At 48.7% G+C, this 141,526-nt stretch overlaps 2 protein-coding genes, 3 long non-coding RNA genes and 1 pseudogene across 13 annotated transcripts; 3 read left to right on the top strand and 3 right to left on the bottom strand.

Annotated features, from left to right (window-relative positions):
• Positions 1 to 1,009: 1,009 nt before the first annotated feature.
• On the top strand, positions 1,010 to 1,855 carry LOC106969716 (HIG1 domain family member 1A, mitochondrial-like; annotated as a pseudogene).
• Positions 1,856 to 12,606: 10,751 nt separating this feature from the next.
• Positions 12,607 to 23,059, bottom strand: LOC113600199 (uncharacterized). The gene is made up of 3 exons (XR_003421152.2): positions 21,894 to 23,059; positions 17,929 to 18,134; positions 12,607 to 14,059 (listed from the first exon to the last, which is right to left on the bottom strand). It is a non-coding gene; the product is annotated as an uncharacterized LOC113600199 (long non-coding RNA).
• Positions 23,060 to 30,325: 7,266 nt separating this feature from the next.
• On the bottom strand, positions 30,326 to 49,531 carry LOC106969699 (uncharacterized). 8 transcript variants are annotated; one of them, XR_008292305.1, is made up of 7 exons: positions 46,718 to 47,014; positions 45,221 to 45,539; positions 44,566 to 44,644; positions 42,014 to 42,083; positions 39,446 to 39,627; positions 33,834 to 34,014; positions 30,326 to 31,419 (listed from the first exon to the last, which is right to left on the bottom strand). It is a non-coding gene; the product is annotated as an uncharacterized LOC106969699 (long non-coding RNA). The 8 variants fall into 8 exon arrangements; XR_008292304.1 differs by adding an exon at positions 39,735 to 39,819 and having other exon boundaries at positions 44,566 to 45,539; XR_008292303.1 differs by adding an exon at positions 39,735 to 39,819 and having other exon boundaries at positions 41,992 to 42,083; positions 44,566 to 45,539.
• Positions 47,117 to 90,843, top strand: ANXA11 (annexin A11). 2 transcript variants are annotated; one of them, XM_027062415.2, is made up of 16 exons: positions 47,123 to 47,268; positions 70,712 to 70,745; positions 72,849 to 72,911; positions 74,815 to 74,927; positions 75,863 to 76,255; positions 77,571 to 77,658; positions 77,869 to 77,963; positions 78,674 to 78,787; positions 80,543 to 80,633; positions 81,005 to 81,084; positions 81,222 to 81,278; positions 83,577 to 83,670; positions 86,902 to 86,997; positions 87,960 to 88,018; positions 88,184 to 88,306; positions 90,180 to 90,843. In XM_027062415.2, the coding sequence occupies exons 3-16, from the start codon at positions 72,857 to 72,859 to the stop codon at positions 90,237 to 90,239; spliced, it is 1,518 nt and encodes a 505-aa protein (XP_026918216.1). In that variant the 5' UTR covers positions 47,123 to 47,268; positions 70,712 to 70,745; positions 72,849 to 72,856; the 3' UTR covers positions 90,240 to 90,843. The 2 variants fall into 2 exon arrangements, with proteins under 2 accessions (XP_026918217.1, XP_026918216.1); XM_027062416.2 differs by lacking the exon at positions 70,712 to 70,745 and having other exon boundaries at positions 47,117 to 47,268.
• A 9,506-nt stretch (positions 90,844 to 100,349) lies between these two features.
• On the bottom strand, positions 100,350 to 114,410 carry PLAC9 (placenta associated 9). Its single transcript, XM_027062417.2, has 4 exons — positions 114,252 to 114,410; positions 102,499 to 102,596; positions 100,977 to 101,103; positions 100,350 to 100,487 (listed from the first exon to the last, which is right to left on the bottom strand). The coding sequence occupies exons 1-4, from the start codon at positions 114,301 to 114,303 to the stop codon at positions 100,441 to 100,443; spliced, it is 324 nt and encodes a 107-aa protein (XP_026918218.1). The 5' UTR covers positions 114,304 to 114,410; the 3' UTR covers positions 100,350 to 100,440.
• Positions 109,832 to 111,212, top strand: LOC113600200 (uncharacterized). The gene is made up of 2 exons (XR_003421157.2): positions 109,832 to 110,076; positions 110,975 to 111,212. It is a non-coding gene; the product is annotated as an uncharacterized LOC113600200 (long non-coding RNA).
• Positions 114,411 to 141,526: the final 27,116 nt, after the last annotated feature.

Genomic DNA, 141,526 nt, shown 5'->3' on the forward strand with positions numbered 1-141,526 from the left:
GCTCCCTATCGCTGGAAGTGTATAGGCTGCGATGGAATATCACCTTGGAGGACAGACAAGGAGCAGCACCGGTGGAATATTCTGTGTGACATTCAAAGTCCTCTCTCCGCCCTGAGCTTGCTTGCAAGTTTCTTTACTCCTCCCCTTCCAAGCTTGATTTCCGTTCCATTCCTTTTGTTCTAGAGAATACTCATGTGATGAACTTTGTCGTTTGCTCCCCAGCATCCTCCCTCCCTCCCAGCTTTCCAGAACAGCTGCCATTCTGTTCTGGTGGAACTGGCCCCTCCCCAGCCCTGAGGGGGGAGACCCTGGTTCCCCCCAGCCAATCAGCGTGACTCTATCTCTTGCCACATGATAGGTTGCCGGGTGGGCAGTAAGTGAAGACAAAGGCCATCAGGATGGAGTATTCTCCCTGGTGCAGGTTCAGGCTCAGGTGTGGGCATGGGGGCCCAGCAGGACAAACCCGAGTGCACCCCAGGACCACGGCGTGCCAGCTGTGGAAAGGACCGCTCCCTCCCAGGGACATGACTGAGGAAGCACACTCTTGGGGTGACAGATACACTCAGCGCCCTCCCCGTGTCCCCTCCCCGTCCCGTTCCCAATTGCCAGCTCTCGCTTGTTTCGGTCTGGTTTGGTTTTGGCCTGAGGCTTCTTTTTTTGGCCGCTGGAGCCTACTCTGCCTGCTCCCGGGGCAGGCCGGGAGTACCAGGGCCACTTGGGGATAACTCTGTACATGGTTCTTCACCGTTCCCCCAAATTCCTCAGTGGGCCTGCACTCCAGCCCTCTAAAGTTACTTTTCTAGAAAACCCTTTATGGGTTCTTTCCCTTCCCTATCTTAGTTTTGCCATCTTCCTGCTCCAGTTTCCTGGAATCACTTCCCAAATAAACTACCTCCTCTTACACCCTCTTCTCAGGATCCGGGGGAAATCTACCCCATAAGTACCTGGACTGCTGCTGACGGCCCTCCTGAGACCTCATGAGAGCCAGTGTTAGTTTGAGAGCAGGACCATGAAGAAGGAGGGGCGGGAGAACGAAGAAAAGTGGGTCCCTGCGGGCATCAATGAGCTGTGGGATCCATCCTTGAGGGAAGTCTGCCTTTCCTCTAGACATTTCATTTCTGTGACCTGCACATTTTCTTTCTAGTTTAAACCGGCTGGAGTTGGGGTTTCTGTCATTTGCACCCAAGAGCGTCGTGACCTACATAATTCACAACACGGAGAGCCCCAGGCACGGCCTCGCAGGTGGGGATGGTGGACAGGGAATGCCGGATGAGACGGAGAGAGCGTGCCGTGGAGGACAGAGCCACATGGGCCTCTCAGCTCGGCCACATAGCACAGCCACTCCCTTGTCCTCTGCAAGGCTTGCTTCTTCGTCTATAAAACAGGAGGGTGCTGGAGGAGAAGCAGGCTTGGGGGCCGTGCGCGGGCAAGAGTCAGAAACCGGTTGGAGCTCTGAGAGGTCCTGTCATTCTAGGAAGATTCTTCAGTCACCTCGTCAACGGCACAGATGTTTCTCTTTCTTCATATGATGAAGATCAGGGACCTAAAATCTAAACTTCTCCGAGAAAGCTAGAAAGGCACTGTTTGTCCCACTGGAATGGCGGGGTTGCTAAAGTTGTTGCTATGGGCTATATAAATTTAAGAGCAGGGGACATACTAAAACGTCTGTTCATCTGATGCACATGCATGTGGCAGTCCAAGGCTTGGTTGTGGCGTAGTGACTCTTGGGACGGGCTATTCCATGTATAAGGAATTCTGGGCAAAGCCTAAGCCTTAGAAGAACAGACTCTGTCTTGATTTCGTTGGTGGTGCTTGCTTGAGACATCTCATGTGGCATTTATATGTTTATGTTGAAAATAACTCATTTGAGGGGCGCCTGGGTGGCCCAGTCGGCTGGGCGTCTGACTTCGGCTCGGATCATGGTCTCCTGGTTGGTGGGTTCGAGCCCCGCGTCAGGCTCTGTGCTGACAGCTCAGAGCCTGGAGCCTGCTTCAGATTCTGTGTCTCCCTCTCTCTCTGCCCCTCCCCCGATCTCTCTCTCTCTCCTCTCTCTCAAAAATAAATAAACATTAAAACATTGGGGCGCCTGGGTGGCTCAGTTGGTTGAGCGACCGACTTCGGCTCAGGTCACGATCTCACGGTTTGCGAGTTCGAGCCCCACATCAGGGTCCGTGCCGACAGCTCAGAGCCTGGAACCTGCTTCTGATTCTGTGTCTCCCTCTCTCTGCCCCTCCCCCACTCATGCTCTGTGTCTCTCTGTCTCAGAAATAAATAAACATTAAAACATTTAAAAAAATAAAAATTAAAAACGTAAATCATTTGAACGGGTCAGACAATAACATGATAATTTAAATATTGGCTTCCTTTCTTGCAGGCTTGATTTGCTTGGTGACCAACTTACTAGTGACTAGTTAACTAGGTAGGTCATTCAGGCGAGTCAAATTAGCACAAAAGAAACATGTCGCTTTTAAATATACTTGACAGTAGTAACACATGCACTTTCTTAAACTCTCCTGCTGAATTTAAGTGCAAAGAGGACAATCGCCAATCTTAAAGTCCTCCCAGTTGCTGCAAATCATCACATGCTTTTGAGGTTATGTCGGAATCCTGTTTAATTTAACATTTTTCTGCCTGTTTTGCAGACTGACCGAGTACTTCAGTTTTTAGGGCTGGTTGGCTCTTTAAGAATCCTTTCAGAGCAGTGCTTGGAATATAACATTATAAGCTTCTCCGCAACCGAAAATGTGTGTGTGTGTGTGTGTGTGTTTAAAACAAACCTCAAAAGCTGATAACAGCTGCTTAGAAGTAGTATTTATTTCAGAATCATGCGTAAATGTGAGAATAACTTAAGTATGGGTCCTAGTTCAGTTTTTTATGTAATTGCAGAATTGTATTTGTGCTGCTGTTGTATTAGAAAAAATTTTCAATATCACCTTGAAGTAGAAATGTGTATTTTAAGTACTAAGGCAAAGGTAAATGAAAAACACTTTTTAAATTCGTTTTTAATGTTTATTCATTTTTGATAGAGAGAGAGAGAGGGAGGGAGGGAGGGAGGGAGCGTGAACGGGGGAGGGGCAGAGAGCGAGGGAGACACAGAACCCGAAGCAGGCTCCAGGCTCCGAGCTGTCCGCATACAGCCCAACTTGGGGCTCGAACCCATAAACTGTGAGATCATGACCTAAGCTGAAGTCAGACGCTTCACCCACTGAGCCACAGGCACCCTGAAAAACACTTTTTAAATATATGAACTTTGTTTATTTTTCTTCGTGAGAATCATAAATGTTAGCAAATTACCTATAACTGAAGTGATTAGCGATTTATCAGCAAGGTGGTTTGGTCAGTTATTATACACAAATTTTGGTGTGCTCTAAAATGCTTTATTGCACTTGGGACATTTTCTTATCTAACCTGAATTTACATTCCATGTTGCTAACATGGTAAATGTAGTATTATTAAAGTAAGTGAGCATGTCAAAAAATAAACCAGTAAATCAATAAATTAATTACTTAAAATAGGCGGGTGTTACCAGCCTTTCAGGATTATGGTGAGTTTTGAAAAAAAAATAACACCTGAAAAGTAGCCAATATGTAGCAAATATTCAATGAACAGTAGGTATCACTGATAATAGGAGAAGGAGAAAGAGAGAAAGGAGAAGGAAGAGTAGGATTTAATCTTAAAGCCCTTGAAGACTCTACGGCACGCACAGAAGGTCAGGGTTGGGACGGAAACCGGGAGTGGTCCGGTCTGACTGCAGAGAAGGCTCTATCTTGGGACACACAGGAGGTAAGGAGAGTAGGGGACAGCTGCAGACCACTTTCTGAGCACTATTCTAAGCCCTTGTCACTTACTAATTAGGTTAATCGTCATGAAAACCCAAGAGGCACATGCCATGATGACCATCACTTACCATTCTCCAGAGAAGGAAACAGAGGCACAGAGAGGTTGGGTAACTTGCCCGAAGTCTCACAGCAAGTGCACTGGCAGAGTCGGACGGGAACACAGGCACTCTGGCTTCAGAGCCTCCGCTCCTCACCTCGGTGCTCCACCAACTGCAGCCCCCAAATAAGGGTCACACTGAGTGGCTTTCATGACAGGACTGGGAGTTTCTACCCCACAGACACTGCAGATTTACTGGCACAGGCCTGGGGACAGTGAGAACATTGCATAAGCCCCTGGTCATTGGTGAAATAGCTGTGGAATCATCCTAGGAACCAGATTTTCATCCCATATCTTCCCATGGGAACAGAACCTCCTGTGTATTTTCCAAAGGGGAAACCAGAGAGCCGGGAAACTGTATTTAACCCCACTGAGAGATGTGCTAATGGTGCAGGAGAAAAAGTGGAAGTTAAACCAAGCTCCAGGAAAAACTCGTACGTGTTTGTGAGACCCTGAACTGCGCTGTCATAAGAGGCCGGGAAACCTCCTTTTCCAAAGAAGGCGGACTTTTACTCGTCTTATGACGGCTGAGGGGCTGGAGGAACACACGAGCCCCTTCCAAAATGAAGGTGTCTCCGGGAAAGAAGGAAGTGTGTTCTTTCAATTTCAAGTCACACAGCTGTCTTGCCCCACCAAAGACCTAAAAAATCATAGCAAAGACATTTCAAAGCTAACAAATACCAACCAGTTCTCAGAAACAAAAGGACAATATACAAGTGAACCAGAAACTTGGAGGGATCCTTCAGAAACGCAAACAGATGATGGGCTCAGATCTGAAAAGGGACAGTATGGCGCAGAGCACACGCACCTACGATACCTGTGGCACACCCAGGGCAAGCCATCGCCGCTCGGCTAGACTGTAGGAAGGGGACTGTGGCTGGAGATACCACTCGGGGGTGTCCTCAGAAAACAGTAGGGGCTGTGAATGAGGACACGGAGTAGAAGGACTCTCCAGGGAGAAGGTACTCCAGGTAGAGCGAAAAGAGATAAGGACAAGGTTACTAGAGGATGGGCAGAGGGAGGTGATTCCATTCAATGACCATTCAATTTGTTGACCATAACCCTGAACCTCACCACTTCGGTCACATCCCCAGAAGGCTTACTGCAAGACACTGCTTGTTGTGGAGAGGAGGGACGATGTGCCAAACAGAGAGCACAAGATGTTCAGTGTCCAGGGGGCTCTTGCTTTCTTTGTCCCTTCCCTGCTGTCCCACACTGGTGTCATTTCTCCAGACGTGACCTTGCTCTGAGGCCTCTGGCTCAGAATGCTAAGCCAGCCACCGCCCTTCTCCACACATGTGGGCCTTCAAAGCCCCAAGGCAGAGATCAGCCAGGGTGGCGGCTGGGACTGAGGCCCTCAGGGGGACAGGCCCTGGGAGACAGATTTGGAGCAGAGGGGTCTTCTCCGGTAACTGAGTTGGTAGCAGCCATGACTTGACAAATATGGGTTCCACCCACTCCACGCCCAGGGAGATCCAATCGGAGGCTTGGAGAGAAGAGGGGAACGCTGCCGGTTGTAGGTGGTGCGCTGGACGCTGACACTAGCTTTCACTCCCTCGCACTAAAATGACAGCGATCAGATCGCGAGAAGGTAGAAACCCACGAAAATGATGGGGGAAGTAGAGGGGATGAAGCAACATCATAGTGTGGGCTGGAAAGCTGATGGAAGAGTGTCACAGGCTTAGGACACCAGCGAAAAGCTGAGTGATAACATGGGCAGGTAGAGAGCCCCAAAGCAAGTGGGTTTATACCGCGGAACCCCCAGAAGCTTGAGAACAGGCAGCTTCCCTTTCCTCTGGAAGTGGGTGTGAAGGTGGAGCCAAAAGGAAGAATGATTGGTCACGGGTCTGTTGAATGACCCAGCCGATTTGAAAATCGGATGCCCACACAAAACTCTGCGTGCAAACGTCTACGGCAGCTTTGCTCGTAATCGTCCTGGACCGGAAGCCACCGAGATGCCCTCCCATAGGTGAATGGATAACCAAGCAAACAAAATGGTGTATCCACATGATTGAATATTATTCAGTTATGAAAAGAAAGGAGCTATGAAGCTCGGAAAGGACATGTGGAAACTTAAACGCACACTGCCAAGGGCAAGAAGCCAGTCTGAAAAGGCCTCATACTGTGTGATTCCAAATAGATGGCATCTTGGAAAAAAAACACAACTCCAGAAGAAGTAAAAAGGCCAGTGATTGCAGAGAGTTGGGGAGGGCTCAATAGGTAAAGTGGGTGGGGGGAGGTTAGGGGAGGGGGGCTCCTAGGGCTGCGAAACTAGTCGGTATGATCCTGTAGTGGTGGATTTGTCAAAACCCATGAAACTCATTCACACGAGGAATGAACGTTAACATATGCAGATTTTTTAAAAAATCATCTAGGAGGTCATCAGATCCCGGGACGGAATGCAGAATGTGACGAAACGATCTCACTGCATTACACATGCATGAACGAACCTGACTGAAGGGGTTGAGCCAAAGGTGCTGACCTAAGTAATTCTGGAAATGACAGAACATAAAGACAAAAGGAGCCGTACATAATCACTGTGCTCTAGTGGTGCCCGAAGCCCTCCGCAGTGGAGCACAGGCAAACATTCTCACAGTTCCTTACACGGACTTGAGTGCTGAGGTAGATGGATGGAGACTGGCTTCTCGCTGCCGGAGGAGGAGGTTACAAATACGCAGGGAGAAGAGTCTAGAATGATCCATTTCTTCGGGCGCCTGGGTGGATCAGTCGGTTAAGGGTCCAACTTCAGCTCAGGTCATGATCTCACAGTTCATGGGTTCAAGCCCCGCGTTGGGCTCTATGCTGACAGCTCAGAGCCCGGAGCCTGCTTCGGATTCTGTGTCTCCCTCTCTCTCTCTCTGCCCCTCCCCCGCTCATGCTCTCTCTGTCTCTCAAAAATAAATACATGTTTAAAAGTATTTAGAATGATCCATTTCTTAATGGATCTGAGTGGGAAACAGCAGTGTGAATGGATATTTAGCTTCTGTAGATATCATACAGATGGCTACCTAGAGAAATATTTTATAGGTATGTATCTACACATGGCATCGTATACACACGGATGGGTTTTGTTACTCTATCAGCGGAGCAGACCTGGGAGCAACAACATCCCAACATCCATGCACACACCCAGTGCCCAGATCCTGGCCTCTAACACTGTCCAGTAAAAGGAACAAGGACTTTTCAGAGAAATGGCTGATTCTACAACTGGGGCAGGAAATAACACAGATGAGCCAGGAGCATCTTGTAGTGCTAAAAAGTAAGTGTTCCCTCTCTCTCTCTCTCTCTCTCTCTCTCTCTCACACACACACACACACACACACACACACACACATGCAGTGATGGGGACACAGGAACCAGGTGAAAGAGCTCCTAATAGCCAAAGCTGGAACGATTTGTCCAACTAAATAAAGCAGTACCGGATTACAACTCAAGGTATAAAATAAAAGCCCATGGGTCCATACTGCTATAAATGGCTAAATAAACACAGAATAGTCAAAACTCCTGTACCGAAGAGTTCCAAACAATTGATGTCGAAATCTGCCCTTGCGGAGGTGGACAATAACTCCCCAGTTCTTAAACACGGGTTGTGCACGGTGACTTCCTTCCGAAGATCACAGCATGGGGAATGGGAGAAGGTGGAAAGAGCCACTTTAGGGTGGAGAAACCTGACCAAGAGCACCTCAGCCAGGTGAGCAAAGTTAACACCATCAGTGATAAGCCGTGTTGATACTACGTGATCTGGATAAAACATGATGAAAATGGCACTGTGTTTCTGTGGTCTTTCTCTCAAGAACACATAATTCCTTTCTAGTCACTAGAGAGACAGCAGAAGAATCCCAGTTGAAGGACAGTCTACAAAATACCTGACCAGTACGCCTCAAAATTGTCAAGATAATCAAAACCAAGGAAAGTCTGAGAACGGTTATAGCCAAAAGGAGACCAAGGCGAAATGACTGCTAAACAGAAAGTTTCTTTTTTTTTTAAATCCACGGAAACAATAAATGCTAGATAATGTTAGCTAGAACCCGGAATACTCCAAGAATCGACTCAACTAAAAACTATAGAAATGTTTTCTGATAGGAGCGTTTTGTTCAAGTTCATTCATTGTAAGTACAGATCAAGGGTAACACAAACTGGATTTTTGGATGAACATATGACAGAAAAGGATACATTTTTAGTAAAGTCTTATCTTGGAATGACAGAAATAATTCCATCATATTGTTATTAAAAGGGAGTTATTAGGGGCACCTGGGTGGCTCAGTCAGTTAACATCAGACTTCAAATCAGCTCATGATCTCGCGGTTCAAGAGTTCGAGCCCCACATGGGGCTCTGTGCTGGCTTTGGATTCTATGTCTCCCTCTCTCTCTCTCTGCCCCTCCTCTACTTGTGCTCTGTCCCACTCTGTCTCTCAAAAATAAATAAATGTTTAAAAAAAATTTAAAGGAGTTATTAAAAATTAATGTCAAGTACATATACTCCTTTATCATCACTTCTGATTTTAAAATTTAAGTCCACATGGGGCGCCTGGGTGGCTCAGTTGGTTGAGCGTCCGACTTCGGCTCAGGACATGGTCTCATGGTCTATGAGTTCAAGCCCCACATCAGGCTCTACGCTGACAGCTCAGAGCCTGGAGCCTGCTTCCAAGTCTGTGTCTTCCTCTCTCTCTGCCCCTTCCCCACTTATGTTCTATCTCTCTTTCTGTCAAAATTAAATAAACATTTTTTAAACATTTTATAAAATTTAAGTCCACAAACACTATAAAAAGATGTTATATGCTATTCTTGTAGAATAGAAAACACTGGGGGAAGGGGCACTTGGGTGGCTCAGTCAGTTGAACATCCAGCTCTTGATTTTGGCTCAGGTCATGATCCCAGGGTCCTGGGATCGATCCCTGTGACGGTCTCCACGCTGAGCATGGATCCTGCTTAAGATTCTCTCTCTCTCTCTCTCTCTCTCTCTCTCTCTCTCTTCCTCTGCCCCTCTCCCCCACTCACGTGCTGTCTCTCTAAAATGAATAAAAAAGAAAAAAAATTTTAAAGGAAACATTGAAATGAAATTTTCCCTTTGGAACGAACTCTACTACACACACACACACACACACACACACACACACACACACATACACAATCTCTAAGAAGTTTAACCCCAAGATACATTCCCTCCCTCACTACACAGGTTGGGGATGGTCTGTTCCCCACCTCAGCAGAAGCCTGAGGCTTCATTTTCTGGAGACAATAAAACGAGAACATCCAGACAAGAAGACAGCAGCATGGATGGGTATGGAGTATCAAAATGGGATTAAAGGTAAGTTTACCTAATAGATGTTGAAACCTCCAGTCTTCTTCCCCAACTCAGATCTCAAAGCATCAGCAGCGAGACTTATCAGACCCAGACCCAGATGGTGTAGGCACTCCCTGACAAAATGTCTGGCCCGATTGCCTAGAGAGTTCATAGCCACCAAGCAGCACTCCCCAAAGATACCCGCACACACATGCCCGCACACACGTGCACATACGTATACAAGCGCACAGCATCCAGTGAAGATTTGGGGGTCCTCCTCAGACAAGAAGACAGCCAAGAATCTCTTATCTTTTGAGGAAAGCCTCTCCAAAGAAGCAAACGCAACCTGGAAGATACAGAGGCTGTGTAGGGAGAGGAGAGCATCAGGAAAAATGGCCCTGAATATCTTCAGAGAGATGGGAAGGAGTATGGCATACATGAAACAAAAAGAGGAACCATAAGAAAAAATATCCAGAGAACAAAAATGAGCCCTTAGAAATTAAACCTGGAGTCAGAACAAAAGTTCGGTACACAAGGAGAATGAAAAGACATGCCCAAGATGAGAGAAAATATTTCCAAAACACACATGTGCTAAAGCCTTGTATCTAAAATACACAAAGGAGTCTTGGGGCGCCTGGGTGGCTCAGTCGGTTGAGTGACCAACTTCGACTTAGGTCATGATCTTGCAGTTCGTGAGTTCGAGCCCCCCGTGGGGCTCTGTGCTGACAGCTCGGACCCTGGAGCCTGCTTCCGATTCTGTGTCTCCCTCTCTCTCTGCCCCTCCCCCACTCACACTCTGTCTGTCTCTCTCTCTCTCTCAAAAATAAATAAACATTAAAAAATTAAAAAAATATATATATATATGCCAAGAAGTCTACAAAGAAGTCTTAAAACTGAACAGTAAGAAAACAAACAACCCAATTAAAAAATAGGCAAAATATCTGAACAGATTCCTTCTCAAAGAAGATATACAGAGGTCGAGTAAGCATAAGAGAGGATACTCCACATCACGTGCCATTAGGAATTATAAATGAAAATAACGAGACGCCACTACTCAGTTATTAGAATGGCTAAAATCCAAAACACTGACAACACCAAGTGCTGGCGAGCCTGGGGAGCAACAGGAACTCTCGTTCATTGCTGGTGCGAATGAGAAGCAACGCAGCCACTTTGGAATGCAGTCTGAAAGTTTCTTACAAAGCCAACCACAGCCGACCACACAATCCAGAAATCATGCTCCTTGTATTCAGCCAAATAGGTTGAACACCTGTGTCCACACAAAAACCTACACGTGAATGTTTACAGCAACTTTACTCATAATTGCCCCAAACTAGAAGCAACCAAGATGTCCTTCAGCAGGTGCATTTAGAAACTATCAATGCGAGCAAGTTATTTTGAAATATGGAAGCGAATACCATATTGTTAAGAAGAACGGGAAAGAACTGATAAAAAGAGTTGGAAGTCATTGCTTTGGGAGAAAAATAAATAGTGAGGGCAGGGTGGGAAAGCTGTTTTTCTTGTAGCAAAAGAACAATTGGCTTCCTTGACTATGTCCATGGATAACGGTGATAAAAATAAAAACAGGAAAAAAGAGAAAAATAGAAAAAGAACTGGAGAGGGAGGAAAAAGCTCATACATAGACTGAGCACCGCTGACCCAGCACGGTTCCAGACACCTCTTCGTGCTTTTCCTCAATGAATCTCCCCACACCACACCACATGCCCCAACCACAAAGCATGCATCACCTCTTGTAGGATATAGGTGATACATGAGCAGCCCAGAGGCACCGAGATCCTGCCTGGAGATACACGTCTAGTGAGAGAAGCTCAGTCCGTGCATCTCCCTGTTCCCACCCCTTTGGGCAGCTCTTACCAGCATGTTATTTTTCTTCTGAGGTAGTTCCTCTAAGGAGTCAAGGTCTGGTCCCTTCCCCAAAGCCTTCCTCCAACCCCTGCTGACTTGGGAACATAACTCTGTCAGTGATTTAATTCAATCCAGATGGAGGGCTCCACTTGGCTCTTCAAGCATGCCTTTGGGGAGTGCTGAGATTTGCAGATAAACCTTGCCATGTCAGAGAAGCACAAGAAAACAGGAGGGTGACAGCATATGATGGTTGGGGGTGGGGGAATCATTTAGGGATGAGTTTGAACCTGAAGGAGGAGACTCCTGCACAGCTGTCAGGCCTGTGGCCAGGCTTTGGGCCTTGGGCCACCAGCCCAGAATCTTCGAGGCAGAGACTCGTGTGCTCCACCCATTCACAAATTCCCCAAACACTTTTGAATGCCCTGTGGCAGGCACTGGGGTGGGAGCTCGGGGTGCAGCGTTGAATCAGACACAAACCTCTGCCTTGAGGGATCCACGGTCTAGCAAATGAGACGGTAAGATGGGCAGACATATGGGTAACCAAATATTTATGACCCAGTGGGATCAGAAATAAGCATTATGGTAGAGTCAGGGACAGTACAGGAAAAGAGAGAGTCATAGTCTCGAAGGAATTGACATGGCGCTGGGTTATGGAATATGAAGAGGCACATGCCAAGGCAAGAAGCTGGGAGGCACACCCCAGGCAGAGAAAAGAGCAGGTGCAAAGGCATAGTGGCCTGCATGGATGGTGAATCATAGAGGCAGGGTGAGGAAGGACTCTTGCTTGGAACAGCCCCATATAGCTCAGAGGACCAGGTGTCATGAAATATGGCCTCCATTCCTGGTCCTTCCTAGTGTTATCGCCTAAGGAAAGTCACCTCCTCTTCAGAACCTCAGTTTCTTCACCTTTTTAATGATGAGGGTAGTTTTGAATTTTAAAAAACAATATGAAAAGTATATATTACATTGTGTTCTTAAAAAAAAAAAAAGATATGTTACATACATGTGTGTGATAAAAAACAGGTTTCTTGGTCCAGTCCTCCCTCCCTCTGACTTACCTCCCCAAGGCAAACTCTTTTAATCATTTATGTTTTTGTTTATTTAGGTGGTTAGCCTCTAAAAATCTAAATCAAATGTTTATGGATCTGTTTCTTGATTTGCCAACTTTAGGTAGTCTAATGACTTCATGGTGTGATAAAAAAGAATTTGGTTCACAGAAACTCCCTCCTTTGTCTCTTCTTCTCTGTTCATTCTATCTATCTATCTATCTATCTATCTATCCATCTCTCATCTATTTATCTATCATCATCATCTAATTCTGTCTTCTAGTGGTTACATTTGAACATTGAAACATTGTACCTATACTTCTATTTCTTGTTTTCTCAACTTTATTCAGTAGCTCAACAACTCGGAGAATTTGACTATTAACTCCTCTGGTTTTTATTTCGTTGTCCCCCACAACTCCAGTCTTCCATGGACTCTACATGTATTTTTTTATATTGTCAAGATGATTAACACTGGTATCTGTCTTTAATCATCACTAAGTTTCTATGCATCGTCTACAAGTTGTTTTAAAAAATCAAAAATAGCATTTATATTGTTATGACTGTATTAATATCATTTATTATGGAATCAAAAGTATGCTATAATTACATTGCTTCTATTGTTTTGCTTGCCTTTTTTCCGTGGAGTTGATAATTGCCTTTCTTCCTTGCATTGCTTTTTTTTTTTTTTTAGTGTTTATGTATTTATTTTGAGAGAGAGAGGGAGAGAGCGTGAGTGGGAGAGAAGCAGAGATGGAGAGAGGGAGAGAAAGAATCCCAGGCAGGTGCCACACTGTCTGCGCAGAGCCAGACGTGAGGCGCGATCCCACAAACCACAAGATCATGACCCGAGTTGAAATCAAGAGTCAAATACTTAACCCACTGAGCCACCCAGGTGCCCCCTTCCTTGCATTGTCTTATTTTTTCCTATCCCTAAGTTCTAGTATCACAAGGATAATATAAAATCTATGGAATTTCTAGATTGTAAGCTCCACCAGGCAGGCATTTTTATCTGTTTTGGTCAGTGCTGTGTGTCCTCAATGTGCTATCTTGAACCTGAAATCAGAATGATTTTTATCTACCTCCCAAAACTATTTAAAAATTCAGTTGTACCGGGGCACCTGGGTGGCTCAGTTGGTTGAGCGTCTGACTTTGGCTCATATCACGATCTCGTTGTTTCCAAGTTCGAGCCCCGCATCGGGCTCTGTGCTGACAGCTCAGAGTCTGGAGCCTGTTTCAGATTCTGTGTGTCTCCCTCTTTCTCTGCCCCTCCCCCACTCATGCTCGCTCTCTCTCTCTCTCTCTCAAAAATAAATACAACATTAAAAAAATTTTTTTTAATTCAGTTGTACCAAAACAACTTTTTTTTTTTTAAACTTGATTTTTTTGTTTAAGTGTAAGCAATCTCTACACCCAACACGCGGCTCAAACTCATGACCCGGAAATCAAGATTCTCACGCTCTTCTGACTGAGCCAGCCAGGCGCCCCAATAAACTTATTATGTTTTAATTTATTTTTTAAATTTTATTATTTTTTTTGTAGGCTCCACACCCAACATGGGGCTCAAACTCACACCCCCAAGATCAAGCATTGCACGCTTTTTTGACTGAGCCACCCAGGGGCCCCTTCAAAACAACTTAATAAATGTCAAGTACTATAAACGTAAAATGACTTTCGTTATTTCTACTTAATTTCCTTATTTTTACTCAAATGTAGTAATCCTCTCCATCACCTCCCAGGCTAATGATGATTCAACATCTGTGTGCAGTAATGAGAAGCTCACTTTCTATATTTGGGCATCTCTGATTCCGAGAACATCTTTCCTCTGTCCAGTTTAAAAGGATCTCTCCGTAATTTCTTGCCACTCTTCTTTCCACGCGCTCTTCTTTCCAAGGTCTCTGATTGTCAGGCAGCCTGTTGCTTCCTGGGTCAGCTGTTCAGAAATAGGATCGCTGTATCATGACCTTCTTTGGGCTTATCTCTAAGAAAGCATTTTACTACAACTCCTCCCTTCCTTCCACCCACCATGCAGGTTCCCAACCTTCAGCATCTAACCATGCGGCCCAAAGGGCGGTGTCTCCAACTGCCCACAGGCTCAAGGCCCATTTCAACATTTACAGTAAACATGTGACTGAGCCGAAGTCAAACACTTAATGGACTGAGCCACCCAGTTGCCCCCTTAAAATTTGTATTTGATCATTTTATTAAATGATGAGTGATTCCCGGGGCACCTGGATGGCTCAGTTAAGCATCCGACTTAAGCATCAGGTCATGACCTCACAGCTCGTGGGTTCGAGGCCTGCATCGGGCTGTGCTGACACCTGTTTCAGATTCTGTGTCCCAACCGCCCCCGCCCCCCGCCACTTCCCCGCTTGTGCTCTGTCTCTCTCTCTCAAAAATAAATAAGCATTAAAAAATGTGTTTTTTTAAATGATGAGTGATTCCCATGTCAAGGCTCCAGGAACATTTTTGAGAAAACCGAAGTGCAGATCAGATAATATTTTAATGGGTTTCTTGGAAATATTAACAGTTAGGAACCTCATATAGTCTTCTAGATTGGGAATGTGGGGGTGGGTTTGCTTACAGGCCCTTGAAATCCAAAAGCCAGGAGCGACCGGGCTAAATAAATGGGTGGAGAATGGGAATCCTGGCGGTCTCCGACTTCCGGGGCAATGCCCTTAGGTCCTCTCCGAGCGGTTACCTTCGCTGCTCTGGAGGCCAGCCCAGGGTAGGGGCGAGTGAGACAGGGCAACCTTGATTGTTGAGATGGTGAACTGGGAAGGGACCGGGGGCCAGCATGCTGGGGCTTTGGCTACAGAATGGGCTCATCTTGTGCAGGACTGGAATGAGCCTGGTCTTTTCCTCTCTTGGAGATGTCCTCCAGGAGGTCCTGTGCCTGTACTTCTCCCCAAGAATGAAGGGAGGGGATAAGTTTTGTTATACTAAGATAGGCACAGCAGAGCATCCAGGAAATGACAAAAGAGAAGATATAAAGTGGAGTTATTTGCCAGAGCTCTGAGACGCCCCAGCCCTGGGGGTGGGGGTGGGGGTGGGCAGTGTTAGAGATCTGGGAGGCCTTCCTGGGGAAGGAGGAGTCAGTTGAAGCCTGTGTGTCCAGGTGAGAGTTAAGGGGAGGTATAGAAGTGGCAAAGTGCATGATGTCCACAGGGACTACGGAGGCAAGAGTCGGGTCTGGCCTGAGGGTAGGTTAATTTGGGGAATGCTACGTTTAACAAAGTCACGCAGTCTTCTTTACCACAGAGCTTTTAACATGGTGGTATGACCCGTGAATCTCCAGGTTTCAAATATTCCATCTTCCCCCAGTCACGGACCCTTTATTTAGAAACTGCTGCGGAAACTAGGGAGAAAACACAAAGAGGTTTGACGGGCTAAGATCACGACAAGCCTGACTGAGGTGCTCAGTCTTTCCTGTGTACGAGGAAGGTGGGCTGAATACTAAACATGTAGATTCCCGGGCCCCATTTCCTGATGAGAGCTGGGAAGCAGGGCCCAGGAATCTACGTCTAACAAGCTGATGCCCACGTGAGGGTTCTAGTGACCACACTTGGAGAACTAGGAGTACAGATGAGACAGTATCAATGCTCAGAGGGCCTGGAAACTACAGCTCAGACGGCAGTCACGGATTCAAGCCTCTGTCGGGGTAAAGGGCTGAGAGCTGAGAGCCTGTGGTCACTCCACCTCCCCCTGCTTTAAGGGATGGGGGTGGGGAGAGCTGAGCTGCCTACCTTCCGTAGAGCAGAGGAGGTCCCAGCAAAGCCACTCGTCTCCCCCCTGGTGTCTGTGATCAGGTACTGCAGGTCAGGGCTCACAGACCCAGAGAGCACCCGCAGCAGCCCCTGGAAAAGTAAGCGGACAAGGCTCCCCTCAAACCTTGCTTCTTCCAGGAAGCCTCTCCTGACTTCCTCCTCCTTTCTACGCTCCTGCAGTGCTCATTTCTGGAACACACGATCTCCCTTGGCTACACCTCTTCCTGATGTCTCTACAACGGTCGTTTTCAAGCTTATGCAAACACTGATAGCTTTGTCTCATGAAGCGGGGAGCCTTAGGGATACTGTCGACAGCTGAAGGTCTATGGACTGTGGTTAGAGGTACAAAGACAGCAACCGAGGGACAAATACCAGCGATATAGCTGGCCAAGGAGAAGGGGGAGGGGGGTCAGAAATCTCCCATCCATTAGGACTCAACTTCAATAAAGTAGATTAATTAAGAGATAGCAGAGGGGCGCCTGGGTGACTCACTCAGTTAAGCCTCAAACTCTTGGTTTCGGCTCAGGTCATGACCTCCCAATTTGTGGGTTTCAGCCCCACAGGGGGCTTGCTCTGACAGCACAGAACCTACTTGGGATTCTCTCTCCCTCGGTCTCTGCCCCTCCTCCGCTCATGTGCACACATTCTCTCTCTCTCTCTCTCAAAATAAATAAACATGAAAAAAAATTTTTTTAAAGAGACAGCAGAAAGGCTACCTACTGTCAGGCTCATTTATATGACATTGTGGAAAAGGCAAACTCATGGAGACATACATTAGCTCAGTGGTTATCAGGGCAGATTGGGGGATGAACTGAAGAGAGTAAATGCTTTGCAGTCAGGCTTGGAGGCAGGAGGAGGGGTGGGTTAGAGAAGGCTCCAGAAAGCACCCTACCTCCATAGACCACATGACAGTAGTGGAGAAAGATCAGCCTGCTCAGCCAGCACACAGAACCCTCCCAACCCTGCCCTGGCCACTGACTAATGTCTTAGGGACGTGACAGGCCCAGAAAGTACACTGCCAAAGATTCCTTGAGCAGTGGGTCATAGGATCTCAGGGGGAAAATGAACTTAACAGTAAAAGCAGCTGACTTGATTAGAGCTTCCCATGTGCCAGGTGTGGTGTGCTACAGGCTTTACATATATTATCTCATTTAATCTTCACAACAATCTATGGAGTTATTATGCCCCCATGTAACAGAGGAGTGGACTGGAGTCTAGAGATGTTAGGTGATCTGCACAAAGTGACACAGTTAGTAAGACAGAACGGAATTTGAAGTCAGGAACCTCTGGCTTCAGAGCCCTAGGCCTCAACCACTACTGCTCTTTACTGCCACACAGGCTACCTCCCATCACCCCAGTGACAGGGGAGTCTCTTCCCCCGCCTTCCTGCAGGGCACCTATCCTGCCTTGGTTTGCACACATCTATTGGCGGGTACTCACTATTTTCCCAGGAAGATCATGCTTAAATGAACTTAAAGTTGACTTCTGAGTACATCCACCCACACTCAGTCACCCCTTTGGGGCCTGAGATAGTTGTTGGTGCTGCCCGTCAAACATTTCCACCTTCTCTTGGGCACTGGGTAGGATTGTACTTCCTGGCCTCCTGAAATTAGGTATTCCCACATGACTTCCTCTAACCAAGGAAATGTGAACAGACACTTTAAAAGCCAGTGTAAAGTTCACCACATTCCTATGCTGCAGGGTTTGGGGGGCTCATGTCTGTCTGGAGGAAAACCCACTTGGCTTGGACCCCCCTCCAAGTGACCAGGACGAGCAGAGCCCCCCACCCCCCTCAAAAGTGCCCTGATCTGTGCTGGGTGCAAGAAATAAGTCTTAGCTGGGTAAGCCTGAGATTTGGGGATTGTTCGTTACAGCAGCAATGTCTCGCCTATCCTGGCTGACTGGGTCCCACAGAGCAAGTCAATCTGCTCGGGGCCAGCAACAACCCAGCCTCCCCCAAGTCTTCGCTAAGTTATGTAGCCCCAGTTTTTTCAGCTGAGCCTCCCATGACTTGGTGAGCTGACTTCTTACCTACCTGCTCTTTTCCTCTGGACACATCGCGATGTGAGAACTGGGCACAATAGTCCAGGAGCAATTGGCAAAGCCTGTTGCCTCCTCCCTCGTCCTCAGTGCCCTCCCCTAGTGATGCAGCCAATGGTTCCACTGGGCCTTCATCAGGTAGATAAGGTAGTCCCAGCCGCCGATTCTGTTCCCACCTGCCTGGTCCTAATTCTTTGGGCCCTGGATAAAGAGAAGGCTCAGGATTTAGAATTAGACTGACCTGGCTTTTAATCTGGACTTTGCTACTAACTTACTGGGTTACTGTGGGCAAGTTACTTAACCTCTCTGAGCCTTTTTCTCAAACGAAGGACAGAAATAACAAGACCGACCTTGACATAGTTTTAAGTATCAGGTAAAGTACCCAGAATCCCCCTGGTGTCCAGTGGGTCTGTGCAGATACTATTTCCCTTCCTTTCCCCCTCACCTCCTTCTCCTTCAGGCTCCCAAGATGGGGAAAGGGGAAAGCATTTCTGCAATGAGGCCCCGGGTGATTCCTATACCACTGCTGTGCCCTAAACCAAGTCTTAGGCCAGCCAGGGCCCCCCCCCCACCCTCCCTTTTCCAGGTCGCAGCTGTCTGCCCCCACCCCAGTCCCCATTCCAGGGGGCTGCCCCATGGGGCTGGGAAAGAAGGAAGTGGACTCTAGGCTGCAGATGTTCAGAGCTCAGAGAAGGCTGCTGAGCTAATCCCGAGGCTGCTGGCAAGGCTGGGCCAGAGCCTCAGAAGTAGGCTTCCAAGAGGCCCTCTCCTGCCTGCCGGCTGCCTGTGGCTCGGCTCAAATTTCCGAGGCCCCCAGCTCAGGAACAGCTGCGTGGCTTCCCCTCCCTGCCTCCGTTTTCTCTTCTCTCTTCCCCCGACATGAGTCAAATGGACAGCGGAGCAGCGCTAGCCAGGGGTCTGGATGGAATCCAGACGTCTCCCAGCCACTCGACCCAGTTCTCTGAAGCCTTAAGGAGCTCAGACCCACGAGGTTTTGGGGGCCTTTCAACTGGGGGACACATTTCCTGCTGCTCTTCGTTTGGCGGAAAACCTCGGGCCCAGCTTTGATGCTCGGATTTTTGTCTGCCCCTCTGCTCCCTGGCTGGGTGGGCTTTTCAAGATAAACTCTAGCCAGTGTGGTGGAGCGGAACTAGGCTTGGAACTGGGACCTCTTAGTTTAACAGCAACCCTACCTCTAAGCCTCCCCAGCTTCCTCCTCCCCCCAAGTCTCTGATTGCCTCTTCCAACTGCCTCCTGGGGTGCTGGCCTTTTGACCTCTCTTCCCCATCATCACCCAATCATCACCACCCCCAGCAGAGGGGTGTGCATGTGGGTGCACGTGCTCGTGTGTGTGCTCACTACCATTTTCTGGATGCTTGTTACATGAAAAGCTTGCTTTATTTTATCCTCCCTCATCTCACTTTTTCTCTCTGACAAATACGGAAATGGAGAAGAGAGGGTGAGAATCTTGACTTATTCATGGAAATAGGAAATGACAAAGGCAAGGTTTGATCCCAGTTTTGATGTTCTGATGACCTCTGAGCCCACTATGCCCTTTCTCCAGCCAACCATGGGGCCTGGTAAGGACCAGATCAGTCACCTGCCCGGGAGCATGCAGGGCAGCTGCGTGATTTATCCCCATCCGGATACTGAGCCCACATCAGCCACAGATGTGTGTATGCCCTTTCAGGGTTGAGTCCGAGGAGATCCTGATTGAGCTAGTGGGGGGGGACCCCACCATCCCAGTGTGCCAGGATGGAGCGTGTGATGGGGTGGCAGAATCTGTCGTTCTCGGCCAGGTCCCCAGTCCCTGGCACAGGACTGTCCCTTTTTGTGCTGGGAGTGATTCCAAATGAACATAAGGGGACTTTTCATGAGTGACCTCATCCACCGAAGCTGGTGTCCACCAAAGAAACTGGGTTCTGAGCCAAGGCGGGGGAACGCCTGCCGTCACGGATTTGTTGAAGGACTGCATGCAGGGGTCCACCAGGTGTCTCCTAAGCTGTTTTCAAGGGTAATTTTGACTCTATGTAATCTCTGCCTGTAATTACAAACTAAGTCCAAATATGAAGAGCTGTCCTTTCCTCCCAGGGAACTTGTCTCTAATGGTGGGATCCCAGGACAGGGGAGAAGTCCTAAGAGGGACTGGAGACCTGGGGTCTTTAGAGAACCGGGTCCCCAGAGCTCCCTGTTGCTTCTCCCCATCTAGGTTTTTGGTGTGGCGCAATGCGGGAGCGTTGGACAGAGAATGGGATCTGGGCTCCAACGTGGCTCTGCAGAGGGACCCTGAGCAGGTCACTTATCGTCCATCTGGGCCCCAGCTTCCCCATTGGACAGACAAGGCTGTTGGACGAGTAATCCTGCTGAGATGCTGGGGCCCCTGGGGGCTCCTTCTGGGATGGGCAGGGCCCTGAACCCCAGCCTAGGGGGGCAGCACTGACTCTAAGACCGCTGTGTCTTGCCTGAGGCTCCCAGAAGCCTGTGCCCACTAACTGGTGCTTGCTTCTGGTTCGGGGCCGGCTGCTAGACCTGCTTCCAGCGACGGTGTCATCACTTCATTTTCCAGGTGAGAAAAACACCTGTGTTGCCTGTGGGCCTTCCCCTTCCCAACACCTCCATCCTCCCTCTGTCCCTCTGTTGTGATGTCCCCATGTCCTGTGTCTCATGTCCTAGCCAGGACTGCCCTTCTGCAGAGCCTCAGGTCCAGGTGCCCGCAGGACCTCCCATAACCAACTAGGCACCCCCATTTCCTCAAAGAACTGCCCTCTGCCCTCTTCCTCTGTTTCAAAGTCTACATTTTGGCTTGAAATAGTCATGACCCCAATTATCCTTCAATACCAGCTGGGTCACCTTGGAAAGGTCACCTCAACTCTGAGCCTCAGCTTTGACATCTCGAAATAGGGGCTCTAATAATAATAGTAATTCCAGCAGTGACCTCGTGTTGGATGCTTATCATGAACCAGGCTGAAAATCAAGTCTTTACATACAACTCAACACCAAAAACACAAACAGTTTGAGGGCACCTTCGGTTAAGCACCCAACTCTTGATTTTGGCTTAGGTCATGATGTGAGATCGAACCCCAATTTGGGCTCTGTGCTGACAGCCTGGAGCCTGCTTGGGATTCTCTCTCTCCCCCTCTTTCTGCCCCTTCCCCCCTCACAGTAAATACACATTAAGAAAAAATCTGATCAAAAAACGAGCAGAGGACCTGCATAGACATTTTTCCAAAGAAGACACAGAGATGACCAGCAGACACATGAAGGGATACTCAACATCACTCATCATCAGGGAAATGTAAATCAATTGACCACAATGAGATGTCACCTCACACCTGTCAGAAGGGCCAGAATCAAAGCAACAAGAAATAACCAAGTGTCGGTGAGCATGTGGAGAAAAAGGAACCCTTGTCCACTGCTGGTGGGGTACAGCCACTATGGAAAACAGTAGGGAGGTTCCTCCAAAAATTAAAAATTAAAAAGAATTAAAAATAGAATTACTATATTATCCACCACTGGGTATTTACCCATTGAATATAAAAATACTAATTTAAAAAGATACATGCACCCCTATGTTTATCACAACATTATTTACAAGAGCCAAGATATGGAAGTAACCCAACTATCCATCCGTAAAAGAATGGATAAAGAAGTTGTGTGTGTATATACACACACACACACACACACGCACACACGCGCACACACACACACACACACACACACACACACACACACTGTAATATTACTCAGCCGTAAAAAATAATGAGCCCTTGCCACTTGCATCAATGTGGATGGAGCTAGAGGGTATTACGCTAAGTGAAGTAAGTCAGAGTGCACAGCAGCAAAAGCCAAAAGCCCCTCCATCATCAATCAACCCTTGGGGTGAGCAGAGTCCCAACCAGAGTCCTCCCCATAAAGTGTTAGTCCTCTCATGGGGACTATGATTGCGAAGGAGCACATCACCTGCTTGCCAGGGCAGCGGCTGGGCAGTGCGTCCTGGAGAGTCTGACTTGCTTTGGCCTTTATCCAGATCCCGTGGCCCCAGGGCTGAGGGACAAGGAGATGGGAAGAGAAGGAAAGTGGGAAGGAGGAAAAGGGTGAGAACAAGCTCCCGTGGGAGCCTCTGAAGCTCCATCACATACTGTGATGTATGAAGCCTAATGTGCCTGAGCCCCCACCAAAGCCCTCCTGAATACCATCAACTGGACAGGGCTTGGCCTGTTTAGGTGGGGAAACTGAGTCCCAGGGATCAGCAGTGGCTTGCCCAATCTGCAGCCACACCAGGGATCAAACCCAGATCTTGTGATTCCCAGTTTGGGCTCGCTCTGCCTTCTTGACATCAGCGTGGCGCCTGAGTGCAGGCTTGGAGGGGATGTTCTGCCTCCCCTGTGGGCCCATTCTACAGTTGGGGAAGGAGATGAGTGGGTCGGTCTCCTTCCATCAAATGGGCAGGGGACGGAAGAGCGAGGGCTGGAGCTGGGGCCCTTGTTCCAGCTGCCCCCTACGGTCCCTGCAAGCCTATTCTGCCCTAGCAGCTTCCCTCTCCATCCTTAAAATGGAAACTTTATCTCCCTGGCAGGTGGTTGCGGAACCCAATGAGACCAACCATACCTACGGAAGGGAGTTGCAGGCTGTGACGCCGAGGGGAGACAGGCATACTGCCTCCTCTGGCTCAACGTGGCCCTGGGGAAGGCGAGGTCAGGCTGTCCTGTGCTGCTGGAGGTAGGACTGACCCAAGTGGGTGTTTCCCTCACCTGTCTCTGCGGTTGGCTTCGGGCCCCTTTGGCCAGTAACACACTTAAACCAAACCCTGGCTCCTGGCCGCGGCCCCCAGCTTCGGGAAAGAACTACAGGCAACGTGCCTTAATCTGCCCACCTCCCCGGACTTGGGCTAAATTAAGTGCATCCCAGGCAGTAGTTCCTTCCCTAGAAACTGAACACGCTCTTCTTCCCTCCCCCCTCCCCCCACGCACAGCTGTCCCTTCCATCAGGCCAGGTGGCTGCCGAGTTGACAGGCCTCCCAGCCGTGGCCCCGGAGGCTGTCCTCTGGCCCCTGGCTGTCCCTGGGTGGTGAGTGGGGGGACAGCAAGAGGAAGGGAGCTACCCCCATACCCTCACCACAGCGCAAGCCCAGGTGGAATGTTGAGGCTAAGCCCCGCCCACCCGCCTTCCCCTCTTCCTTCCACACATACTTTTCCAACCCCTTCTGAACACCGGGCAGGCTCCTCCAGGCACGTGAAAGACAAAACGGATCCCTGCCCTCATGGAGCTTATGTTCCCCTGAGGGGGACCAAGAGGGAGCACACTGGCTATAAAGTAAGCAGCATTAGAAGGTGCGAGTGTTACGCCTACAAAAGAGAAAAAGGAGACATCCGTAAAGGGGCCAGGATTGCGGTGAGGCGGAGGCGGCAAGCACTGCAGGCTGAATGAGGGAGGTCTGGACAGGCTTCCCAGGGAGGAAAACAGCTGAGGAGGCCTCGGGACCGCCCCCCCCCCCCCACCCCGAGCCCCCTCAAGCAGGGTTAAGGTTGGAGATGGCCTGCATCTGGCGGTAGTTCTGACTTTTTGCAGGGGTGGGAGGGACGTAGAGTTGTTGACATGGCTATTCTGGGTCAAGCTAGGGGAACAGCTTCTCCCTGTCCTGGGCAGGGAGGAGGCTCTCCTGCGGGTGTAAGAGCCCATGGAGCTCAGGTGGGCCCAGAGGGAGACCCGCAGTCGGGATGAGGCCAGCGTGAAGCCCCCGCCCGTGCCAAGCATTTGGGCCTTATTTAAAACAAAAGAAGCCCCAGTGGACACACGCTGACACAGGCCTTCGCTGGGCACGCCGAGCCACGTGGCAAGGGGGGGGGCGGGGCAGCCACAACACGGGTGCTGCGAGAGGCATGGTGTTTGTCCCAGACCTGCCCTCCCCTCCTACATGCGCTCCCACACACTGTACCGCACAGGCTCACACACGTGGCACAGCACACACCCATCCACACGATGAGAACACGCCCACGACACACATACCCACTCGTACCGCACCACCAGACTCCGAAGGACCCCCTGTGCACACTCACACAGACAAATGCCACACAGCGGAGACCCACAGCACATATACACACGCCGTATACCCACGCACAATACGCCACAGACCCATCACACACACACACACGCACACACGCACAGGTCTACACAAACACACGCATAACCTCACATCACAGACCCACCTCGTATATCCACCCACTGCCACAAACACACAGGCCCCCCCGCCGGCCCCTCAAAACACTTTGTCGTACATAAGGCACAGGCCGAGAGCATCTAGACTAGCTGTCCAAAACTTTCTCTGTCACTTACGGAGCCAGGCGGGTTCTGACCTCCTGACTGGCCCCGATGAGGAATCCATCGGGCACCCACTGTCTCTCTGTTCCAAGGCAGCACAGAGGGAGAAGGTCAGAATTTTCTATGTGTTTTCACTTCATAAAATGCCCACTCGCGAGGGACCTTTTCTTTCATCACGTGGGGCTCTCTGGGACAAGGGGAAGGTCCTCTGGCATAAATACCAGAAATCAGGTTTCACTCCTAGCCTGTTGGCTACTGGGTACATGTGTGTGTCACTGGGTAAGATACCGTCCTCCTCTAAACCTTAGTTTCTCCACCTGCAAAATGGGAATGGAATCTGCTTCTGCCAAACTTCTCCGCCGGGGTGAAATTCCGTGTGAAGTTGCTTTGCAACTTGAAGAAATACCAGTACAAAATAGGATTGCCAGTAATTTGGGCAAATTGTACAGGCTTTGTTGCCTAACCAAGGCAGGAAGCTTGGGGGGGTGGGTGGGGGGAACCTATCTTCTTTTCTTCTGTCTCCCCTGCTGCTTCTAGGGGGAGGCTCACTGGAGTCACAGAGAAATTGAGATGGTGCTTGCAACGCGGGCCATCTCTTCTCATCTCAGCACCCGGCAGGAAGTGATTCTTGCCAGCAGTCATTCTCCCGTGGGCTGTGCAGGGCAGAGAGGTTGGGGATGGCGAGGACGCCAAGGCAGGGCAGAGAGCCCAGCTGAGGAGGAGAGACAGAGAGCTACAGCATCACCAAGGCGCGGCCTGCCCACCCTGCTCGGGGCTGACACCAGCACTCTACAGAAAGCACTGGAAGGACGCCAGCGCTGGAAGAGAGCTTCTTAGTGCAAGGTTGCAGTTGCTCTGAGCGGTCTCGGGGCCGGGGGTCCTAGGCAAGAAGGTGACTAGATCCCTGTGGCACGCTGTAAAAACATGCAGGAAGCTCTTAAAGCTTCCTGGAAAATGGGGACTCTGTCCTTCTCAAAAGCCACCAAAGGTTCTAATAGTCTGGGTGGGGGGCCCAGGTTGGCACCTCTGAGCCAGCACTGCTTTGTTTGGGTCTCTCTCCTGTAACAATCCTAATGGTACCCTCTGGAGAGAGGGCAGCGGTCCTGGGGCTTTGGGGACCAGGCTCACTCATTCTAGTTTCTCTGTCTTGTTGAGGTCCTGCCCTCGTCTTCTGATGTGTCTGCATTCTGGTCCAGGAGATCGTGGGGCAGCCCGTAGCCTCTGCCCCAAAGGGTGGGGAAAGGAGCCCTCTCGCTGGCCATTCTATTTGTCACCCCTCCCCCCACGTCTCTCTTCCCCTTTCTGCTATGAACTTGGGGAGGCTCATCCTTGTAGACTGAGTCTTCCTGGCTCCTCTGCCTCTGGTTTCTGATCAGCTTGACCAAAAGGAGGCCCGGGGGGGGGGGTTTCTGGAGGACAAGAGGAGCAAGCCCCAGGGGTATTCCTCCCTGGCTCCTCTCCTTCCTCACAAACATGTCTCCATTGGCAGATGTGACCTCCATGATGGCAGTTCCCTCAGGAGACCCCTCCTCCATGGCTCCGGCTCTCAAGGGGTCCAGAACACAGTTTCCTCTTCTGATCCCAGCAGCCTGGGGGTAGTAAAGGCTTCCTACTGTGGCTAGTCTCTGGAGCCTCTCCATTTCCTGCCTGTTTCCCTCCCCGACCCACATCTCTGTCAGTAATCTATTATAGCATCTTCACGGGTGTCACCCGAGGTGACTCTGTGTCCTATAGAGACCCTACTGGATACAGCCCTTAAGGGAGAGTGATGTATAAACAGCTGGTCCAGATGGAGTGTTACTGACTCTTGGTGTCTAAGCTCTGGATCATCAGCAGCAATCCCTCTCCCTCTTCTCTCCCTATAGATTCTGCTTCTCCTACTGTCTCTCTTTCTAGATGTGCCGTGTGACACCCAAGTGTTGGTCTGAACACCTTCTATTAAATCAAAAACGGCTATCTCAGCACCTGAATGAATTGGCTGAGAACCTGAGGCGATGAGACTGCCTTTCTCAGCCTCAGTCAAAAGTGTAGGGACCCCAGAGTCAGCTGTCAACATCCTTCTTAATGCAAGAGTCATGTCATGATGGCCAGCCGAGTTCTGCTTGTGTACTTCCAGAGACGGGGAGCTCGGTCCTTCTCGACGCAGTCCACTCTATTGACAAATGGCGTGCCGTAATAACAAGCTCGAAGCAAAATCTGCCTCCCTCAAATTTCTGCCCACAGGACACAGCCGTGACCTTCCCACAAGTCTGCGCCATCTTCCACACAGCACAGCAGCCTTTCAAAGACTTCAGTAAAAACCGTGTCCTCCTGAACCTTCTTTTCTCCAGGCACTTCGTGTCTAACCCACCCTCCATGCGGATCTTGATTTTGCGCACCAGCACAATTCACAAGGGTTTTGGTCACTAAGCCCCACATCTGACCAGTGAAGGCTACACCTTCCCCTGTGACTGCTAGGTGGAGAAAAACATACTCCATGGCCAGCAAAACACAGCAAATTCCCCTCCTTTGAAGGCCCGCTCTGAACATTTCTGTCACCTGTCTCTATCCTCAACCTCAACCAAATTCCAAGACACTCTCCCATAATCTTGGACACACAGTAGGTGCTCAAGAAACGTTAGTTCCCTTTCACCTTACGTGATCTCAATACCTACGTGTCATCGTTAATTCAAAGAAATAACATGCTTCCAGTACATTCTAGTTCCAGAAGACACAAAGATTTTTTTTAAATATATTAAGGCTTCACCAAAAGAAAAAAAATTAAAAAGATATGTCCCCTACCAACAGAGAGCTTAAAATAAGACATAAATAAGCAAATGAACAATAAGATACTATAATAAGTGTTACATAGTCCCGCCTTCCAAATTTTTGAAAATTATTCTACATAATTAATTTCCCACAACATTGTGGAGAGAGGTAGTGTTTCAGTCCTCCGAGAGGTAACCAAAAACGGAACAAGCATCTGTATAAAAAAAAAGATCACTAGGTTGTGGATATAATATATATTATAATATATCTTGAAGTATACCATGATTATTTTTCCTAATTTATACATATAAAAAATTTCCTTGGAGTCAATAATTTCTTCTTTATTGATTTACCATATTTTATACATACTTAGAAATTTTCATCCCCAGAAGCCCATGGAATGACACTTTTAAATTGTTGAAAGTAAAAAGAAAAAAAAATCTGCCAACACAGAATTACACCCATTGAAATACACTTCAAAAATCAAAGTGTGAGGTTGTAGGAAAATGATGACAATGACATCATTTTTAAATCTCCCCTAATCATCACAGGTAAACAGAGCAACCAGATAGCAAAACCAAAAACTCACGGACAACACAGCAAAAATAGATGATAAAACTCTAGCAAAGACAAAACCAAAAAATTCTGGCAAGACTGATCAAGAAGAGATCAAAATTACCAATATTGGGAATAAAAAGAAGATAGCAGTTAAACCCTACAGATATTAAAAAGATAATAAAGGGGGCACCTGGGTGGCTCAGTCGGGTGAGCTTCCAACTCTCAATTACGGCTCAGGTCATGATCTCAGGGTCGTGGGATTAAGTCCTGTGTCAGGCTCTGCACTGAGTGTAGGACATGATTAAGATCCTCTGTCTCTCCCTCTGCCCCTCTCCCCTGCTGACATGCTCACTCTCGCTCGCTCTCTCTCTCAAAAAAAAAAGGGGGGATGCCTGGGTGGCTCAGTCGGTTGAGCATCCCACTTTGGCTTGGGTCATGATCTCACGGTTCGTGAGTTCGAGCCCCGCATCAGGCTGTGTGCTATCAGCTGGGAGTCTGGAGCCTGCTTCGGAGGCTGTGTCTCCCTCTCTCTGCCCCTCCCCCGCTTGCACTCTATCTCTCTCTCTCTCTCCAAATTAAATTAAATTAAACATGTTTAAAAAGATAATAAAGGAATATTATAAACAACTTGATGTCAACAAACTTGACAACGTAGATGAAATGAATTTCCTTGAAAGACACAAATTACCAAATCCGAATTGTCTTATATCCATTCAAGAAATCAAACCAAAGAGAATCTACAACTGAGTTATTTGAATGAATAAGAATATTTATCAAGGTCGTGGGCTACAAAATGAGAATATAAAAATGGCTTGCATTTCCATTCACCAGTCACAAACAGAAAAGATGTATTTTTAGGAGATGCCATTCATAGTTGAAATAAGAGATAGAAGGTACCTAGAAACAAATTTTGGGAAAGATGTGTAAGTGGAAAAATTGTAAGTCTTTAGGAAAGATAGGAAGACAAGTAAAGGAGGCATAGACCATAGGCGTAGATTGTAATATTCAGTATCTTAAAGATGCCAATCTCTCCTCCAACTGATTTAGAGGTATAATATTATGATTCCGATATAAATCCTAACGGGTTTTCCTATGAAATTTGATAAACCATCTCAAATCTATTTGCAAGAGCCAAAAGCCAAGACACTCTTGAAGAACAAGATGGGCACGTTATTTCACCAGACATCTAGAATTACTAGAAAGCTATAGCAATTAACACAGTGTGGCTCTGTTGCAAAGATAGACAAATTAACAATGACACAAAATAAAGAGGCCAGACACAGACCTTCGTTTGTTCGGAAATCGCCTTCATGACCAGACTGCACTTGCAGATCTATGAGGAAATAATGGACTAGTCAATAAGTAGTCTCAGGACAAATTTTTATCCAAAGTGGGGAATAATGGAGTCCGAGCTCTACTTCACAGCAAGGGGAGAAATCAATTTTAGGAAGTTGTAATACTTAAATGTGAAAAAGCAAAACTGTAACAATTTTAGAAGAGTATCTTCACGACCTCGGTGTAGAGAATGATTTTTTTAACTCAGAAAGTGAGATAAATATAGGAAAATGCTGATAAATACAACCACTGTGTTTGTTTTCTATTGCTGCACAATAAATTCAGCAGAGCTTAAAAGCACGCCCATTTGTTGGCTCACAGATGAGTTGCCCAGAAACCCACACACGGCATGGCTGGGTTCCCTGCTCAGGGTTTCACAGGCCAAAAGCAAGGAATGGACTGGGCTGTGGTCTCTGGGTCCTCTTCCGAGCTCACGGAGTTGTGGCAGATTTAGCTCCTTGAGGTTGTAAGACTGAGGTCCTTGGGTCCTCGGTGGTGGTCCATCAAGATCTATTAGTTTCCTGGAGACCACCTTCATTGCCATGGAGCCCCTCCATCTTCAAAGCCAGCAACGGTACATCAAATCTCTCATGCTTCGAATCTCTGACCTTTTCCGTTTCTGATCTCTAGACTCAGGCTTGAAGGGACCATGTGACTTGGTCAGGCCCAACTGGATAACATCCCACTTGGTTAACTCATACTCAGCTGAGTAGTAATCACAGCCATATCTGCAAAATTCCTTTTCCCACAGACTAGAACATGATCCCCAATGATACCTATCATATTCCATAACTCCAGTGGGGGGACATTATACCAGGGTGATGGGCATGGCAGTCATCTTAGAAGTCTGCCTGCTACGACTGCATTACCATTAATAACTTCTCTCCTGCAAAAGACATTTATAAGAAGGTGGAAAGGCAAGCTACAGAGTGGGATAAACATTTTCCAATATACATAGTTGATAAAAGAGTTGTATCTCCAAATATATTTTTAAACTCCTACAGATTAATAAGAAAAGACAAAACAAAAACAGAAATAAGCATTTCAGAGAAGGAATGCAAAAGAACAAATGTAAGAAAACATGCTCATTATTGATTGGGGAGAAATGAATGAAAAAACCCAGTAATACACCATTGTGCCCCCACCAAATCAGCAAAACTGTAGAAAAGCTGATAGCATCAAGTACTTGCAATGAATTTGGAGTAATGGGAACTTACACACACTTCCAATGTGAGTTCCCATCGCTGCGATCTCTTGGGATAATGAATTGCAATTAACCGTAAAGTTGAAAATGCACATGGTCTACAACCCAACAATTCCACCCCCTGGGTCATACTTGACAGAAATATATGTGCATGGATGTCCAAAGCAGTAAAAGCCTGGGAACAATAGGAAACAATTCAAATGCCATCCACAGCAGAACGTATAAAGAAATGATAATATATTCATATAATGGATGACTTCAGAGGCAACTATATGGTTCCATTTCTTAAAACTGGTGGGGACAACGCAGGCGTTGGTTCCAGTCTTCCTTCAAGAAGTCTTTCCGACTCCACTGTCCCTTCCCCTGAACAGAAGTCAGAGGAGGGCAGGTGCTTAGCGATCTGGAGCCTAGCCCACAGTGTCACAAACACGGGCACAAGGGAAGAGGACATCTGTCAGACTTTCCAAGGGCTTCTCTTGATGCCCTCCTCCTTTCCTTCCCAGTGCCCATCTGTAATATTCTCTGCATCTTTCAAGATCCTTGGAGACCATCCTAGTCCACGCACCTGATGAGAACCTGAAGCTCAGAGAGGTCAAAGGGTGTGCTTGAGGCACACAGGCACAGGGAGGCGGCCCTGGCTCCCTGCGGTCCGTGTCCTCCTTATTGGCAGCATCCAGGGCTAGGTCATATCTCTGTTCATAGCATCCTTGAAGATAGTCCCTTATAACCAGTAGGTGCTCAGCAAATGCCTCCTCCTCCCTCCAGGTCCTTAGCTAACTTTGAACGAGAGCTTTGCAAAACTATTAATTTGATGCTGCTACACAGGAAATGACCAGCAGATGACAGCATTTACCTTTCCCGGCTCCTCACTCTTCCCCAATTGGAAGCACAAGGGGAGAAAAGTTGGCTTTTCCGTTCTCCAGACTCTGCCGTCAGGGCGTCCAGAGTGCCTATTGCTCCCATTTGAGGCTCTCATCTGCCTACTCCTTTGCTGAAATCAACATATATCTGCAGAAGCTCCAGTTTTAGCCGCAGAAGGAGAGCACAAGGGGTATGCAACCACAACACGAACGCTTTTACTCTCTACAGAGCCTTATGAAATGCTGCGATACAGTGGGCGGGGAAGGAGGCTTACTCAAGGTTCCCATTTTCATTCGGGGAAACTGAGGCTCAGAGAGGCAAGCCAATGGGCTCAAACTCACACAGCATGGTCAAATTTTCTGATTCCTACTCCAGCGCATCATGTTCATTTTACCACATCCGTTCTCAAAGGCAAAACCTTCCCTGAAGGCATTTTTCAGCTCATACATACAGACAGGAGATCTGAAAGTTAAAAAAATCATCCAAAATGCTATATGGTGACTAACAAAGGAACAGCACAGAAAAGGTGTGGGGGCTCAGAGGAGCAAACCTTACCCTTTTCAGGGTGGGGGCGTGTGAAGAACTGTGAGGTCAGGGAAGAGCTCCTGGAAAGAGAGGAGCTCTTACTCTTGAAAGCAGTCAAGACATACAAAAGGAAAGGAGCCGTGGCGCAAGTTGTAGATCAGGATGCCAAATGTGTGGCCTGGGTCTGCTACTCTCCTTGTTCTTCCACACCCTCCAGCACCCATGCCCATGGCAGACATCATTAATCAATTGCGGGACTCCCCACCCTGAGCTCAGTGCCTGCCCAGAATCCATTTTAGCACAGGGCTCCAGGCATCCGCTACCAACCCACAGCAGATGGAAGGCAGATGAAGCCTCTTTGTGCCTCCCCACCCTGCTCTGTGGCCTCCCTGCTTGCCCACTATCCTTTACTGCGCACTTAACTGGGTGCCTGGAGCTGTGCGGAGTCCTTTACACAAGCCTTCCATTTAATCCACTTGACCACAAAGCCCCAGTTTTACAAATAGGCAAAACTGAGGTATAGAGGTGCTAAAAACCTCCAGGTGGCAGCACCAGGATGCAACCCCGAGCCTGTGTGTCTCCAAAGCCCATGCTCTGAAAGTGCCAGAGAGTTGTGATAAGCCACTGGGGGGGTTCAGGGGGGCTGTAATTGAGGTCAAATTTTCTGATGGGAAGGTAATGACAAGACTAACTGGTCTGCAGTGGACACTGAGTCCCACAAAACACAGGGCATCGGAGATGCTTTGTTTGTTCATGCATTCCTGGGACATGTATTTACTAAGCACCTACTATATGCCAGATACCTTCTATGCTGGGAGCAGAGCGGTTAACAAATGTAACAAGACACCTCACCCTCAGTTGGGGAAGTCTAACAAATGAGTGAGTCGGCCTTACTATTTGTCAGGTGCTGTGGGGAAAAATAAAGGGTGGAGAGGGCCATAAAGAGCTATAAGGGCTTTCCAGTCTGGAAGATAAGGGATGGCCTGAGGGCCTGAACTGTTTGGAGCGACTGAGGCAAATCAAAATAAAGCCTTAAAGATAAGATGGATCCTGATGCTCTCTAGGCAAATAATGGTGGTGAAGAGTAAGCTGGGGAGGAGAGATGAGGGCCTTCCAGCAACATGTGGAGCTCCTAAGGCCTTCTTCACTCTACCAAAGGTGATGTGGCTGGGGGAAGGGCAGCCTTATTCAGAACACACAGGCTCCTGGGCCCCCTTCTGGTTCTGCTAGATGTGGGATGGAGGCAGGGTTCCATTCATGCATCATACATTTGAGCACCTAATGGAATCGATTTCATTCTTTGGACATCTCTGACCACTGCCAACAGCCGGCCCTTTCGATGAGGTTGGAGCAGGGCGAGAGATGAATTTTCAGCCTCTGGGCCCTTACTCTCAACAGGGCCATGAGTGGGAACTTAGCGTGCCACGAACAGTAGAAAGTATGGAAACTGGCGTCTGTCACTCCCAACAAGTAGCTTGGTGTTTAGTTGGTGGAGGAAAATGACTGGCCTTGAGTCTGTGTAGTAACCCAGGAAGCCTGATGTTCAGAGCACAATGCCCCCTGTGTGCCCAAGCTGACAGATTAGCTAGGGGTTGGGGGAAATGAATATGCAAATAAAAAAAAAAAAAAAGGCCTTGCCCTGCTGGAGTCTTCAGGTCTCCCTTGGGTGCATGACCAATACAGAAGGGAATGGAGAAGGAGGAAGAAATGTCACCCTCCATAACTAGGACAGGGTTTTGAAAGTCTCTTGGTTGATTCTTTCATGCCACCTTGCCCCACCTCCCCCGGAGTTAGTTCAGTGCTTTATGGAGGCTTTCTTGTGGCTGTGGGGAACCATGAGTGGTGTTCTTCACTTAGGGTCTGTGAACATTCTAGAAGTATCTGCCCCCCAGCCCCACCCCACCAAGCAGGGTGGATTAGTACACATATATGCACATGCATGAACATATGTATCCACACGTATGTGTTTCCAACTTTCTTCAAATGCCGCTGGTTATCAACTTACTACTTTTCAGCTCCAAATTCACCCAAGAATATGTGCTGTGTGGTAACGGGCAGAATCCCCATAAGCATCTTTCCTTTACAGTGAGCATAAAACATTATGCTGGGAGAACTCTGCAGGAGAAGGGGCTTTGGCTGCTGGTTTTGGCAAGTGTAGGACATCCTATGGTGCCCTTCCCCAGCTACGTGCCCAGGAGGTCCCCCAGAGACCTTAGAGTCCTGTCCAGCCTGGTGATCACCTTCCCATGACCCTCCCGACACTGACACTGTGTGTTCCGTGCTGCCCATCTAACACTGCTGCCTGACTCCTTCTACATGTCCGCAGCCCCACCTTCCAGGTTGTGACTCACCTAGGCTCCCGCAGATTGCTTCATCCTTATCTGCAACCAAAGAGCAGTTGTGGCCAATGCACCGGGAAATTTCTCCGCCGTCCAAGGGGCTGCCACGAATCTTTCTCCAATAAGGCCTGATCCACAGTTTGGAGAGGTGGACCCCTTCCGAGGTTGTCCTTCCTTGGGAAGCCTTCCTCAACTGTAGGGAGAGTAGCCCTGTAAGGCTCTCTTTACATCCTATAGTTACTCTTTCATCATCGCGTAATATTCTTTATATTACACGTCCATTGCTTAAACCCCTATGTGGTTTCTGTCTCCTGACTGGACCCAGACTGATACAGCACTGGTGGCTCCCAAAAGATCCACCACACCTAGTCCCAGGTAAAACAAAAATATAGAACTCTTAGCTCATTGTTGAGCACAGAGAAAATAATAAATCTAAGTGGCTATGTTACCAATGTATGTTAGAGATGGACATCAGTTCCCCTGTTACCAAAGTGCTGGCAGCTCTGGGGACTCTCTCTTAGGCATTTCCTCCTGCCTGCTTGACTTGAGCAACATTCTCTCCTGGGGCGGCAGTAAAGTAAGAAATTAGAGCAATCATTTATAGACCACACACTTCATATTAAATGGTGTGTTAAGAGTTTGATATGTACAGGGGCGCACCTGGGTGGCTCAGTTGGTTAAGCATCCAACTTCGCCTCAGGTCATGATCTCACGGTTGGTGAGTTCGAGCCTCTGTGCTGATAGCTCAGAGCATAGAGCCTGCTTTGGATTCTGTGTCTCCCTCTCTCTCTGCCCCTCCCCTGCTTGCTCTCTCTCTCTCTCTCTCTCTCTCTCTCTCTCAAAAATAAATAAATATTAAAAAATTAAAAAAAAGAGTTTTATATGTATTATTTGTCCCATTTGGAGACAGAAAAAGATTAAGGACTAAAGAAGTTAGAAAGTTGCCCAAGGTTTCATAGCTGGCTCAGGAAGAGCTGGAATTTGAACCCCAGTATATCCTATTCCAAAGCCCAAACTCTTAACCACCATGATGCATTTCTTCATAGCAAACATCTACTGTGGCATCAAGCTCTGTGGCAGATGATTCACAGTAGTTACATAATGTGTCTCCGTAACAACTGTGTTTGGCAAGCAGTGTTTTCGTTCCTACCTTACAGATGACGAGACTAGATTTCTTACCCACGGCCACTCAGCTATTGAGCATGGAGGCAGAATTTGAAATTGGCCCTCTGACTCCAGAGCTATACTTGCAACATCTACGGTTCCCTGGCTCCCATAACAGAAGCAAACACTGGAATCTAGATCTGGAGACCGAGGTGGGTGAAGCATTGGAAAGCAATTGGCCCCTAACTTCCCATATGGTGGCCATTTGTTTCCAACCATGCCATGTGTGATAAAAGATAGAAAGCTGGTGAGGGAAGAGGGTAGAGAGCTAGATGGGCCTCTCTCCCCATGTCATCGCCCCACTATACCTGATCCTAACCCCAACCCTACATGAGAGGGATAATCTGCAGGCACTTCTATAAGATGGTTTGGAGAGACCTATGTTGGTCTCCAACCCTTGTCCCGGGGGGGGATTCCCTGACACTCAACATGGCAGGCACATCCTCCAGAGAACCTTGCCAACACCCGTGCTCTGATTCCATTTCACCAACTATGCCAATGTGTGATTAGTCCCCTTTGTACAGTCTCACGCATGTTTATCAACCTAGCTGTAAGACCTAGCAGCAGAGGGAGATGTGACCTATTATAAGGGGAGGGAAATATGACCTATTATAAGATCCAGAGTATTTGTAAGTTGCTAAAAAAAATGCAACTATTCCATAATTGCAGATACATGAGACCAATTAGTGCATTCACTTCTACAAATGGTCCTCATGGAGAGGCCACTGTGGGCATGAGAAGCAATGTGCTCAACAGCATCCCTACAACAGACAACGGATCAATGTTCAAAGCCATATTTTGCATAATGTCCCTCAGTAGAGATTGAGGGACATTGACCCAAACACAATCCACTAAAAGTCGGTTGTCAAGAAGCCATGAGAGGCAGTCAAGCACACAAGTCTGATGCTCTGGCTGAATTGGTGATATATTTAAGAACATGTGTCTAGAGACTGAATAAAATACATATTTTGTAGGCACTCGTCCACAAACAGCATTTCTTTTAACCAAGCTTTTTAAAAAAGTCCATTGTGGCCATGAGGTTGAGATTCTACTTGGAATGTTGGTACTCTCCATTGCCATTTAAGACATGAGCCACATGCTTTCATAATAAATGGAGCTGGAACTTCGATTCAAGCCTCTTATGAAAACTCAGGTGCCAGCAAGAATGTGTTCCTCGAGCAAAGGCCAACACACATCCCCTCCAAAGTGTGTCCTCAAGGCAGTCCTTGCTGGCAGAGCCACGAGCTGCTTTAGGAGAAACTGAGAGTTCCCTAACAATGCAACAAGTGAGTAATTGAGGCCCCGCAGTTCCACATCATAACGTGTGTTGGCAATAAAACTCAGCCTGGAGAAACTGTACAGGAGATGGGTAACCATACACCCTATTTGGCGACACATATAAAAACCTGCAGCACATTTCATTTTGAACAACAGACCCTGCTAGTTAAACTGGTTGTGAAATGCACTCCCAAGGTAACTAAACGAGGTAACTTACTATTAATAATTCTTTTCTATAAACCCCCTAAGGTTGGAGGGTATCTATTAAAATGATTGTTTCAGATCCAAAATCAGTAGCCCTTGTATTTGGAGGTAATAAGATAGCGGTATCGATTGCCTATTAAGACCATTCTGAGTTCATGATGTCAAAAGCAGATAATTTGCATCCCAGAGAACTCTTAGCTTTCTGTTGTCAAGTACAGAGCAGATGGCACAGTACTACCACATTTAACAACCTGTGTGGCACGGATGCCGACCCTTCGGAACCCACACTGGCAGGCGGGCTGCACCGAGCTCGGTAGGAAAACATACCTCTAACCCATCCAAAAGTGGTGTCAGGTGGTTAACGGTAAAGTTAAAAGTTAAAGAAGCCATCTTTGATCCAGCTTTGTTTTACCCACCTGGCAATTACAAATAGCATAGTCCGTATTTTCCCCTATATATCATGTCAAAGGCTGGAAAAGGATCAGCAAAAGTCACGAACCATTTAATATAACTTTTGGCAGATTTTGCCACCACACCCTACAAATTATAGCAGATGACTGTGCTCACAGGCTGTGAGCTGGGCAAGTGGGCCAGGTTTGCAGATTATTAAGCAAAAGCCAAGCATATGGATCTCGCTTATACATGTGGAGTAGGGTGACCAGCTCATCCTGGCTTGCCAGACACCTTCCAGTTTTAGTAAGGAATGTCCCGTGTCCTGGGAAACCCCTTGCTCCCTGGCAAACCAGGACGGTTGGTCACCCTCTTCAGAGGCCTTCCTCCCAGGATGGTGATCCTAGGCTGGACATTCGCATTTAGGGATGAGGCACACGATGGTAAATGGAATCTGCATGGCTGTAGGGCTTGTTGGCCAATGGTGTTCACTGGAGGGTGTTTAAGCATCAATCAGCTTTTGCATTGAGGGAATCAGTAAATATCAGCCACTGGAGGACATTTGTCTGGGCGGCTCATTTTCTCCCCAGGGGAATCCTTCAGTTCCCTGTTTGCGGATTGCCTACTTCTTGGAGACTAGGGTCCCAGCGTTCAATATGCAGATTTTTGTTGGATCCTTGTTTAGCCCCATACTCTACTTCCTCCTCACAAATTCATTGTGCCTTACATGTCCCATTCTGTAGTCCCCACAGTTCAATTTATATGACAAATGAGTCCCCTGTCTCCATAGGTGGGGGGAACCTCTGCTGAAGGGGGCAGGGAAAATGAGTAGGGTTTCTGCCTATGTCCCTGTTCCCATACTCATTGCAGCCTCATACTCTAGCTTACATCTGTAAGGCTAAGCCTGGCTGAGATTCTGGGGGTGGGTGGGGAGAATCAGCTGACTTCTTGATTTCTCCCTCTATTCTGGGGGTGGGTGGGGAGAATCAGCTGACTTCTTGATTTCTCCCTCTAGTGCACCCAAGTTAAAGCATCCTCCATTCTATCGAATCAGTTACCACTCCTCCATATAATTTCTGTCTTCAAAAAGTGTGTTGAAATTTTGTCTACCATTTTCTTCTCTCTTGTTCCTTTTGTTTTTGCAGGTTTCCTCTATTGCCATGGTGTTGGGATTTGGGGAGGGAGAGGAAATAAACTTGTGTTGCCAATCAACCACATTTCACTGGACATCCATTGCTCTAGTCTCTTTCTGCAACACTTAATGGATGGATCATGGCCCTTCTGGAACTATCTTCCATGTCTGTTATCTTTTCTCCATTCTATTTATTAATCCCTTTCTGTTTTCAGGGAAAATTGCTTCGTCCAATCTGCTAGTTCATTCGTTCTTCAGCTGCATATGTTCTACTACTTAGCTCATCCACTTGGCGTGATTTTCTCTCTTTAATTATAAATATATTTTTGGAGATGCCTGGGTGGTTCAGTCAGTTAAACGTCCAACTTCGGCTCAGGTCATGATCTCACGGTTCATGGGTTCGAGCCCCATGTTGGACTCTGTGCCGAAAGCTCAGAGCCTGGAGCCTGCTTCAGACCTGGGTCTCCCTCTCTCTCTGCCCCTCCCCCACTCACGTTGTCTCTCTCTCCTTCTCAAAAATAAATAAACATTAAAAAAAATTTTTTTAAATAAATATATTTTTCATTTCCAACATCTCTAATTGGTTCTTTTTCATCTTCTCTTATTTGAGAAAATTAGTTATACTTACTTCAAAGCTCAGTACCAGTTGTTCTATTTGCTTTTTTTAATCTTTGACTCTGGAGGCAGGCAGAATTGTATGGCTGTATGGCTGTAAAGCCGTATGGCTTTGCAGGAAGTTACTTAATCACTTACACCTTAGCTTACCCCTTTGTAAAATGGGATAAAAATAGTCTTACCCTAAAAGATTTCTGGTAGGGTTAAAGTTTTTACATTTTTTTCAATGTTTATTTATTTTTGAGAGAGAGAGAGAGACAGAGCGCGAGAGGGGAAGGGCCAGGAAGAGAGGGAGACCCAGAATCCGAAGCAGGCTCCAGGCTCTGAGCTGTCACCAAAGAGCCCTATGCGGGCTCGAACTCACCAACTGTGAGATCATGACCTGAGCCGAAGTCAGATGCTTCACTGACTGAACCATCCAGGTGTCCCTAAAGTTTAAATACATGTAATACGGGGCACTGTGGCTGGCTTAGTCGGTTAAGCATCTGACTCTTGATTTCGGCTCAGGTCATGATCTCACTGTTCATGAATTTGAGCCCCACGTCAGGCTCTGTTCTGATGGTGCAGAGCCTGCAGGGATTCTCTCTTTCCCTCTCTCTCTCTGTTCCCTCCTCCCAAAGCAAATAAGCTTAAATTTTTTTTTTAATAAATATATTCAATATGTTTAGAATAGTGCCTAGCATATAAATGCTCAGTAAACATTAGCAATGATTATGTTTCTTCAGTTATAAATCTTCCTTTCATGGCGTTGGTGCTTCTCAAAGGGTATTTAATTTTTTGGTAGTGAACTCATGTTTGGCCAGGAGATTTCCTGCAAAAAAGATCTGTTTGAGTAACTTACTGTGATGAAGGGGTGAAAGCCACTTTGCAAATGTGTGCACCACACATTCAGAATGTGCAGGATGGGCAGGATGGATCCTTGGGTGGATGCTCTCATACTTGGTCTTTGGAGCTTAGCTGCTACCCTTTCTTCCTTGGCTTTGCCATCCATCTGGGCCTCATCCTATCTCCACTCCTTCATGCCTAGAGACAGATACTCCTGTCACGGCCATCTTGTCTCCAAGGTTGGATTTAAGGAGATGTTGAGGAGTCCACTCATCTAGCTGCTCCCAAGGGGGTGCTTATCTCACCTGCCAATCAATAGCCCATTAGCTCCTTCTTGTCCCAGGCCTCCCCCACCTCAGGCATGGAGCGTCCTTGTTGCTGCTCCTGCTTCTGTAATATATAGTACAGTATACACATTCCAGAATATGAGGTGTAATGTACAGTACAGGATACACACTCCAGAATATAAGCACCGTTTGCTCATGTGCTCGGCTGAAATGTTATATCTCATCCTGTCTACTTTCAGTCTCTCAGAAATTGCTCAGTGCTTCTGCTCCTCTGAACATTCCTTGTCCTCTTTTTTAAAAATACCAATTTTTGTCCTTTCCTCTCATTTTTGGAGTTTGGGGCTGCGGAGAGAGACGAGAGCAGGTGTTCAGTCCACTAGGGTGAAAGAGGAGGTCAGAGAGCTTCTAGAAAAGATGACAGTTAAGCAGAGTCTTGGAGGATGAGCAGGAGCAACCAAAGTGAAAAGTGGAGAGAAGGGTTCTGCAGGCTGAGGGGACAGCATGAGCAAAGGTATGGGGACATGACAGGGCAGGACGGGGAGGATGGATTGTAAGCAAGTCGACATTTTGAGAGAGGCAAGACTTGCATGCATTGCAAAAGGAGAGGCGGGGCATTGGCTGATGGGGCAGGGTAAGAGCTTAACCTCATCCTGGAGAGCTCACGATGGGCCTAAAAGAGTGACACAGTCACATGTGCATCTTATACCGCCCTGGAGGACAGATCTGAGGAGAATGAGACTGGGGCCAGTAAGAGCAGTTAGAAAGGCCCTGCAGGAGTCCAGGTGAGAAACCACAAGGGCCTGGAAACTACAACAGCAGTGCTTAAGGGGCGGAGAGTATGGGTCAGACGCAAAAAAATGCAGAGAAATCTATCTATAGGGAGGCTTTTCTGATAGTATGTTTTCTTCCGTAGAATAGAAAGGGATGCCAATCTTCTTCTAGTATGGTCATATGGTTTTGTAGAATTTGCACAAGTAAGCTACTTGAGTTGCAAACAATTAATACTGCTGGTAGAGTCATGTTGTAGGGGTGAGGGGCAGGCTGCCCAAAAGGTACCCCAATGGAATATAGATTATTTTGAGCTGAAGCTACTTGGGAAGCAGCAGGTGCAAGACACTTAGACCCTCCTCTGTCCCCCAGAGAGCAGGAAACAAATCTCCCATACAAAAGGTACCCTCCCTGTGCTAAGAAGTAAAAAGACATCCTCATCACCAGATAGGAACTTTAAAGCCAAGAAGGCTATAGAAACAAACCTTGTTACTTCTTTATTTTTATTTTTTTTTTAGTAGGCTCCACGCCCAATGTGGTGCTCGAACTCACAACACTGTGATCAAGAGTCATATGCTCTACTGACTGAGCCAGCCAGGTGTCCTGGGCCAGGAGATTTCTAGGCATTTTAAGTTTTCTTGTGCAATGTCTAATCTTAAATATTTCTTGAATCGATACCGTATTTTCCAGCTTGTCATAGATGTTCTTATTGTAGTGGTAAATTGAGTTTTGTATCATCTGATGTAGTTCATATAAAAGTCACCCTAGGGGCACTTGGGTGGCTCAGTTGGTTGAGCGTCTGACTTCGGCTCAGGTCATGATCTCTTGGTTTGTGGATTGAAGCCCCACATCGGGCTCTGTGCTGTCAGTGAAGAGCCTGCTTTGGATCCTCTGTCTCCCTCGCTCTCTGCCCCTCCCCCACTTGTGCTCTTTCTTTCAAAAATGAATAAACATTAAGAAAAAAAAGTCATGCTAAAATTTTGTCTTTCTTGGTGTGCGCATCTAGAATTTACAGACTCCATCAGTATAAAACACATGGCATAAGTTGAGATGTGACACAGTGAGGTGCAGAAAGCATTTAATTCACACACTGCACTCCTATAGTTTGTGCCTTATTACACAGAATTCTAGTAAAATATATATTTTTTTATTTTTTTTCAACGTTTTTTATTTATTTTGGGACAGAGAGAGACAGAGCATGAACGGGGGAGGGGCAGAGAGAGAGGGAGACACAGAATCGGAAACGGGCTCCAGGCTCCGAGCCATCAGCCCAGAGCCCGACGCGGGGCTCGAACTCACGGACCGCGAGATCGTGACCTGGCTGAAGTCGGACGCTCAACCGACTGCGCCACCCAGGTGCCCCTAAAATATATTTCTTGAAACCGTTTTTAAAAAAGATGTATTTATATCTGTTTGTATATTACAATTTTCTATGTTGCCTTATTGAGTATATTCCCTATAAGAGAGAGCTTCCATTTTAAACAGGCGTGGAGTAGAATAGACTTACATGCTTAAAACTCCATACGTACAATGGTTGGAAGAGTTTTCCATAGACTAGTTTCTGGTTCCGAAGATGTCAAATCTTGTTTCTGCATATTTCTGAAAACAGGTGTTACAGGACATGTTTGTTATTGAGCCACCTCTGGTTCTGCTGGCTGAATCAGAGCCACGTCCATAGAAACCATTTTCTACGTGGGAAGATTAGCAATAATGTTAAGTACACACAGAAGTGATTGCACACGGCATAAACATTTCCTACTAAGTCCTAACTAAGTGTATCTCCAGCTCACTTTATTTTTTTATTTTTATTTTTTTTAGCTAAATCCCAAAAATGCCTATGGCCCCTCCAACACGAGAGGGTTTTGGAGAACTCAGGGTAGAATGAGCCAGATGTCTTAACTGTTTGTACTTAAAATAGCTTACCTTTGCAAACTCTACAAGAACATTGGACCACAGAAAAGTTTGCTAAGCTTCTCCCATGAGGAGCCCACAGACGTGAGGGACACTACTGTGGTATCTCACCAGAGATACAGAACCCAAGAAAAAAAGCAGGTTGAGGGGAAAAGATGGTTCATTTTTTGACATTATAGATTTGAATTTTTTGAGGGATATCCTGGGAAGGGTGTCTTGTAAGTAGTTATTTATTCATACATTTTTAATTCTAGTATCACCTCTCTGTTTAACCAAAGAAAATTCAAACAATTCAAAGGGAAGTAGGAAAGGAAAAAAAAAAAGGAAACAAGGAGAAAGTATAATTCACAGATATTCAAAATATTAAGCCACCTGCATGGCCCGTTTGCTGACCAATTAGAGAGTTGGAAAAGGTGCTGTAGGCCCCCTCTGATAAGCATTGCCCCTTTTGTTGCTAGGTCAGGGGAATGTCAGGGGTGGGGGCCCTGTGAGGTCTCAAGGCAACAGCTATTTACCAAGCAGGATGGAAGAATTTCAATTTTTTACAATTTACAGCATTTTATTAATGTGTTTTAGGTGAATATCAGCCCTGAGTGTGTGTGTGTGTGTGTGTGTGTGTGTAACCAAAACAAGGGGCAGAAATAAGTCCAAATATTTCTGTAATCATTATTCATATAAACTAAACTCGCCAATTAAAAGCAGATACTCAGAGGGCACCTGGGTAGCTCAGTCAGTTAAGCATCTGACTCTTGATTTCAGCTTAGGTCATGATCTCGCTGTTAGTGAGTTGAACCCTGGGTTAGGCTCTGCGCTGACAATGTGGGGCCTGCTTGGGATTCTCTGTCTCCCTCTCTCTCTCCTCCCCTCCCTCTCTCTCTCCCCAAAACAAATAAACTTAAAAAAGAGCAGATACTCAGATGGATTTTTTTTTTAAGATTGGTACAAAAAATTGTATGTCATTTCCAGGAGACGAACCTAAAGAAGAGTAAAGCCTGAAAAAAGAGAGGGAAAACATATGAGACAAATACTATCTTAGATAGCAATACTGATATCAGGCATCACAATTTTTCAAGGAGAAAAGCAATAAAAGAAGATAAGTCATCAAAAGATAAAGCAATTATGAACTTACGTGAACCTAATAATTTGTTCTCAAAATTATAGTGCAAAATGAGACCAAATTACAGAGAACATTGGTAAAGTACAATAAAAGTAGAAAACATTAAATCGACTCTCTCAGAAATCAGCAGATTGAATGGAAAAAAGCCTGGGGTATAAACAAGCTAAATAACTAGATTAGCAAACTGGATGGAGAAATACTAGAATCTTGTGCCTTTACAAAAACTGGGACATTAAAAAAAAAAAAGTCTGTCTCTCAGGTCACAAAGAAGTCTCAACAAATTCTAAAAAGAGCACATTTTCTCATCTCCAAGCATTAAAATTAGAAACCTACGACAAAATGTTTTCTTAAAAAGCCATGACTGTGAAACAAAAATGGAAACACACTTCTAAATAATCCATGAATTAGGGATAAAATCCTAATGGAAAAAAAAAAAAACCACCGAAATATTTATAACTGAGAGATAACAAAAGCATGGCATATTAAAAACTTGTGATATGTAGTTAAAGCAGGATGTAGAAGGAGATTTATAGTCTTATATATATTTATTATAAAGCAACAACAGAAAGATTTGGAAAATAAATGGCCCTAAAGTTCAACTCTAGAAACCAGAGAAAGAGCACTAGGGCAAATCCAAAGAAAGAAGGAACAAACCCACAAAGATAAAAGCAGAAATGAAAGCAATAGATACTTGGGGGGGGGGGGGAGAGAATAAACATGATTTTGAAAATTAAAAGTCGATTGAAAAGTCTGGCCAGACAGATCAGCATCCCATCCTCTACACTGGCTGCTCATCCACCCAGAACGATGCTTTTTACAAGCCTGTATTTTGTGAGGTATTTACGATTTGTTTCCCCACATGAGAAGAGATGGGAGTCTAGAGGAAGAGAATTTCCTTTTGTCCCTCTCTGTGGCACCCAGCAGAGGGCTGTCACATTGGCCATACTCAATCATTGTCGAATGACTCAATGTAAGAACGATCAGAAGAGTCTCCTACTATTATTCCGGGCTGTGCCGCCCCGGACTTATCATAAGGCACTTACTCTCCCTTACCTCATTTGATGCTTGTTAGCAGCTCCTTTCAGCGATGAAGCAGTGATTACAAGTTTTCATAGATCATTTTGAAGATTTTCTAGGCGAGAAAACCAAGGCTCAAAGAACCTGTAACTTCAAGTGACAGAACCCAGGTGCTTGCACACCAAACCTAGAGTCGTTTCCCCCACCCGAGTGTTCCCACCGAGTCGGAGCTCCACACACGTTTGTTGAAAGTAAACGGTTGAGTCACAGTAAGGGGAGCACAGTGGTAGCTATTCACCATCCTGGCCTTGAAGAGCTCAGTTCCGATGCCAGAAAGTGTGTGCTACGTGCAGAAGGAATTCCAACCCTGATTTGTTTATTCTTTTTTTTTAAGGTAGTATTTAAAGAGGCAGTCGCTCATCTACGAAAAAAGTGAGCCATTCGAAGAAGCTTGCCTTTGAGGCCGCCGGGACGCGCGGCGCCGGGGCAGGGTGCCCAGGCAGAGGCCTGGTGGGCGCCAGGTGACCTTCCCGGACAAAACCCCCGGCCCAGAGCGCGCCGGGCGACGGAAGCTTCCTCGGAACCCCGCGGGCTCGGTGGGAGCTTCACCCCGACGCCCGTTCCTGTGTCGCCGCGGGCGCCCCCAGCGCAGTAATTCCCAACCTTGGCAGAGTCTCCAGGTGCCACTGACCTCGGCCTCTCTTCTGCTGGGGGTGGGGGCGGGGCATTTCCTCCGTGTCGCACTGGAGCCTTTGGCCATGGTTTCAGGCTCACCCGGCCACTCATCTCTAAAAAATGCAGTCCAGCTCCGAAAAAGGGCCGCGCCTTGCTGGGAGGGGTGTTGCAGAGGCCGTGGAAAATGACTGGGTCCCCGGGGTTCGGAGTCTGGAGGCAGCAGGCTGCGGGAGGGCGCGGCTGCCGCAAGGCACCCACACCCCTGCCCCCTGCAGAGCCGAGGCCAGAGTCTCCCCTTTGGCCTACTGCGCCCAGTCTTTCCCACTCCGTGCGCTCTGAAAAATGGAAACAGGACCAGCAGCGCTGTTTGCAATAGCCCCAAACCTGCAGCAACCTAAATGTCCTTCCCTAAGGAGCTAGGTGACACGCACGATGGCGCGCACCATGCAATCCTTAGGAAGAATCAAGTAGATCAAGGTACGCTTGCGGGGAAAGACCCTGCAAGATGCAATGAGTAAAACACATTGGAAAAAAAATTACTGCAATTATCATTTTAAACAGTACATCTAGGTGAATATATTCACCTAGAGTAGAAGTAGAGTGTTGCAGAGAGAAGGATCTGGAAGGGCACGCCTAAAAGTCTTGGGAGAGTAAAGAATTTCAGTTTCTAAAAACTGCTTTTAAATTACCATTTGTTCATTTATTACCTGTGTAACATTTTTTTCAAAAATAAACTTAAAAAAATTTTTTTAAGAATTTTAACTATTCTTTTTAAGAATAGTTTTTATATTGGGGCACCTGGGTGGCCCAATCGGTTAAACGTCTGACGTGGGCTCAGGTCATGTTCTCACAGTTGGTGAGCTCGAGCTCTCCCCCAACCCCCAAGCATGCTTCGGATTCTGAGTCTCCCTCTTTCTCTCTGTCTGTCCCCTGCTCGTGCTCTGTCTCAAAAATAAACATTAAAAAAAATAGTTTTCTATTTACAGAAAAAAAGAAGTTAATACTTGGTTTCTTCTATTATTAGCATCTTCTATTAGTATGGTGCTTTTGCTACAATGAATGAGCCAATACTGATGCCTTATTAACTGACGTCCATACTTTATTCAGATTTCCTTAGTTCTTACCTAATGTCCTTTTACCAGGATCCCATCCAGGATACCACACTACATTATTTTCCTATCTCCGTAGGCTTTCTTGGCTGTAACAACGTGTTTGCAGACTTTCCTTGGTTTTGATGACCTTGACAATTTAGAGGAGTATTGGCCAAGTAGTTTGTAGAACATCCCTCAACCAGGGTTTGGCTGGTGTTTTTCCCATAGACTGGGAATATGTATTCTTGGGAGGAAGACCACAATCGGCACCTACTCTCACCGCTGATTTCTCTCTCTTGATGTTGACCTTGATCACCTGGCTAAGGTAGTTTGCTGGGTTTCTCCACTGTACAGCCACTCGTCCTACCCCCACCATTTCCATACGGTTGCGTGGCCATTTTAGCGTGCAAAGTGTTCTTTACCTTAAGGAGAGTCGCTAACAACGGTACACAGGCCAGAGGGGGCTTGGGGAACGCCCGCCCCGAGATCGCGGCGCAGGGCGTGCCCGGCGGAGAGCGAGACCGTCGGAGAAGGCGGGCGGAGCTGCTACTTCTCGCCGACCTCCGAGAGCCCGCGGGATCCCCTGCCGGTTAAAGAGAGCCGGCAAGCCGGAGTGTTTCTTCCCCGGCCTCAGGAGTAAGCTCTCAGCTCTTCAGCCCTCTGGGCTAGGACCTAGGGGCGGGGCCACAGATCGGGCCCGCCCCCCGCCCCGCCCCGCCCCCAGTGCGAGCGGCTCCGCCCCGGGGCGCGCTGGGGCCCAGCCGAGTTTTCCGCCCGCCGGGCTCCTCCTCCCGCCCCGCCCTGGGTGTTGCGGAGCCCAAGTGCCTGAAGTGCCCCGAGTGCCCAGAAAGCCGGAGTGGGACAGAGCTCCAAGCCGACCGAGGAGCCGCGGCCGGACGCCCGCGGAGAGAGACGCCGCTGCCTGCGGCCCCCTTTGTCCCTCGCGGCCCCCACCCCTGTGGTCAGTGGCCAGGTAAGTGAGGGCTGCCCGAGCCGCGGCGGGGCGGCGGCAGAGACCGGGCGGCTGCAGTGCGTGGTGGCCCTCCCGGTGAGGCCCGGGACTACCCCGCGCTCGCTCTCGCCCCCGCCCTGCGGCTTCCTGGTTGCAACGCATGGTGGTGGGGGGAGGATGATGGTGTCGGGCTGTCGGTTCCGGACGGGCTGCGTCGGCCTGGCTGTCAGTAGATGGCTGCCCTCCCTGTGGGGTGGGAGGTGCCTAGGCCGGGCCCCCGTCGCCAGGACCACGTGATTGTGTTGCTCGGCAGGGGTCTGGGGCTCTGCAGGTTCGGGGTCGGCTTGAGACGACTGGGTGAACTTGCGACCGGGTGAATCTGTGACCAGAAGGCGACTGGCTGGTATGGGGATGGCCTATGGCCCGGGCCCCTCTGACCTAGCTGAGTTCTCGAGAGTGTATGTGCCCTTCCCGGAAAGGCTTGTGCTAAGGAGAGCTAGTAGGGGAGGCTGGCTTCAGGAACTTTCCTTCTGAACCGGGGAGGACGCAAATCCTGGGAGCTGCGGCTGTTGGAGAGTGTTTGTAAGGCACTTTGAGAGAATGCGGAACCGTCCGGGGCACTGTGTTCACCAGTGTATTTACCTTCTCTGCCTTTCCCCTCGAGCACAGTTTCAGGGAGGGGTTCTTGAACTTTTCTCTCCCCCTGGGCCCTACCCAGCCCTTTGAAGGCTTAAATAGGCAGGAACCAAGTCTATTGGCTTAAAGGACAGTTGTGAAGTTCCCCTTCCGAGGAGGGGAGTTAAGCTAGCCAATTCTAGCCCAAGACGGTTACAGTTGGCCCCGGGAGCATTTATGTCCCCCCCTCCCCTCTCCCCATCAGTGACCTTGCTATGGAGATTGGGTGTTTTAAGACACTCTGGGTATCCTAGGTAGCCAGACCCTCTGCTCCCTCTCCTGAGCCCCCGCTTTGCTCCTGGCTGCCCTGACCTAGGCATGGACTGGTGCTGTGGGGGTGAGCCTCTTCCCTGCTCACGGAACAAGGAACAAAACTTGCAGGGGAGGGCAGGGCTGAGTCCAGGAGCTGGACCGGCAGGGTGTGTTCTCTTGCTCACTCCTAAATGGCTCTCATTATGTTCCTTCATTCCTTCCTTGCTAAAGTCAATTGTTGGGGATTCCAAGAGGATTGACAGTGCTCCTTCCCTCAAAGGCACTCTCTGTGCTTCTAGGTGGTCCCTGACAAGACCGGCCAAGTGAGGTGCCAGGGAAATTTGTTGCTTTGGCATTGGGTGCTCAGTCCCTGGGGTCCCGCATCCCTCCCTAATCTTGTCTCTTACTAGTCTCCGTGCCTTGGTTTCCTCATCGTTTAAGTGAAGGTAATAATAGTACCTACCTTACAGGGTCACTGAGAATTCAGTGAGTTATTATGTTACAACCATACTACCCAGGCGTTGACCTGAACTGGTGACTGGTACACCATACTCCTGTGCTCCAGGTGGATAGCACCCACAGTAGGTAAAGCTTACAGCAGGGCCTGGTGCATAAATCATAATCTGTGTCAGCCGTAATAATAATACAATAATAATAGCTGTTGTTTCTTTCGTGCAGCTGAAGGTTCAGATTGAACTGCCCTTCTGCCAGTTCCTTTGTTTCAGTTCATGTCGTTCTGTCCTCCTGGAATGCCCTCCTTCCCCATTTCTGCCCATTATTCACCACCCTCCCGAGAGCCCTCCGGGTGCCTCCTCCTAGCAGAAAGGGACACGATATCCCCTGAGCCCACAAAGCCCTCCTCCTCCACTCCTTTGGCACCACTGTTCAGTACTCACCTTGCTTGGTATTTGTATGACCACGTGTCTTGTTTCTGCCCTGTCCTTCCTCTTTGGAGGGTAGGGTCTGTTTCTTATCCATCTCTGGTCTCACAATACCCAGGATGGGCCTTGCCTAATGTATGTGCTCAGCAGATGTTAGCTGCTTGAAAGAGGCAGGCCAGAGAAGCAAGGTTTTCTTTGATATTAGACCTTGAAGGCTGGGTTTGGATCGGTTTTAAAAAAAAAAAAAAAAAAAAAGGAGAATGAAATAGAAATAAGTTCAGACTGAGAGGTGAGAGTAGGAGATGGCTGAGAGTCCTCTTTGATTCCCTTATGTAGCCAGGGCAAGGGTGACAGAGCCCATCCTGGATTGCTGTACCTAGAAGGCCAAGATCGATTAGTGATGCCTTGGTCTTGTGATTCAGGGGAGGATGGGTAGTTCCTGGTGACAGCAGTAAGAATCTAGCCAGAATAGGTTAGTGTGGGTTCTTGGCAATTTGCTGTTCACTGCAGAATGGGGCGGGGGGGGGGGGGGGGGGGGGGAGGTGAAGGAGAGGCGGGGGGGGGGGGGGGGAAGCCAGTGTAGGCAGGAGGTAAATGTAGAAACAAAATCTGTGCTGAGTGCTGGATGTTCAGAGGACCCAGAGCCTTTCTGGAACTCCCCCTCCTTCCTCTTGCATTCACCTCCTTCTCTCTCTCCTTAGCTTCTGTCTTTCCCCCTTAAGCCTGAGCAGCTCCAGGCACTTGGTCCCATGGGGAGCACTCAGGGAGGAGTCTGTGTGCGGGTGTGCTACACAGTCACCACCAGGCAAGCCGACAGGTTTCCCCGGATTTTTCTGTACAGCACCTTCTTGATGCTATTGTCTCCTGGAGCATTGGGAGTTTGAATGATCCTAGATAGGAAAGTCCTTAGGGGAAATGAAAAAAACTGAAGTTTCTTTGTTGGAAATTTGCATTGTTAAAGGGAGTTGTTGAAACTCAGTGGAACTTTCTAGTAACTACCGGAACCATACCACCGTAGGCCTACTGACTCTGGCCCCTTTGCCCCACAAAATAACCGTCTGATGTCACCCGGTGGCTTGTATTTGGGAGGATCCTAACAGTACTGCCTGAACAGTGACTCAGATACACTGATGGGAGAAAGTAACGGGGTGAGGGCAAAAAAGGAGTCGATAGACAGAGTTCTCATCCGTTGTGGGTCACTTGGGACAAGCCATGGAGCCACACGGGGTCCCAGTGTTCTGAATGGTAAAAATGCCTACCTCAGATGGTTGATTGCAGAAACTGTTTGCAAAGGGAGTTTAAGATCAGTTAGGATGTAGTGATGACAATGTTGATACCCCTGAGGGTGTTACTGTAATGAGACTTGAAACGGGATTGGAGTGTACAGGTGGTTGAGTCCTGCTTCTGTGATCCCTTAGTGTCTGGTCTTCCATGGGCTTGTGCTCCTGAAAGTGCCACGCCTTAGCAGAAAAGAAGGAAAGAATTGCTCCTGAAATTGAGAGGAAAGTCCCATGGCGCCAGCCTTTGACACCTACAGCCTGGGGAGAGGCTGGCCAGGAGGACAGTGAGATGAGAGGAATCTGAGTGAAGGTGGAGAGGAGAAACCCAGAGGAGGGTAGCAGGGTGGGGGGAGCATGTGGCAGGTTAAGCCCGCGAGTGGCATCTCTGGCGGGGTGGGGGGGGGGGCGGGAGAGGATGTTTTTGTGGGGGGGCTGGTGATAGCAGATGTGAGCGTGCTGTGTCCACCTAAAAGGTCATGGCTATTTTTAGGAAGTGGGTGACAAGGCGTGTTTCTGTTGAACTCAACATTAGTGAGCACCCACTGTCTGCCTAGCGTTGTGCTGTGTGCATAAAAGCAAAGGCCACCCCAGCCACCCTAGGTTGTCCCCCCTGGATTCCCCTGGAGACCTGGAACACTGGATGAGAACCAGGTCTGGAGAGTGGGCGTGATCATGAGTTCAGTCTTGGACATGTAGCGTTTGAGGTGCCTCTGAGGTACCAAGTAGGCAGGTATGTGGGGGGCTTTGGAGGGGTCTGGGCTAGAGGGACATTTTTTTGTCCGGATTGTGTCTGATTTAAGGCATGATGAGATTGAGGAACTCACCTTGAAAGCTGAGTAAAGGAAGATGAGCCTATAAAGGAGCCAGAAAAAGAGCAGTCCATGAGGGGGAAGGAAAAGCAGGACAGTGTCAGATCACAGAGGCCAGGGTGAGTCCACCTCAGTAGGAGGAATGGCCAGCGGTGTCCATTGTTGCTGTGGGAAGTGACAAGGAGGATATTCGGCACTTTATTTAGCCAGGGCAGTTTTGGTGGGATGTTGGAGCAGAAGCCAGACTGGAATGAATGGGTGCACGAGCTGTAGGAGGTGGGGATCTGGGGATACTGAGTGTAGACAGGCTTTGAAAATGTTGGCTTTGAAAGGAAGAAGAGGGATTGGGTGGTGCTGCAGGAGGCCTGCACTGAGGGGATATTTGTTTCTGTTTCTCAATTCATTCTTTTATTCCCATTCCACCCAGGAAGTTAGCACAGTGGGTGGCCTGCAGGGTCTCTCCCTGTGTCCCTCTGTGTCATGTAGACAAAGGCACCTGTAAATGTTTGCTTCTTTCACAGAATGGATTCGTACTGCACACCTTACTCTGTAGCTTTTGTTTTTGATTAGTTTATCACAGGCAGTGACTCTGGGTTTGCATTCCTCCAGGTCAGTAGCAGCTGTGGAATGTTCTATAGTGCAGATGGACCATAATTTATATAACTTTTCCCTTATCGATGGGCACTGAGACTGTTGACTGTTTTTGTAATTTGAAATTGGAATTGGAATGTCATTGAATGTATTTATTTATAAGGAAGAGTTGACATTTTTATGACATTAAGTTTTCCAAATCAGGGACAGATCACAGGCCTTGTAATACATCTTTGCAAGATATTATGAATGGGAATCCAACTGGATATGCTAACTGGAAAATAATTTTTGTGTGTCCTTTCTACTTTTTTCTGTTTGTTTGTCCTTAATTTTGGCCTTTTTCATTATTCATTCCTTCTTTTGGTTATTTTGTTGCTCTACTTTTAATATCTAAATTGGTTCACTTATTTTTAGTCTTTTAATTAATTTTTTAATGTCTTTTTTTTTTTAATGTTTTCTTATTTATCTTTGAGAGAGAGAGACAGAGCATGAGTGAGGGAGGGACAGAGAAAGAGGGAGACACCGAAACCAAAGCAGGCTCCAGGCTCCCAGCTCTCAGCACAGAGCTCAACGCAGGTCTTGAACCCATGAACCCTGAGATGATGACCGGAGCCGAAGTCAGACACTCAACCAACTGAGCCACGCAGACGCCCTTACAATCTGCAAAGATAAGCGTGATGAACGTGTATACACCAAAACATGGATGCCAGATTAATACATCTAGAATAAATATAAGTACAGCTTGACCTAAATAAAGATCATAACGAGAAATTTTTGGAGCACCTCTCATAATTGATAGATACTCAAGGAAATGCAGATAAGCTCAAGTTAACAGATACATCTAGAGTATGTGTCCCACAGAGAGTACACAGCCTTCCCTGTCCATGAAACCTTCTGGTATGGGTCATATAGTTGCCACAAAGAAAATCTTAATACAGCCCAATGAGAAGAAATTTTGCTGATCACATTTAGTAATTATAACCCAATAAAAGCCCCAGTCAACATTAAAATATGATCATACTGCTCCACAAAAATACTCAGAAATCCAGGATGCTGTCTTCTAAAACATCCTTGGATCAAAACTGATCTACATGGTGGGGCGTCTGGCTGGCTCACCTGGAAGAGCATGTGACTCTTGATCTCAGGGTTGTGAGTTCGAGCCCCATGTTGGGTGTAGAGCCACCCAGGTGCCCCAGTATGTGCATTTTTTAAGACAGTAAGTGAAAGGCTTAGAAATGTAGAGGGAGGAATCAGCTAGGGGTTTTCCAATGTTTTACACGTTTTACAACGTGGTCTGTTTAGTTTTCTTTCAGGTTTGTGTGGAGTAGGTGGTGCTCAGGTCTCCCCCACCTGCTTCTCAGCTCCCTGATAATCATGAAATAATCCAGTCCCAACTTCTTAGGAGGGATGGGTAAAGTAAGATTTGCCTGCAAGCCCCAAGGACAGGCCCAGGATCTCTCCATATCTGCCCCTTCCTTTATGTCCAAAGTCACAGTCAGCTCTGACTGGCAATTACACTGTTCCTTCCTTGTTTGGGACAGCACGTGACCCTTCTCGATTCCGCAAGGTATGTGACAAATATAGTCAGTACACAAAAATGTCCGAGGGCCCAATGTCAGATACAAAGACGTGGGCCCCCAAATCTTACACCCTTTTGTATCTTTGTGTTTTAAGTCACATCAGCGATTTCAGGGGAAATCCTAGTGAGTAGTTTTCCAAGTCCTGTATTTGCAGGTAAAGGTAAAAAGCTGAAAAACGGGCTGGAAAAAACCCTCAGCCTGCTGAGGCAGGGTTATTGAAACAGTCTTCAACATATTTTTAATATAAGTATTTCCACTAATAGTTTTTCTTTCTGTTTACCTAATACTCTTTACATACTATATCTATCTATTTATCTATCTATCTATCTGTCTATATATATAGAGAGAGAGACGTATATATTTTTTTATTTTTTAATTTTATTTTATTTTTTTTGGTTTTAGATTTTATTTTTCTAAGGGGCTCCTGGGTGGCTCAGCAGTTGAGCGTCTGACTTTGGCTCAGATCATGATCTGGCAGTTCATGAATTTGAGCCCAATGTGGGCTGCTGTCAGCGTGAAGCCTACTTGGGATCCTGTGTCCCCCGCTCTCTGCCCTTCCCCCTCATGTGCATGCAGTCTCCCTCTCTCTTTCAAAAATAAACATAAAATTTTATTTTTGTTTTTAATTTTTTTAGTAATTTCCACACCCAATATGGGGCTGGAACTCATAATCCCGAGATCAGGCGTTACCCGCTCCACCAACTGAGCCAGCCAGGCCCCCCCACCCCCACCCCACATACCAAATATTCTTGATTTTATTCCTTGCATCTTGTTTGCTGTTCATTATTTATTATACTTGGATGTTATCGCTTTTCTGATTTCTGCTGACTTGCTTCAGTTTCTCATCATCCTGCTTCCCTAACCTACCTGCATTAGGATTCTGGTGTGGTCATGGATTGAGAGAGAAGCTCCTCTCTTCAGAAATTGGAGGCCCAACTCAATGTCCGCTCCATGAGATAGATGGTGCAGGCACCAGGCTCCTTCTGTAAAGTTGCTTCCAGCATTCTCCGGGGCTGTGGTTTTCAAATGTGAGCATATATAAGAATAATCTGGAAAGTTTGTTAAAACACAGGTTTCTGGGCCCCACCCTAGTTGCGACTCAGGAAGTCTGGGGTGAGGACTGGGAATTGTCATTTGTGACAGCCACCCGGGCTGTGTTGATGCGTCGGTCTGGGGGCCACCCTGGGTAGCCCTGCTCCAGGAGCTTCCCCTGTGTGCATGGCCCGGGACAGCAGACTTTCATGGCAGGGCCCTGCTTAAGTTGCCAAGGGAGGCTTGGAAACCCAGTTCTTGTTTGAAGCCACTGTGTGCCAGGCAACAGTTTGTGCTCTGTTACGGAAGTAAGAGAGGGCAGATGGTTGAGGGGGACAACCAGAAGTTCCTGGGACACCGCCCACTGCTGTCTATAATTTGAACTGCTGCTGTGCTTATCAGTCTTGCCATTGGCTAAGCCCCTATCCCTCAGGTTAGGAAGTAGGAATGGTCTGTGGCTACAGTGGCAGGCCAGCTCTCGGTGCTGGGCGTGGCAGCCTCCCACCCGTGGGCTCGAGAATGAACAGGCAAGCAGCTGCTGCCGCCACTTTGCTGATGCTCTGAGAATCATCGCTCCTTCTAGGCTGCCCCCAGGAGTCAGGTCTGGCAGCCGCACATCCTGTCGCTTGGAGCCACCTCCTGACCTTACAGGCCGCGCAGGGATTTGGATGGCCCCTCCGAGACCCAGCTTTGGGATGGAGAGTATCTTGCTGTGCTTCCTCCTCCTGGCTCACCTTTCTCAACTCCAGGTATTAGGCTTAGGTGACTATTTCCAGGAGAGCTTGGGGGAAGAGGCCATTTAAACTCCGAACGGACCCCAGGGAGGTCAGAACGGGCCCCAGTGGGCCAACCCCCACTCTCTGCTGTTGTTAATTCATAGGGAGGGAAACAATGTCCCAGAGGCTTCCGTGGAGCAAAGGTTGTCTTCTGTGCTGCTCGATTTTACGGGAATTTATTTGGGAGGCCACAGAGTCACTTCCTTATTGACAGCCTGTACATTTCCCCAGCCCATTCTCCAGCCCGGGAAAGTGGGTTGGAGCCCAGAACTGTGCTGAGTGGAGGGGAGCCCCCGTGGGCCATTAATGCATCAGCCTGGAAGTCAAAAGACATGGTTCTAGTCTGTGTCCTGCCCCTAGTCAATCCTGAGACGTCAGGCAGACCTCTTCTGCTCTCTGGGTCTTGGTTCCCCACTGTAGTAAAATAGGCCAGTTGAAGCAAATGATTTCATGAAGCCCGCTTCCAATTTCAGTATTCTAGGATTCCTGCATCATCCAATGCTAGCACCCTGGGAATTGACTTTTTATTTCTAAGAGGTGTCTTTCAGAACTGGCTTGCTCAAGTTCAGCCCCGTGGTAAGGCCTATACACCGTCCCATTGCCACTCTCCCAGCCTGCTTTGCCCAGAACCTCTCCAGGCTGGTCAGCCCCAGGTGCCAGGCCTCAGAGGACAGCCTGAGGCACTGCCTGGATAATGATTGACATAGGCTCCATCTAGTCTTAATTCATGGCCTGTGGGTGGGGAGTTGAATGTTTAACCACACCTCTCGGAGGCTTTTTTGTTCAGTGCCTGGGAAAATGTGGTCAGGATCCGTGGAGTGCTGCCCGGGGGCTTTCTGGCTTGTTTCTGTGACTTAATGGCACTGTGCTCACACCTGAGAAGAGAGGCAGCTTCCCCATGAGGGCAGGGCACTGAGGCTCTGCGGTCCCTGCAGAGGGTAAGGCCACTTACCCCCTTTCTCCAGCAGAGTTAGGGATGTTCATACACCCTCTCAAAACGCTCGAGGTCCTGCCTTGGTGTGGGAGGGAGAGAAGGGAATGTCCTTGATGAGTCCTCTCTGCCCCCGGAATTCCTGAAGCCCGTGCACCAGAAGCTTTGACCAAAGAGGCTATCAGAACAGGTGCCACCCAGGATGTGGAAGTGATGAATCAGGGTCCATTCGGATCCTGTCAACGTGTGAGGCCCTCGCTGTGCCCAGCCCTATGCTAGCCAGTGGCAGGAGGAGGAGGGGCCTATCCTACAGCCTGGGCACTCGCTCTTCCCCTAGGAAAAAGTAATTCTGGCCCTGGCACTACTTGGGTGTGTGACCCTTGCCTGTCAGTCGTCTCTAAGCCTTAGCTCCCTTAAGGTGACACTACCGATCTTGTGGGAACATTGTGACAATTAATGAGGTGATCTATTTTGAGCTAATATGTGTGCCTATCATAGGTACTGGAAAAGGGGGAGTATTGTTAGAGCACTGGAGAACATAGAAAACGTTTTAGGCCAAGTGCTGATAAGTTCCAGGAAGAGCAGTCATTATGCGTGGAGAGATTCGGGTGGGCTTCCTGAAGGCGGGGGGGGGGGGGGGGGGGCTCTATCTTGGCTAAAGGAAGGCTAAGACTGACCCAGCCTTAAGGAATGGGTAAAGGAGACAAGGAGGACAGACCAGGTAGAAGGAACTGTCTGAACAGAAGTCCTGAAGATGAGAAGTGCCAAGAAAATGCCCTGGCTGAGCCACGGACATGCCATTTCCTGTGAGTCTTTCCATCGCCCATAGACCTCCAGGAGCCTGCCATTTTCCTGCCATGGCACAGTGTGTCCCTTGGCCCAGGGCCCTTTGGCAAACCTTAGGATCCCAGCTACACAGGGGTCAGCCCATACTTGAGCCCTAAAAGAGAATCTTCACGGATCTTTATAGATCTCTGATCTATAGGCTCTGGTGGGGATTTCTTTCCACTTCAGCAGTAAGAAGGTTGGCTGGGACTTTGTCACCGTTAAGCCGCTGGTAAGTATAATTTGAAGGAGAGGTTTCCTGGGGCTTGTAGGTGAGTGGGGAGTGCCTCAGCCGTTTGGACCTGGGATAGATACTGTCTCCTGTCCCCTAGGCTTGAAGGGACTGAGCCTCTCCAAAGCCATTTGAACAGCCACCGCCTTCAGTCTTGTCTGCTACCCCTCTTCCCCTACTTCACTGTGAGAGAGGATCTGTGATAGGCCTTGGGCTTTCATATGGCTCGTTGTATCTTAACTGGCAGGGCCCTGGGTGACACCTGTCCCTTTGACTATGTGTGCAGGTGCCTGGGACAGTGCAAGTGGGGAACAGTGAGCAGCTGAAGCAGGCACACCTGGCTGAAGGGGTAGCTGCTGCCTCCCTAGCCGTGTGCTCCCATCAGGAAGTTTAGGACCCGTGTTACCAGATCTGCTATTTTTCCATTAAAACAAAACAAAACAAAAAAACAGGGATGGCTGGGTGGCTCAGTCGGTTAAGCATTCGACTCTTGGTTTTGGCTCAGGTCATGATCTCATGGTTTGTGAGTTTGAGCCCCGTGTGGGGCTCTGCGGTGACAGCGTGGAGCCTCCTTGGGATTCTCTCTCTCCCTCTCTGCCTCTCCCCCGCTTGTGCTGTCTCTGTCTCAACATAAATAAACATTAAAAAAACCTTTAAGTCAGGCCCAGAGTCTCTTTTATGCTCTTCCCCCTCCCCACCAGGAAATAAGTGTGAGCTACAAAACCTTCATGGAGCCCCAGGTTCTGAGCAGCACACGTCCACGACCATGGATCCCTCGCAGGCTCACCCATTTAATAGGTGAGGGAGGGAGAGGCCCAGGAGAGCCTTAGGTTGACCAAGGCCCTTCAGAGGGAAGCTGGTTGTCTAGACTCTTCTCCCACCTTCCTCTCCCAAAGAATGCATTTCCTGATTCTCAGCCGGAATCTCCATTCTTACTAGGAATGGCTCCTAAAGCGCTTGTGGGTAACTTCCTGCAACTGCTTTATTGTGTGTGTCCGCAGCCAGAAGGAACCCCGGCACAGGCCAGGACTTTGTGTTCTCCTCTTCTTTCCCGCCGATGGTCTAGCCCAGCCCTGGCACCTCTCCGAGCCCAGGAATGGCATTACCTTGAAGCTAATGGAATTTAAGCTTTGGCTTCGGGGGACACCCCTACCCCCACCTCACTTGCCTTGGCCCTTCGACGAGAGGGGCCCTGGCAGTGGATTCACAAAGTCCTATCATTTTGTAAAATTTGCAAAACATTTTATCATTTTTTTTTTTTAATGTTTATTTTTGAGAGAGAGAGAGAGAGAGAGAGAGACAGGATGCGAGCAGGGGAGGGGCAGAGAGAGAGACACACAGAATCCGAAGCAGGCGCCAGGCTCTGAGCCGCCAGCACAGAGCCTGACTCTGGGCTTGAACTCACGAGCTGTGAGATCATGACCTGAGCTGAAGTCAGATGCTTAACCCAGACACCCTGACATTGTGTCATTGCTTAAAGAGGGCCCCTAAAATTGTATAAGTTCCAGACCTCCCCAAACCAGGACGAACTCCTGTAGATGCAGCGGCTGACTGGTGTCCTACCTTTTGGACAGTGAGCTCTTGTTTTGGAGGCAGGAGGTGGGGGTCCTGGGTCGGCCCTCTTGAGATCTTGTTATGCCACCTAGGCATGTCCCTTCTTCCCTTCTGGTTGTCAGTGTCCCCATTTGTGAAATGAGGGCTGAGGTGGGGTGGGTAGGAATGAACTGAGTCACCGCTGGGGGGGGTGAGCTCTGGTGCCCTAGTTGGTGGGGTCCTGGCCAGTTGGAGTGTGATTGCCTGCCTGTGCAGAGCTTTTCCCTCCCCAGAGCATTTGCATTGCTGGCTGGGTGTGTCTGGCCTGGCCATACAGAACCCGCTCGGAGCCCCAAGTCTCACCATGGTGATTCATGTTGACTGATAATACAAGGGAGCAAAGCTTTATTGAGCTCTTATTCCCAGACACACAGGAAAGGCGAGCACCTGCTCCTCCCTTTCTCAGTTGGAAAGGTTTTTCTCTGGTCTTGGTGGTTTATTGCTTCCCATGTCAAAGAAAGCTTGCCAAATTACATAGACTTGTTCACGAATCTTTTACACAAGGAGGGCAGGGACCTTTTCAAAGAGAACACGATGGGAGGATCTGGAAATAAGGAGATCATTGTATGCATTAGTTTTCTATTGTTGCCATAACAAATTGCCACAAACTTGGTGGCTTAAAACCACACACAGTTTTTTGGTGGTAAAATATATAAAAGATAAAATTTACTGGGGTGCCTGTATGACTCAAGTCAGTTACGTGTCCCACTTCGGCTCAGGTCATGATCTCACAGTTCATGGCTTTGAGCCCTGCATCGGGCTCTGTGCTGATGGCTCAGAGCCTGGAGCCTGCTTCAGATTCTGTGTCTCCCTCTCTGTCTGCCCCTCCCCTGCTTGCACTCTGTCTCTCTCTCTCTCAAAAATAAATAAGCACTTAAAATATATATATATATGTTTTTTAAAAAACATAAAATTTACCATTTCAAGCACTTTTCAAAGGTGTGTGGCTCCACCGCATTATGTACATTCACATTGTTGTGCGACCATCGCCACCACCCATCTGCAGAACTTTTTCAACTTCCCAAACTGAAACTCTGTCCATTAAACAGAAACTCCCCAGTCCCCGCTCCTCCCAGCCCCTGGCACCCACAGTTCTTGAATTTGGCCACTCCGGCACCTCTTTCCTGGAAGTGGGATCACACAGTATCGGTCTTTTCGTGATGAGTGTATTTCACTGAGCATCACGTCCTCAGTGTTCATCCCTGTTGTAGCACACGTCCGAATCTCCAAATCTCCTTCCCTTTAAGGCCGAGTAATATTCTGTCATGTGTTGTGCACAGCATTTTGTTCATTCATTCCTTCTCATGGACATTTGGGTTGTTTCTACCTTTTGGCGCTTGTAAAGTGCTGTGGACAGTAGTGTGCTCGTGTGTTTGGGTCCCTGCTTTCTGGTCTTCGGGGTCTGTGACCCCAAAGTGGAATTACCCTACCGTCTGCCACAGCGGCTGCACCATTTACCGCTCAACCTTTCTGTCTTACGCTTTTGTCTCACAGGCCTCGTGGTGTTTGTTGGGCAGGATTGTGTCTTTTCTGGAGGCTCTAGAGGAGAACGCACCCCTGTCTCGTGAGGTTCTAGAGGCCGTCTGCATTCCTTGCCTCATGGCCCCTTCCTCCACGGTGCTTCAAATCCGTCCTCTGTGTTCTTCCTTTTCATCCTTAACCCAGCCAGGAAGGGGCCTCCGCTCAGGAAAGGACTCATGTAATTAGATCAGGCCCACCTGGATGGTCTAGGCCAACCTCCCCATCTCATAATTGGTAACCTTGATCATATCTACAAAGCCCCTTTTGCCATGTAAGGTAATATGTTCACACGTTCTAGAGGATCAGGGTGTGGACTGTCTGGGATATTTTTGAAGGACCTAATTAAGGAACGTGATGGTGCCCTGATCTCGGGCTTGGAAAAGCCCTCCTCCTTACCAACACTGTCCTGGGCCACCCCATGGTTGTATAGTTGGTTAGGCACGCCCCTCCTGTGTGGGCTGGACACGTGGTAGGTGAGTACCAGACACTGACCAAGTTGGGACGTATGTCCAGGATCTTCAATGACCCTTTTCCCCCTTTCCAAACATCGCAGCCTGTCCTCTTGGCCTCTTGGGAGAGACCAGCACTGTGTGAGTTGGTCACAGAGTTAAGAGAGCTGTCCCATACTTGACAAAGTTTTTTTTCTTTTATTGCTTCCTTCAGTACTCACGGCAACTCCAAGGTAGGTGGGCAGGTCATATCTTTGCAGACAGCATCGAAATTGAGAGAGGTAGAGCTGCTCCAAGAAGGTCACACAGCAAGTGGTGGAGCCAGGACCCAGATCCTAGCTTCCAGGCTAATGCTTTTTAGGGAGAAAGTTGAAATTACCTGAGTGCCTACTATATGCTAATAAGCTGCACGGTGGGTAGCTTTGTGTATGGGTATCAGTGTATCGAATCCTTCCAGCCACATAGTTGGATAGATGTTTCTTCCCCAATTTTCCCGGTAAAGAAAAAGTCTCAAAGGTGTCAAGCAAGATGCCCAAGGTCACCCAGCCAGCAAGTGGTAGAGCTAGACTTGGAATCGTTGTCATCGGGCTTGAAACCCCGTGTATCACCCTGGTTCCTCCGCAGCAGTGTTAGAAGATGATATCAGATCTGTGTGGGCTGTGGGCAAAACTCATACGGCAGAGCTGAGATGTTTCTTGTGACTGTCCTGTGATATTTGTGGCTCTTGATGGGGGAGCGTGGGTTGTGTGAAGATGGGGAACTGGTTTAGGGTCCGGGAGGGAGAGCAGTTGGTGGTAGCAGGACCTACAGAGTATCTGGGGATGGACGCTGGTGATGCTTAGGCTACAAGTCGTGGGATGAGCCACTCGGCTTCCTCTTTCCCCACTCAGAGGCGGGGTCCAGGGAAGGAACTCCCCAAGTTGCCTTCCTGCGAGCCACTGAAAGGCTGTGTTGCACAGACAGTAACCGCTCTGGGGTGTGGATGCGTTGCACCCCTGGGGGCCCAGGTGATCCTGGGGAAATGGCCTTGGGTTGGACTTTGCAGGAAAGGGCGAGGGACTTGAGAGCGAAGGGGGCAGCCAGGAGGGCCCAGGCATCCCTGGCACTCGTGCCTGATTAACGTGTGCGGGCCCCTCCTCCTTGTTTCTCAGGTGGTTCCAGGAGCAGCCCCTCTTGCTCAGGTGGCGTAACCAGGAGGCGCCTCCCCAGGCGGAAGTGGTGAGGCAGACACAGACCTGGCTCTCAGCCTGAACTGCACTTGGAAGCACAGCCCACAGTTTCCCTTTTTTGGGGTGGGTTTCCTCAGGTCCTGACCATGACTTGGACTTTTCACTGCCACTGCGTCTGTCACAAGACCCTTGGCATCGGCAAGGACCTAGGCCTGAGCCCTTGTCACGTTCTGGGCTTTGGGTGTGAGCCAGACGGTGACACCATATCTGGGTTCACCTTCATTTTCCATCGCTCAGAAATCCCGAATCGGGGATCGGCCTTTGACTAAGCGTCGGCTCTTCCCGAAGCCCGTTCGGTGCGGTGTCAGAGGCAACCGTCCCGTGAACAGGAGCGAGCCAGGTTTGTCGGAGAGCTGTGCTGTGCTCTCTCTCATCCCAGCTGAGATGAGAGAAAATGGTTTCCGTTAGTGCGGGGCCCAGGTGGAAGTGTCAACGCCAGTTCCTGGGTGCCTGCCGGGCTGGAGCTTTGTGCTGGGGCGCGGGGGCTCTTCCCCAGCGCCCTCCTCCTGAGCAGGTTTCATCTCCAAGAGGCCTTTTCAGAGATGCTCTTCTCCCCCCGCCCCCATCAGCTTCTTGCCTCTGTTTCCCCAGCCCCTGCCATTCCTGGGGCTTGCACCAGGCCCCCCAGGGCGCCCAGGTGTGCAGAGGGAAAGGAAAGAAAACTTTGCCAGTCTCGTGTTCGTGATTTTTCCTTGGGGAGATGAGAACATCCAACACAGCCGTTCCCAGGACCTGCTGCTCCCAGGGCTGGGCTTGGTGTGAGAGAAGGGACTGGTGGACTGGATTCTACTCTTCACGTCCTCTGCCCCCACCTCTAGTTTTACTCCACAACTCTACACCCTGTCCCCTCTGCCCGCACACTTCTCATCATGAGTGTTATCAAATGGTCTGGGGGTCTCTGGGACCCTCTAACTCTGTTTGCTGTTTTATACTGGGGAAACAGATATAATGAAAGGTTAAGTGATACAAGGAGAACATATCTGATATTAAACTGTTAACTGTCCCCAGTTTACAGATGTGGAAAAGTGAGGCTCAGAAAGGTTAGGTAACCTGCCCAAGGCCACACACCTAGTAGAGATCAGGACTGGAATTTGAACCTGTGTAGTCTGGCATCAGAGTTCATTTCTTCCCACCACCCTATCCTGCCTTTGATGGAGCACCTGGGATCACAGTGAGGCTTGATGGTCCCAATTCCTAATCCCATACTCTTCCATCAACTGGTGTATTTTAGTTTTTGAGATACTAGTTTCTGGGGCTGGAGGAAGTATAGTATAGCCGGGGGGGCGGAGGGGGGGGGCGAGGGGAGGGCAGTGAAAGGCCTGGGCTTTGGAGTCTGACTGCTTGGGTGTGAATCTTGGCTCAGTCATTTGCTAGCTGTAACATTGGGCAAGTTTCCTAATCTCTCCATACCTCAGTTTCCTTATCTCTAATAGGGCATCATTATTTTAGTGTTTTGTAGAATTGTTGTAAAGTTGAATTCCACATAAAGCACTTAACACAGTGCCTAGCACATAATTATTCAATAAATGGTAACTGTTGTCATGATTGCCTAATAAGTTTGGGAAATTTGGGGATAAAGTTAAGTAGGCTCCTTTGTTACAGGATTTCTCAGAGCCTTTATTATGCTATTATGAATTGGCACTTTGGGGAGAGGATGTGGTAGGCAGCATTTTCCAAAGTTTTTGGACAACTGATCTCTCTCTCTTTGCATCCGTCTAAATTCTCAACTTGCAAGATATTAAGCTGGTGTCCAAGAACACAGTTCAGGAAACACTGAACTGTACATCAAGCTGCCTGTTTCTGCTTGCTAAGGCTGAGCTGCGGGTGGGGGGTCCAGGTCAGTGCTGAGCCAGCTCTGAATGACTGTATGTGGCATAGCTCTAGCCTGTACCTGGCTTCCCTCCTACCCTGTAGGTGTGGGGAGAGGGAAGTGGTGTGAGCCTAGGCACCTGAGGATCTCTGGAGCCTTCTGGCCATAAGGAATGGCCTTGGCAAATCCTGATTCAGAGCATATTTACTGCATTTCCTTCTGCCCTGGGAAGAGGGGCCTGAAAGTAGGTCTCCAGTGGCAGGACCGACTGAGACCACCAAACAAGCCAGCCTAGCTCAGGATGAAGTGGCCACAGGTTTTGCAGCGTGGCTGTGTTAGGAGAGAGCAGGCAGCAAGCAGAGTTCTACCACGGACCCTCTCCCTAGTGTGTTAGTGGCTTGAGTAAACAGTGCCCCTGGTGTATTTTAGCTGCAAAACCAAAGGGGTTGGAAATTAGATATTCTTCAAGGTCGCTTCCAGTGTGAACATTTGGGAGTCTATAGACCTAGGACTGGAGTAAAAACCTAAAGACCCCTTTAGGAGTCCTAGAATGCAAAAGGAAGGACGAGCCCTGAGAGGTAAAGCCCTCCTTCCAGCCCTCCTCCCAATCCCACTTCACGCCCATGGGTTAGTGAGGTCTGCGGAGATCTGGATGGAGCTGGTTCCTGGTCACATTTGGGATCCTTTTCCATGTAAGATTCTTGGAAGTGGATTACTTTGGGTAGGTGTTTCTGCTTGCTTTGGGCTTCATTTGCATCCTGTCTGGGTCATTGTCTCCTGTTGTCCTGCCCACTGACCCAGGGAGAATGGCCCACCACTCCTGGGGCAGTGTATGGAGGCCAGAAGTTGCTCAGACTGGCTGGGGGCGAACTAACTTTATCTCTGCAAACAGTGCCAGGTAAGAATGTGCACCATTAATTGCACTGAAGCGAGGAGAGTTTACAGATAAGCAAATACATCTCCTGCTTTAAAACAATTGTATATACATAGGAGCATACATAAACCACGCGCGCATGCATACACATGCATTTTTGTGTATGTTTTGGGGGTGGGGGTCTTGAATTATACATGAGAAACTGCTCAGCGGCAACCTTGGGTAGAGAGACCTTTTGTTTTCACTTTGTGTCTTTCTGGCTGTGTTTGAATTTCCCTACAATATGTTCTAATCTTTTTATTTTATTCTTTTATTTTAGTTTTATTTATTTATTTATAATGTTTATTTATTTTGAGAGAGAGAGAGAGAGAGAGAGCACGTGAGCATGAGCAGAGGAGGGGCAGAGAGAGAGGGAGACACAGAATCTGAAGCAGGCTCCAGGCTCTGAGCTGTCAGCACAGGGCCTGATGTGGGGCTCGAACTCACGAACCTTGAGATTATGACCTGAGCCGAAACCAAGAGTCGGACACTCAACTAACAGAACCACCCAGGCACCCCTGTTCTTTTTTAATTCTATTTTCTATTTTTTTAAGTGTAATTTATATTTCAGAGCAGTTTTAGAGTCACAGCAAAATTGAGTGGAAAGTACATTACTATCAGCACCTGTTATCAACACCCCTACCAGACAAGTACGTTTGTTACAATTGATGAACCTACGTGGACACATCGTAATCGTCCAGAGTCCATAGTTTACCTTAGGGTTCACTTCTAGTGTTGGACATTCCCTGAATTTTAACTAATATACCCACCGTTTTAGTATCATACAGAATAGTTTCACCGGCCTAAAAAGTCCTCTGTGCTTTGCCTGTTCATCCCTCCCTACTCCCTAATTCCTGGAAACCACTGATTTTTTTTTTTTTTTTTTTTTTTTTACCCCTGATGAATTTTGCCTTTTCTAGTCTGTCAAGAGTTGGAATCCTGCAATATGTAGCCTTTTCTCATATGCACTGCATGTCTTTTCGTGGATTGACAGCTCATTTCTTTCTAGCACTGAATAATATTCCGTCATCTGGGTATCCATTCACCTACTCAAGGACTTCTTGGTTGCTTTCAAATGTTGACCATTTTGAATAGAGGTGCTGTAAACATCTGTGTGCAGGTTTCTACGTGGACGGGTTTGCAACTCACTGGGGTTAGTACCAAGAATTGCTGGATTATAGGGTAAGATAAGAAGCTGCCAGACTCTTCCAAGGGGTCTATCCCCTGTTGCACTCCCACCAGCAGTGAGCAGGAGCTCTGGTTGCTCCCCGGCCTCACCAGCATTTGGTGTTGTCACTGTGTGGGATTTGGGGCATTCTGATAAGTGTGTAATGGTATATCGTTGTTTAATTTGCAATTCCCTAATGTCTGATGGGGAGCATCTTTTCATCTGCTCAAATGCCATCTGCGGGTCTTCTTTGGTGAGGTGTCCAGGCCTTTGGCCCATTTTAAAAAATCAGGTTGTTTTCTTACTGTTGAGTTTTTAAGGGTTCTTTTCTATATTTTGGATACAGCCCTTTATCAGATGTGTCTTGCATAAACTTTTTCTCCCAGTTGGTGGCTTGTCTTCTCTTCTTTTTGTTTTTAAAAATATATCAGCCGAGAATCATCTGAGCTGCATGACTTAAACTCTATATTTAAATTCTTGCATACAACCAGATTGAGGATTTAATATTAAAAGATGAATACACAAATGAATACTCCAGCCCCCGGCTGGGGAAGGCCAATAGAGAGGTCATCCCCCGAAAGCTTCCACTCTGGTCCAGGCCTGCCTGGCTTGCTGCAGGGCACAGAGGGGCGGGAGGTCTCAGGGATGATGCTTTCAGGCCTCCCCTTCTGTTCAGCATTAGCCTGCTGCAAGCTCTGTCCCCCCCTGAGTCCCGTGCTGGCCTTCTGGGGAAGATACTTCCGTGTCCTTGTGCCCGGCCTGGCACTGCCACCACCCAACCCTCCCTTTCTCTTCCATGTCCCGGAAAAGTCAGCCTGGACACCAGGAGGTGTGCATAGCCCAGCCTTGCTGGAGGCTCCTGTCTCCCTCTCCCCTTGATGAGGTGGGGAAACGACTAGGCTCTCTGTTACGGGAGGGGGGCGAGTGAGCGGGAGGAGTAAGGTTCTCGTTCTGGATGATTTTGCCTCTTCTGCCAACACAGCATTTCTAGATTCCTGCGTTTGAGGACTCTGGCTCCTGCCCTTGTGGAGCCCTTGAAATGTAACCATATGCTTGCATACGTATACACAGCTTTAGGAAACAGGCCCTTTTACAGTCCTTGAGACTGTAGAGTATATAGTGTGTGCCTGCTGTATACTTTCAGCATTCGCTTTGATGGAATTATGGAGTGGGGTTCGTGAGCAAACGGCTAAGGAAGAATTCTTGAGACATTGTTGGTGCAAAAAGGTGATTTTATTATAGCACAGGGACAGGACCCGTGGGCAGGAAGAGCTGCACTGGGGTTGTGGGGAGTGACTGATGATATACTTTTAAGTTTGTGGAGGGAGGGGGATAGAGATAAAGTGTGTTTTAAAGGAATTTGGAAGCAAGGCTTTCAGGGTTTTGAGGGGCTAGCTGCTGTTGAGATAAGGTTACTTGTGGTTTGTAATAAAAAGCATGAAGGCACGAAGGCAGCCATGAGCTCCTTGAGCAAGGTCACGCTCTGCGTATATCAGATGTGTGTCAGTGGGCTTCAGGTTGTAAGGAGATGTAATTCAAGCTACATTTCTCTTGCTTTTGTTTCCTCATCAGCCTGGCACTATGAGGCTCGGTTCTGATGCGATCCTGGGATGCGCAGGTCTAGGTGCTTGTCTTCAGGGCTTGCTATTGGGAAGAAAGGCTAGGCAGTATAAGCTAGAAGGTGTCCCAGTACTTGAAAGGAAAGAGTGTTTCCTGGAGTGTGGAGCGCAGAATCACTTACATCAGAATCACTGGGGATGGGGATGGGGTGATTGTTTAAATTGCAGATTCCTCGGTCCTTCCCAGGTTGAAGGGCTCAGAATGACTGGGGCCACGGCACAGGCATTTTCAGCGAGCAGTCCAGACGATTCTCGTGCGTGATGAAGCAGTGCTACCCAAAGTGTGGTCCACAGTCAAGCAGCATCGGCACCACCTGGAAGCTTCCATGTGGAAAATACAGAGTTGGAGGCCTGTCCTAGACCTACCGATTCAGAGACTGTGGGGAAGGGACACAGCAGTCTGGGTTTTAACAAGTCCGATGGGGGATTGTTTTGCAGACTGAAGTTGGAGAAGCACAATTTAGCCAGAGACAGGCCGCAGCTGGATGAAATCAAGTGTCCAGTGGCAGGTGGATGGCCCCAGTGAGGAAGCAGGGGTGGTGTTTGTTTCACATGGGCCCAAAAGTGGCAGGACTGGAGGCTGGACGTTCCCCAGAGACTGGTGTCTGAGAATTGGAGCAATCCTGAAAGAGGCCAGCTGCCTGCCTTGTGGAATAAGCTCTCTCCAGTGAGTCCCCGGGTCAGCGTCCTGACCAGAGCCACCGTAGAATGGGGGATATGCCCCAGTCTGTGAGACTTGCACCAGCAATGTGAAGCATTCCTCCCCAGGCACCTTTCTCCTTTGCTGAAGGACAGAAGTAGGAGAAGGGCCTGGTCAGTGCGGAAGATGCCATACTTGTGGACACCAAAGAGAAAGCAGATCTGCTAGGTTGTAGCTCACTGTGTTCTCCTCTGCGGTGGAGAACGAGGGCTAGTCAGGCACTGGGAGAGGACGGTGAGGAGCCCCTAGCAGCCCTGAGCTCACCTCCGATCGGGGATGTGGCAGCCCCGGGGTGCCGGGAACACCTCCACCGAGTACAGCAGGCCCTGGTGGTGGCCTCTTCTTTTAAAAAAAAAAATGTTTATTTATTTTTGAGAGAGAGAGTGAGACAAAGGATCCGAAGCAGGCTCTGCACTGACAGCAGACAGCCCAATGCGGGGCTCGAACTACAAACTGAGATCATGTCCTGAGCCGAAGCTGGACGCTTAACCGACTGAGCCACAAGCCACCCAGGCACCCCCGGTGGTGGCTCAAAGTTACACAAAGACTGGACGATGAGCAGATTTCTTAATGTTCACAAAGGGGAAAGCATGTGGGCACTGTGAGTCAGAGAGTTGGATCCCAGCAGCCTCCTGGCTGGGTAGGCACTGGGGGCAGGGATGGTGCACCCCAAGGGTGCCCTAGGTCATCCAGCTGCCGTCGCCCTTCTCCTGGGGATTATTAGGCAGGTAAACCAGAGGACTCGAGGCATGGGCAGTGTGTTAGAATCCTCACTTGACGCAGGCCCTCTTTAAACCATCATGAAGTTGATGGGGACTCGTGTGTGGTGTTGTGGTAGAGTTGGGGGCCGGATAGACGGCTGAGTGACTGCACCTGCTGTTGTGGGGCTGGCGTGTGGTCGGCAGTGACAGTTCAAGAGTGTGGTCCTTGGCCCTTTTCTCCCAGTTGCTTGGAAGAAAGCAGATGTCATGCTTACCAAATCAGCGGCTATAAAACAAAACTGAGCATGAAGATGTTTGATATCAGAAAGTCCGCACATCAGCAGGCTGAGCAGCAGGCTGAATGATCGGGAGTTTAACAGGAATCCGCATCAGGTCTCCTTGTCCAGAACTTTCTCTCAGTGTACCCCCCAGAGAGGCAGGGAAGAGGGAGGTGGTGGTCCTGTCCTGCCCTGTACTCTTGGGGGACCACAACTGGGGCCTTTGCTTCTGAAGAGGGCTCCGCGACTGAGAAGGGAGTGAGTTGCAGACCGGAAGTGGTGGGGAAATGAGGCTGTTTGCAGGAGAGGGCGTGGACTGGAGGCGGACTCACAAGGGGAGGGGAAGACCCAGGGATGAAAGCCTGCTCCCCGGTCATGGGTTTAGACCCGGCTTACTGACAGGGGACAAATTTAGACTCTTGCTGGGAAGTCTGCAAAGCCCTCCTGGGAATGAGTGCCATCACGCTGGGAGCAGCCTGAGGCTGCCCTGTGGTCCTGCCCTGGGTGGGGACACACTAGTGGATCCTCTGGGTCTGGGTCCCCTGTTACATTTATGTAATAATGCTAACCCCAGGCTCTGAGCCAGGCTGCCTGGGGCTGAATAGACCCTGTGTGAGTTATTTAAATCTTGGAAGGACAGCCATGGCCTCAAGTGAGCTCAGAAATCCGCACCTGAATCAGGCCTTTTTTAAAGCTGTTTTTTAAATAGGCAATACATGTATGTGGCAAAAAAAGTGTAAATATAAACCGTAAGCTTCATTTCTATTCCCAGTTTTCCCTTCCAAAGGCAACCGGGGTTACCAAGTTTCTTGTTTATCATTCCAGGGATGGTGTGTGTGTGTGTGTGTGTGTGTGTGTGTGTGTGTGTATACATATACACCACTGAGTTTGTATGTTTACATTTTTTTTAAAGATGTTAGCTTACAATAGCCAAATTATGGAAAGAGCCTAAATGTCCATCAACTGACAAATGGATAAGATGTGGTTTATATATACAATGGAATACTACTTGGCAATGAGAAAGAATGAAATCTGGCCTTTTGTAGCCACGTGGATGGAACTGGGGAGTATTATGCTAAGTGAAATAAGTCAGGCAGAGAAAGACAGATACCGTATGGTTTTACTCTTCTGTGGATCCTGAGAAACTTCACAGAAGACCATGGGGGAGGGGAAGGGGGGAAAAAGTTACAGAGAGGGAAGGAGGCAAACCATAGGAGACTCTTAAATACTGAGAATAAACTGAGGGTTGATGGGGGTGGGAGGGAGGGGAAAGTGGGTGATGGGCATTGAGGAGGGCACCTGTTGGGATGAGCCCTGGGTGTTGTATGGAAACCAGTTTGACAACAAATTATATATATATATGTATATATATATATATATATACATATATATATATATGATGTTAGCTTAGTGTATACACCATTTTCACCTTGATTAGTAACGGTGACCATTACCTATCCCCACACGTAGGACTGGCTAATTCTAAAAATAGCTACAGCGTATTTACTGTATGGATCTGTTCTGATGAACTTAACCAGCCCGTTGCAGATGGTCATTTAGGGGTTTGTTGTTGCAACAGAATGCCCCAGTGAGATCCACATCTGTGTTATTTCACACAGGTGTCGGTGTGCCTGGGAAATCGATTTCTAGAATGTGAGTTTCTGGGTCGGTGAGCACCTTCAGTTGCTTTTCTAGAATGGCCTGTTCACATCATTTGAGTTCCTCTAGTGGTTGTTGGGTTTGTTTGTTTTTTTTAAATCACAAAACAACTTTCTTAAATTTTTCATTTCTCTTGTCTTTTTGCTGTTTTCCTTATTTGTTTCTTATTGTGCAGAACTTATTTTTATGTCTTTGGGGCTTGGGGCCACCTCTCATATTGAAATCTCTAGCTGAAATTAATTTTGATGTGTGGAAACAGGGTAGTATCCAGCTTTTGGTTGTTCGTGGTTTTGTTTTGTTTGTTTGTTTGTTTGTTTTTCCCTTCCTGGCTATGGATGGGCCTTTTGGCCTCAGTCTTCCGGGAGGAGACGAGAAGGGCATGGAAGGGTCTTTGGTGCCCAAAGCTTCTGCTTAATGGTGATCTCCAGAGGGAAGGGCGTCTGGAACACAACTGCAGCTCACACTGACCTCGTGCAGGGTACTTCCTCTTCCTCCCATCAGAAGGTTCCTGGTTCATCTATCATTCAGATTTCCAGGCTCTCCTCATCAGCAGGGTCTGGGGATTCTGTCAGAAGGGTCAGGCCTAGGGCAGGACCTGGGAGGACTTTATGCTGACGGCTCAGCCAGCCACGGGGGGGATGAGACAGACCAAGGGCAGCACCACTGGGACCCTCAACCACCTACCTCACCACAGTGTGCAAGGGGAAGGGTCTTTGGCCCATTCTGCTCGTGGCCAATTCTAGCTCTCTCCAAGGTCACCAGGCCATCATCTGGCCTCCTGATGCTCTGCCTACAGTCGCCCCTGCTGACACATCCCACGTCCATCATTCCTGTGGGCCCTGTGGGGACCAGTGAGTGGCACCTTAAGGAAGCCCGTCAGCCTCCTTGACAACAACATGCACAGATCTCCAAAGGAGCTGTGAAGGGCAACTAGAATCTTGTGGGTGGACGATGGCATCTAGAGCAGTGGTTCTTGGAGTGGGCTCCCCGCACCAGCAGCGTCACCTGGGAATTAGTTAGAAATGCAGATTCTGGTTCTGCTGACCCAAACTGTGGCGGGGCCCCGCAACGTGTTTAAAAAGCCCCTCGGGGGTTCACACGCTGCAGTTTGAGAACTAGGCTGGGGCCCAATGTACAGGGAGAAGACGGTCACCGGGGGTCAGCAGGTATGACTGTTGATGGGGCCTACGGGTTTCCTGCCACTCCCACCTGTCATTGAGTGCCTCTGCAAACCGTGGCAGCCACCAGTGAGCAAGAGGAAGGAGGCTGCATGACAGTCTGAGTGGTCTGGGTCACAGCAGGTCTGTGTCCCTCCTGGGCAGTTCAAGTGGCGTGGCGCAGGCAGAGGGATCTGTATATAGAGGGACTTAGTGAGAGCAGGTATCCTACCGGCCACCAACAGGCAAGCGTCCTGGGTCCCCGGCCTTTCCCCTCCCCTACTCCTGATCTGCAAGACGCTTACCCTTTCTGGGCTCCCAACTGCCTCGCTCGCCCTCACTCCAGATCCTGGGTCAGATGAGCTGTACTGAGGTGTCTGGTTGCTAGAAATGATGATCCCGTGCCACAGTACTATGCCTGAGGAACCAGAGGTTGGAGAATGAAAAATGTAGCTTGGGGCAGATGCACTTCGGAGGCCACCGTGGATAGCTTGGGGTCTGTCGGTCGGGCTCAGGGGACAGGGCCTCTGGCTGGATGGTGATGAAGACACTGGAAAACAAAGACAAATAGACCCAGACCCCTGAGAACGAGGCAGTGCGCGCTCGCCCCTGAGGTCAGAGAACAGCTCCCCACGTGCAGCATCCTGTGTCGGCCGAGGTGGGAGCGAAGCGTGGGAGAAAGGGGTTTGCCAGGAAATGCAGCCACTGGTGCGTGGTGAAGCCTGTCGTGGGTGTGGGCGCAGGCATGGGTCTACCCTTGCTTCCCTGTTCTAGCTGGGGGCCCACCCAGCAAGTAGAAGGTGAACTGGGCTGGCCCAGGTCACGCCCGAGGCGGCCCCTCCTCCTGCAGGGGCCTGGCTTGTGGGTGTCCCCGTTGTCGGGAAGGCTGGTGGCGGCTCCCGGCAGAGCCTGAGCATGGTTTCTTCCTCTTCCCCTTCAGATCGAACCATGAGCTACCCAGGTTATCCCCCGCCCGGAGGCGGCTACCCGCCGGCTGCACCAGGTAAGAGGGTCGGGGCCGGCGGGGAAGGGAATGAATGCCCTGTCTGCCCAACGTCCAGGAGTGGAGAGGGGGAGAGGAATGGTGCTTTCTAGTCATTTCCTCACTACCCCAAGGGCTCAGCCAGGTGGGGAGGGGCTGGAGAAAGGCCTGGATTGGAAGCACTTCTGGAAAGCCAGGACAAAGCCGAGACCCAGTTTCTTGCGTTATTAGCTGATAACAGCAGGCAAATGCCTTCTTTTCTCAGAGACTCCATTTCCTCAGTCTTCTCCTTTGCAAGTGGTTTCAAGTATCTCTCCTCACTGGGCTATCCCAGATACTAATGAGGTAGCCAGGTAAAGCCTCTGGCACCGTGTCCTCCAAAGCCCTGTTAGGTGACCATTGCCCCTTGTCACTTCTCCTACCCTGGGCTCAAACACGTGGTTGTGCAGCGGCAGGGTCCCTCCTGCCAAGGGAGGAAGAGGAGGCAGTCACTAAGGGTCAGATGGGCCTCCTGCAGCTGCCAGATGCTGTGGCCTGATAGCAATGGGGCTGCACCAGTGGTCAGGCCGTCAGAACCCGGCCCCAGCTCCAACACCTCTCTCTTCACACTTAGAAGTTGGCTCCTCTGGCCCCAGCCCCTCCTAGGTTCCTGAAATGAGACTGGGCCCCATGGTAGGGGAGGAAACGAGGTCTTCTGAGATGAGGAGGAGAGGGGATCATTCCAGGCTGGTCATCCTGAGGTTGCCTGAGCTGCACTGCCCCTCGCCCCCACAAGACCACCAGGCACATTCATTTCCCCAGAGCCGAGGTCCTTGAGTCTGAGCACCTATGGCTCCTGCAGGCCTCCTGAGCCCACCCTGCCATCCGACAGGTGGAGAACGGGCCTGGAGCAGGGAGGTGGCTTGGCCACTGTTGTGTGGCATATCGAGTTGAGCGGGGCCATTTCCCTCTGAACGAGACACAGCCTGGGTCTGCTGGCACTGGCCTCATGGTCCTCTCTCCAGTAGGGATCCTGCCCTTGTGTCTTACCCCTGCCACACTGAGCAGCACTGAGAGGAGGTGATTCCCAGCAGGGTCTGTCTTCAGTGTCCCGGAGCCCTGGTCAGGAAGGCATATAACAGGCCAGCAGCCCGCACCGTGATGCTAGCTGCCACGCCCCTTGTCCCGGCACCTGCTGCAGCACGGGAGCCCTGCATGGGCATTAGGTCTTAGTCCTGCTCACAGCAGTGTGACACAAATGAATTATTAACCCTACTTGTCAGCTGAGGAAGCTGAACTAGAGGGGCTGAGTCCCTCGCCCCAGGGCACACACCCAGTCTCTCTGGGTTCAGAGCTGGGCCTTTTTACGGCTCTCCCCCAACGGCCCCCCTTGTAGGGATGGGTGTCTGTGTTTTCTGTGACCCAGCCCTGTCTCCCTCCACCCTCCCATCCTGCTCTCCCTGCCCTTCACGGACTTCTGATCGCAAACAACCCGGTCAGCAGGACACCCACCCCTCCCTGCCATGCTGTTGCTTCATTGTGGATTCTCGGTGCTCTCTGAGCTCACCGCTGTCATGGGCTCAGCACAGCATCCCCAAAGACCTGTTGTTGTCGTTTTTTTTATGTCTGTATTCCTGTTCCATGATGGTGAGCCCAGGAGGGCAGGTCTGCCCTTGGCCCTCCTACCTCCTTAATAATATCCCACAGAGGTCCTGGGAGTGTTTGCTGAACCCCACCTTCCTCGGAAGGAGGTGGGGGTCCCTCTCTTCTCTTCTTCTGGCAGTGGGATTGGGTTCAACTCTCTCGCCTGAGTGTTTTCCGTGGGGTCTGTTGTGCTGTCCCCAAGGCCCTGCTTTGGTCTCCCCCCACCCCTGAGAGCTTGATGCTTTGCCTTTCCCTGTTGGGGGTGCCAGCAGGGTGCTAAAGGGCTCAGTGTTGCTTTCAGGTGGCGGTGCCTGGGGAGGTGCTGGCTACCCCCCGCCCAACATGCCCCCCATCGGGCTGGATAACATGGCCAACTACGCAGGGCAGTTCAACCAGGACTACCTCTCGGGAATGGTGAGTCCAGCCCTCCTGCTGGGGCTGCCCCTGGGGGCCACACCTGCATGGCCAGAGGGACAAAGACTGCTGGCTTTGGTGGCTTCAGAGGTGTCTGTGTGTGTGCATACCTGTGGGCAGGCACCGAGTCCGGAACTGCATCTGAGAACGAAGGGTTTCCGTGAGGCCTCCCTCCGGTTCACCGTCCCTGTGCATCTTGATTTTACCATCCGTAAAATGAGGGGAAGGGGAATGTGTTGGGCCGCATGGTCTCTCAAGTCCCTTTCCGCTCTGAACTGGGTGGGGGTGGTGCCTTCATAGAATATGTATTGCGCACCTCTTTTTTTTTCTTTAAAGTTTATTTATTTTGAGAGAGAGTGGGGGAGGGGCAGAGAGAGAACCCCAAGCGGGCTGCACACGCTGTCAGTGTGTGGGGCTTCAACCATGAGATCATGACCTGAGCCAAAATCCAAGAGTCTGATGCTTAACCGGTTGAGCCTCCCAGGCGCCCCCAGACATGCTCCTTTTATTGTTACTTGGCTTGTAAAATAATACATTTTATAATCTAAAAACAACTGCTGGCACAGTGTAAACAGTGCAGTCGGCACGCAGTCTCACCTGTGCCGGGCTTGTTCTAGACGCTGGGGATACGTGAATACAACAAACAGAAACCTCAACCCTGAAGTACGAACCTACTGGGAAGACAGTCGCCATAAGTAAACTGTGTGTTTTTAGAGCAAATATGGGTGCCTTGGGCATGACGGCAGATGAGAGGTCAGGAGTGCAGATAGGGGGCCAGGGGACAGTAGTTGCAAGCCGGGTGGTCGGGTTGGGCCTCGCTAAGAAATCGCTGGTGCTCGGACTCTGAGCTCAGGGCAGGGATGGACAGATGCACGGGTGTGGCCGTGCTCATCAGGGACGGCCATTGATCTTAGGCTTGCTTTGTGGACTTTCAGGCATCCAACATGTCCGGGACATTTGGAGGAGCCAACGTGCCAAGTCTGTACCCTGGGGCCCCCGGGGGTGGTTACCCTCCCATCCCCCCTGGGGGTTTCGGGCAGCCCCCGTCTGCCCAGCAGCCTGTTCCTCCATATGGAATGTATCCGCCCCCTGGAGGAAACGCGCCCTCTGGGATGCCTTCATATCCGCCCTACCCAGGGGCCCCTGTGCCAGGCCAGCCCATGCCGCCCCCTGGACAGCAGCCCCCAGGGCCCTACCCTGGACAGCCGCCAATGACCTACCCCGGGCAGCCGCCGATGCCGCCTCCTGGGCAGCAGCAGCAGCCAGTGCCAAGCTACCCAGGATACCTGGGGTCTGGGACCGTCACCCCTGCCGTGCCTCCAGCCCAGGTGAGTGCCCGCCCTGCACTGCCCTTTGCCCAGGCCTGGGCCCCAAAGGCCCGCGACATGTGGCATAGTGTCTTCCACCGGCAAGGCCAGGGAGGGCGCAGGGGCCAGAGAAGGGCTCGGTTCTCCACCCGTAACATCTTGTTTTAACAGGGTGTTGCGTTCTCTCAAACCCCCCACCCCTGGTTTGTGCTCTGAAAAGACCTGAGGGAGCCGGCCTGTTTCTCCCAGTTCGGTTACATGTTCCATGTGCGAGTTGGATCTGAATGTCCTGGGGTTCTCGTCACTCCTTTGTCATTTACTGCCCGGGCTCTGTGTTTTGTACCAGCTGCCAGGCCACTGGCCTCAAGGCTTTGTGCCCAACAGCGCTTAGCCTTTAGTCCCCTGAGGTGCCTCTCAGGCTGGGTTTAGAGGATTCTTAAAACCTCCCTTGGCGAGGGAAGGGTGTTGGTGGTTCCTTCGGGACTGCTCTGGGCTCATTTTGGAGAGCATTTCATGTTTGCAGAACCTAGAATTCATTGTCATGGTTACGTGGCCAAACCAACCAAGCATAGTGCTGGACTACTATTTTTAGACTGAGGGTCTCTGTCTTCCCTGCCCCCACAATCCCCTACTCCCGCCCTACTCTCTGTCCTCCCTGTGCCTTCCCCCTCGTCCCTTCTCGGAGCTTCTCTCCTTAATTCTGTTAAAACCGGCGTTGTACTGGCCACAGGAGGTAGTCCACCAAGAGACCATTTAGGCAGGAAAATTTGCTTGCCAGGAGTACAGCTGTTAGCATGAGGAAGAAGTCCGGCAGGCGGGTCACAGAGCCTGGAAATCAGCGCTAGCCCAGGAGGTGGCGGGGCTGGGTGTACCATCGCGAAGGCTGGGCACCTGCATTTCTGGGGGGGAAAACCTTTTTCTCATTTGCACAGAGGTGCCGTGCTGCACAGACCACCCAGACCCTGTCAGGAAGACCCGAATATATGCTCACATGCACTGTGGCAGTGAGTTATCAAGAAGAGGCCAGTGGCCCCTGCTCCCGGGACCCCCCCCTTCATCGGGAACCCAGGCCCAGTCCTGCAGAACCTGGGCAGAGGGCAGATTTTCAGCATCAGGACTCAGCTAGAGCGGGGCTCCTAGCCGCAGGAGCCAGGCAGAAAGCTCAGTACCAGAACACGAGGACACAAAATGATCGCCGTAGGCCCACTCAATTATTGGTCGCAGGCTCCTTCGGGTACCCCAACTTGTGGTGGTCAGGGCACTTCCAGAGTCTGGGCTGGGGAAGTCTTGCGTTTCGGAGACACGCCATCTTACCTAAGTCCGTTTGTCCGAGCAGTTTGGAAACCGAGGCACCATCACAGATGCTCCCGGCTTTGACCCCTTGCGAGATGCTGAGGTTCTGCGGAAGGCTATGAAAGGCTTCGGTGAGAAACCCCCGGTGGGCGACATCCTCACGGCCCCTGGCTCGCCGGGCCCCCTGCAGGGTTGCCGGGAAGAGGGAACCCGGTCCCAGTGGTGGCGGGAGAGGAGGAGGACACGGGGGTGCAGTTGGGACGTCCAGGAGAATTGGAGGGCCCAGGCCAGGGTGGCCCCACGACCGCAGCCCTGCCCACACCTACCTCTTCTTCCCCTAGGGACTGACGAGCAGGCCATCATCGACTGCCTGGGGAGTCGCTCCAACAAGCAGCGGCAGCAGATCCTCCTGTCCTTCAAGACCGCTTACGGGAAGGTAAGGGGGACTGCGGGGCAGAGGGAGGCCTGCTCCCCGCCGGACTGAGGCGTGTCCTCCAGCACAGCCCTACTCACCCTTGCTTTTCCTTGGTGCCAAGCGAGTCTAGATCTCCTGGATGGGCAGTAAGGCCCATTAGGGCGCTTCCTGCTGCCCGCCCAGTGGTGGCCTCTCGGCTCATGGCATTTTCTAGAGTGGAAGGATACTCTGAGGGGGAAATCTCAAAGGCCAGAGGGTGAGGCTTGATGAGAGGCGCCTGGAGATCCGGGTTCTAGCCCTGGCTCTGCCATGACTCACAGAGACTGCGGACAAGTCATTGCCCTTCCGCTCCCACCTGGCCTGTTTTCCCTCCCGGAGACCCAGGCTGCTAGTCCCTGCCCTCATCACGACCGCCCCAGGAGGTGTAGCTGACAGACGAGCTTTGAAGGAAAAGGCTTTCAGCTCTGAACAAATGCAGTGGGACGTGCTTTGAACTTCTGGGCTTTCGAATCTTAGGTAAACACTGGCTGAATTGAACAGGCTGGTGTCCTAGCCCTGTGCTTCTGCAGCTTGACTGTGCCTGGGTCCCCTGGGAAGCTGGCTCACGTGGAGGCCCCGGCTCCGCAGGTCTGGGCTGGCTGAGATTTGGCTTCTCTGATGCAGATGCCGCTGGTCCCCAGACCTGTGGATTCTCAAGATCGGTCTGTTTGTTTGTTTGAATATTCGACCAGGATTTGATCAAAGATCTGAAATCTGAACTGTCAGGAAACTTCGAGAGGACAATCTTGGCTCTAATGAAGACCCCGGTCCTCTTTGACGTTTATGAGATCAAGGATGCCATCAAGGTATGTACGTGTGCATGTTCACGTGTGTGTCTGCTTGCACGCATGGACGTGCAAAGGCCAGGCCTTTCCCTGGCCTGCATGGTGTGGCTTAACCCGTTCATTAGCCGCTGTTGTGAGTGTGGCTCCTGGACCCTCTCAGGTTGGAGCCCAAGTTCTCGTGACTTCTCCGGGAGGCAGCACAGGTATCATTCATCATCGGGGAGCATCCGGGTCTCTCCATCTGAAAAGCATGGTGGCAGCTGGGTTGTAGAGGAAGCTGGTGACACCGTGATAGGAAGAGGGATGTGAGGCCCTGGGTGGTGCCATCCTTATTCATTTAGGACTCTGTTATTAGCAGAGGGCAGGGATCCAGGCAGGATTTCTCTGGTGTTTGCTGCTTCCTGAGTGTCCCCTTCTTTCTTCATCTGCTGGGGCAGAGGACCCCTGTTGACCCCACTCCATTTACCTATGAGGTTCAGCCACAGAAGAGACAAGCTGTCCCTCGGTCCAAATTTCACATAGAGTCAGATTCTGACTGACCTAGTTAGGGTTAATATCTGCCCCCAGTCCAGTGGATGGGGAGGAGGCGGCTCCCACAGAAGGAGGAAACCCTTGTGAATTGAACAGGGGCTCCAGAAGGAATCCATCATTTTTCAGAGGGCCTGATAGGCAGAAAGACTTTTCCTGCCCCCAAGAGGAGAGGCAGAGAATTCAGGACAGAGCCCGGAGGGAGAGAGGACCCTGCCGAAATCCTCAGACATGCCCGCTTCTAGAGACGTGTCGGGAGGCAGTTGGGGATGGCAGCCCAGACCGCAGCCCAGCCCCTGCCCCCCAGCCAGCCGCGTGAGGTGGAGGCAATTGTTGAGTATAGGAAACAACACAGATTTGGGGTCGTCTGTCCTTGACAAGCTATGTGTCTTTGAGCATCTGTAAAACGGGAATGTGGATATTCTTTCTTGTGGCGTGTGGTGAGGGCCGGGCATGGTAGCTAACCGAAGCTCTTTGTAAGCTCCAAGTAATCTAACAGCAGTGGTAATCATGAAAATAGCTAACCCTGTGGTGTACTTCCTGTGACTGGCACGTTCTAAGTGCTTTACACGCGTAGCTCATTTAATCCCCATGACTTCCCAGGAGTTAGGTGTTAGCGTTGTTCCCATTTGATGCGCGAGGAACCTGAGGCCCAGAGAGGTTAAGGAAGGTGCCCATGGTCACACAGCTAATAAGCAGCAGACCAAGATTCAAGCCAGCCTAGGAGCCAGGATGCTGACCGTGTCCTCGGCTTTCTCCCTGTCCCTGGCGTGGTTGGTCATCTCTCTCGCCCTCGTTGCTGCCTCTTCTAGATGTCTTTAGATTCTCCATAGTCGAGTCTGGGACTCACATTTGTCCACACGTCTGTTCTTGCTTTATACCCGTTTTTCAGTTGTTTTCTCGTCTCGTTCATTGGCCAAACTTGGAATAAAAACAGATCTGGGTCCACATCTCAACCCCCCATTCACCTTGTGGCCTTGGAGAAGTCACTACACCTCTCCGATGCTCAGTTTCCTGGTGGTGTAGTGGGGTGGCCCTTCATGTGATCTGTGCTCCATCACCATGTCGCTGTCACTACGTGGTACTTTTCTGGGCCTGGGGCCTCAGCAGCCAAGCAGGGGCGTGTGGCTGTGTTGGCGGCCGCTGCTTCTGGGATTCGTGCCGTGGGGCATAGGGCCCCGGCTCCTTCCCTGGATGCTGGTGAGGGAGCGGTGACAAGCCTGTGGTTTGTGTTGTCTGCCACCTCAGGGGGCTGGCACCGACGAAGCCTGTCTGATCGAGATCTTTGCTTCCCGCAACAACGAGCACATCCGGGAATTAAGCAGAGCCTACAAAACAGGTTAGGCTGGCACCCGCCCTCCGCACACTCCTGTGCTCTCTGGGCCCCGGCCACACCCTTTCCCATGGCCTCTTAAACTTTCCTGGCCTTCTTATCACCTCATCTTCTGCCTCCCCCAACCCATGGGGCTTTGATCCAAGACCCGCCCCTGCCTGCTGTTCACGGGGCAGGTGACTGAGGTAAGGGAGGGATGAGGGGGAGAACTTCTTGGGTGTGGTCTGGGCCAGGCCAGGTGGGCCTGGAGGTCACAGCACCTGTGTCCCTGAAGGGCCGCGTAGACACCTCTCTCCTCGCACCCACGCCCTTCTCCTGCCAGTGCTGGCTGGCGACTGCGGCTGCAGGGGGGGGCCTTCTCCGTGTCTCCCTTTCAGAATTCAAAAAGACCCTGGAGGAGGCCATCCGAAGCGACACGTCAGGGCACTTCCAGCGGCTCCTCATCTCTCTGTCTCAGGTACCTTTCCCGCGACAGAGCTCGGGGCTCAGAGCGGAGCGGGGGTGGACCTGTGAGCAGCAAGGAGAGGGCTTGGGGACAGAGCAGGGACACAACCGCAGGGTGGAGACTTGACCACACGTCCTGCTTCCTTTCAGGGAAACCGGGATGAAAGCACCAGTGTGGACATGTCGCTTGTCCAGAGAGACGCCCAGGTGGGTGTGCTGGCCAGGGCCCCTCCTGGGCTTCCTGCGTCGGGGTGTGCCCCCCCACTTTATTTCTTTTTGTTTTTGAGTTTATTTATTTTGAGAGAGAGCGAACACACAGGAGGGACAGGCGGGGAGGGGGGCGGGGGAGATAGGGAATCCCAAGCAGGCTCCACACTCAGCACAGAGCCCGAAGCGGGGCTTGTACTCACGAACCGTGAGATCATGACTGAGCAGAAACCAAGAGCCAGGTGCTTAACCGACTGAGCCACACAGGCGCCCTCCCCTTCCCCCCACTTTTTTGCTGCTGGAGGGAGGAGCTCTGGGATGGGCAGATGGGCTCTGCTGCTTATCAGCCGTGTGACCTTGAGCGACTCCGGGCTTGGGCTCCAGCCGCCTCCCTATCTTTATCCCTCCCCCTCTACCCGCCCCCCCCTTTCTGATCCCTTCTCAGAGCCAGCCCGAGAGATAGTAAGTATTGCAAGACTTGGTAGGTTAGTTATGGGTGCAGGATGTCATGTGACCTGGTCCTCTTCCTGCGTTTGGTTGCATATATCATTATGTTTGCAAACGGGCAGACTTTACACTTGCCTCATAATGCTTTTGAAGGTCTGAGCCTAGGAGCCAGCTGTCACATTCGTTGTGCAGCCTGAGATTTCTGCCCTGTTCCCCAGCCTGGTATGATTGGGGACAAAAGGCGAAGGTCTCTCGCTGCGCCTCTTTGTCCAGGCGTTGAGTGCCTCTCTAGGGCAGTTTGGGTTTCCCCCTGATGAGCTCAGACCACAGCAGTGCTGGCTGGAGACACAGAGCTGGCTTCGCCCCTCCCCTTTTCACCACTCCTGCCACCCCCAGCCCGACACCCACCAGGGGCTGCCAGTGGTCACCTCACCTCTGCTGTCTGCCAGATTGAAGGCGACCTCTGTGGAGGGCCCGCTTTTTAGGGCTAGACGGCAGCTGCTCGTCTGCTCTGGCCCATTTCCTTCCACATAGGGAAACTGAACCTCAAAAAGGTTGAGCCTTGTGCCCAGAGAAACCAGGAGGCAGAGACCGGATAGGGGCCCAAACTCCTGGCTTGTTCCCTGTGCCCAGACAGCATCCCAGATGCCCTCCTGCAGGGCCTACCCTAACATTTCCTTGGCTTGCGACATCCGTTCCCATTTCTGGACATAGGGCTGGGCACCCCCAAGCTCCCAGGCTCTGGCTCTTATCCCAGTGGGAATTTTCCTATTCCTGTTTTCTTGTTTCCTAGATAGTCCACTCCCTAGCTGAGGCAGAAGTTGCCTCCGTTTCTTGGTTCTGTGCCTGCTTTTCTGTCTTCTTAGTTGTAGACCTGCTCCTGCCTCACCTTGACCCATGGGATCTCCAGGCCCCTGGTGGCTGCCCTCCTCTCCTGGCTCTCGGTGCCTTTAGGTCCAAGAGCCACTACCTGGGGCCTAGAGGGCACCTTCGGGCCATCTGGTACTGGGGTTGCAAGTTGGCAAATATTTTGGGCTCAAACTTTCAAGGATTTAACAGGCAAGTGCAAATTCTGCCCGTTTGCAAACATCATGGTACCCACAGTGAAACGCAGGGAAAGCACCTATCACATGAAATCCCACATCTACGGTTGGAGTCTATCAGTTGTCATAATATTTATTGTTTCGTGTGTTCCCCCTCATAGATAGGGAAACTGCTTATAAAGACTGGGAAATTTTACATAGAAATCTGGATTTCTGGCGGCTCTGAGCCTAGCTTCTCTATTAAAGTGCACAGCAGGTGCTGAGAAGCGATCGCCCCTCCCCGTGGTTGGCCTCCGTCCCCGCCACCCCCTGGCCTGACAACTGGCCCGTTTCTCTCATTTCAATTACCCAGCTGACCCCTTTGGGCTTTCAAGTTTGTGACCCTGGATTTAATCTGACCTTCACACTTTAAAGATGAGGAAGTGAGGCTCTGAGCAGGCCGGTGGCCTGCCTAGAGTCCCGCGGCAAGTTGGTAGCCCGGCCCTCATTCTGTTTTGCCCCTGTGCTGCTACTCCCTTGCTTGGGTGAAAGCTGTTCCTCGCCTGTCCTGGCCCCAGTCGGCCTTGGTTCTCCTGGTCCAGGGTGTCCCATCCCTGTGCCCCGCCCCTCCCACTACCCTGCCTCAGAATCCTCTGTGTTGCCAGCGAGAGGATGTGTGAATGGTGTCTAGTTCCACACGGTGAAGGGAGCACGGCCAGGGCGTGCTCCCGTTTCTTTCCCCTCTGGGCCTGCAGGGCCGTCCTAGGTGGCCTGGGCCTGGTCTGTGGGGTGAGGCCTGCGTTGCCTGGCCATTTTCCCATCTGTCTAGGAGCTGTATGCAGCTGGGGAGAACCGCCTGGGGACAGATGAATCCAAGTTCAACGCAATTCTGTGCTCCCGGAGCCGGGCCCACCTGGTGGCAGGTAAGGCAGTCCCAGGCCTCCCTGGGGCCAGATAGATAAGAGCAGACAAGATATGATGGGGAGACAGCTTGCAGGAACACTGGGCAATCCTACTCTGCCTGGAGCTTTACTCCACCTTAAAGGAGCCCCCTGGTGGTGATTTAAAAGATCGTATTGGTGGGTTTCCCGAGTTTCTGCGTGCATCTGGTTCTGGAGGAAAGCAAAGGAAGAGGTGAGAGGAATGGCAGCCTCCTGTGGGCTGGTGTCTTTCTACACCAGAACGTGGAAATTAGAATTCAGACAGTCCTCAAGAGCACCTGTTCCAAGTTATCCGGCGCCTGCATAAAAACATAAGCAGAACAATCGTACATTGTACAAAAGTAGCATCTATTTACTCCTTTCCTCAGCACTTATAAGCCAAGCTCCTGCCATGTACCAGGCCAAGGAGGAGGTGTGGGGAAGCGGTAGGGAACAGCACCATGGAATCTTTGCTGTCCTGAGGCTCGCATTCTGGCAGTAAACAACAACGAAATAAAGTCTGTGCCAGATGGCAAATCCTTTAGGAATGAACAATAAAGTTGGAAACGGGGATAGAAAATGGTACAGGGGTCAGGGATGGTGTTTGGGGTGGTCCTTGCTGAGGTAATGACATTTGAGTTAAAAGCATGACAGAGTAAGGGTGCCTGGGTGGCTCAGTCAGTTGAGCAAATGACTCTTGGTTTCAGCTCAGGTCATGATCTCACGGTTCAGTTGATGGGTTCAAGCCCCACATCAGGCTCTGCGCTGACATTGTGAAGCCTACTTGAAATTCTTTCTGTCTCTCTGCCTCTTCCCCACTTGTGCCGTGTCTCTCTCTCTCTCTCTCTCTCTCTCTCTCTCTCAAAATAATAAAACTTGTTTAAAAAATGAAAACATGACAGAGTTGCAGGTGCAAAGGCCCTGAGCAGGGGGGCTCCCAGCAAAGGGGGTCATTGAGGCTGGGGCAGGTGGCATGAGTGAGAGCCAGAGGAGACGAGATCAGAGTGGTGGGCAGCCCTGGGGACAACTGCACGGACTTGGGTTTTCATCCTGAGTAAAGCCAGAGGGCCTGGAGGGCTCAGAGTGGAGGAGGAAGGTGATTTAACTTAGATTTTGCGTGTTCACTGGCTGTTGTGTCGTCAAGGGTGGAGGGTTCAGTGGCAGAGCAGGAAAGCAGCCGGGAGGCTGGCGGCCCGGACCGGGTGGCAGGGGCGGGGCATGGAGGGGCAGATTCTGGCCGTTTGCTGACACTTGGACGTGGGGTGTGAGAGAAGCAAAGCATGGAGGGTGGCTGGAGGAGGAGCGGAGTGCCTGCCTCTCCCCCGAGATCGGGAAGCTGTGGGCGGAACAGGCTTTAGGAGGGAAAGAAGTCGGGAGCCTCTGTCCAGAGATTCCAGGTGGACCACTGGGTTTAGGATTCTGGAGGTCAGGAGACGCCTACACTCCAGATGGAAGCTTGGGAGCTCTGAGTGGGTCATCGGTGCTTGAGGCTTTGGGACCGCAAGAGGTTCCCTCTGGAGGGGATCTGGAGAGAAACCAGCGGAGGACAGGGCCATGGCCATCACAGCTGGCTGTGAAGGAACACCCAGGGGAAGGGGAGTCCTGGAGGCCAGCTGTGTCGGAAAGGCTAGTATGTGAGGCGGTGAGGACTGGGAATGACAGCCACACTCAGCGGCACGGTGGGAGCCCGAGTGAAAACGCAGGCACCCGTTCCATACGTGCCCTAGGCTGTACTGCATTCAGCAGGTGCTGATGTTCTCCCCTTGGTACAGATTGGGGAGAAGCCACGGGGCAGTGCGGGGCCGGTGGGAAGTTAGGCCACCCAGCCGGTCACGTGGCAGAGCTCAGGTCTGAACTTGGGCCCTGGCTCCAGAGCACTTCTTAATCCCTCCACTACGCTGTCACGGCGCATGAGGGAACAGATTTCCACCTTGGTCTTTATTTATTTCAATGCGTATAGAATACATAAGTAGTACATCAAACCCGTGGTTTCAAAAATATTATTACTTAGGGGGAAAAGAGGAGCTGATCTGAAGAAAATAGGAAGTAACGAAGACCAATACAGGTACAGCAGAATTCACAACACAGAGGGGCAAATGCCCAAAGGTTAGGGAGCAGTGATAGAAAGGGAGACCCGGGCAGGGGAAGCGAGGATTAATCTCCGGGGGCAGAGCCAGAGTTAGGACTTAAGTCGCTACTGTGCCATCTGCCTCTCTAGGAACCTAGGGTCCTGTTCCCGTGGGTTCTTGGCCTGTCCTAGTGCAGGCTGTGTGGGCCGGATAGGAGTTAGCACATATAGTCCGCCTGGAGACAGGAAAGGATTTGGGAAGAGAGCAAACATTCCGCTGGTGTGTGTGGAGGGGTCCTGGGTGGGGTAGTAAAGTGTGATTGGGAAAGCAGTCTGGTGAGGGGATCACATGAGCAGGCGGGAGTTGGGGCACACTTCTCGTGGGGTGAAGACCCTGCCCAACTCGAGAGCTGGGTGGGCACGGTCCGTGGGGCCACGTGGGGTGCTGCAGGCAGAGGGGAGAAGGCGGGCTCTGGCGAGGCAGGGTGGCCTCCTTACCGTGTGTCCTGTGTCAGTTTGATCCAGATGCCACAACAGACTACCACAGACCGAGTGACTTAAACAACAGGTAGTTACTTTCCCACCGTTCTGGAGGCTGGAAGTCCAGGATCAAGGTGTCAGCTTCGGAGGCCTCTCCTTGGCTTGCAGATGGCCAGCTTCTTGGAGTGTTCTAAAACGATCTTTTCTCTGTGTGGACGTCCCTGGTGTTTCCTTGTGTGTCCAAATCTCTTCTTATAAGGACCCCAGTCAGATCGGATTAGGGCCCACACTAAGGGCCTCAATTTTTTTTTTTTAATTCTGTTTTAATGTTTATTGATTTTTGAGAGAGAGAGAGTGCACTCTTGACAGAGTGCAAGCTGGGGAGGGGCAGAAAGAGAGGGAGACACAGAATCCGAAGCAGGCGCCAGACTCCGAGCTTCAGCACAGAGCCCGATGTAGGGCTCGAACTCATGAATCAGGAGATCATGACCTGAGCCAAAGTCGGATGCTTAACCGACTGAGCCACCCAGGCGCCCCGGTAAGGGCCTCATTTAACTCAATCACCTCTCTAAAGTCTGCATTGCAAATACAGTTACGTTCTGAGGCGCACCGGCGGTTAGGACTCCACCATGTGGATTTCGGGGGACAGAATTCAGTCCGTAACTTGTTCCCTCTCTTTCCACTAGTTTTCAACGAGTATCAGCGGATGACGGGTCGAGACATTGAGAAGAGCATCTGCCGGGAGATGTCCGGGGACCTGGAGCAGGGCATGCTGGCCGTGGGTCGGTGTCTTGGGGTCGCCAGCACTGTCGGTTTCAGGGTGCTCGCCGCTCTCTGCTTGAGGGGTAGCTAGCGAACCACGTGATCCAAGATGCTGAATCCTGGGCCTCCTTGGTGGGAAATGAGACCGCTCCCTGCTCACTGCCGCACCGCCCCTCCTGCTGCCCCCGAGGTGCCTTGTTTGTGTCTCGGGCGCAGCTCCGGGGAAGGGAGCCGCGGTGCGCGGGCACTCGCGGGAGGGCAGCCAGCTCCTCTCCCAGAGGAAGATGACTCACATCCTGCCAAGTTCCCTCTAAAAATACATCCCTGCAGGCAGTTGTCAGATGTTGGTGATGGAAACACGTGGAAAGATTTTTACTTGCAACAGCAAAACAGGCCCTTGCTAAGGAAAGCTGGCTTAGCTCCCGGAACAGTGCGGGGCCGTGCCCTTCAGGACAGGGCCGGGTGGGCTCACTTCTGCCCACCGTCAGGGCTTGGGCCCCAGCTGCATAGCCCTCGTGACCTCCCTGTACCCTGTGGGGACGTAGCAGTCTGCCCATCTTTGGCTCCCCGTTTCCTGGCGTGTCCTCTCTGATGTAAGGATCATGGCCTGAGGTCTCTAAGGAGACAGTCATTCCACTCAGCCGTCCTTTCTCCGTGAGGGTCCCAGTCCCAAGGCTGCCCCTCGCACTGGAGCAGGAATGCGGTTCCCCGTCACCAGCCATGCTTCTTCCCTACATGGCTCCTTTCACCACATGGGTTGCCAGGAAGGAGGCTGAGGTTGGTTTTTAGGCCCTGCGTGATTCTATCCCAAAGAGCCGGAGCCAAGATCACAGATAATTGAGCCTGGAGGAGAAATGGGGAGAGGAAGGTGGATGCAGTGACGGGCATCACGTGCGGCCTCCTGGAAGGACACTCGCTCTCTCTGAGGCCCCTCGGACTGAGAGTTTTCTGCAGATTGAGTTATGCTGTTTCTCTCTTCTAGTGAAATGTCTCAAGAATACCCCAGCCTTCTTTGCTGAAAGGCTCAACAAGGCCATGAGGGTATGTGCCTCCCACATGCAGGGGTCTGGGTGGGGGAGTTTCAGCCCCTCCCATGACTGGGGCCGGAGGAGAGCCACCCCTCAGCTAAGAGGACAGAGGGCCCACAGCGGGAGCGTGGGACAGTAAGGATGCCCACTGCTCACGCCCTTGGTGGACTCTTTCCAGGGAGCGGGGACGAAGGACCGGACCCTGATTCGCATCATGGTGTCTCGCAGTGAGATCGACCTCCTGGACATCCGAATGGAGTATAAGCGGCTGTACGGCAAGTCGCTGTACCACGACATTGCGGTAAGGGCCCTCTGGGGGATGGATGCTTGTGGACCTCCCTGGTCACCCGCATTGTTCCTATATCTCCCTGCTCAGAACTCTGGCCTCCGCTGTGCACGGGCATCTTGCCTGTGGGCTGCGTACTTGGCCCTCTTCAGCTTCTGCTGCTTTGTCCGGTTGCCCCCAGACTGTTGTAAGCTCCCGAGGGCAGGCTGGGCCTTGACCTTGCATGGCACCCGTCCCTATCTCCCCAGCCTCCAGCACACCTGCTGCTCAGTAAGTGGAAAGAGGGGGAGCGCAAACACTGGTGTGTGAGAAAACGCAGGGCCTCCCCACCTGGGTACTTGGTCACCCTGTGACCCTGACCAGTCAGTGAGGACTCCCATCCCGAGGCTCCCTGGAGCTCAGCCCACTGACAAGTACTTCCTTCACCCAGCCTCATGGCAGGGGCGGCATAAGAAGGCACTCGAGAACAGGGCCCTGGGGTCACAGCCATTCCACTCAGCCGTCCTTTATCCATGAGGGTCCCGGTCCCAAGGGTGCCCCTTGCCCTGGGGCAGGAACGCGGTTCCTTGTCAGACTGGAGTCCAGCCCAGCTCTTCCACTTGCTAACTGTGTGACCTCAAGCAGGTTCCTCACCCTCCTTGAACCCCAGTTCCATCATCCCCAAGATGGGGATAATTATAGTTCCCCCCAGGAGTTCGGGGAGCCTTGATTGAGACAGCCCCTATAAAGCACGTCATGACATGTGACATGTCTAAGAAACGCTAGTTACTCTTATCACCGTGTTCCAGGGCTGGTCTGACAAAATGCATTCCTGTTGGTGGCGGGGGGGGGGGGGGGGGGGGGGGGCGCGGAGAACAGCTAATCTCCATTTCCTGGCTATAAAAATGATGATGTTGATAGCAGAGGATTAGTAATTATTCACAGAGTGGGTCTTGTGTGCCCGTGGGCTACTGGAAGATGCCATAGGCCTCACCCCTGAGGAAAGAAACGGTAGAAGGAAATGATGAGAAGTTAGCTAAGTGAAGGGCACCTGGCTGGCTCAGTCAGTAGAGCATGCGACTCTTGATCTTAGGGTCGTGAGTTCAAGCCCCATCTGGGGCATAGAACTTACTTAAAAAATAAATTAGTTTAAAATAAATCAATAAAACTCTTTTTTTAAAAAAAAAAGGAAGTTAGCTAACTGTGTTCTGCATATTTTCTTAATTTCTTTCTTTAATATTTATTTTTGAGAGAGAGAGAGAGAGTGCACACATGCGAGTGAGGGAGGGTCGACAGAGGATCCAGAGCGGGTTCTGAGCTGACAGCAGAGAACCTGATGTGGGGCTCGAGCTCACGAACCGTGAGATCATAACCTGAGCTTATAACCGTGAGATCATAACCTGAGTTGTTGGGCGCTTAACGGACTAAGCCACCCAGGCGCCCCTGAGCTGGGATGCCTGAATGATAGCAGCGGACGCTCCTGCCACAGGAGATTACTCTTCCAGAGCACAGTTAGTGCCGCATCAGGGGCCGTCTCAATTTAGCACGATGACACTGCACTGGGGAGAGACCACCACGAGTTAGCTCAGAGTTAGGGGCTTGGGGGGAGCTTTTTATAATTTTTGTGTATTTATTTTTTAAATTACGACTGTGATCACTGGGGTGAGTGCAGCTCTGTTTTTTTCAGCGGGGGCTTGGGGAAGCCGAACCGCACCACACTGGGTTTGGGTCGCCAGTGACGCAGAGTACGAGTGAGCCGCTCCCGCCGCGGGACCCACGTGATGGGGAATTTCCCCCGTGGGGCCTGCCTCTCTGTAAAAGCGCTCAGGACAGAAGAAAATCAGAAGATAGGAGACCGAAACTGGGCCACGGCTCCCTCAGCTGATGTTTTCCTTGTTTCTGTGATCAGGGAGACACTTCAGGGGATTACCAGAAGATTCTGCTGAAGATCTGTGGCGGCAACGACTGAGCTGTGACTGGTGGCTCCCTTCTGTCCGCCTGCGGGCAACAGCGATGCCAGGAAAAGGTCAAAAGAATGTCCATCTGTTTCTAACAAATCCACAGAGTAGCCCCCCAGGTGCCCCAGTGCCGCCCGTCCGTCCGCAGAGCCTTGGCCCATCCTCCGCCACCTCTCCTGCTCCGTATATCATGCTCGAGCTGAAGGACCTGGGTCCCTCCCTCCCTCAGGGTGCCTTCCCCTCCCCAGCCCTCACGGCCGCTTGCTGCTGAAGTACGTGTTTTATTTCTCGACTCATGCAGTCGTCCCCTTTTGCTTGTGGCTGAGACTCTTGGCTTCATATTAGTCCTGTAATTTTTCATTTTTATTTGGAGGCATCTTTTTTTATAATAGTCCCTGCCAGACAGATGCATACGGGTCTGTGCTGCGTGCACGTTTCGGGTCAGAGAGGCTGGCTGGGGAGCACCGTGTCCTCGGTAAGGAGTAAAAGGGAAGACCTTTGACAGTAATCTTTGCATCTGGTGAGAATGTGTCATCAGCTTTGTCATTGCCAAACCCACTCCTTAGAGTTTTCTTAGAAAAGGAAAAAAAAAAAAAGAAGAAGAAGAAGAAAAAGGCCAGAAACTCATCTGATCCTTCTTCTGTGCGAAGCCATGAGGACACGGCCAGCTCCCTGCCAGTGACAGGGCTTCGTGTAAATTACGTGAATGTGCCTTAAACCTGGATGTCAATAGCCAAAAACTTTCTAAATTAAAGTCAGCCAGCTCTGGAACATTTTGGAAATGTTTTCCCTGGTGCCAGCTTGTTTTCTCCTGCCTCCCGATTCTGCCTGCAGCTCTGGGTTTCGGCCTTAATAGCCAGTGCAAGTGTATATGACTTTAAGTAGAAACATGCTCAGGAAATCCTGAGCGTGGGTAATTTATGGAGCCCTGGCTTGTAAGGAACGAGAAGGGAGGTTCCCGACATCCGTGCCCAGGGCCCAGCTGCTGAAGTGATGTGTGGAGTTTGGTCAGATACGGGTGTGGTGTAGTCCACTGAGGACAAGGTAGAAGAGTGTGGTCCTTCATCTGGGTCCTGAGGAAGAAGCACGGGCAAGCGGGTGTGTGTGGGACTCCTGGGGCAGTCCTCACGGCCAGGCGCCGGAGAGGAGGGTGGGGACAACCCAGAGAGGCGCAAGACTGGCGCCTCCCTTCAGGGACCCTTCGGTCTGAGAGGTGCTCGTGGCTGTGGTCCTGGTGGGCCTTTGGCCCCTTGGTCAGTAGTGTTAGAGGGTGAGTCTAGAAGGGTCACAGTTTCTAGACATCATTGTTCTCTCCAGAAGCCTGGAGCTTGCCTTGCCAGGGGTCTCCACTCACTCCCTTTCTGACCTCTGTTGGAATTTAGAAAGGAGAGAATTCAGGGACTGAGGTGGGAGATCAAGCCAGCTGAGCCCTGGCAGGGTCCAGGGAGGCCTTGTCCCTGGAGTAGATGTCTGCCTGGGAATACCACCCGACCCCTCAGTCTCCCCTGGACATAGAAGAGAGGAGAGGACGGCCCAAGGGGCATGGGGCAGCCATGAGCTATATCCCAGCCTGTTCCCCCTAGACCCACTCCCCAGCCAGAGAAGTCCCTGTGGGCCCTGGAATATTGATTTTAGGTCCTGCTCTTCACTCCTTTCCCCCTGTTTCCATGCCCGTGGCCTCTTGAACAAGGCCCAGCATGCCCGGTGCAGGTGCTGCCCCCCCTAGGGCAGGCCCCTTGCCCTCGGGTGCCAGGGGGGCCCTGCCTGGTGGGATGGACTGATTGGCCCGACACGACTGTGAACTCAGGCTGACCCCGGCGGCCTCCTGAGCCCTGCCAGGGCCTGCATCCAGCCCCCTCCAAGGTGACGGTAAGTGTCCCGTGACATTACTTTGCCCTGTTGTCTGCACCAAAGGTTGTAGCCTGGTGCCCAGCAGGCAGTACCTGACTGTACACGCATTTACTTTGGTCCCCAAAGCGTCTTTTCAGACATTCGAATTTATTGCCAACATTGAGGTATTGAGAGGTTTTACGTTTTGTAAAAATACACAATGCTGGCTTCCCTGGAAAAACCCAGCTCTGGCAACCCTGCAGACCAGGAGCTGCTGGAGCCAGGCTGCAGCTGCCCCCTTGGAGCACAGCGCTCTCTGTTTTGCCACCAGCCCCACCACACCCCACTGCATGTTACCTGTTTGGCCCCTGTAGGTGTCGGAGTTTGAGACCCCTGGTACACACACTTGGGGACCACCTGCCTTCATCCTGGTCTTGGTTTCTCTCTACCTTCCTGTCCCTCAGGCTGCCCTCTTGGTCACACCCGTGGAACCCAACCCATAATAAGGCTGGAGGACTGCATGACCTCCTCAGTGAGCTCACTTGAGGGGCAAAGGCATTTACTGCCTTCCAAGGTCGACAGGAGGTTATTAACTGCGTTGATTATGCCCAGGACAAAGAAGACGGGGAGGGAGACATTCAACCTTACAGGCCATCTTTCTGGGAGAGGGCTACCCTGGGTCTTTTTCTGCCCCCGGGAAATGGTGGTCGAGGCCAGTTCATTGCCACGCATCTAATGTCACTTCCAGAAGAGCTACCAGAGGGTGAGAGACCCGGTGAATTTCAGCCCTGAGTGAATTCTCTGCAGCTGTGGGGCATCGGAAGGAACACGGGGGCAGGAGCACGGCGAGGGCGAGGCAAGGGGGTCACTTGTTTTGGGTGCACAATTGAAGAAATCCTCCCTGCTGTATATTAGGCTGAATAAAGGAGCTTACTTTGCGGGTGGAGAAATGGTCCTAAAGTGGTGGTTCTCAAACCCCAGCGCGTATGAGGATTATCTGAGGCGCTTGTCAAAATGCAGGTCCCTGGGCCCCAACCTCACAGATCTGAGCAGGCCTGGGGCCAAGAAACCGCTCCTGCCTCCTGCTTGCCTTGTCATTCTGATGCTGATCTAAACGCTCCTGAGCTGAGACAGAACTTCTGAGCCTGGAGGTGTTGGGTCACACACAGGGCAGGTGAGCTCGAGGAAGGCTGTGTTTGGAGTTCAGTCAGGTGATGGAAGATGGGGCAAGAGGGATCTACAGGTTGGCTCTCTACAGATGCCCACGGGCGGTGACCGCTGGGTGACCGTGCTGTGTCCTTCCTCTTGCTTTGGCAAAGGGTTACAGCTCTAGCTTAAGACTCGGCCCCTTATTTCTGCTGCCGGTTCCTCCCTGCCCTGGCTGATGGAAGTGGAGTCAGACCTGGAAACAAGAAACCAAGCCAAATCATCACCAAGGTCTTCACCAGGCAGATAACAGCTTAAATTTTCACCCCATCAAACCTGAAAGCTCTCTCTGGCCATGTTGCTCAGTCTTCTGCCTGGCCCCTTACAGGGACCCTCTCCATAAAAGATTCAATCACTGAAGCCCTCAGCTTTACAAGGGGCTCTTACCCTCAGCCCCCATTCCCTGGAAAGCTAGCCTTGGCCCAACACGGGTGTCCACTCTGAACCTCGTTCCTTCTAACAGTTAGAGTTGGACATCCTGAAGCAGAAAGAGTACCATTCTGGGAGTCAAGTATCTTGTCCCGATCTCAGATCAGCTGCTGATTTGCTCTGTGATCCTAGAAAAGTCATGTGTCCCTGCTTTGGGCCTTTGTTGTGCCTTTGTAAAATGAAAGACTAGATCAGAGTTTCTTAAACTTCAATGTAGTCAGCAAAAATGGTGGAGTAGGGGCCTCTAGGAGTGTCCCTCCCCCACAAAAGCAACAAATAAGGTGATGAGAACAGTCAGAATCAACTTTATTCAAACTCTGGAAACTAAATGAAAGTCTGCAGCAACCAAATGCTTGAGAAAAAAGGCTCCGTTAAGAGGGTTTTGTTGCGTGTTCACTTACCCCGGCCCTATCCCCCACAACCCCCTAGCTCAGCAGCAGCCTCAGAAACAATATCCCACGGTCCTTGTAAGTTCTTAGCACTGGAGGGAACAGAATGGATCTTGTTGTCCTCAAGAACTATGGATATTTTGATCCATCTGATTGCTCCCTGAAAGCAACCGGCTCAAATGACTTGCTTTTATTTCACCTAATTTGGTGGAGGTGGGTGGGAGGGGGGGAGGCGGCAACCCTGGGGGACATTTGAAGGCAAATGTATTAGCCACTGATGCCTGGAGGAAGGGGTAACAGTAGGGGCAAATAGGAGACAAATTGAAGAGTTTGGGGAAGAAAGGCTGGGCATGAAATACTTTGGGGGATAACGGTTTCCAAGAGCACCACGAGTCCCTGGCAATCTGGAAGGGCACGCACATGCCCAGCGCTGAACGCATGCCTAGCAAAGACTCGAGAAGGCTCTCAGCGCTCACCTCTGGCTGATCTTAAGGCTCTGCACAAGCAGGAAGTAAAGGCTTAGGTCGAGTCCTAGACCACTTGGCCGAGTGTCAGAAGCCCCAACACACACAGAACACATCTGCAAAGACTGGGAGATTTGGGGATGGGGGTTGGGGAGTTGGTTCCAGGAGTTTAAGGAAATGTGTCGAATCACGAGTGACCACTAAGCTCACTGAATTCAGAGACTTCAATGGTGACACCTAACAAAGAATACAAACGTCAAAAAATCAGTTCAGAAAACTCGCTAAACAACTAATACAGCAGGCGGCAACGATAAATCTTGGGGAAGGGGAAGACTCTGATTTCCAGAGTTGTTACATTATAATGTTCAAAATGCCCAATTTTCAACAAAAATTATGAGGCATGCAAAACAAGAAAGCATGAGCCGTACGCAGGAAACCCAGAAAATCTGTGAATAGAAACTGAGGAAAACCCAGAAATTGGACTTCCCAAACAAAGACTTTAAATCGACTGTCTTTAAAAATGCCAACTTCTATTTGGTTCCCTTTTGTAATTTCCTAACAGAAATAAAATCTGTATTAGAATAGAAGAGCGAGAAAATTCCTGTTACTACAAAAAAAGAACCAAGTAGAAAGTCTAGAGTTGAAAAGTACAGTAAAAGCGAAAAACTCACTTAGAGGGGTTTAAGAAGAAATTTGAGAAGGCAGAAAGCATCAACAAACTTCAAGATAAGCCACTTGATCTTTCCCAGTCTGAGGAGCAAAATGAAAAGAGAATGAAGAAAAGTTAACAGAACCTAAGAGACCTGTGAGACACCATCAAGCGTAGCAACATGCATGTAATGGGAGTCAGCGGAGAGAGAAAGCAGAAATATCTGCAGAAACAGTGGCTGAAAACTGACCAAATTTGATGGAACAAGTTAATCTACACATCTCGGAAGCTCGACGTACTATAAGCAAGATACACAAAATGATCCACATCGAGACACGTAACTAGACACGAGAGACAAGGAATCCTGAGAGCAACAGAGAACCCAACTTGTCACATACAAGAGATCACCAGTACGATTAACATCTGACTTCTTGTCAGAAGCTGTGCAGGACAGAAGGTTGTGGGACGACCTATTCAGTGTGCTGAAAGAAAAAATAATGTCAACCCAGAATCCTATATCTGGCAAAATATTCTTTAAAGATGAAGGAGACGTTAAGACGTTCCTGGATAAAGGAAAACGGAGATGGATTGCTGCTAGTAGACCTGCCCTATAAGAAACACTAAAAGTCCTCCAAGCTGAGATGAAAGACAGCAGGCAGTAACCCAAATCCACTTGAGGGAAACAAAAGACCTTGGCAAAGGCGACTACTTAGGTAAACATAAACATTACTATTATGTTTTCTGGTTTGTAGCTTTTTTTTTTCTACATGATTTAAAGACAGTGACACCAATCAAGAAATATAACTCTGTTGCTGGGCACAAAATGCATAAAGATGTAATTTGTGACAGCAACAACATGAAGGTGGTGGAGCTATGTCGGAGCAGTTTTTATATACTGTTGAAACTTGGTGTTAATTCAAAATGGTTGTTACAAATTAAGATGTTAACTTAATCCCTGGAAATAACTAAAACATAGTAAAAGAACTGAGAAGGGAATCAAAATGGTTCACTTGAAACTGTCTCAGACAAAATATGGCAATAATCGAGGAATTAAGGAGCCAAAATATACATAACATAGGAAACAAATAGCAAAATGGTATAAGCCTTTACTTAGTAGTAATTGCTTTAAATATAAATGGCATAAACTCTCAAAAAAGCAGATTGGCAGACAAAGGACATTATATCCTGATAAACGGGTTAAATCCATCAAGATAGAACAATTATAAACATGTATGCACCTAACTGTACAATCCCAGAAAATTTGAAAGAAAACCCGACAGAATTGAAGGGAGAAATAGTTAATGATAGTCGGAAACTTCAACACCCCACTTTCCTCGTGGATAGAACAAGTAGACAAGAGATAACAAGGAAACAGAAAACTTGAACGACACTGTAGACCAACTAGACATAACAGACATATATAGAACAGTAGACCCAACAACAGAATACACATTCTTAAGTGCAAATGGAAAACTCTCCACATAGACCACAAGACAATCTAAACGAATTAAAAACAATTTTTTTTGTTTATTTTTGAGAGAGCGAGAGACAGAGCATGAGCGGGAGGGGGTAGAAAGAGGGAGAGACACAGAATCTAAAGCAGGCTCCAGGCTCTCAGCTGTCAGCACAGAGGGGGACACTGGACTCGAACCCACGAGCCATGAGATCAGGACCTGAGCCGAAGTCAGATGCTCAACCGACAGCCCCCCAGGTGCCCCTAAACAAATTTTAAAAGATTGAAACTACACAGAATATCTTCTATGACCACAGTGGAATGAAATTAGAAATAAATAACAGGAAGGAATCTGGAAAATTTACAAAATGTGTGGAAATTAAACAACATCCTTAAAAAAAAAAGTGCTCAGAGGAAATATATAGTTGCAAATGCCTACGTTAAAAAAGAAAAAAGGGATCTCCAGTCAATAACTCTTCACTTTAAGGAATTAGAAAAAGAAGAACAAGCTAAATGCAAAGCAACCAGAAGGAAGGAAATAATAAAGATTAGAACACAAATAAACAGAATAGATAAACAATAGGATCAATGAAACAAAAAAATAATTCTTTGGAAAGATCAACAAAATTGACAAACTTGTAGACTGATTGACAGAGGAGACTCAGTTACTGAAATCAGAAATGAAAGTGGGACATTACTGATAACCTTATAGAAATAAAATGTTATTTATTTTTAATGGATTATAAAGTTATACAAAAATACTGTTAATAATTTCATGTCAACATATGAGATAACCTACATAAAATGGGATAATTCCTAGAAATATACAAATTCCCAAATGAGACTCAAGAATAGAAAATCTGAATAGACCTATAAGAAGAGATTAAATCGATAATAAAAACCTCTCAAAGAAAAAGCCAGGACCAGGAGGCTTTATTGGTGAATTCAATCAAACATTTAAAGAAGGAACACCAATCCTGCTCAAACTCTTCAAAACATAGAACATTTCCTGACTCATATGAGACCAATGTTACCCTGATACCAAAGCCAGACAGATCACAAGGGAAGTGCAAAAATCCTCAATGAAATAGCAGCAAGCTGAATCTAGCAGGGTATTTAAAGGATTAGCCACCATGGCCAGGTGAGATTTATCAAAGGAATACAAGAACCATTCAATGTACAAAAATCAGTCCATGTAATACACATTGTTAGTAGGATAAAGGGGGATGAAAACCACATGATCACCCCAACTGATGCAGAAAAAGCATTTGAAAAAAACCCAACGCTTTTGGATGGTTAAAAACAAAATTGTAAGAAAAGGAGTATTTATCAACCTGAGATAGAGAGTATCTATGAAAAGCCCCAGCTGACATACTTAATGGTGAAAAAAGAAAATCTTTCCCCTAAGATCAGAAACGAGACAAGATGTTTGCTCTTGCCACCACTAGTCCACATTGTACCAGAAGCTCTAGTCAGGGCAATGAGGCAAGAAAAAGCATCCAAATTGGAAGTAAGAAGTAAAAGTTTCTGTTCACAGATGACATGATCTTATATAGGAAATTATGAATCCTACCCACACAAAAACTATTAGAGCTAATAAACGAATTCAGCAAAGCTGCAGGATATAGGATACATGATCAAAATACAAAAATCAGTTGTGTTTCTATATACTAGCAGTGAGCCATTTGAAAATAAGATTCTGTTTACAATAGTAACAAAAAATACGTAAGGCTAAATTTGTTGGTGTAAGACTTGTACACTGAAAACACAAAAATACAAAACACCCTGTGCTCACAGATTGGAAGACTCAGTATTGACAAGGCAAATACTCTGCAAACTGATCTACAGATTCAATCTAATCCCTATAAAAATTCCAGCAGCCTTTTTGCAGACATGGACAAGCTGATCCTAAAATGTATGTGGAATTGCAAAGGACCAGTCCCCAAATAACCAAAACAGTCTTGGAAAAGAACAACAAGTCAGGGATCTCACACTTCTTAATTTCAAAACTTACTTCGAAACTACAGTAATTCAAACAGTGTGATACCAGCATAAAGATAGACCTATAGATGGGATAGAATTCAGAAACCTAAACATCTATGTTTAATTGATTTTTGGCAAGCGTGCCAGAACCATTTGATAGGGAAGGAATATTCTCTTTAACAAATAATGCAGGGGCAACTGAATATCCACAAGCAAAAGAATTAAGTTGGATCCCAACCTCACACCATATTCAAAAAGTAATTCAAAACAGATCAAAGAACTAAATGTAATGGCAAATACTATAAAAATCTTAGAAGAAAACAGGAATAAATATCCATGACCTTGGATTTGGCGATGGATTCTTGCTGATACCAAAAGCAAAAACAACAAAAAAATAGATAAATTGGACTTCATCAAAATTAAAACTTTTGTATTTCAAGGGACACCCAAGAAGGTAAAAACCCACAGAACGGGAGAAAATATTTGTAAGTCATATACCTGAAAAAGCCTAGTATCCACAATACATAAAGAACTCTTACCACTCAATAACAAAAAGACAAAAATTTTTAAATGAGCAAAGGACGTGAATAGATATTTCCGCAAAAAGACAAATGGCCAAGAAACACACACAAAAAAGATGGTCATCACCATTAGGCAAATGCAACCTAAAACCACAATGAGTTACCACTTCATACCTGATACGATGGCTATAATTAAAAAGATACACAGTGAAGATGTGGAAAAATCGAAACCCTTCTATACACATTGTTGGGGAGAATGTAAAATGGTATAGTATCATTCAGCTATACGAGAATAAAGTACTGATACATGCTACAACACGGATGAAACTTGAAAGCATTATGGTCAATGGTAAAAAGGTTTGACACAAAGGCCACATATTGTATGATTCCGTTTATATAAAATGTCCATGGAAACAGAAATATTAGTGGTTTCTGAAGGATGGCAGGAAGGGGAATAGAAAGTGACTGCTTGGGAGCGCCTGGGTGGCTCAGTCGGTTAAGCGACCGACTGCGGCTCAGGTCACGATCTGGAGGTTTGAGCCCAGCATCGGGCTCTGTGCTGACAGCTCGGAGCCTCCAGCCCGCTTCAGATTCTGTGTCTCCCTCTTTGTCTCTGCCCCTCCCCCACTCGCACTCTGTCTCTCTCTCTCTCTTTCAAAAATAATAATAATAAAAAGAAAAATTTTTAAAAAGTGACGGCTTGTAGGTACAGGGTTTCTTTTGCGGGTGATGAAAATGTTCGGCAATGAGTATACAACAGTGTGAAACCGCTGAATTTGAACAGTTTAACAAGGTTAAAAATCTGAAACTTACGTTGCGCGAATTTTACCTCAATAGAAAAGGTTTTAAGTCGCACACAAATTTGCACACCTGTCCCCTGGGGATCTCACTGAAATGTAGGTTCTGATTCAGGAGGTATGGGTTGTGACGGGCTCCCACTGCCGCTCATCTGTGGCCACATTCTGAGTAGTGAGGCTACTCAAGGGCCCTTCCGCTGTGTCCCCTTGCCGGTCTGGGCCTCAGGTGCCTCACCTCCGCACCATCTCCTGCCCTGTCTGCCCCTATAACGAAGACAGGCGGAAGCAGCCCGCTGGAAGTCCCCAGGTCTGAGCCTGCAGGAGGATGTGGGCCTCAGGGCGTGGGAGTGGACAGAGAAGGGGCTGTGGCTATAGGGGTCACGGTCAGCAGACACAGAGGCCCAAGGGAGTAGCTTTTATTGTGCACAAAGCTGAGGAAGGCAGGCCACCATGTGCCACTCTGTGCCCAGAGAAGCTGCACCACGGGCGTGTCATTTCCAGTTGCCGGGCAGCTCTGGCTCCGGTGCTCCAAAGCCATCTGAAAGAGAAGGGACGGCTCGGGAGCGCTGAAGGCCCCCCGCGGCCCCGCTCCCAGGCCCTGCCCCCCCCCAACTCCTGTGACAGGGAACTCGGGGCTCGGGGAGGGGCAGGGGGCAGCCCCTCCGCCGCGCCCTCGGAGGGTTCTGTGGTGGCGCAGGAGTGGTTCCCTGCAAGGGACCTGAAAGGAGACCAGGAGCTTTGAGGCGGGAAGATGGCCAGCGGAGGAGGCTGCAGCGCTGTGCGCCTGGCGGCGCTGGGTGGGACCCCGGTGAACTGTGCCAGCTCTTCCCGAAGCCCCGTCCGGATGCCAGGCTGCAGCGCCCTCCAGAGGGGGGCGAGGGCAAAGAACATTGGGGGTGGGCCGGGGAGGGGGTGATGCCCTCCCAACTCTGACCCGAGGCCTCTCCCTGCCTGTCCAGGCCACACCCGTGCGGTGGGCAACCATCCCTCCCCCCACCCCCCACCCCAGCCGGAGGCAGCCGCTCACCGTCTCCGAGGAGGTCGGGGGTCGTGGGGCTGAAAGACCCCGGGGGCAGGTTCCAGGCCAGCTCCTCCAGCTGACCCAGCAAGCCTTTCACTTCTGCCTCCAGGTGTTCCACCGTCTTCTCCACCGTCTAGAGCGAGAGAGATGGGAGCGGGGCGGGGGCAGGGGGGCAGGAGTGGGGCACTAGAGTGGAGCCAAGTCCATCAGCCACATCCTAAGGGGCAAGGGGCGGCCCAGTGGGGCGCGCGAGAGAACTGAGCGCCAGGGGACTTGGGCCCTTCTTGTTCAGGCTCAGCCCCTGCCGGCCTCGCCATTCCCCCGATGACAGGATCCTAGGGCTTCGTTCTCTAAGGCCGCCGCTGGCTCGGGCCATAAGCGCTTCACCCAGTCACAACAGGTTTGACAAGGAGCCACCCTTTTTTCCTGTTTTCCTTTCCGTTCTTCACCACTAGGAGCTCACATTCCTTTTGTCGCCCCGCCCCCTGGTGGCAATTCTGCCAAATGACAGGTGGGGGATTTTGAAATGTTCTTTATTCAGGGTTCCTAGCCTTTTCATGAATGAAAAGCAGTCTGGTGAAACCTACAGACCCCCTTCTCAGAAAAATACCTTAATTGAAAGCAAAATAAAGCATATTAAGATTTCCAAGGATTCCCACTGCATTAAAATACTGTTCAAGTGCTAAAAATTAAATCTTTGATGTAAAAATGTATGTATTTATTAACTTAGGAAATAACACGATCTAACATCAGGTCTAACGAGGACTGTAATTACGTCATACTGACAAGGATAAATGATGTGTCGATATATTCACAACTATGATGGAGTGAAATTATCTGTGATTTCTATTGAGAACTGTTAAGACTACTGTGGTGTGTTGCCTGTATTTATAGTGAATTGGAATGCTAAATTCCAGTTAAAGGTTTGTGAAAATAAGGTGTAATTTTTTCCCACACAAGTTTATAGACCCCCGGTTACAAACCGTGGCTGTGTAACAAAACACAGTGACCGAATTTCCACCATCTCATTGTGTAATTATGTGGCGATCTCTAGCTGGGTTTAAGCAAGCCCGTCTCCCCACCCCACCCCCCACCAGGGGCAGGGTCTGTTGAGGGCTGGTCAGCCTAAGAGCCCAGACAGGGCAGGGAGATGTTTCACATGGTGGCCAGGGAGCAGAATTGGCATGGGTTTTCCCGATTTTCCAAAGCAAGGTTGTCCTGAGCCCTATAAATCTACCAGCCTGGGGACGCCTGGGTGGCTCAGTCGGTTAAGCATCCAACTTCGGCTCGGGTCGTGGTCTCACGGTTCGTGAGTCCGAGCCCTGCGTCAGGCTCTGTGCTGACGGCTCAGAGCCTAGAGCCTGCTTCAGATTCTGTGTGTGTCTCTCTCTCTGCCACTCCCCCGCTTGCACTCTGTCTCTCTCCCTCTCAAAAATAGACAAACATTAAAAAAATTAAAGAAAAAAAAAAGCTGCCAGCCTGCCAGGTGGTCCTGAAGCTGTACGTCCTCCCAAGTCACCCTGATTACCTCCTCTATGACATCTAAACGGCCGTGGATAGCCATGTGTCTGTCACACCCTGTGTTCCAAGCTGGGTCTCCATGGGAGGGCATGAAGGGTTCAGCAGCTGTGGAAAAACAAGCCTTGTCACCATTTCCTGTGACACTAGAGACTCCCGTAAAGCGCTGGGCTCCGTGAGGTGGGTCCTGAAAACAGTCACAGAGAAGCAAAGGAAGGCTCAGTGTGTGGGTCAGGGTGTGAGGGGCCGGGGGGCTGGCCCAATCACTCGCTTGTCTCTATGGCCATGGTCACCTCCATACCCAGGTGGGCTTCTTCAAGACGCTGCCGCCTGAACTGGGTGAGGTAAGGAAGGGAGGCAAGGTTGCAGACAGAGAGAACGGCGTGTGCAAAAAGAGAGGCACACGATGGCACGGTTCCGTGTGCAAACCCTCAGGGAGTTGGTGTGGCTGGAAAGCACAGGGTGGATGGGAGGACACTGGGTCATGGAAACAAAACCAGAGGCCCTAATAAGCCAACCGCAGTGCTTATCTTGGGGTTTATTTCAACACAAGAGTCACACGGTCCTATGTGAATTTTTTAAATACAGAGAATGGAGTGGAGGGATTTGGCTTTGAAGGCAGGGAGTTATTGCAGGAATCCCTGTGAGAAGTGATGAGGGGAGGCAGTAGGTATAGAGAGGATGAAGGGAAGATATTTTAGTCGTCACACTGACATTGATGACCAGTTATTAATATCAGACATTTGATGAGCACTTACTATGTACCACATGGCCTGCTAAACAAGTGTGCGAACTCATTCAATCCTTACAATAACCTGTTTATTATCCCCAGTTGATGCAGAGGGGTGAAATGCTATACCCTACGTCACGCAGCTAGTTAAATGGAAGATCTGAGGTCTGACCCGTCCGGATTTTGGTTCATCATTTTTCTCCCCAATGCTGGTTCCCCCTTGGTTCCTCCTGGCACCACCAGCCATCACACCAGAAGGTTCTGAGCTCAGGTTTTGTGTCAGTGACCCCCAGATGCCTGTGAGGCAGCAGAGTTGGCTGGATCCTTGGAGAATGCGGATACTCAGGAAGAAGGCCACTGTCCCAGAAACGAAAAGAAGCAAGGAGCTTCCCTGAGGATGAAGTGGTCAGCATGGCCTAAAGCAGCAGGGAAGTCTAGCAAGATAAGGACTGAAAGACAGAGCAACAGGAAAGTCCTGCTAAATTCCACCCCGACCCTGTTCACGGAGTCGTGGAGGCAAAGCCAAGCCGAGATGCTGTGGGATGGGAACGGAAAGAGAGGTTGGAAGGTGGAAATCTGGACCCTGGGAAACATTTTTCAAGAAGTTTGGCTGTGAAGGAAGGGAGATCAGATCACATGGTCTACAGAATGTTTCTTGTTGTCATTTCTGTTCTTTTAAGTCGAAGAAACAACCACACTTACAGCCTGAAGGAAAGAACTTAACAAAGGACTGGGAATACAAGCTGGTGCAGCCATTCTGGAAAACAGTATGGAGGTTCCTCACAAAACTAAAAATAGAACTACCCTACGACCCAGCAATTGCACTACTAGGCATTTATCCAAGGGATACAGGTGTGCTGTTTCAAAGGGACACATGCACCCCGGTGTTTATAGCAGCACTATCCACAATAGCCGAAGTATGGAAAGAGCCCAAATGTCCATCGGTGGATGAATGGATAAAGAAGATGTGGCATATATCTACAATGGAGAATTACTCGGCAATCAAAAAGAATGAAATCTTGCCATTTACAACTACGTGGATGGAATTGGAGGGTATTATGCTAAGTGAAATTAGTCAGCCAGAGAAAGACAAAAATCATATGACTTCACTCATACTAGGACTGTAAGAGACAAAACAGATGAACTTAAGGGAAGGGAAACAAAAATCATATAAAAACAGGAAGGGGGACAAAAGAGACTCAGAAATATGGAGAATAAACTGAGGGTTGCTGGAGGGGTTGTGGGAGGGGGGATGGGCTAAATGGGCAAGGGGCACTAAGGAATCTACTCCTGAAATCATGGTTGTACTATATGCTAATTGGGGTGTAAATTTTAAAAAATAAAATTTAAAAAAAGGGTTTCAGTGCAGATAAGACTGAATGAAAGAAGAACTTTTTTTTTTGAATCAGGATTATTGCAGATTGGTGATATATGTATATTATTCAGAAGTTTTAAATACCTAAGTGATCAGATTTGGCAAAAATAAGCTAGGCAAGATGTATGAGAGTGACTGCAGCAAACTCTTCTAGGCTACCCAAGGAAGGCTGAAAATGAGCACCTGCGGAAACGCCAGGGCCCGAGTGTCATCGGAAAGAAAGAAACATCGTGAGACAGGAGGGGCCCATCTGTGAGGGGCTGGAAATGGAACTCACGGTTCAAAATAAAGAAAGAGTCACTCAGGCTTTCACATCTGGGATTCTCACAGAAAGGTGAAAGGCATATACTAATTTTATATTAATGATCTAAATTGAATGATGGGAGCAGCCAGAAATGACAAAGTCAAAGTCTCAGGAACATATTAAGTCAAAATAATTCAAGTGAGGGGTTTGATTCTCTCACGTCAACTTAGTTTCCGGAAGTAAAGGAGACATAGCAGTCTCAGTTCCAGGCGTGCTCGCCCAGCACACCGGGCTGAGAGGGAGCACGGCAGGAAGTGCAGGTCCCTTGGAAGCTGTCCCACAGAGCTTCTCAAGCCCAGAACTTCAATGAGAAACATCCACCCAGGGTCCACAGTCAAGGTTCGTCTCACGGTTCTGGGCTTATTTGCTTCCATATTTGCGTTTGTGTTCGTGTTTCCCCTCGGGTCATGATCTCACAGTTTGTGAGTTCGAGCCCTTCTTCGGTCTCCCGGCTGTGAGCTGCTTGGGATTCTCTCTCTCCCTTTCTCTCTGCCCCTCCCACGCTCACTCGTGTGCTCTCTCTCTTTCAAAAATAAATCACTAAATTTAAAAAAAGATTTAGGGGCGCCTGGGTGGCTCAGTCGGTTAGGTGTCCAACTTCAGCTCAGGTCATGATCTCATCGTTCATGAGTTCGAGCCCCATGTGGAGCTCTGTGCTGACAGCTCAGAGCCTGGAGCCTGCTTTGGATTCTGTTCCCCCCCCCCCCTTCTGCTCCTACCCCATTTGTGTGCGCTCTCTCTCTCTCTCTCTCAAAAAATAAAAATTAAAATGAATAAAAAAAAAAAACAGGGAGGGGGCCAAAACATAAGAGACTCTTAAATACAGAAAACAAACTGAGGGCTGTTGGAGGGGTTGTGGGAGGGAGGATGGGCTAAATGGGTAAGGGGCACTAAGGAATCTACTCCTGAAATCATTGTTGCACTAGATGCTAACTAACTTGGGTGTAAATTGTAAGAATAAATAAATAAATTAGTAAAAAAAGGAAAAAGAAAAGAAAAAAAAGAACTGAGCCGAGGACAAGGGGCACAGCAGACCTCTACTCAAAGGGCCAAGAAGTTGCGTGAGTTCTCACCCGCTGGCCTCTGTTCACTCTGTAAAGCAAGAGGGGAATCATCTGCTGGTAATACACGTTGGCTTGTGAAAGAGGAAGCTAGTTGTGAAGTTTTCAGGAATTCTGTAAGGGGGGTTGTTGAACACAGCCACTAAAACGGGAGGCACAGTGAGAGCACTTACATCATGGAAACCAGCAAATGTCCTGTTTCGGTTTGTGTCTGTTTTTGCGAGCCACTTTATCAGCAGACCACTGGGGAGGGGGCTCAAATATACAGAGGACTTCAAAAGGAGATGAGGAGAATGAGGAGGGCCATGTAGAAGGACGCGACTCAAGGAAGAACTCTGGAAACCCCAGACCCACAGTGTGCCACCTGCCAGGCTGGGAGTGGCCAAGACAGGTGGATGGATGGAGCGGAAGCTGGGAGTCTGCAGAGAGAGTATGGGGGAGAGCAAGCGAGCAAAGGACTGAGGATTTGACCAGCAAGCATTTAAGGGGATGAGCTCTGGAGTCTAGCTTGAATAAGGAAGGAGAGAGGCCAAGAAGAGGGCCAATAAATTGGGAGAAACGGAGGGGCTGAAGGGTGATGGCAGTAACGGAAGGAATGAGTGGCAAAAGATATTGCAGCTTCAGCTCTAAGAGGTGAAGCAGCTTCCTAGTGGCAATATCAAGGTTGCGGCCATAGACGTGGGCATCTGAGGCACAGTGGGGACAAAGAGTTATTGGACTTGATCTGTCTAGGTGCAAAACTGTTGTAACCGTAAGACCCAGGTGTTGGCTGGATGGCCCAAGGGGACATACAGAGTCGCCCAGAAGGTTGACAGCTCTTGAGGTGAGGACAGAGATGGTGAGCCATTTTGCTGGTGATGAATGTGTAACTCTGAGAGGTTGAGTGACCTGCCCAAGGTCACATGGTTAGCAAATGACTGGACCCCTAGCACCCTTCTCCTGATCTCACCGCAGCAAGCTGGCCTTCTGGATCTCTGCCAGAGGTTTCCCATCCTGAGACTTTCCTGTCCCAACTCTCTCTGGATCCCAGCTCTTCCACTTAGGGGTAAGAACTAACAGCAGAGACAAAACTCCCTTCCACCCTGAGCATCTTTCACAGAGAACAATTTGTTTCTGTATTTTCCATTAGTTCCCTCCACGGAACTTAGAAAAGCCTCTTCAAAAGACAATGGTCTTGGGGCGCCAGGGGAGTCGGCTGGTTCAGCGTCTGACTTCGGCTCAGGTCATGATCTTGTACTTTGTGGGTTGGAGCCCCACGTTGGGCTCTGTGCTGACAGCTCAGAGCCTGGAGCCTGCTTCAGAATCTGTGTCTCCGTCTCTCTCTTCCCCTCCCCTGCTCGCGCTCTCTCTGTCTCTCAAAAATAAACATTAAAAAAAAATTTTTTTTAAAAACAATGGTCTTGTTGACTTTGGGGAGGGGGGTTGACATTACAATGGTACTTCGGTTATTTTTTTCTAGTATATGTGCGGCTCAAGTGAGGACTGGTTATGTTCTTAAAAGGGAGTCTTTTAGAGATCCATACTGAAATCTTTAGAGATGAAGTGTTATGATATCTTGGATTCTCTTCAAAGTAATCCAGGCCTGGGAGTGGGCGGGGGCATGGGTGGCCAAACCAGATTGGCCGAAATTGATAATTGTTGAAACTGTGTGACGGGGACATTGGAGTTCTTCCCACTACCCTCTCTGCTCTTGTATATATGGTTTGAAATTTTCCATAATAAAGGCCAGTTGTCTGATAGGGTTGTTAGCTAAAAGCAGAAGCTGTTGCGGGCCGCATACGCGGACAGGAAAGGCTCAGGAAGAGGGAGGGGGTGGTCTGAGGGACCCCACCTGGATGGTTGTGCTCTGTTCTGGGCCTTTGATAGGCAGAAGCAGATCTAGAAGCGGCCATGGTGAAGGGACTAGAAAGTTTGACTCATCTGTCTCAGCGGAAAGAACTCAGCTCTCCAGAGCCCAGTCTAGAGAGGACGGGTTTCCTGGGGGGCAAGAAGAGTCGCTTTCACCCCCAGGGAGGACTGTCCGTGAAAAGGGGGTCTGTCCAGTGTGGATCTGTGTCCACACACAGCCACTGTGGGCTCCGCCCATGAGCCTCTGGCCAAGCCTCTCCCCGGAGCCCGGCCTGCCCTCTCCCAGCCCCAGCTTGGGCCAGGAGGAAACAGTCTGACCTGGCTGGCCAAGTGTGAGGGTCCGCCAGCCCTGTAAGTACTGAACAACATGAATCTACTCCCCTCCGCCGGCCTAAAACATCCTGTTTTGTACGAGTCTGCAATGAGGTCTAATTTGGCTCCAAAAGCCCTCCAGGGGAAAGGATTGGCTGAGGTTGCTTTCCACATCACACAGCACTAATCCCTCACATCTGGACAGAGCTGTGCCCTGGGCTCCGCTGCACAACTGTCCGTGAGCTCATCCAGGCCTCCCTACGAACTCATCTGAGAGAGAAAGCTGCCTCGGGGCCTGTCCAGCTGCTCCCTCCCCCATGTGGGTCCCTAACTTGGCACTGACCTCACTGCACAAGGGCCCCAAACACACCGGAGAGGCCCGTTCTCACCCCCCTCCGCCACGAGTTGGTGCGGGCCTGTGGGAAGCTTTCCTCTCCTCCCTGAGTCTCTGCTGTCTCCTTGCTAACTCGGGGTGGGGAGGCCTGACGCACCGCCACCCCCATCTGGCTCATGGGGGAAGCCGCTTTGTCTCTCACAGCCTGCTGAGAGGCCTCAAAAATTAGCTACCAGGACAAAACCGGCGTGAGTCAAGGACAAGTTGCTTCTTGGATCAGAAGCTCCAGCGAGACAAGAGCTGGGCGTCTGCCATGTCTTTGAGCTTCCCCCCGTCAGTAGAAAGGGGCTCGGGATAATGCCTGCCCCACGGGGTTGTTGGGACAGTCAGGAGTGGGGAAGGCTGAAGGGTTACCATGAGCATGCTGGAGGAGCCAAGGCTGTGGGTCTCCATGTTCCCTTCCTTCCTCTGCTCCCGCCCTCCCTGCCCGGCCAGTTGGGAAATGGACCTTCTTGGACGCCGGGCTGTTTTCCCTGGCCTGGCTCCCACTCAGGGCCTATGCGCACCCTGGATGGCGGCCATGGGTGGAACACAGTGGGCTGGTGAGAACAGGCTGTCGGGGAGGCCAGAGGCCCAGCGGAGGTGCTGGGCTAACTTCTTCAGTTAAAGAGACATGGCCACCGGGTCCCCATCCTCTGAGGCAGGAACTATGGCCCCTCCTACTTACAGGCATAGGGGACCTCTTGTATCTGGGACTCAAACACCAAGAAAGCGTGCACAGCTCCAATGATTTCTGGGATGACGCATAATTTCCCAGAGGAGACCCTGAAGATTGCTGTGCCTTCTGAATCATCAAAGACACACTCTGCTTTGACCAGCAACATCCATCAGTTAGGGGTTGATTGTGTTCGACCGCACTCACTATAATAGAATAAAATTTACCACATTTAATATTCGTATTAAAATTGGTGCTTCATTTAAAACCACCAGCAGTTTAAAAAAATTTTTTTTTAAGCAGAAGAATACTATTTTCAAACAAGTATATGAAGAATTCCAGTATGAGGAACTGCTCTGGCTGAGCCAGGAGAGAGACCCTTGAGCCCCCCAAGAAAGAGCTCAGATTCTGAGGCACATTCTTGGGGGAGACACGCCCTCCCATCTCCCCTGGTCTCTGGGCATTTTCCAAATGGGGGTCTGAGTCTTGTTGATCACTCTGAGAACACTTCAATGTCATTTCCAGTACATTCAGTATCTGGTTGCAGTAAGTAAGCTAGGCTACCATAAAAAAGCCCCCTTCCCCCCTCGGCTTCACGTGTATTTATTCGTTTTCTCATATGTGAGTTCAGAGGTAGATTGGCTTGTGGTCAGGGCTGGCAGAGAGCTCTGCTCCCCGAGCCATATGGGAACCCTGATTCCTTCTATCTTGGAATACCATGCTCTTTTAGTCCGCGGGGTCATAATGTACTAGAACACTCCAAAAGCCCCACAAGACGGAGAAAGTGTAAGAAGCCATCCAGAATAAACCTCTCTCCGTGCACCGTGAAAAGCACACGTGGCTGGGAGTCAGAGACGCAGCCCCACCTCCGAGACTTACTGAGGACGCTCTTTGCCTCTCTTTCAGACGGTGAGGGAGCTGTCCTGCCAGGTCCACTTGGCAGGACTGCTGTGTTGATGAAAGGGACCCCTGCCCTTGAAGATGCCTTGGAACTGCCAAGTGCTGTGCCAATGGCGTGTAGGGCATCTACCAGGGGAGCTGAAGATGGAAGAAGGCAGAGGAAGCTGCCAGGGCTCTGCCTCTCTGCTGGGTCACACAGACCAGTTCTCAGGATGGAGAGGCATCTGCTCTAGGGATAAACCTATGCAGGGGTCCAAGGGATGCTGGGGAGGGGCTTCTCCAACAAGGACACAGAGGGCTCGGTGCTGACTCGGCTCTCTGGCTCTCTTACAAGCCAGTCCCACTCACTGGATTCCTGGGTCCTTCGCCTTTTCAATAGGCATAGCCATACTCTACACGGGAAGCTCCCATCAATTAGCGATCACTCATTGTGCACCAAGCTCTCTGTTGAGCGCTTACGTACATTATCCCATTTGACACTTACGTCACGTTTTTACAAATTAGAAAACTAAAGAGCAAAGAGATTGCGTAACATGACCAAGATTACATAGCTAGTAGGTGGTAGGGAGAGGATTTGAATCCTACCTGCCCGACACAGTCTAGACTGTGCACTGGCAGTCATGTGACCTTGTGTAAGTTAAGGGCCTCTCCTCTTGGGGCCTCAGCTGCCTCCTCTGTAAAAGGTAAGAGGGAGAAACTTAGCATGCCTGACTCCATATTGCTTTTATTTCCCTTGCCACTGTAACCTGTAGCTTAGAAACGTTGCTTAGCCCCACACACAGGTACGGTAATCACGGAAGGAATACTGCTTACAACTGAGATTTGCAAAAACCGCCTTCTTACCTGCAACCTGCCTCATTGGAGGAGATACAGAAGTACATACAGAAATGACTATGCTATGTTTAAGATTTACAGGAACGACACCACCAGATTCCTACACACAAAGATCAACTGACCAAGGGCAAAGAAGTTACCCGACTGTTTTCAGTGTCTACAGATATCAGTCATCTTTTGACTCCCTTGCCCCTCTTCCTAACATAGAACAAGCCCGACTCACATGCTCTGAGAGATGGTTCTTTGGGACAATAGTTCACCATGTCCTCAGTTGGCTGGCTTTCCAAATAAAGTCGCTTTCCTACACCAACGTCTTGCTTCTCAACTCGCTTATCATTCGGCAAGCAAATACACTTGAACACAGTTACAAAATGAGGGGCTGGACAGGTATGGGGCAAAGAGGACCTGTTCGTGTGACCTTTACAGCTGTCTGGGGCCCCATAAGAGCCCAAATATGTGCTTGGGATCGAAATGTCTTTGACTGGTTCACTCCCACGATATCCACCTTGGTAGGAAGAAATGCTGTGACCCTCACGACAGTCCTTCAGTATCTTCTTCCTTCACTTGAAGCAGAAAGCAGAATTCCAGTGGAAGACAGATGTCCAGTCCACGGGGATCTGGAGCAGGGGCGGACAATGAGAGAATGCCCAAAGGGCCCCAAGGCATGGGTGACAATTGGTAAAAGAACCAGGCTCTAGGAGTTTAGATGTCTCTGATAGGAAAACAGGAAAGGAACTCAACAGAAAACTTAATTTTGAAAAAGGGCTCTTATCAGTATTCCAAGAAGTTTGCTTCAGTCAATACATAAAGAGCTTTTGTAGGTCAACATGAAAAATCCCAGTACCGCAACTGAAAAGCGCGAGACAATTCGCATGAATTAGTAGAAATGACCAATATGCACTTAAAGAAAAAGTTCAACCTCAGTAGTAATCAAAGAAATACAAATTAAAGCAACAAACCATCTTAACATTCTTGCAGAACAGCAAAAGTTTCCAGATCTGCCAGTTTATAGACAATACAGGGGAGGGAAGAACATTTAAATGACTCGAGGCAGATGCAATCAGCTAAAATCTAAATGTGGAAAAACTTTATAGGACAAAACAACCCAGCTGCGTCCACAAATACATCTTAAGGAAAAGGGGGGAAGAGACCTCATGCGTTAAAGGAAACATAACTGACATGTCCGCCAAAAGCAACACGTGTACTTTATTTGGACAAAACAAAACCAAATGTAAACATGACACAATGGGGGATGTGGACATTTGATGATATTAAGAAATTTTCATCCTTTTTTAGGGTGTGATAATGGTATTGCAGTTATGTTTATTAAAATATTACTTATCTTTGGGGTGCCTGGCTGGCTCAGCTGAGAGTGCATATGAATGTAAACAATTTTTTTAATGTGTATTTATTTATTTTTGAAGGAGAGAGAGACAGAGCATGAGCAGGCGAGGGGCAGAGTGAGCGGGAGACACAGAATCTGAAGCAGGTTCCACGCTCTGAGCCCGATTCGGGACTTGAATTCACAAACTGCGAGATCATGACCTGAGCCAAAGTCAGACGCTTAACCGGCTGAGCTACCCAGGCGCCCCATATTGACATTGATCTTGGAGTCATGAGTTCAAGCCCCACACTGGGTATACAGATTAGTTAAATAAATGAAACTTAAAAAGAACAAGATTACTTATCTTTTAGAGATACTGAAGGAAATATTTACGGATGAAAATATATGGTGCCCGGAATTTCCTTTAAAACTATTGGAAGGAGGGGACAGAATGTGGGGTGATAGAGGAAACAAGACAGGCCAATACTCGCCGAAGCAGGATGGCAGGAACACCAGGGTTTGCCGCGCTGCTCTGCCTTTGCATCCAAGATATTTCATAGTCAAACGTTAAGAAACACAATGGTAAATTGTCTGAAGTCTGAAAGATTATACACAACACTGTGCGAACGCGGTGTGGGATTACACTCATACATTTATATTTTCCCCCTTTTTAAAACATCCGTAGCAATAAGCAAGCATAATCAGAAAGAATGTTTAAGAACGGTTTTAAATTAAAGCGCATATACTGGTCATGACTGCAGGGGCCACAATAAAGTCGGCCAGTTGTGGGCGGCAGCCAGATCCTCCCTCTGGGGGAGCACAGACTCGGCTTTGTGCCCTCCGCTCCTGGAGGGGAGGGGGGCGCTCCAGGAGCAGCGGGGGAGGAAGGGGGGAAAGAAGGCCTGGCTCTATGGGCTCTGTGCCGAGCACAGTCCCAGCCACTCATCATACAGCCCTTGAGGAGGCAGTTGTTGGTCCTCCTTCATTAATAGGTGGGGAAACTGAGGCTCAGAGAGATCAGTAGAGCTGAGGGGATGAGGGAGGGAGCCCATGTGTGTTGAATTCCGTGCTGGGGACTTCATTCAGTCTCCGCAGGGTGGGTGTCATTCTTTCTCCCCACCTTACAGAGGAGGAAACAGGCTCACAGAGATAAGGCAGCTGACCCAACTTACTCAGCAGGGAGGGGGGGGGGCGCTGCCCAGGATCAGCACAGGCCTCCACCCTGCCCCTGGGTGCTCACACCCACAGCTGGCTGTGCCCTGAAAGGCACTGGCGTGGGAGGCTCCCATCGTAGCTCAGGGTACTTCACTTAGGCGATTCACCTGCACTGGTTCCAGGCTGACGGGCAAGCCGCCTGGGGGCAAGGGTCTGCCTGAGGGGGCAGGAGGCCTGGGTACTTGGTGAGGCCTCTGCCACGGCACCGCTGTGAGAGCCGAGCCTTCCCCTCACCTGCCCCACTGGGAGCAGCAGCCTGTGGAGCTCCCCCAGCCTGTGGAGCACCCGGAGGGCCTCTCCCTCCCGCACCCCAACACCCCCACCCAAGGCAGCTCGGGGCCTCAGGGGAGATCTCTGGAAGCAGAGACACTGGCCTCCTCTCCCACGCCGCAGAGCCCTCGGCCGGCCAGATGGCAGGTGAAGTCGTGGCCTTTCTCCTGGGGCCGCCTGTCCGCCCGCTGGCTCTGCTGGGCCAAGCCTGGGTCGTCGTCTGCGGAACTCAGCTTCCAAGGGAGTGCCCTGCCCGTAAGCCCAGCCCGGGCGCCTCCACAGGCCCTCGGGATGCAGCTGGCCCGGAAGGCGGCGGGGGGGCGCTGGGGGGATGTGTGCCCTCCCTGCAGACTTGACCTCCCCGCCCTGTGATGCCTGTCTCCTCTCTCTCCTGCGGGGCGTCGGGTCTCTCCAGCCTTCCTCTTTCGGGCGCTCTCTCTCACGTCTCTTTTCACACCCCCCCCCCTTCCCGGGAGGTCCCCCCTTTCTCCATCTCTCCGCTCTCCGTCCCCTCGGTCCCACCCGGCCCGACCCCACTCACCGGCGGCGCGGAGCAGGGCGAGCCCGGCCAGCGCGCAGAGCAGGGGCCGCATGCTGCCGGCCGGCCGAGCGCAGCGCGGAGTCTGCCCGCCGCCGCGCCCCCGGGCCCGCGTCGGCCCGCCCGCAGGAAATGCTCGCAGCCCGAGCCAAGATTCCTGGGCGGCTCCGGGCTCTCCGGCTCGCGCGACCCGCCCCCTCCAGAGACCCCGCGGGCGGAGAGGCCGGCGTGCCAGCCCGGGCGCCTCCCCAGCCGGGGGCCGCCGCCCCCCCTTCCCTGCGGCTCCCGGGGGCCCGCGCGCAGGAGGGCGGGAGGGGCGAGGGCTGCCCCCCACCCCCACCCCGGGGCCACCGCTCCCTGGCCCGGGTATTCTCGGGAGCCCATCTCAGACCCGCAGACCGAGGCTTCCCCGGTGTCACCCCCGGTTCCCGAACCGCGAACGCACCGAGTGCTGAGGCTTTCATCCGTCCACCTACGCATTTTAATTCGTAATTAACTGCAAGGGGACAGGGACCCTGAGAGTCTCAGTGGTGGGGTCTGCCTTTCATGGAAACTTCCTGTTCTGCTAACAGGTAATAGCAAGTGTTAAAAGATACTTTTCAGACAAAGGTAAAATCGTGACTTTCATACAGATGTAAAGTGAGCATGTGCTGACGATTTTATTTCACTCACGATTAAGGAGGGAACCAGTCAGAGGTGACACCCAGTCCAAAGAACAGACATGGGTCTGGAATATCGGCAAGAATGCACAGGTGGAGGTGAGACCGTCTTCTTCCACACGGAGATGGAGAATTGAACCTATAACAGGAATAGTTTGCCTGTCTGTAGGCAACAATTATTTTGCACTGCTCTCTGTAACACACAGACTTGTGAAATGGCTTCATCGCAAGGAGAGACCCAGAGCCCTAATAGGATCAAAATCAGAATCAGTGTTCAGCAAATACTTAAGGTCTGTACTAGATTAGTGTTAGGTAAACTCTGGAGAAGGGAGGAGAGAAAAAATTCTCGGCATCACGTATGTCTGCCTCCAGGAGTTCATGGTCTAGGAACTGCCGTAATATTAATAAGCCGCAGCTCAGCTTTGATCGATTCGCTTCTACACACACAACCTCTCCAATCTTCACTGCAACTCCAGGAGGAGCACATCGTTACATCCATTCTGCAGACCAAGATATTGAGGCTCAGAGAGGTTAAGAACCTTGCGACAGTCACGTGGCTGATAAATGCGGAGTCAGGATTTGAATCCACTTCCACCGCCTCTGCAGGCCGGAGTTTATTTATTTATCCTTAAATAAGGATATACTTACACATTGTCCCCGAGAGCCGGGTTTTCTTTCTCCATCTAAGCAAACCAAACCGGGGTGAGTTTTTGGGTGAACTTCAACTCTCCACCTTCCCTCCAGTTTAGAACACAGTAGCACCCACCCAAAAAGTACAAGAAAAGCTAACTTTTAGCGAAAACAAGAAATGAAGGCTGTAGTCCTACCGCGTGTTCTGCACAGCTTTGAGGGCCTGGCCTGGCTACCCTGGCCCAAGAGCACACCTTCATCCATCAGGTGTCTCCACTGGGGGTCACTGGAGCCCTCGCAGATCCAGGCTGCCTCCCTGCCTTCTCCTTCCCACCTGTGGCTGTCCCCACACTACCCAGGGACCCTCACCCGTCACTTCCTCCTCCAGATAATAGCCACAGCACAGAAATTCCTGTTCTGAATCCGCAGATCTTGCACAGAGACTTGGATCTAAATTTTTAGAAAGCTGTCGTGGGGATTAGGATGCCCGGATGAGCCGGCTCAGAAAAATCTATTTCAGAATGCCAACAACAATGTCTCCCGCTTCCGTAGGACATTCCTCAGTTGTTTAGCCAGGTGGGAAGGTGTCAAAGAACAGCCGAACCCACAGGGATTCTCGAAGCTCGGACCAAGTGGGGGTACTTAAGGTTTTGAAGTCGCAGAGAAAAACAGCACATGTACTATACTTTCTGGTTGTGGTAGAGTCACGCAGAGAGCAGGTAGAGTGAAAGCTGAGAGTCCTCCCTGTCACCACCCTCCCTGGCGCAGCCATTCCAGTCCACTTCTGTCAGCCTGGTGGACTCTTCCAGCTCCTTGTCTATGCATTTTCAGATGCAAACGTACATACATGGGAATGAATAATAGATATCTGGGGGATTTGCTTTCACATTCATGTTCGCCCCAGTCAGAACATTAAACCTTGAAGATCATTCTGTTAGTGCACAGAAATCCACTTCATTCCTTTGAAGAGTTGCAAAATATGTCACGAACGGATGCCCCCTTATTTGTGCAGACAGCCCTCTGTCGATGGACATGTACTTTCTTTCCTGTTTTTCCCCAATATAAAGCAAGCTTCAATGAGCATCCTTTTGCGTGTATCTTTACGCCCACGTTACGTACTCATATATTTCTGAAAGGCTAGATTCCTGGAAAAGGAATCATTGAGTTAGACGGCCTGTCACATCTTACTGGTTATGCAGAAACTGACACTCAGCCCGAGGGAGGAGGCAGGCACTCAGAGCCTGACTCCAAGGGGCACCCAATTCCATTGTAGTTAATGGAACTAACGTTCCATGTAGTTAAGGCAGTTGGGCTGCAGGGCGCGCCATTTACATAAAATACTTGACCTAAAACACTGAAGTCCTAGATCTAGCTAACCATGCACATTTCGCAACGCTGGAAACAACTTTTAAAACGTGGACAGTTTGACGATGAAAAATATTACCTTACTATTTTCGTTTACATGCTATTTAGTATTTGTTTGCCTAGTCAAATGCTTTTTCTATTTTCCTCTTTTGACATATTCTGATTATTAATCCAATGCCTGTTACGTATGTTGGCAATGTTTCTTTCCATTCCTCCCAAGTCTTTAACTTTCTCTGTGGTGTCTTTCATCATACAGAAGTTTTAGATAGTTAGGTGACCAAATCTCTCAGGATTTTCTTTTATGGCTTCGAGATTTTACAACTTGCTTGTGATTCCTCATATCAAGACTATAAAAAATATTCTCCAATTTTTTTTTTTTGCTAACTAGTCTAAAACTTTTTTAAAGGTATAATCTCTGATCCATCTAGAATTTTAATGTGGTTGCAAAGAAAGATTCAAACTTAAATATTTTCCTGAATGGGCATCTAAACAGCCTGATGCTCCTTCTTGTGTACCCCATCCTTTAGCCACTAATTGGAACACAAAATTAAATAGCTATTCATTCCCAAGTGGAGTTCCAGAAAAATCTCTAGCCATCGTGTCTATCATAAGGTCAAAGAAACAAAAATCAAATAACCGTATCATTTCAACGAACACTGAAAACTATTATTTGGTGAAATTGACCAGCCTTCCCAGACTAAACAACAACAACAAACTCTAAGAGGTAGAAATAAAGAAAATAAAGGGATATTGCCTTAACAAGATAGCTACTTTTACCTCACACAAATAGTTGATGCGTACGTACAGGAGAGAGGAGAGAGGCATTCCTTGTTAAGCCAGGAATGAGGTAAAGAGACAACATGAGTCACTATTAGTTATCCTTAGTGTGATCCATGCAACGAAACACAAACGAAGAGGCATTGTGAAGGGGACAAAATATTGCTAATAGTAGAAGGGTCCATTGCTTTCTTAGAAAATCCTTAGAAGGACAACTCAAATGATTCCATGAACTGGCTGGATTGACTTAAGTGTCTGGAAATCAATTTATTTCCGCATACCGACGGAAATCAGCCTACAACACGCAAAGGAAAACTTCCGGGCCAGATGATATTAAGGTCATCGTTTGTTAATATCCTCCTTCTGACCTTCTCCAGAAATGGGCAATAAAACAAAAAATAGAAGAAAGTGCCAGGAACTAGGGAAATATGTCAACCATATGCCAGGTCTCAAAGCAAGTTGGTGGCCAGCTGGACTAATGACAATAAGTATCACTATGTGTTGTTACTCTGTTATCTGCTAAGCTTCTCGGAACCTGGTATTGGGCAAAGGCCGTCCGTGGGTTATCTCATTTAATCCTAGTACCAATAAACCTATAAGGTGAGTGTCCTTATCCCCATTTTTCAAATAAGATGTATTTGGTTAAAGTCAGAGAGGGGGCAGATCTCAGCTCGAAAGCCAGGTAGATCTGATGTTACAATCCATGCTCTTGTGTGATATTAGGCCTCTTGACTCTCAGGCCCCAGGTGAGCAGGGAGTTAGGAAGTCTGGAGGGAGGTGGGCGAGTAGAGGGCAAACAGGGCATTTGAGGGCTCCGAGCGGCAAGTTCTTGGCCATTAGGGGGACACACATAGCATCCTGTGTCAATGGAGTGCTGTAACTTGCAGAGTTTTTCATTTAATGCTACCGTCACTCTGGCAGATAAGCGTCAAGATTCGCAATATGAGGCTTAGGGAGGTTAAGAAGTGGCCCAAGGTTAGACACACACCATGTAGAAATGTGGGGATTTGCTCCCAGGGACCCCACGCCTCCACAGGCAACCGGGCACGGGCCTCCCACCCGGCTTCGCTCCGGGACGAAGGGAGGGGAGTCAGGCAGAGGCTTGCTCTCCCAGCCCGCAACCAAAGCAAAGGGCCATCATCTCTGGGGGGCTGGGGGGAGGGGCGGAGGGGGAGGCACAGCCCAATGGAAAGGGTCTCAGGGGCTAGAAGTGTCAGAGCTGGGCCTCACAAAGCCTCCTCGTCTTCTTGTCTGGGCACAAGCAAGACCCATTCCAGGACAGCCCTCAGTGCTGGTGGGCCAGGCCGCCTCCTCTCAGCATAGATGGAGCAGGCTACTAGCCCAGGGTCATGCAAGCCGAGGTCAGAGGAAGCGACCCAGTGGGGCAGTGGGGCGTGGCCATGGATGTCTCTGCCGAGGTTGGGGGTTAGATAGCAGTGGGGTGGGGCGGGGGGGGGGGGGGGGGTAGGATCGACAAGCTGAAATTTCAGAACTTTTTTTGACTGTCAAGTTGGCTAACATACAGTGTAATCTTGGTTTCAGGAGTAGAATCCCGTGACTCCTCACTCACGTACAACCCCCGTTGCTCATCGCAACAAGCGTCCCCCTCAATGTCCGTCACCCATTTCCCCCACCCTAGAACTTTTTGGTTTTGACTCTGCTCCCTTTCTGGTATGTGGTCCTGAATCTCCCCAGATAGGAAAAGATGTAAGAAGATCTTTCTGTAAGAAGGGAAGATCTGCTGAGTCCAAGGGGCCGAGCAGTGGGAGAGGGTAGAGGTTTAACGTTGATAATATCAAGGGGCGCTGGGTGGCTCAGTCGGTTAAGCGTCCTACCTCGGCCTAGGTCATGATCTCGTCATTCCGAGTTTGAGCCCCACTGACATCTCAGAGCCCGGAGCCTGTGTCGGATTCTGTGTCTCCCTCTCTCTCTCTCTTTGCCCCTCCCCCACTCACGCTCTGTCTCTCTCTCTCTCTCTCTCTCTCAAAAATAAGCATTAGAAAATAAAAATAATGATAATGTCAATAATCACAGCCCTGAGAGCTGACGTTCACCGATCCCTACCGCGTTGGAAGCACCGTGTGCTCCATTTCTCAGTGACTGCGGCTGCCACTCTGGGAGATGGGTTCTGTGGCCATCCCAGAGCTTGGCAAGAACACTTTCCCAGCCGGGGTTTTCTGAAGTGATGAATCCACATTTAAAAGTGGAGGAGATCCACCGAGTGGGGTCTAGCAAGGAATCCCGCCTGCCCAGAGGTACTTTGCACAGATTCACATTGCTCAGTGTCCGTTCAGGTCATCGTAAGAGGCAGTGACATTTACCAAGAATGTGTTGATGCTCGATTCCAGCATCCTCCGTGGCTTGGTGGGTGGGGAGTCGGCTGGCATCACCCTGACTCTTTAAGAATCTTGTCTGCACTGCTTTCTAGGGAGATCTCATTTTGCTGCTCAAGGCTGGAGTTGGGGTAAAATGTAGACTGTCTCAGGACCCTGCCTGGCTAACTATTCAAAGCATTTCAGTTCAAATCCGTCAGTAAGCAAGGGAAGGCATCGGGTTTAAGCCCTGACTCTGTCCTCACTGGCTATGTAGCCTTAGGCAGATGCCCTTCTTTCTCTAAGCTTCAATTTGCTCACCAGCAAAGAGGGGATCACAGCAACACCTGCCTCACTGCAGAAAGTGTGAATTCCCCTGCCAGCCTCTGACCTGCTTTCTGAGTGTCCCTGAGCCTGTCACTGTTGTTTCCTGGCCTTATTTGCATGTCGTGCGTTTCTTGGGGATAGAAAGGGTGTGTGAGCAATGCCTAAAAGGCCTGCGGAGGCCCTCGGAAGGAGTTCAAAGTTCCCAGCGAGTCAGGAAAGTCAACTGCTGACCAAGTAAGAGCCAACAGCAGATGCTGCTTCCTGAGGTCGGTTCTGAGTCAAGGTCCCATGACGGTGATCTTTAAACATAAGGCTTCTCCCAAGCACCTCATGCTTTCGAGATTGGTGGGGAATGTTTGGCTTGATTACTGAGGGCCTTGAATGCCACTCTCAGGAGAGTCTGCTTTCGTGCTATGGACGGAGGTGCTGGAAGGGATTTTGGCCAAGGGATGACACAGTCGTGCCCAATCCCTTTCTTCTTCCTTTAAAAATATTTTTCTTTTGAAATTATTTTATTTTATTTTAAGTTTATTTATTTATTTTGAGAGAGAAAGTACAAGCTGGGGCGGGGGGTGGGGGGGTGGGTGGCGGTAAGGAGAGAATCCCAAGCAGGCTCTGTGCTGTCAGTGCTGAGCCCGACACGGGGTCTCAGTTCCACGAACCACAAGATCATGACCTGAGCCAAAATCAAGAGTCCGATACTTAACCCAGTGAGGCACTCAGGTGCCGCAGAATAATTTTAGACTTAGAAAAATAATACAGTGAGTTCTTGTATAGGCTTTACCAGCTTTCCCAAATACTAACATTTTGTATGACTACAGAAGAGTTAGCAAATCCAGGAAATTAGCAGCAATACAATAGGATTAAAGAATCTATAAACTTTACTCAGATGTTGCCAATTGTCCCCCTACTGTTCTCTTTCTGGTCCAGGATGCCGTCCGGGATTCCACAGATCTAGAACAGCTGCTCCTTTTCCGTGTGTCTCAGAACTTTGATGGTTCTTATGAGTCCGGGTCAGTTATGTTTTCTTTCATAACCTTGACATTTTTGAAGAGGATTGGCCAATTGTTTTACAGACTGTCCCTCAACTGGAGTTGAGAGAGAGAGAGAGAGAGAGAGACAGAGTGTGAATGGGGGAGAGGCAGAGAGAAAGAGAGACACAGAATCTGAAGCGGGCTCCAGGCTCCAAGCTGTCAGCACAGAGCCCGATGAGGGGCTCGAACTCATGGACGGAGAGATCATGACCTGAGCCGGAGTCGGACGCCCAACAGACGGAGCCACCCAGGCGCCCCTGAAGTTGTGCATTTTTGGTGAGAGCCCCACAGAAGTGATATTGCATCCTTCCCAGTGCATCAGACCAGAGGGCCCATGTGATATTGCTGTCTCGTTACTTATACTGTTAACTTTGAAGGATGCTGTGGTAAAGGTGTTGTGTGCCAGGTTTCTCCACTCCAAATTACTGCATTTCCTTTTGTAATTAGTAAGTACCTTATGTGGAGATGCTCTGAAACTATATAAATCTATTTCTCATCATACTTTCAACCCAGTAATTTTAGCGTTCATTGCTGATTCTTATCTGCAATATTTATTGCCGTTGGTTTTCCAAAGGTGATTTTCCACCTCCATAATTCCTTCTACATTTATGAGTTGAAATCCAAGTGTATAGAAGGGCTCTCCCTTCTCTCCCATTTAGTGACTTATTCAGTTGTTTATTTAAGTATGGACTCGTGGATATTTATTTTATTCTGTGGCTTCTAATCCATTACAAACATTTTTTGTTTTGTTTCTCACATTGTCCCAGATATGGCGATTAGGAGCATCTTCGGGATGACCCCTGTGTCCTTTTGAAATACTCCTATTCTATTCTGAGCACTTCCATACTTCCTGAGACCACAAGATGTTTCAGGCTCATCTTGTATTCCCATGGCCCACCCACCCCCCCCGCCCCCGGACTCGGTCATTTCTCCAAGGAACCCTGGTTCCTTTTTTTGGAGAATGGTATTTAGAAACTAACATCTGAGTGCTGGGTGTGCTCGTTGCTACTGGGGTGTCACTGCTTCTAGGCCCTCTCAGCAGACAGGACTAAGGACTATGGGTTAGCAATTCTGAAGCTATGTTATGGGTATCCTAGGACTGAGCGAATAAGTAAATATATTGTATTTAATGGGAGCTAGATTTATTACTGTCAAAGAAAAGAATTACAAATAAGGAAAGGGGGAAGGATAACATGGGCCCCGTTCTGTTCGATCAGAATTGGAGAGATCAGCATGAATTCAAGTTTTTTTTTTAAATACATATGCAGATCGAAAGATGCAGAAATAAATGTGATCTAGCACCTCCACTCACAGGTATATACCTAATGGAAATGCGTGGTCACGAAAAGACGTGGACAACAATATCAAGAGAGCTGCACTATCACAATAGCCCTGGAATGGAAACTACCCAAATTCCCATCGACGGCTGACTACATCAGGGACAGATCTACCCCCACATGTAACAACAGAGATGAATCTTTTTTTCTTCCTTTCTAAAAATTTATTTATTTATTTATTTTAACTTACATCCAAGTTAGTTAGCATGTAGTGCAACGATGATTTCAGGAGTAGATTTCTTAGTGCCCCTTCCCATTTAGCCCATCCCCCCTCCCACAACCCCTCTGTAACCCTCAGTTTGTTCTCCATATTTAAGAGTCTCTTCTGTTTTGGCCCCCTCCCTGTTTTTATATTCTTTTTGCTTCCCTTCCCTTACGTTCATCTGTGTTGTGTCTTTTTTTTGTTTTTACATTTATTTATTTTTGAGAAACAGGGTGAGACAAAGCGTGAGCGCAAGAGGGGCAGAGAGAGAAGGAGACACAGAATCTGAAGCAGGCTCCAGGCTCTGAACAAGCGGTCAGCACAGAGCCTGATGCAGGGCTCGAACCCACAAACTGTGAGATCATGACCTGAGCCGAAGTCGAATGCTCAACCGACTGAGCCACCCAGGTGCCCCTCATCTGTTTTTTTTTTTAATTTTTTTTAAATGTTTATTTATTTCTGAGACAGAGAGAGAGCATGAGTGGGGGAAGGGCAGAGACAGAGGGAGACACAGAATCCGAAGCAGGCTCCAGGCTCCGAGCTGTCAGCACAGAGCCCGACGCGGGGCCCATACTCACAAACTGTGAGATCATGACCTGAGCCGAAGTCGAAGTCGGTCGCTCAACCGACTGAGCCACCTAGGCACCACCCCCCCCCATCTGTTTTGTATCTTAAAGTCCTCATATGAGTGAAGTCATATATTGGTTTTTCTCTAGTTTCACTTAGCATAATTCCCTCTAGTTCCATCCATGTTGTTGCAAATGGCAAGATTTCATTCTTTTTGATTGCCGAGTAATACTCCATTGTGTGTGTGTGTGTGTGTGTGTGTGTGTATACCAACCACATCTTCTTTATCCATTCATCCATCAATGGACATTTGGGCTCTTTCCATACTTAGCCTCTTGTCAATAGTGCTGCTATAAATATTGGGGTGTAATTGCCCCTTTGAAACAGCACACCCGTATCCAGCAGCAAGGCTGAATCTTACAGAAGTATAATTAATGAAAAGAAATATTCACCAAAAAATCTGTATGATTCACTTTATACGAAGTACAAAAACGGGCAAAATTAACCCATGCTGTGAGAACTGGGTATTGAGTTACCCTCATGTGGGCTGGAGCTGCCAGTGGCTGTAAAAATGAGGGACTCCTGGGGCACCTGGGTGGCTCAGTCGGTTAAGCGGCCGACTTCGGCTCAGGTCATGATCTCGCAGTCTGTGAGTTCGAGCCCCGCATCGGGCTCTGTGCTGACAGCTCAGAGCCTGGAGCCTGTTTCAGATTCTGTGTCTCCCTCTCTCTGACCCTCCCCCGTTCATGCTCTGTCTCTCTCTGTCTCAAAAATAAATAAACGTTAAAAAAAATTAAAAAAAAAAATGAGGGATTCCTCAGGTGCCGGTACTGTTCTGCAGTTCAGTCTGGGTGCTGGTCACTTGGGTGTGTTCCAGTCTTAAGATGAACATACTTCAGTAAAAAGTTTTTAAAAATCTTCATGTTGCCTTCATTTCAGCTCAGCTGCTGGAGCAACCCCTTTAACTGAATAGAATAGGACCAATCTCTAAACTTTAGGCACTTGAGAGTTTAATTCTTTCACTTAATCCCAGTTGAAAAAACCTGAGGGCAATAATTGAAAGTTCATGTAAATTGGTATTAACGTTTATCGCCTCTAATCTGGCCCCCACCTGCATACTGACATCTAAACTACACACGTTCTTTTTTAATGTTTATTTATTTACTTAGAGAAAGAAAGGGGGGGGAGGGCAAAGAGAGAGGGAGAGAGAGAATCCCAAGTAGGCTCTGTGCTCTCAACACAGAGCCCAACACGGGGCTCGATCCCACGAACCATGAGATCACTACCTGAGCGAAATCAAGTTAGATGCTTAACTAACTGGGCCACCTGAGCACCCCTAAACTGTACGTGTTTGATGCTAACCTTCCAGGGCTAAGATGCTTGATCCAGTCCTGGCTGGTGCTGTAGGGTGGGAAGGGATTATTTTAGACCCACCCAACTAGAAGGGTGGGGAGGTGTAGGGAAAGGAAGTGACTTGCCCAAGGCAACCCCATGCTGGGGAGGGGCCAGATTACATGGTGAAGGTCAATGTCAGCTACTGATCTTTCAGTTACCACCATCCAGGTTTTCTCAACTAGCATTAGGGAAAGAATCAAACTCAAATGCCTAAAGCTTTCATTTTTGTAATGAATTGTGATGAGTAGGGCTTCTGTTCAATGCATTATTAAAAGATACATTTTTGGGGCGCCTGGGTGGCTCAGTCGGTTAAGTGTGTCTGACTTTGGCTCAGGTCATGATCTCATGGTTCGTGACTTCGAGCCCCACACCAGGCTCTGTGCTGACAGCTCAGAGCCTGGCGCCTGCTTCAGATTCTGTGTTTCCCTCTCTCTTTGGCCTTCTCCTACTCGTGCTCTCTCTTTCTCTCAAAAATAAATAAACATTTTAAAAATTAATAAAGAGATACATTTTTTTTTTAAAAAAAAGGTAAAATAGTGACTCTCAAACAGATATAATGCAAACATGTGTTAAGGATTTTATTTCACTGATTCAATAAGGGAACAAAGCAAATTATAATTGGTCCAAAGGAGAAGTCCAAAAGCCCAAAGGTGTAGAAGTAAAGGAATATTACAACAAATGCATGAATGAAGGCCAAACCAGCTGCTTCCAGGGCGGAAACCTGTTTTGGTCATGTGCATGTCTAAAAACAAGAATTATTTTTCTGTTGCTGTCAGTTACCTACATTTTACAGAATTGCAAAACAACCCCCATCAAATCAAATCCAGAATGCAGAAGGGGATACTACAGCCAATGCATAGTTTTCCACTGAAAGAAAATTTCCTATAGTTTCCCCCTCTTTCGATCAAAAATAATTCCATCTCTTCCCATGCAACTTCATCAAGTAATGTATCAAATAGATCTAATTATTTCTGGCACCTCCCTTTTTATAAGGCGAAGTAACAAATCTCTTGTGATTTCCCTTGGGCTGTCTGGGAAATCTCAGGTATCATTATAATTTTATTTTGTTTTATGTTTAGCATTGACCTGAGGAAGGCAAAAAATCCAAAGTTGTCAGGAGATTTGAACACTTAAGGTAGGATCACGGGTACGCGGGAAATACTCGTGTATCTACTTGAAAGTGATAATAAAACATTTAAGAATAAATACAGAAAATGACATGACTGTAAAGCACACTTAACACCCTCCTAAGTAAGAAACCTTGTTTTCTTAAATAATTAAAGGCGTAATAACAACATAAAAATCAGATCATTATTCTGGTAAAACTGAGAGTCTTTACTCTCTAGGCAGATCACATGGGAAAAAGAATAACCCTTCATATAATGGGTAACAATAGAACAGGAAACCAAGGATATGGGGCCATCAAAATTAAGAAAAATTTTCTAATATCTTTTTTTTAAGTTTATTTTTATTTATTTCGAGAGAAAGCAAAGCCTGAGTCAGGGAGGGGCAGAGAGAGAGGAAGGGAGAAAATCCCAAGCAGGCTCCCTGCTGTCAGCGCAGAGCCAGATGTGGGGCTTGAAACCACAAACCGTGAGATCATGACCTGAGCCAAGGTCGACTGCTTAACCGACTGAGCCACCCCAGGTGCCCTTAAAATTTCTAATATTTTAAACACATTTCACAGTGTCTCAGACTCAGGTGTTATAAAGCAAGGCAAATGAATTTCACTGTTAAGTCTTTCATTACGCTCTTTCATATTCTGCAACAAACTGACTCTTTAGGAATGATCTCAGAGGACCCATGAGGTAAGAACCAATCTCCTAACGTTGCTAAGACGCTACTAACTTGCGATGCATTCATTATTGCTTTTTTCAACTGAATTACTAAATAAGTGTTAAAATCTTTTTCGATTTCAATGTCCAAGGCAGTAAATATCACTAGTTATAACACAAGAAAAGCTGTTCGGTGTCCTCAAAATGCTTGAAGAATGTATAGGGAGTTTCACCAAACAAACAAACAAAAACAAAACCCCAAAAAACCAATGTGAATATTACTGCCTTAGGGAAACACTACTCTTTTTCTGGGAAAACAGAAGCACACACAGTTGTCTTTCTTTGAAACTATTACTGTTAAGCATAGTGTCAATCATGCTCATCGATGATAACTTTTAAGCAAAGTGACTTCCATTTCACAGAGAGATACTCGTAACTACCCACTGTCACCCATTAGCATTTCAGCAGATGAGCAGAACTCATGAGTACTCAAACACAATTTTCTGCGGTCATGGGTATCCCAATAGTACAGCTTCTCCAAGTGGCGAAAAGGAACACGTGCATTAAGAGACCCAAAGATAGAGGCTACCTGTAGCATATAAAAGAAGAAGCAAAAGTATATAAACTTAAATTATGCTTAGTTTGCATGCCTCCGTATTCCATTTTGCTTAGAAATAATCTGTGTGCCCAGTGAATATCCACTAATCAAATCAATCAGTCCAAGGCTTCAAGTTACCTAAAGATCCCAGAAATTATTTTCAAGCTGGTCAACTATAAAACATAACTTGAAAAATAAAATTCTTCAGTATAACAATGTAACTTGTTAAACACGGATTTGCATTTGCAAATGTAACCATTAGTAAAAGGATGGCTAGCTTATTTGAGGAGTAAATGCGAAAGTTGAGGAAAAAAACACAAGCAGAACAAAAATGTATGCTCTGGTATACATTTCGAGAGTTATTTCATTCATATAACAGCCGAGAAACATGCATACATTCTGTTTCATTACAAATGTCAGCCACAAACTTAACATGAAATGAAATTCATTTGCCTTGCTTTATAACACCTGAGTCTGAGACACTGTGAAATGTGTTTAAAATATTAGAAATTTTAGGGGCACCTGGGGTGGCTCAGTCAGTTAAGCAGCCGACCTTGGCTCAAGTCATGATCTCACGGTTTGTGTTACACTTTATTTTTCTCCACTTATTTTTTAGAGATCTTTCCATATCAGCACATAAAAGTACTTCCTCCTTCTCTTCATTTGACAGCTGCATAATATTTTATGATATGCCGTCACAGATAATGCTGCAGTGAAAAACCTTGTCTGTATATTACTTGCGTGCATCAGAATATATCTGTATTTCTGGGTCAGAGGCTATACGCATTTGCAATTTTGATTGATAATGCCAAATTGAGTTATGGAGGTGACTCCAATGTTCACTCTCAACAGCAGTATGTAAAAATGCCTTTCCCCTCACACGAGTTCCAGATTGTGTTATAAAACTCTTAGGTGGTTTCCTCAACACAACAGGTGGGAAATTGTTTTCTGAGTATAATTTTAATTTTAATGTATTTTATAATGAGTGAGATTTAGTATCTTTTAAATTATCCGGAACTACTTGTATTTCCTTTTCTGTGACCTAGATATTAATATCATTTACTCCTTTTTCTGTTGTGTTGTAAAGCTTTTCCTTATTGAATTGTGGGAGTTCTTTACATATTAAGGACGTTCCCCTTTGTCTATGTTATGAATTCCATATATTTATCCCAGTTTCATTATTGTCTTTTTAGTCTGCTTATAGTAATTTCAACATTGAATTTAAAATTTTTATATAATACAGTTTACCAGTATTTCTTTTTAATGTCCTTTTATGACTTTTGTGTTTTATATCATAGTTAGACAACCCTTTCCCACCATAAGGCTTTAAAAAAACTACACAGTATTGTGTGTGGTCTTTGTCAGCTTTCACCATGGTGCACCATGGCCCTGGGTCACAAAATGTACAAGGTAATGGTAGAGCCCATCAACCTCATCTTCAGATACTTGCAAAATATATCTTGGATTCAGGTGTGGCCTTATGAGCAAGTAAATTTGGAGAGAGGGCCGTATCATTGGTTTTGATGAGTGTATGAACTTTGTGTTAGATAATGCAGACAGACTCATTCTAAAACAAAGTCAAGAAACCAACTGGGTCGGATCATGCTAAAAAGAGATGCTATTACCCTTTTTTTTTTTTAACATTTATTTATTTTTGAGACAGAGAGAGACAGAGCATGAACGGGGGAGGGTCAGAGAGAGAGAGAGACACAGAATCGGAAGCAGGCTCCAGGCTCTGAGCCATCAGCCCAGAGCCCGACGTGGGGCTTGAACCCATGGACCGCGAGATCGTGACCTGAGCTGAAGTCGGACGCTCAACCGACTGAGCCACCCAGGCACCCCAATATACTTTGTTTTTTTAGGTGTCCTTCGCTGTCGTTCTGAAACTCCTGTTCATAATTGTTTTGACTACCTTTACGTTGTTATCAGATGACAGCAAATGTTGTGGGATTGTTTTCATTAAAAAAATAGATTCTTGTTTCTAATATGACTTCTTTTTTTTTTACATTTGAATCTCGAAGTAAATGTGCCTACCTAATTTTATATGTTTTCAGATGGCTATCTACTTTCCCCAGAGACATTAGTTGCACAATACTTGTTTGTTTCCTTTACTGATTTAAAAAGTTGCCTTCAGCATATACCAAACTCCTATATACTTAGATCTGTTTCTGGGCTTCCTATTCTGCTTATCTAATATGTTGCTGTATTCATGAGCCCGTTTTTCATTACTGAAGCTTTGTAATGTGCTGTGCTGTCTAATAGGAATAGGTCCTCTCCGTCTTCTTTTCCAGATTCCCCCCCCCCCCCGCCGACTCTTCTTGACCCTTTCTTTTTTTTATGGGAACTTTAGGATCAGCTCTTCTGATTATAAAAAGATCCCATTTGTGTTTCCTTTGCAGCTTATTTAATTTATAGAATAATTTAGGGCAAATCGACATCTCCATGATTGTGATTCTTCCCGCTCAAGAACATAGAACGTCTTCCCACTTGTTCTACTCCTCTTTTGAGGCTCCCAATAGCATTCCCAAGTGTTCTTCATGGAGATTGTATCCGTTAGCTTTTGCTGTATAACAACCCATCCCCGAACTTGATGGTTTAAACATCAGTCATTCTTTAGCTCATGATTCTGCAGGTTACTAACTTGGACTGGGCTCTGCTACGTGGTCCTTCTGCTGGTCTCCACTGATCTCAGGTGGGCTCACTGATGGATCTGTGATCAGCGGCGGGACAGCTGGCACTAGCAGGTTTTGATGGCCTTGTTTGAGAGGATTAGAATGGCTTGGGACTCTACATCGTATCTTACCTTCCAGAAGGCCAATTTGGGCTTTCTGTATGATGTCTCATGTACATTGAGATTTGGGATTAGCTCCTGGAAACTATATGCAAAGTTGCATGTGCACATATATCTGAGTATGTGTGCGTACTCAGGGCACAGGTCCCATGCTTTTGTCAAATCCCGAAAGGGGTCCGTGATCCAAAAGAGATGGAGAACCAAAGGCTGTGATCCCGCTGCCACAGAATTGAGATAAAGGTTTTTGTTCTCCCTTCTCAACGGCATGAAGCATCTTCCAGCCTTGGGTTCTGAAGCAATCAATCCTAAGTCACTGGGAGCCGCCCTGAGGATGCTACTATCCTGCCCATCCTCAGTCCGATGGAGGTAACCTTTCTCCCGATCCTCTGGCCTGAAGCCTCATTCTTTCAAGCTCAGATGGGCCTCGTACTGACCCATCACCTTAGATTTGGTTCTCCTGATGGCTCCCACTTTCTCTGATGTTAGCCTCATATTCTGCTGGTGGGAACATAAATTTGTACAGCCTTTGTGGAGGCCCATCTGCCCACATCTACAACAACGTTACACGTACATGCCCTTGGTTCTGCAATTCCACTTTTAAGAATCTAGTCCATAGGTAATGAATCAAATGTACAAAAATGGTAGACAGTATACTGAGGAGATGTTACAATGAAGGAACTCTATCTACGTATGCCAGAATGGAATTACCTCCAAGACTTAGTGCTGAAAAGAGAAAGCAAGTTTCAGAAGAGCATTCATGATACAATCCCATTCCTGAACAAAGTGTGTGAATGAGTGAGTGTGCATATGTATCATACTCTCTTTCACGCATGCCCATTCATACACCCATTGCTGATACCTAGAAAACGAACCTGACATTCAACTGGTGAGCGTGGAATCTCTTCAACACAGAAACTGGGATGAAAGTGAGGTCCTCGCATGCCTGGGAGCTCTGTGTGGCCGATGGCACGGTGTTGATCGATCCCACGTTTCACTACAAGCATGCGATACATTTGTAATAGCAGTAGAAACAACCCCTGCTGCAGTCAAGCTCATCTTTCTCCAGAAAAGGAAACTGAGGCCCCTAGAAAGGGCCTTGCTCAAAGGCCAGCCAGTGGGTTAGCAGCAATGCGTGGGGGCAGGGAGCAGTTGAGGAAGCAGGGCGGGAAGGAGAAGAGGGGAGCAGAGGAGGCCCAGCCGGGGAGACTGTAGAAAATGCACTGAGCCTTATGGGAGGGCACAGGAGGAGGCTGGGCCTGCCTAAACTCTGAGAGTTCCCTTGTCCAGTCAGCAATGGAAAACAGGGCTTTGGGCCCTAGTTCTGTGGCATTGGGCACAGTTCCTGAGTGTGATGGGCTGGTGAAGGCAGCCATGACGCCAGCTGGGGCTGATGCTGACGACAGTCTCTACATCTGAGGGTGAAGTAGGACCTGTAGCAGGTGACAGAGACCAGGGTGCAGAGGCCCAGACCCAATAATTCCCCCTTCAGCAAACACGTCCTGTGAGGGAGTCCTGTCATCACCCCCATTTTAGAAATGGATTGAGAATGGATAAGAAGCCTGCCCAAGGTCACACTGGACTCCAAAGCCTGCTCCTGACTGTAAACAGTGTTCCAGACTGTGGAAGTGGTGAGGAAACAAAGGTGAGAGAAATGTAGCTTAAATTAAATCTCCTTAAAGCCTGCAGCCCACTGATAGACACCTAAAACCTGCAGAGCGTGACCTTGCTCAAGGAACTCAGGGCTGCCTTACTTCCTTAAGGTTTTTGTTTCATTAAAGACTAAAAGTAATCTTATCTATCTAGACAGTAGCTACCCCTCAAGGGCCTGAAAACCTTGCTTTCAAATTCCTTAGGACTTAACGCTGTCCCTAACCCCCACTAACTTAAGAGTATATCGTCAGTCACTCCCCACAACCCCAGTGCAGCTCTTTCTGCCCACAGGTCCTGTCCCTGTGCTTTACTAAAATCACCTTTTTGCACCAAAGATGTCTCAAGAATTCTTTCTTAGCCGTTTGCACAAGAACCCCATCAGAAGGACCCCTTGCTAAGGGGCTGGTCCTCACGCCAGCATGTGACCTAAAGTTATACAGTCCTCGGACACCCTTAAAATCATACTGAAATTAAGAATTTTGCACCTAAAATTTGGAAACCACTGAACTAATAAGAGATAGGAAGGAAGGAAGGGAGGAAGGAAGGAAGGAAGGAAGGAAGGAAGGAAGGAAGGGAGGGAGGAAGGGAGGGAGGGAGGGAGGAAGGGAAGGAGGGAGGGAAGGAGGGAGGGAGGGAGGGAGGAAGGGAGGGAGGGAGGGAGGAAGGGAGGGAGGGAGGGAAGAGGGAGGAAGGAAGGGAGGGAGGGAGGGAGGGAGGGAGAAAGGAAGGGAGGAAGGGAGGAAGGAAGGGAAGGAGGGAAGGAGGGAGGAAGGGAGGGAGGAAGGGAGGGAGGGAAGGAAAAAGAAGGTACAGGCAAATATCTTTGCCCTGGAACAATTCTGCTTTTACCTCAGTTCCCTAGGACTGAAAGGGTAGAGGAGTGGGGGATTCTAAAGCAGAGTGGGGTCACATGTCTCTGACTGAGGCATAAATTTAGTTTGTAAACTAAGTGTTCCAGTGACTGCAGTTCCCTCGGGGGTGCACGTGAGCAGGAACTCACAGCCCTGGCAGATAAGCCGAGGGTGTTTTGGGGGGGGCAATTCTAGCGGGCTGAGGACTTGGGCAAAATACAGTAGGCAGGAATATGTAATTCGGGGTCAATGTTAGTAAAGACGTGTGCTTAAAAGCAGAAATGCTGATTCAGGATCAGTACGAGGTAAATTTGGTCGTATGGGGGTGAGATTAGATTCGGATTTTCAGAACAGACAGGAATTTAAATAATTACCAGCCTTGTGAATCTCCAATCAGTTGTGGTTGATCCATGTGCCTTCATGCGAAAATGCGTCTAGTCAGAAATCAAAACCGGGGGACTGTCAGGGACGGACGGACGTGAGCTACCACAATAACAGGGCTGAGCTAAAAACAAAACAACACAACGTCAAGCGCCGACCTGGAAGTCGGGACGCAAGGCGGTTTGTTTTCCAACTCTGACACTTAATGTGCTGTGTGAGTGTGGGTAGTTAGCTCACCCCTTCTGGGCAGTAGTCTTCCCTCTGTAAAGGGAGGTGGAGGGTGAAAGGGGGCCCACAGCACTGGGGTTCTCAGCATGGATGACCACACCTTCCTGCTCTTGCCAGCCTGCCTTGGGAAAGCATCTTTGTTGGCAAGGATGTCTGCATTCCGCTAGCTCAAGTGGGAGCAGTCGTATCGCCTTGCACTCGGAACCCAGGCCGGGCAAGGCATGCCTATCCCGGTGGTGACAGAGGCTGAAGGTGGAATGAAGGGTGGTGGTTAGGAAGTGGGGGAGTCAGAGCAACATGTTGTCAACCTCAGCTCTGAATGTCCTCTGCAAAACGGGAATGTTAATCATACCTTAGATGAGATGTGTGTAAATGCTTAGAACAGTACTGGGCACGTGTTACCTACTTAATCAATGATAGTTAATATTATTATTATCGTTATTATTGTTTTTATTATTCAAAGTCAAATCTTAACTTCCTACCTAATGTAGGAATTCTCTCTCAGGCCATGTTAGACAAGTGGCTATTCTCCTTCTTGAATACTGCCAGTGACGGGGAACTCACTACTTATCCCAGTAAATCCTTGCACTAGTGATTAGTGCTTCTGGGATTTTAAAGGAATTTTAAAGCTGGAAACATATAAACCATCAAGTTTAAACTGCCTCATGAGGAAACCCAAGTGCAGGAGGTGAAATGCTTTGTCCAACATTGCCGGGCTAGTTATGTGGCAGCTGTACCCTCCTCTGCCCCCCTATCTTATTAAGTCCATTTTCCTGAATGCATCTGACAGCCTTGGTGCTGCGCCCACCAGTGCCCCCCACCCTCTCAAAGAACAATTCCTGGAGGCCCCAGGCTGTGTTCGCTGGGCCTCTTCAGATCCCAGACTATATTAAAGGTTCGCTGATCCATCCGTGGACCCCAGGACGAGAATTATTTTGGAACATTTGACTGATGAACTGAGTTCTCCTTGCTACATTCTGCAAGGCAGTCCCCTCACCCTGCCCCAATATCACATGAATGGTTCCTCTTCGCCCCATTTCTGGGCATACCCTTTCAGTTGCCCAGCCCTCTCTAGTCCCAGTGGCCTCTTTTATTTTTTTTTCAACGTTTATTTATTTTTGAGACAGAGAGAGACAGAGCATGAACAGGGGAGGGGCAGAGAGAGAGGGAGACACAATCTGAAACAGGCTGCAGGCTCTGAGCGGTCAGCACAGAGCCCGACGCGGGGCTCGAACTCACGGGCCGTGAGATCATGACCTGAGCCAAAGTCGGACGCTCAACCGACCAAGCCACCCAGGCACCCCCCCAGTGACCTCTTAATCTCCACCTTGATCCTGCTTGAATGAAGATGCCTGGTCTCTGGCTCACAGGCCCTGAAGGCCAAGGTCCATTTACCTACCTGTTCCACCTAGTGTGGATGTAACGGTTATAGCTGACCTGCTTTGGGCTATCTCCCAAGCTAGCTGGCCCTTGCTCAGACTCATGCTCAGATGGAAATGTCTTTCCTACTAGATGCCATTTCAAAGAGACATTTCAAATGGATCCCTTGCTTGAAATATACTTGGAAGAATTTCTTTAAAAAAATTTTTTTAATGTTGATTTATTCTTGAGAGGGAAAGAGAGAGACAGAGTGTGAGCAGGGGAGAGGCAAAGAGAGAGGGAGACACAGAATCCAAAACAGGTTCCAGGCTCTGAACTGTCAGCACAGAGCCTGACGTGGGGCTCGAACTCATGAACTGTGAGGTCAGGACCTGAGCCGAAGTTGGACACTCAACTGACTGAGCCACCCAGGCACCCCTAGAAGGAATAATATCTATATAAGAAGTTAGGTGGTGGAGTCCATTTTTAATATGTATTTCATGAAGCAGTGTATTTCACTGTGAATATACTAATCCCAGGGAATGATTTTACTCGGTTTACGTCTGTCATCCAGAACCAATGGGCCATGAATGCCCATTACAAACGTAGGCTTGGGATTCACAGGGATCCGGACTTGATTCCTGGTTCTACCACTCACTGGCTCTGACTGTTAAAGAACTACTCAATTTCATCAGACCTCAGTTTTCTAACCTGGAAAATGGGAGCAGCTCCTACTTCCCAAAGGTTAGTGAGGATTCAAGGAAAGAATGCAAGCAAGGCTCTAAGCATAATGCCTGGGTCACAGAGAGAGTTCAATTAATGTTTGCTCTCATTATTATCAACAGAGAAGCCATTCTGTGAGATTCCTGCAGTTTCAAAGGATATCATGGGATTACTTAAGGAATTCGGGTCTCTGGCCAACAGTGTGTTTTGTAATAGGCACGACAGGACACCAGGACAACGCTAGTGACACGTGGAACACTGAAATTTCATAATGTATTTATTTTCGGTTTCCTAGGAAATATTCTGTAATACCAGAACGTAAGCCCGGCCAACTCGCCAACATCGCAGATGTTAAAGTTTCGCAAAGGCTATAAATACCCCTATTCTGTATACATGTGCAACATATTATTGCCGCATCTTTAACCAATAGCAAGAAAATCCCTAGGTCTGTGGAGTGTTTACAATATTTGTACATTGCTATGGAGATGGCATCAAAGGCAGGCACCCATAACATGAACGGGATGTAGGGGTTTAGGGCAGCTAACGACGACGGAGATAATTCTCACTCTTCGTGCATCATTCTTGGATAACATTTGTAAAATAGTTGGGAGGTGAGGCGTGCTGTTGAGAACAGTACTTTGGATGTCTCGTCCAACACCGCTGACCTACGGCTTGGTGACATATGGAGGAGTCAGGGACCTAGGTCTGCCGTCAAACTGGTTGTGTGACCTTGGTGGTGACATCACTGGCACTCAGTTCCTCCAAAGCTAAAATGAAGGGGGCGTCTATCTGAACATTTCTGCAGTCCCTTCCAGCGTTCTGATTACAAGAGGGCCACAAACATGATTTCATCTCATATCCTCTGTAGTTTAATGCCATTCTCTCTAAGTTGAGCAAAACTAAGATAGATTTTTTAGGTGGCCAACCTGGACTTTCTTTTTCTACTGTTACCTGTCTTGTTCACAGACAGACAGTTTCCAGCTGGCTCTCATGTTGAATTGGAGACAGATTTTTCCCCGCTCCAAAGGAGCGTACAGATTTTCTTTCCTCCAATGGAATGTGGGCAACCCAGCTCTTGTTGGCAAATTGTCAAAAGTTAAACAAGAATCAGATTAAGTTCCCACACTCACACTGTCCTGGAAGTCCTTCTGGAGACCAAAGTCTAGTAGCAATTGGCATATTGCAACATGATCTGGTCTTTAAGTCTTAATATATCACAATACCACTCATTTACATTAAAGATACTTGCTCACAAAACAACGTACATTTTGCAAGAATGCATGCCCAGCAAACACATTGGAATTGTTGCCTGGGAGTGGGGGCAGGCAGGAAATGGGGATAAAAGGAAACAAAACAAGGGGCGAGTAGACATTGAGACTCAAAGACATGATGAAACTCACCCAGGGTGACATAGGTAAGTACCGGGTAACAATGTGAACAGAGCTGTGGCTCAAAAGCCAAGGACCCTACTCCATTACACCTGCCACCTTTCATTCTTCAGGGGAGACAACAGTAACAAAGGGGTGCAGTGTGACTTATTATTTATCAGTTGTCTCAGAGGGTTGCTATGTTGTTATTTTTCCCTTGGAAAGTAAAGTATCTGCAGGATTCCCCCTTCTGGCGCTTTCTCCTGATTAGATCTTGTCTTTTTTGGGTGGCTTCATTTCCCAGTAGCCGGAAAGGTAAGGTAAAGTAGTTCAACTTGGGTCTTCTGAGGTTATATCAGGGGCACAGCTCTGGCTCATGGAGATTTTAGAGGACTCTGGAGGGTTAGAAAGTGGAAAATTTTACAAAATCTGGTGCTTCGCTCGATATACCACTCTCCTGGGGATAGGTTTCCCCAATCTTTTGCCAGGTGTTTTGTGAAAGGGCCTCAGCCCATTTTTGTCTGGAAAATCTACGCCATGGTGGGCATTTACCACAGGAATTGATACCTAAGGAAAAGGTGAAGTAAGAACATTTATTTGTTTGCATTTGCAAAATTACACACAGGAGGGATAAATCAAAATTAATGATACATGTTATGGGTAAGGGTAGATAGAAAGGTTGGGGCACCCGGGTGGCTCAGTTGCTTAAACATCCCATTCTTGGTTTTGGCTCAGGTCACGATCTCACAGTTTGTAGGTTCAAGCCCTGCATCCGGCTCTGTACTGACAGTGTGGAGCCTGCTTGGGATACTCCCTCTCTCTCTCTTTCTGTCTCTCTCTCTGCCCCTCCTCCTGCTTGCACTTGCTCTCAAAATAAAATAAACTTTGAAATAAGCTAACTGTGCCACTCAACAACATTAGTACCCAGCAAAGTTTTTCTTGAAGGCCCTGAGCTGGCTCTTCAAAATGTAAACATTATGGAGGCCAGTGCCCCACACTGGGTTTATAATACATAAAATTTAAAAGAAATCATAAGTTCATTGTGATACCTCCAATATTAAACGAACAAAAAATGAAAACGGGTGGAGCAATGAGAAAGGAAGTCTTTTCTTTTTAATTTCTAAAAAGATTTATTTTTGAGAGAGAATGTGTGTGAGTGGGGACAGGCGGAGAGAGAAGGAGACACAGAATCCAAAGCAGGCTCCAGGCTCCGAGCTGTCAGCACAGAGCCCAAAGCGGGGCTCAAACCTACAAACCACGAGATCGTGACGTCAGCCAAAGTCGGTCACTTAACCAACTGATCCACCCAGATGTCCCAAGGAAATCTCTTCTTTACAGAATGTCAACTAATAAATGTAGAAGAAATGATGGAAATAGGAAAATCACCAGTTCATAAACATCATGGTAAAAATTGGTTGAGGCAAGAATCACCAATGGATAATCATAATGGATAATCATCAACGGGTAGGGAATATGTGGTCATGTGGTATTGAAGTGTCGGTCCACACATCTCTTATTAACTCAAAGGGAGGGAAAATACCTTTCACTGCGATGCACTGGAAAGGACCTGGCAGTGTTCCTCCCAGCACGTTTAATTTCAGTCTGATTGTGAGAAGGCGGGCAAAATTGGGGGCCATTCTGCAACATTGCCTGGGCCTGGGCACTTCAAAAATGTCGGTCGTTAAAGGCAAAAACCAAAACCAAACAAGGCAGAGAACCTTCTAGGTTAAAGAGACTAAGGAAAGCTGACAACTAAACAGTATGTGTGATTCTGGACGGGATCGGGACCCTCCCACCCCCATCATCCCTAAGGCTCTGAATGATGTTATCAGCACAAGGGGGGAGATTCCAATCTGAACTGTGTAGAAGATAACATTACATTTCCTGGGTGTAATAATTATGTAACACAACGCTTCCACTCTTGGGAGATGCACACTGAAGGTGAAGGGCAGTGGTGTCTACAAAGACTCTCAGATGATTCAAGGGGAAAAAAAGAAACAATTATATATGGAGGGACAAAAAGAGAGGGATAAGGCAAACACAGCAAAATGTTAAAAACTGGTGAACCTGGGAGGTGAAGGGTATATGGATGGTCTCTATACTCATCTTGTAACTTTTCTGAAGGCTTACAACTTTTCAAATAAAAGCAATGATATATATCCTATTTCTGTTCTTCTGGGAGTTGTACCTAGTTCCTCAGCTCACGTTTTATTACCCCAATCATTTTCCTAGACTGATCAGTATATTTCCCCTTAAAAAGGGAACTATTTCAATTTAACATCAAGACCAGTTAACTTACCGAGTGCCCGCCCTTCCCGCTACACACGCGTAACCCACACAGAACCTGCATTTCTGCAAGGTTTCACGTGACCCATCTGCATGGGTACATTTAACAAGCACAGGACGCATCACTGGTGATTACCAGCCTTCCAGTAAAACTATTGTTCAGTACGATACAGTGTATGAAGTTGCTTTATCTAGATTATTTCACTTACGTTTACCATTCTACTTTCATCCCAGCCGCGATGTAAAATTGATGGAACTGAGGTCCAGGAAGGTGACAAACTTGCCTAAAATCTCGTGCCTGGAGCCAGGTGAAATGCCACACTTCAGTATCACTGCGTAGTGTAATACCCCTAAATTGTTAACAGTTTGCTGAATGCATCATTAATGTGCATGGTGAGTTAGGTAACAACTGTGCTTTATTCTCATACGTATCAGAGGAAAAAAAATATAACGAACAAACCAAGCAGGGCATTTCATAGTTATTCTTCCCTAGGAAGATTTCTTAAAATGAATTCCTGTGTAGCATAGGCATGACCAGCCTTGCGGGGGTGGTCCCCACATGCCTGAGGGTTAGGGAACACTTCCCTATCTTATCATTACTCTCCTTTATAGCAACATCAAAGCTTTGGTGGCAGTTTTTATCAACTAAGTTCTGTTTAGTAAGAACGGCTTGTGCAACCTGTTGGTACAAAGAAAAAGTGAATGTAACTCCCAGAGACAGAGTCCCCAGCCCCTGAAGGGGAACAATAGAGACATGGGCTGGAGGCAAGGATGGTGATTTAAAAAAAAAAAAAAAGAAAGAAAGAAAAAGCTACACAAAGCCTGGGAGCTTGAGGCTCACCTTGAGGCTTCTAAGACCTTGGGCCTGACAGATCAAGAGCCACAGGTACGGGACAAGTGCTCTCCTCTCCCACCTGGGCCCCAGGGTAACCCCTACACTCAATATATGCACTGGCATTGGGTCCAGCCCTGCCCGTGGAGAAGGGCCGGATCAGGCTACAAAGCAGGCAGTGATCGCCCTACTGTGGAAGGAGTTTCCCATCCTGCTGGCAGCAACCTCCTTTAGAGGCTTCCCCACTGTGTGTCCCAGCTCCCGGCCCAGAGAGACCCAATAATATCCAAACCCAAAACAACCTAGGGGCTGGTTCCACCTTGGGGAAGCTGCCGGCTCTCTCTCCCATTTTGAGAGCATACCTTCGTTTTAGGAAACTGCTTGGTGCTCGCTGTTTCCATTTGGCTGGCTGTCCTTATTGCAGCGCGGTTCCCCCATGTGAATCGTCTCGCGGGAAATCCAAGGACTGAGACCTCCATTCCCACAATGCACTCTCTCACCCCTGACACTTGAACATTTCCCTGACAGTACTAGGGTGTCAAAGTCTTTTTCCCTAAGCCACCTTTATGCCTCACTACAAACAAAAAGGAGGCAATCGGTAAACTCAATCCTATCAAGAAAGCCTAGTAGCCATCTTAAAATGGTCATAGAAATGACAAATACAGTATTTTGAATAGGATTTTCAAATATCCGCTGTGGAATCAGAGGATAGCGTTCTTCCTCATAAAGAGAAATGTGAAATGACAATTAGTCTCTCACTTGTCTAACCTTGATGAAGAGAGAACCATAATTCCCAATTTGAGGCAGACAAGGAGCCTTGCGGACAGGTGTCTCCTATGCTTACACAGACATTACTCAGCTGCCCTACCAGCATCTTTTTGCCTGGGCCAATAAAGGGCAGATCAATGATATTTATGCCAAACTAAGAGCTTTAATTAACAAGGTTCCAGGAAGGGTCCAGGCAAAGATAAAAACGTGATTGCAGGGTTCTCTAATCTCAACGGCAGGTGCTCAGACTGTCCTTGCGTGTCTTCAGACCCTCCGTGTAAATACGTACGGCCCGCAGATGGCAAGCTGTTTTGCCAAAGACCCTCCATCTGGAATAGGACCTCTTAAGCCCAAGACTTGTTTTAAAACCGTGGCTTGAAAACATGTTTAGATGTAGACTGCATGGGGTCCTAAATAAGTTGAATGTTTATAAGGAGAAACTATAAACAGGTCTGTTACTATTTAAGTGGTGAGGTCATTAGTTTTTTCCATTAGTCCTTTCTTTTTTGTTCTTCCAAACTACACATGCTCCCAACATCTTCAGGGTAGGGGCAGAAGAAAACAGGTTAGTTTGTCTGTCTCCCACGGTTGCTTCCATTAAGGTGCTTCTGGTCCTTTCTCATCCAAACTCAACAAGGATGTTTCTCCCCTATCACCTTTACAGCTGCAACACAAAGCCAACAGGTCTCTGTATTTGTTTATTTTTTGCTTCACGGGCTTAATTTCTATGCTCCTGGGCTGCAGAGGAGGGGAGACACAAGATCCAGCTGAGGTCTGGCCTCTCCATGTGATGTTGTTACTTCACCTCCATGGGATGCAGTTTATGGGTCCACAAAATGACCTACACTGTGTGCTCATTAAGATCCTTTTTTTGCGGTAAGCCATGATAATATCGCAAGTGAGATTATAGTTTATACTTTTGGCACTTAAAAGAGCACAAATATTCCTCTTGCCTGCTGCATAGACTGTATCAGATGCTGAATGAAATATAAATGAAAACAAAAGGGGAACACTCCTACAGTGAAAGGAGACACTCACGTCCACCGACGACTCTGTGTGCATGG

This window comes from Acinonyx jubatus, chromosome D2 (genome assembly GCF_027475565.1).
Source record: "Acinonyx jubatus isolate Ajub_Pintada_27869175 chromosome D2, VMU_Ajub_asm_v1.0, whole genome shotgun sequence".
Taxonomy (NCBI): domain Eukaryota; kingdom Metazoa; phylum Chordata; class Mammalia; order Carnivora; family Felidae; genus Acinonyx; species Acinonyx jubatus.

What these genes read in the sequence shown, in the direction of transcription:
- ANXA11 (XM_027062416.2), top strand. Translation starts at nt 72,857, where the DNA reads ATGAGCTACCCAGGTTATCCCCCGCCCGGAGGCGGCTACCCGCCGGCT. An exon ending in AAGCAGAGCCTACAAAACAG is followed by an intron (nt 80,634 to 81,004) that starts GTTAGGCTGGCA and finishes TCTCCCTTTCAG; the next exon opens with AATTCAAAAAGACCCTGGAG. An exon ending in CCGGGCCCACCTGGTGGCAG is followed by an intron (nt 83,671 to 86,901) that starts GTAAGGCAGTCC and finishes TCTTTCCACTAG; the next exon opens with TTTTCAACGAGTATCAGCGG.
- PLAC9 (XM_027062417.2), bottom strand. Translation starts at nt 114,303, where the DNA reads ATGCGGCCCCTGCTCTGCGCGCTGGCCGGGCTCGCCCTGCTCCGCGCC. An exon ending in CGCCCTGCTCCGCGCCGCCG is followed by an intron (nt 102,597 to 114,251) that starts GTGAGTGGGGTC and finishes GTTTTTCCACAG; the next exon opens with CTGCTGAACCCTTCATGCCC. An exon ending in GTTTAGATGTCATAGAGGAG is followed by an intron (nt 101,104 to 102,498) that starts GTAATCAGGGTG and finishes CTCTCGCTCTAG; the next exon opens with ACGGTGGAGAAGACGGTGGA.